The sequence below is a fragment of the Pseudophryne corroboree genome, chromosome 1 (genome assembly GCF_028390025.1).
Source record: "Pseudophryne corroboree isolate aPseCor3 chromosome 1, aPseCor3.hap2, whole genome shotgun sequence".
NCBI lineage: Eukaryota > Metazoa > Chordata > Amphibia > Anura > Myobatrachidae > Pseudophryne > Pseudophryne corroboree.
The window spans coordinates 640,767,232-640,877,686 of record NC_086444.1 but is presented as its reverse complement, the minus strand read 5'-3'; the positions used below and the strand labels follow the sequence as shown (position 1 = coordinate 640,877,686).

Genomic DNA, 110,455 nt, shown 5'->3' with positions numbered 1-110,455 from the left:
ATCCTGTTGCACTTCAACACTAGCATCCTCAATTTCTATTATGTCATCATCACAACCTTTGCTTGTACGGCTTATCCTCAAATTTGCAGATGTGCAGAAATAGTGGAAGGAGGCTTCTCTATGAGTACAGTGTAAATGTCAGACTCACACATAGTTAACGTGGACACCCCCAAACTGTCCTCAGGGGTTTTGAACTTACAGTTTGTTCTTCAGCCTTAGTGTTTTTTGGGGGGCACTGATTTATCAGTTTTAAAGGTGACACTTCTACCTCTTTTTCTTCTTCAGGGTACATAGTCTCCACAGGACAGGCACTGAACAGCAAAGCTTTTCAAGCTCCCAGTATGCACTGGACCCCTCTCTCCTCATGCCTCGCCCACAGCTCAGGCTCTTCAGTTTTTGTTTTGTGCAAGCAGGAGCTGGTCACAGATTAACAGTGGGGCTATTTTTCCTAGCAAGAAATTTAATGTACCTAAAAGGCTCAATTCCTTTTATCTGTTACCTGCTGCTGATTGTACAAAATGGGAAAATCCACCTACTGGATTCTCATGTGACATGCTTGATAAGGAGTTCCATTCTCCCTATTCCTACAGCATCCTTCTTCAAGGATGTACTTGATAGACAATTGGACACATGTCTGAAGTTTTAATATTCACTTACAGGTGCCACAGACAGACCTGCCATGCCTACAGCCTGGGTGGCTAAAGCAATTGAAAAATGGGCAGATGCCCATGAAAGCAGTTTCCTTTCTGAGTCGACCAAGGAACAATTGTTATTAATTGCCAACATCAGGGATGCCACCTATTAAATTGGCGCAGCTGCTCTGGACACAGCCCTCCTGTCATCTAAGGCTTTGGCTGCTTTTGTAGCAGCCCAACACATTGTTTGGCTTCATTCCTAGAAGGCGGACTCATAAGCTAAGAAGGCCGTAGAAGCACTTCCATACACAGGCAAATTTCTTTTTGGACCAGAATTGGACAAGATTGTCAATAACCTAGCAACTTCTGAAACAGCTTGCCTACCCTCAACTTCCTCTACGTGGCCTCTGACTTCGTCCTTTTGTTCCTTTTGCCCTGAGGGCATGGCCAAAGGTCAGCCATTCCCTAGATTGTCACATCCCACAAAGGCTTTTAAGTCTAAACTCAAACAGGCATGGACAGCTAGATGCCCGACTACCAAACCAGAGCATAAACCCTCAGTCTGACAGGATGGGCCTCCCCCTGGGGGACCCCAGGGTGGGAGGCTGAGTTCTTCAGTTTGCCTATGCTTGGCGTCATATCACAACAGATGCCTGGGTTAAAAAAGTGGTCTTTCATGGATATGCTCTCTCCTTCTTAAAGCATCCTACCAGTCCACCAGCAGACCTCAGCAAAGCCAATATGCTGCAGATGGTTATTTACTCCTTACTACATTCAGGTTTGATTATTACTGTTCCCGTATCTCAACAGGGCCAAGGGTTCTATTCTACGCTCTCTTTGGTTCAGGAACCCAATCTGTCTCATCGTCATATCTTCAATCTGAAATTAATGAACAAATATCTCAAGGAACCCAGGTTTCATATGGAAACTCTGTGCCATTGTCCTGGCTATGCGACCTGGGGTATTAATGGTCTCCCTGGATATACAGGATGCTTACCTACATGTCCCTATACCACCCTGTCATCAACAGTACCTTCAGTTTGCTGTCCTCCATCAGCACTTCCAGTTTCAGGCCCTGCCCTTCAGCATTTCCACAGCCCCCAGGGTATTTACCAAACTCATGGCTGTGATTGCTGCTCACCTTTGTCAGCAGGGAATATGCCGAGCCAGCCCTAGCCAATTTGATGTCCTAGGCAAGATTTTGCCTGGTGCCCCCTAGCACCGCCACTAGTTCCGCATCTGACCTAGCATCCATTAGACAGTGGGGCCCACTGGAAGCTTTCCCTGTGCCTCTGTGAACCAGTCCAACCCTGCATAATGCCACACAGTGATGCACCTTACATATATGCCCCACATTAGTAATGCCCATAATACACAAAATTGCCACACAGTAATGCACCTTATACATTTGCCCCACATTGGTAATGCCCATAATACACAAAATTGCCACACAGTAATGCACCTTACACATTTGTCCCACATTGGTAATGCCCATAATACATAAAATTCCCACACAGTAATGCACATTACACATTAGCCCCACATTGGTAATGCCCATAATACACAAAATTGCCACACAGTAATGCACCGTACACATTTGCCCCACGTTAGTAATGCTAGTAGCTTTTTTTTTTTTATAAAACTTAGTTTTGCTTGCTGGCAGTCAGTGTGTGTGCCTCTGCAGCTCCCTGAATACCTATCTGTGCTTTGTGAGGTGGGGGTGGCAGGCTGGGTGGGTGGTGCTGTGGCTGTAGGGAGACAGTGTCTCTGCAGAGGCCCATGGGAGAAGGAGCTGCCGGTCATGTGCAGCAACCCTCCTCCTGCAGACATATTTGATGCCCCCCGCTGCCCTCACTGACTGTTCCTGGCTCGTCAGTTCCCGCTGCTGAGAGCTACCGTTTGCGTTAGCCAGCCAAAAGCAAGACCTTCGCCCAGGGGCAGATCTAGAAGAAAACGACAGGGGGGCACCATGATAGGGGGAAGGGGGAATGGTTAGCTTGTGAATCACGGCATGCAACTCGTGGTATTCGTGGGGTGGGTATTTGCTTGTGGTCACATTCGCTAAAGGAGCATGTCCTTGCTACAAGGGATGTGGCCTCACAGGGTATGCCATCCTTGGCAGTCTCAACCCTTATTTTCACATTTTGGACACAAGTACATTTGCTGAGATACTGTGCACATGCTGGTTGGACACAGATAGCCAGCCCAACTTGCTGGATGGACACAGATGGCAGGAATGTCCAGATACTGCCATACTTGCTGGTTACACAAAAAAAAACACTAACAAACATGTAGCAACTATCCACTCTCTTCACTGTACTGTGTGTTTGCTGGTGTCTGTTACCCATGGCAATTGCATGCCCTTTATGTTTTACTGTGGGAGAGATATGCTCTGCCCTCCAATCTGACGCAACCAAAAGTCATGCTGCACTGACGTTTCATATAGAAATAGCGCAACGCAACTTATTGACCACATTACAGTGCTGGGGGCAGGGGAATTCTACGGCGTGGACTCACTGAGACACAGGGGGATATTCAATTACTGCCGATGAAGCTTTGCGACATATTTCCCAATGTTTTATCAATGTTTTTTCACCCAGAAAAAAACATCCTTTTCACCCGAACACACTCAGGTTCAGCGAAACCTGTGTGTGTTCAGTAGAAACAGCCCTGTTTTCGGTTGAAAACCAAGCTGTTTTGGGGAATTTTGCTTCGCCAGGGTGAAACAAATCCCTGTAAAGCCATGGCACACTCCAGCTTATCGGGGCTAATTAGATAGCTCCCCCCCGGTGATACTTTTACACCCGACAGTCAATGTGGGTAATTGAATACACCCCATAAAGTGTGCCCATGTTACGTCCTTGCAGACACACGGGGTTTGTACAGGTATAAGGGACACACGCAGCACACACAGGATAACAGGGTCCCCCTCCCCTATGTGCACACTTTAAGCACAAGCAGTATAGGTTATGTCCGTATTATTTGGAACAGTCTCCTATATGCACAAGTGGTATCATAATGAGCTGTTCAGTAATAATCTTACATAGTCAGTGTATATGTCACAATGAGGCCCAAGAATTGCAGTCTCTGGGCATGTGCATTCTTTGTTTCTCACAAGACACTCACGCTCAGATTAAGGGACAGTCTGCACTCTACTTGCCAAGTTTAATCAACAGTGTATACAAGTGTATGCAACAGTTTTGGTAAAGCAGAAATAGTTTGCAGACTGTCCCCTACTACCTCCCAGAATGAGATATTGCAGACATGCTTGAATGCCCTTAGGCTTATGTTGCCTAAAGCTAAGGCCGGTGTTATGAGTCGCTGCTGCGGCTTATTTCTGTATGTCTCCTAGCAACCTGGAAGTTGGCTACTGTGTTACCTGTCTCTCACTCCTTGTTAGTTTAGTTCCTGGTTGCAGTGAGAGCCCTTGTCTCTATGTTCTAGTACTAGTTGTGGAAATCTTTGGTTATTCTGCTACTGTCCTCTGCAGTATTCCTGTGTTCAGTTCTGTGTCAGTTGTATAATTATTAGTATGCAACTCAGTTATACCTGTGTCTCACTCTGTTTCAGTTATGTAATTATCAGAATCCTACTCAGTTTTACCTGTTTTACTCTGTGTCAGTTATGTAATTATCACCATCCAAATTAGTATTCCTGTGTCCAGCCCTGTGTCAGTACATAATCATTAGCATCCTACTCTGTGTCAGTTGCATAATTTGTCTTGATTGCTTTTGTTATTTCTGCTTATAGTTCTCATCTTCTTCTTGTGTTTCCTCAGTTATCTATCTCACCTGCATAACCTCAGTACTCCCAATGCCAGTGGCTCTGCCTCTTAATTGTTTTGTCTAACTTCTTTCTGTAGTGTATTGTCTGTGTACGTACTTTATGTTCTCTCCTCGCCCTGAAAGCTGTCCAGAGTTTGGGAGAGTTCTGTGTTTAAGTGTCTATTGTTTGTTCTCCAGTCCCTTGTCTCAGAGCACCTCCTATCCTCTTTTGGTCTTTCGCTCCATCAGCATTGATTCAGTCACTCAGGGGTTGAGCTCATTCTACCGCCAGTGGTGTAAGACCTGGCAGCATTCTAGTACTGGTAGGCTCATTCTGCCTTATGGGAAAAGCATCTGTTATAGGCATGAAGACCTGCTGGTAGGTTCTATGAGTCTCAACCCTGGGTCTACAGGGGTCACTGCCAAAAGACCTTCAGGAGATGCAGATCCTACGAAGAAGAAGATCCTTCAGTGGTGTATCAGCCGGCTCTGGGAATACGGATACTCCATTACATGGATGACCTCCTGCTCCTTGCACATTCTCCAGGGTTCCTCACCCATCATCTCCAGGTGACCATGTCATTCCTTCACAGTCATGGTTGGTTGATCATATGGACCAAGTCCTCTCTCATCCCATCTCAGAGCTGAACTGGATGCTTAGGTGCAACGCATCTTCATTCCTCTGGACAAAATTACAGCATTGCAATTACACATCCACAACTTACTCCACAGTCGCAGAGTCTCTATCCACTACATGATACAGACCATGGGCTCCATGGCATCATCCTTCAACATGGTGGAATATGCCCAATTCCACTCCAGGCCTCTCCAACATCTGATACTCAACAGGTGGAATGGACAGCCCAAGCAAATCTCAGACAATGGTACCGACTCTGGATGTCCGGACGTCCCTCTTGTGGTAGCTACAAGCCTCCAAACTAGACAAGGGTTCACCATTCTGGATCCCACATTAGGTACTTTTCACCATGGACGCCAGCCTCCGAGGATGGGGAGCGGTCATGGGCGGTCATACCTTTCAAGGTCATTGAACTCCAACAGAGAGAGATCTTCTGATCAACATCCTGGAGTTTAGGGCAGTTTACAGGGCCCTGCAGATGGCTCAGGACCTTCTTCATGGCTCTTGTGCACAAGTCCAGTCAGACAATACCACGGCAGTTGCTTATGTCAATCGGCAGGGGGGCACACGTAGTGACACCGCAATGCAGGAAGTAGCTTAAATTCCATCCTGGGCAAAATACCATCTTCAGCCATCTCCGATATTTTCATCGTGGGGGTCCTCAACTGGGAAGCAGACTTCCATAGTCACCAGGATGTGAACACCGGAGGGTGGTCTCTACACGTAGATGTCTTTCAGCTTCTGGTGAATAAATGGGGTATTCTGAAAGTGGACCTCATGGCCTCCAGACACAACCACAAGGTACTTTCGTGGATGCTCTATCAGTCCCGTAGTCCTTTCATCTAGCATATCTCTTTCCAATGGTATCTCTCCATCCTAGAGTGCTACACAAATTCAAAGAGGAAGGCGGCACGATCATCCTGGTGGCTCCAGCATGGCCCATACACCATTGGTTTACAGATCTCCAGTGCCACTCTATAGACGTGCCCTTCCCACTTCCCCTTCAACCAGACCTCATGTCTCAAGGGGGGTCAGACCTGATCGTAGCAGCAAATTTGTTAGCAGTTGTTAGCAAAACCATGGGGGTAATTCCAAGTTGATCGCAGCTGGAATTTTGTTAGCAGTTGGGCAAAACCATGTGCACTGCAGGGGAGGCAGATTTAACATGTGCAGAAAGAGTTAGATTTGGGTATGGTGTGTTCAATCTGCAATCTAATTTGCAGTGTAAAAATAAAGCAGCCAGTATTTACCCTGCACAGAAATAAAATAACCCACCCAAATCTAACTCTTTCTGCACATGTTATATCTGCCTCCCCTGCAGTGCACATGGTTTTGCCCAACTGCTAACAAAATTCCTGCTGCGATCAACTTGGAATTACCCCCCATGTGCACTGCAGGGTGGGCAGATATAACATGCTGGGAGAGTTAGATTTGGGTGGGGTGTGTTCAAACTGAAATCTAATTGCAGTGTAGAAATAAAGCAGGCAGTATTTACTCTGCACAGAAACAAAATAACCCACCCAAATCTAAATCTCTCAGCAGCACAGCAGCGATGCTTTTGCATTTGTGGAGTAACTCCTGGCAAGTGCAGCTCCTGCGGCTGGCCGGGAGAACCTTTTCGCTGTCCGGGTCGCAGTGGCTGTCTGTGATATCATGCAGCTGCCGTGACCCGCCCCCCCAATGGTCCGGCCACGCCTGCGTTGGCCGGACCGTGCCCCTTCCCGCCCAGCGACCGCCTCTGCCTGTCAATCAGGCAGAGGCGATCGCTAGCCAATGACGGCCTTCGGCTGTCTGGCATGCGCCGGTGCACTGTGGCGCTGGCGCATGCGCAGTTCCGACCCGATTGCTGTGCTGCGATAAACTGCAGCGAACGATCAGGTCGGAATGACCCCCTAAAACTGAAGAGCCTGAGCTGTGGGTGAGGTATAAGGTGAGAGGGGTGCAGTGCATCATGGGAGCTTGAAATGCTTTGCTGTTCGGTACCTGTCCTGGTCTCCACCAGCATCCCCAAAGCTAACCCTGTGGATCCTATGGACCGCGAAGAAAAAGAGTTAATGAAGGTAAGTTTTACCATAAATTATTTTTGTACCGTTGTGAAATATTTCGATTTCATGTGCAATTTCTTAAACTTTCTGCCCACTGGACCACTTTTAGCAGATATTGTAGCACTATCATGATTGGGTTGCTGCTCCTTCTCCTCCATCAACTGATTGTGATCCATATTGATTCACAGCGCTTATATTATTAACAAGTAGCACGGCACCTACTGAGCGTTATTAGAACACAAAATAACAGAATTTTACCAGTTGTTTTTTTAACAAATGACAACTTGACACTGCGACTCACACAGCATAATATTATTAATGCAGTGGCATGGCACCTCCTGGGCATTATTGAAACACAGTTCCACACACAAGCTGTTTTTTATTAATACACTGTTGCAACTCACCGCACTTATAGGCACACTGGCTGCAAATAAATGTTACTATTTTACAACACAATGCCTGAACATCACATGCGTTTTTTAGGTTTATAATTTTTACACACTGCTGCAATTTTAGTAAAGGTAGCACACCGGCAACTCAGCAAAGCTCTAAAAGACAAATACGTGGATAACAATGGGTTACAGGGATTAGAGCATGGCTTTATGGAAACTTTTAATTACATGTGCAGGAAAATTGTGGTAGTGGGGGTTATTCAGGTTTGTTAGCAAACCAAAAAAGCAAGCAACTGAGCAAAACCATGCTGCACTGCAGGTGAGGCAGATGTAACATGTGCAGAGAGATTAGATTTGGGTGGGATGTGTTCAAATTTAAATCTAAATTGCAGTGTAAAAATTAAGCAGCCAGCATTTACCCTGAACAGACACAATATAACCCACCCAAATCTAACTCTCTCTGCACATGTTACATCTGCCCCATCAGCAGTGCACATGGTTTTGACCAGTTGCTTGCTTTTTTTAGTTTGCTAACAAATCTGAATAAGGCCAAGGGGCGGAAGTCCCGGAGGCAACAGAGTTAGTTGCCACCGGGCTCTAGCCCTGAAAGGGGCACCCAGCTCCTTTACTTTCACCCCTCTATGCAGTGCCATAAAAAGGCACCTGCTGCGAGGGAGGGAATTTCCGTCGGAGCATTGCAGTGACTGTAGACAGACTCTGCAGCTGTCTAAATCACTGTGCTGCGCTGACAGCCTGCGTGCCGGGTCCTTCCCGCTACAGTAGCTGCCGAGTGGAGCGCTGAGCATCATCAGCATGGCGCTCCTCCCTCGTGACCTGGTCGCAGACATCATGTAACATTCAACTGTGACCCTGAGCGGTTGGTTGTGCAGAGGAGACGGGATGTGCGAGCGTGCAGAGAGAAGCGCTGTACAGCTATCAGCCTGTGACTGTGTGTGGAGTCGAAAGAGGTGAGCACAGCAGATAAATGTAGCAGCAGCACTGTTATAATACAAACAAACAATAACTGTCAAGTAATTGCAAACCCTATAGATGGGGGGAGAGTGGTGGAGGTGAGCAGGTAACTCTGTATTTGCTAGGGGGAAGTGAGAGCAGGAGGATGTGTATGTGCAGCGTGGGGTATGGAGAGAGAGATTGTATGTGCTCCGGGGCGGGGGTGGTGACTGTGTGCTTTGGGTATGTGCTTTGGGAGGGGTGAGCAGGAGACTGCATGGGCTGCTTGGGGGGGAGAGGGGGAGACTGTGCTTCGAAGGGAGGGGGGTGGGTGACTGTGTATGTGTTTTGGGGAGGAAGGTAAATGGGAGATTGGGGGGTTAGGTGAGTGGGAGACTGTGTATGTGCTATGGGAAGGGGAGTTGGTGACTGTAAATGTGCTTTGGGGGAAGGTGAGCAGGAGACTGTATGTGCTGCGGGGGAGGTAAGCAGGTGACTGAATGTACTGCGGGAGGGGGGGAGAGGTGAGCTGTTGACTGTGTATGTGCTCCGGTGGTAGGAGAGGTGAATGGGTGACTGTGTATGGTCTGCGGAGGAGGTAAACGGGTGACTGTATATGCTGCGGGGGGTGGGGGAGTGTGTGAGCTGGTGACTGTGTATGTGCTCGAGGGATAGGGGAAGTGAACGCGTGACTGTGTATGTGCTGCAGGGGAGGTGAGCGGGTGACTGTGTATGTGCTGCGGGGAGGTGTACAGGTATGTGTTGTGGGGGGAGGTGAGCAGGTGACTCTATGTGCTGCAGGGGGAAAGTGGGTGATGGTGTATGAACGATGGGACCTAGAAAAAGAAAGACATAACCCCAATTTTTAAAAGTGAAGGGTCCCTGGGACTCACTTTTTTTTTTGGCTCAGCGCAATCTCTGTGTGGCATAATTTGTAAGCGGCGCTACTGTGATATTACAGAATAAGAGGCACTACTATGTGACATAACGTGAATAAGGGGCACTACTGTGTTGCGTAATGTGAATACGTTGTACTACTGTGCAGTGAAATGAAAATAAGGTTGCACTACTGTGTGGCGTACTTTGAATTGGGAGTATTGTATAGACACACCCCTTCTCAGTGAGACCACACCCTTTTTTGTGGTAGGGGAGGGGGGCCACCAACATTTATTTTGCCACCGGGCAACTGGGATGAAGTTATGCCACTGATAAGGCCCATAGTGTAGTTGCCTGGTATGGAAAGCTAAGGATTTCTTTTTCCAAGCTTGTTAGAAAACTTTATAATTTACTAAAGCTGGCCATACATTAGGACGACTAGCATCCGATGCGAGTTGTTTCATTATTACCCTTGAACTACCCGGGAGCTCCCTGGCAGTCGCGGACACACAATTTTTTTTTTACACAGGATGTGCATACAATGTGCACACGATCTTACGACCAGTGGTGGGATTCAAATAAATTAACAACCGGTTCTATGTCCTAATGACCATTTTAAGTATACTGAAAGTTAGTTTAATAATTCATGCATTTAATACTCAAATAACTCCCATTATGCGTTATACCACACACTGTAATGCCAATTACATATTATGATACACACAGTTATGGTCCTGACACCATTTTATGCCCACACACAATAATGCCACTTACATTGCCTGGGGTCTCCTGTGCGTTGCCAGGGGTTTCATGCACGTTGCTAGGGGTCTCCTGTGCGTTGCCAGGGGTTTCATGCATGTTGATAGGGGTCTCCTGTGCGTTGTCAGGGGTTTCCTGCGTATTGCCAGGTATCTCCTGGCCGCTGCCCCAGTAAAGTTAAGAAGGGTAGGTGCGGACTTCATTGGTTACTGCTAGCCCTCGCAGTAGATTGAGACGTGCTGGGGGCTGCGGAAGCGCTTCTGTACCATAGCAGTCACAGCAGTGTAAAAAAAACACCCTCTTAAAATGCCCGCCGCCGAGGAGACAGGCGCTAGAGGTCAAATGTGACCTCTAGCATCTATCTCCTCCTTGGCGGCGGCCATTTTTGGTTGTTTTTTTTACATTGCTATGGTACAGAAGCACTTCCGCAGCCCCCAGCGCATCTCAATCTACAGCGGAGGCAGCGGCGGCTAGCGCTACTGGGGCAGCGGCGGGTTCCATGGGTGCTTCTCGCGGTCCATGGGTGCTCATGCCCGGGAGTACCCACGCAATTAGCAACCGGTTCTAAGAACCATACCTAACTTTAGGTATTGGTTCTGAAGAACCGGTGCGAACCGGCTGAATCCCGCCACTGCTTACGACCCACCTTGTTCCCCCATACGACCGATTGACTCAAGATCCATTGTATGCCTCACAAAAAGCATGCTATCATTTTATAGATTAGAGCTAAATTTACATAGTGGGCTGGCCTTCACTAGGGGGTATATAAAGCAGGTGCCATTTTAGCTCTGTGCACTTCTGTCTGCTCTGATTAGTGAGGCTTGGTTTTACTCTGCTGAATGCTTCACATTACTGCCTACTGTGCATTGCTTTGTTCTGCCTGGCATTACAAAGTGCTTTATCCTACTGTATTCCTGTGCTCTATCCTGCATTCTGTGGTAATGGATCGCTGTCAATATAGAGTTCTGCTGTTCTATGTTGTGGTCAAGCTGAGTAAGGAGAGGGAGAGGGCCCAGCATAGGAGGAGAGGGAGGTCCTGCTGGGCCAAGGAATGGTTGCTGTAGAGGAAGAGTTAATCCTACATGCCCTTCCTGATGGAGAATAACCCAGAATATTATTGCAACTACCTGCAAATGGACGATGCCAACTTCCAAGAGTTACTGCTTTTGGTAACCACCTATATCTGGAGGCAGGACATAAAAATTCTGGAGGGCTATCCCTGCCGAGGAGAGGCTTGTGGGTATGCTGAGGTACTTGGCTAGAGGATGGTCATTTGAAGACCTCAAGTTTGGTGCCTGTATCTATGCTCAAGCTTTGGGGCGCATTATCCCTGAGACCTGCAAGGCTGTTGTCAAGGTACAGCAGTTCCGTTATTGTAAGGTAAGTAAAAAAAACACACACTACACTGTTTTATAGTGAAACCACAAAAATGTTTTATTAAACTTTTTTTATATTATCCTCAGTGGAAAAAAAATTGTGGTTTGTTTTGGTGTTTCTTTGCAGCCAGCATGGCTGCTTAAATACAAAGTTTAATTAAATCGAATAGAAATATATGTATAAAATGCAACAAATACTGTATCTAACATTTGTAAAACTATGCCCAAATGACACATTTTTGGTATGCAACAAAATGTATAGTATGCAAAAAGTTTGTGCAAGTACAGTATCACAATCCCTGATAAATGTGGTGCGATATGCTGTCAGTGGTTCTGACACAGATTTCAGGTTGGAGAACAAAATAACATGCCGCAAGGGCAAACTCAATTGCCCCGGCCACATTGAGTAGCGCTCGTCAGCATGTGTTTCATTAACCTGCCAGATTCTGTGCCAAAAACCACCATGCAGCAGACAGCACCATGCTTATCAGGGTTTAGGATACCTGCAGATTACGAAGGGGGACATCACAGTGTCAACAAGTCTGAACTGTCCTCCTCAGCTACCAGTAAAGCTGAAAATACACTGTGGTGTGAGGAAGTTTGTTGGAGTAGATGTGTGGTGGAGCAGGTTTGTTGGAGGAGGTGGGTGGGGGAGCAGTTTGGTAGGAGAAGGTGGATGGGGGAGCAGGTTGGTAGGATGCGGTTAGATGGAGAACAGGTTGGTAGGAGGTGGTTGGTTGGAGAGTAGGTTGGGAGAAGGTGGTTATTTGGAGAGCAGGTTGGTATGAGGAGGTTGGTTGGGGAGCAGGTTGGTAGGAGGTGGGTAGTGGAGCAGGTTGGTAGGAGGAGGTGGGTTTGGGAGCAGGTTGGTAGGTGGTGTAGTCGGCCACAGGGGCAAGGTACATATCTGGGGGTATGTCTAGGCGGAATAGTAGCTAGGTGGTGGTGTGTGGAGTTGAGCTGGGGGTGGAGCAACGGGGCTGAATGTTATACTTGTTTCAGAGATCAGGAGACGGCTGCGAGCTTTAACAATAAGTTCTGACCGCAATCTTTCAAATTGTATTTTTTAATCAGCATACAAGCCTCTATGTGCAGGGCTCACTAAGGAGGCAAAAGTGTCAGTGTCCGGTGGCTTAAATAATGCCTCTCTGGCCTGCAGTAGTAGAGGGTCCTCCACCTGTGTGTTGTTTTTTTTGTTGTCATTTTTTCTTTGGCGTGGGGGTGGTTTGCATAGGAGACGGACTCAGGTCCAGGGTGCAGGGAATGTCAGGTGTAATTGGTATCTGTCAAAAGACACACAAAAAAACCAACACAATTTCATGTATTAATATACATAATTTTTTCTTTTCTTTTAGAGAGTGAATAGCCATTGGGGTTGAATTTGACAGCCATTGGTAGTTCCCTAACTGCTGAAGAGCTATCAATGGCAAGCATATTCGTATTACCCCACCTGCCAACAGTGGGTTGTACTACTATTACTACAAGGGGTACTTCAGAGATGTTATAATGGCGGCGGTGAACGCCAACTATGAGATTCTATTTGTAGATGTGGGGAAGAACGTGCCTCTGACAGTGGTTCTACGACCGACTCACCACAAATACCCAGCATTTTGCCGTTTAGAGAGGCAACGAAACACAGCCTAAACTTGGTCTTCATTGCCGATGAGGTCTTTGCCCTTCACAAGCATATAATGAAGCCATTCCCAGAAAGGTTCCTCAATAAAGAGAAGCGGTGCTTCAATTACCACCTGTCTCGGATGAGGCGCATTGTCAAGAATGCCTTTTGGATCTTGAGCAACTGATTCCGGATCTTCATACTGCAATTATTTTGAAGATTAAGAAGATTGACTGGGTTGTCACTGCATGCTGTGTCCTGCACAACTTCCTGCACAAGAAAGCCACCCAGCAGAGGACAGTGGGCACAGCTGTGGTGGAAGACCCAGACCATCCAGAAGAGGTTGCTCAGTTCCCCTCAGTGGTGGTACCACAAGTGTCAGAAACCGGGACTGCTCTGGCTAAAAGGGTCAGAGAGGAATATATGGCCTACTTCAATGAAGACGGTGCGTGTGCGGTGACGTGGCAGGAGGAGTACATACAATAAAGTGAGGGGAAAGTAGAGGGGACTGTGGAACAAATTTTTCATTTCTGCCAGTTGAGATTGCTGAGTCTCTACTTACCAATGAGGCTTCAGGTGATTCACTCAGATTTGGGCAGTACAGATGGTGTAATGGTTAGCATTACTGCCTCACAGCATTGAGGTCATGGGTTCTATTCCCTCCATGGCCCTAACTGTGTGGAGTTTGTATATTCTCCCCGTACTTGCGTGGGTTTCCTCCGGGTACTCCGGTTTCCTCCCACAATCCAAAAATATACTGGTAGGTAAATTGTATCCCAACAAAAGAAACCCTAGTGTGAATGTGTGTGCGTATATATGTGGTAGGGAAAATAGATTGTAAGCTCCACTGGGGCAGGGACTGATGTGAATGCCCAAATATTCTCTGTAAAGCGCTGCAGAATATGTGTGCACTATTTAAATAACTGGCAATAAATAATAATAAAATCTTCTTCCTCCGCACCGCCCTCTTCAGCCTCGGCCATCAGCCTCGGCCATGAGGACCAGAGATTTCCAGACTGGTTCCTACTGCACTGTAAAAAATAGTTGGTAATAATACCACAGATTGGTTTGGTATAAATCATTGGTCCCAGCTCCTGACCTTTTTGACTGTTCTCTCTTTTTATGTTCTTTGAGGAAAACAGTCCGGAGATTCTGAATCTTTTGCGAACCCAGAGGACTGACACCGTATCATGGTGTGACTTGCAGCAGCTGGCGAGCTCTTCATAAGCTTGATTGCGCTTGATTTTATTGGTGTGTGAATTTTCCAACCAGAGACACTTACAGTACTGTATGTGCTTTGTAGAGGTCCAGGAAACCTGAGATGAAATCTCATTCTTGGTCTAGAGACATTTCTATAAATAAAAGGGAGACATTTATTTATAATGGACATTATTCTGGGGGTGGCCAGGGGATTAGACAGTTGTGGCGCCCAAATAATGGGGGCCTTGCTTGCTTGACCAAATTTTAAATATTCACTAGTTTCCTTGTAAATAAAGTTTAAATGGTTTTTACATATGCCAATTAGTTTAAATGTACAGTATATGATTGCCTATGTATAGGAGTGTCAACAAATTTCACTGACACAAAGGACATTTAAAAAAAAAAAAAATGAAATAAAATTTAACAAGCAGTGTCCTTTGTGTGAATGAAATTCTTATTTGGTACTTTAATGCCATATAACAGTGGTTCTCAAACTGTGTGCCGTGGCTCCCTGGGGTGCCTCAGAACACTTGCAGGGGTGCCCTGGTTTGGTGGTCCAGGACCAATCCAAATTATTTATGGTCAATGTAATAGGCAAAACCAGTGCTAGTGGCTGTCAATCATAAAATATGTGAACAAACAGAAGCAAATCGTGTCCCTTACCACACAATGAAACCTAAGGATGACATACAAAACTAGAGATGTGCGGCAGGCACTTTTCGTGTTTTGGTTCTAATTCCCCACTTGTGTTTTGGTTTTGGATTGTTTTTTTCCAAAACCACCCTGTCGAGTTTTGGTTTTGGATCTGGATGATTTTTTAAAAAAACATAAAAACGGCTAAAATCACAGAATTTGGGGGTCATTTTGATCCTACGGTATTATTAACCTCAATAACATTAATTTCTACCCATTTCCAGTCTATTCTGAACACCTCACAACTCACAATATTGTTTTTAGGCCAAAAGGTTGCACCGAGGTGGCTGGATGACTAAGCTAAGCAACACAAGTGTGCGGCACAAACACCTGGCGCATCTAGGGTTGGCACTGCAGTCCCACTGCACTAATGGCCTCAGTAATCTGTTGTTATGGCCTCAGTAATCTGCTTTGCAACAGGGTATATATATATATATATATATATATATATGGCAGGATCACTGGAATTATATGGCAGTACCACTGGAATTATACGGCAGTATCACTGGAATTATATGGCAGGATCCCTAGACACATACGGCAGTATTCACCAAAATTCACCAAATTCACCAAACAGTGTTCCTCCATCTCCCAACTGGCTGTGATTAGCCGGAGCTAGCCGCTGCAATCATCTGGTCACCGCTTCTGACAGCTGCAATATATATGGGTCCCGGACAGCAGGTGTAGAGTGAGTAGCGGCCCCCAGCAGCGGTTTTTCTTTATATATACAGCTGTAATTCAGTGGCGGTTCTTGCCACGGGCAAGCAGGACTTTTGCCCGGGGCGCCGCCTTCCGGAGGGCGCTGGCGCCATCCGGAGGGTGCCGCACCGTGGCAAGATCCGCCACTGCTGCCCGCTGTGTCCCCCGTCCGCCTCCGCTGCCCGCTGCCGTCCCCGTCCTCGGCGCCTCCTGTGAAGGGAACTAGACGCTATGCGTCTAGTTTCCCTTCGTGGAGAGTAACTGCTGAGCGGTGCGCGATGACGTCATCGCGCACCGCACAGCAAAGGTCCTCTCCACGAAGGGAACTAGACGCATAGCGTCTAGTTTCTCTTCGTGGAGAGGACCTTTTGCTGTGCGGTGCGCGATGACGTCATCGCGCACCGCTCAGCATTCAAGCGGCGCTTTCAATGTACAGGGGGCGTGACTCACCACGCCCCCTGTATTAGGCCACGCCCCTTTCCTGCCCGGGGCGCTCTGCGCCCTTGAACCGGCCCTGCTGTAATTGTTCTAAGACTACTTGTGGAACTACATTTAAATTATACTACAAAAACCTTCACAGCAGCCTATATGGACTACAGCGCTTAAACTACTGTGCAAATTATCAGTAAAACATTTTCACTTCTCCAGCTATCCACTCTGACTGTGCTCTAATTAGAGGAAAAATAGATACAAACACAGTTCGATTTGTAACATATGTAACATTTTCAGCTACTATATTTTATATCTATTACTCTTTATACTGTTACATATGCCTACTATGGTTATTTTTATATTTTTATTTGTTAGTAATAAGTGGTTTTAAATGTCTAAATGTGTATGAAATAAATATATATTAATTGGAACCACCGGTACCATTGAATATCTACATTGGCTCTCTAGCGCGGCCTCTTTTGAATTGTTCTAGTCATATACGGCAGTATCAACGGACATATACAGCAGTTTCACTGGACATATACGGCAGTATCACTGGACTGGATTTATATGACAGTACCACTGAAATTATACGGCAGGATCACTGGAATTATACGGCAGGATCAATGGAATTATACGGCAGGATCACTGGCCTTATATGGCAGGATCACTGGAATTATACGGCAGGATCACTGGAATTATATGGCAGGATCACTGGACATATACGGCAGTATCAATGGACATATACGGCAGTATCACTGGACATATATACGGCAGTATCACTGGACTGGATTTATACGCCAGTACCACTGGAATTATATGGCAGGATCACTGGATTTATACGCCAGTACCACTGGAATTATATGGTAGGATCAATGGAATTATATGGCAGTACCGCTGGACATATACACCAGTATCAATGGACATATACGGCAGTATCACTGGAATTATACGGCAGTATCATTAGACATATACGGCAGTATCACTGGACTGGATTTATACGCCAGTACCGCTAGAATTGTATGGCAGGATCACTGGAATTATACGGCAGGATCACTGGACGTATACTGCAGGATCACTGGAATTATACAGCAGTATCAATGGACATATACGTCAGTATAACTGGACATATATGCCAGTATCACTGGAATGGATTTATACGCCAGTACCACTGGAATTATACGGCAGGATCACTGGAATTATACAGCAGGATCACTGGAATTATACGGCAGGATCACTGGAATTATACGGCAGGATCACTGGACATATACGGCAGTATCAATGCACATATACGGCAGTATCACTGGACTAGATTTATACGCCAGTACCACTGGAATTATACGGCAGGATGACTGGACTTATACGCCAGTACCACTGGAATTATATGGCAGGATCACTGGAATTATACGGCAGTACCGCTGGACATATACGGCAGTATCAATGGACATATACGGCAGTATCACTGGACATATACGGCAGTATCACTGGATTGGATTTATACGTCAGTACCACTGGAATTATACAGCAGGATCACTGGAATTATACGGCAGTATCAATGGACATGGTACAGTATCTGATAACATTTGCACTATATCAGCATACAAAACACATGAGAAGACACTAGCAGGTAATATGCATTTGGAGTACAGTAACTGTAAAATCACATTTCCACCACATCAGCATAAAAAACACATGGAAGGACACTATCGACTAATATGCACTTGGGGTACACTAGCTGGAAAATCTCATTTGTACCACATCAGCATAGCAAGCACACGGGAAGACACTAGCAGGTACTGTAATATGCATTTGGGGTACAGTATCTGTAAAATCACATTTGCTCCACATCAGCATAGAAATAACACATGAGTAGACACTAACAAATAATATGCATTTGGGGTTCAGTATCTGCATATCTGCACCACATAATTAAGAGGGACAGTAACAGTATTTAAACAAATAACAGGGTGTGTCAGTACTGCATAATAAACATTTGTGGTCAGTGTGTGTGTACTAAGACACAGCTGATCAGTGTCTCCAGGGGCAAAAAAAATACCTCTCTAGGCATAAACACCCATTGGTGAACAGTGCTCAGAGCAAGGAAAATGTCCTCAGCTCGCATTTATCTCCAAATATGGCAGACCTATATTCTATGCAGGGTCGTACTGGCCCACAGGGGAACAGGAGAAACCACCGGTGGGCCCCACTGCCTGTTAGCCCACCTCCTCTAGGGATTAAGTTCCAGGCTGTATCCTAGTGCACTTTAATTATACATTATACATATGTTACTGTACCTTATACTGCACAGGACTATGGGACCAGCCCATGCACTCTCTTACGGTTAGGTGGGCCTCTGTGGTGGTTGGCCACACCTCCACTATTGCCTGGCCACATCCTTAAGCATGGGCCCCTACCACTGCATTTCCCCGGTGGGCCCTTCTTGCCCCAGTCCGACACTGAGTCTATGGTGCAGGGATCAAAAATTTGACCCTTGATTTTTTAGAGTTTCCAGAGTCTTAGCATTCCTTCAGGTAGGAATGCATAAAGGTTTATGGCTGACTTTCTTGAGAGTACAGGTGTCAGCATTGACTGTATGGTTCCAAAATAAAATTGTTAACCTACAGGAGGTGCGCACTTGGGCCCTCATTCCGAGTTGATCGCACCAAGCAACTTTTTGCTGCTGGTGCGATCAACTAATCTCCGCCTATGGGGGAGTGTATTTTAGCATAGCAAGGCTGCGAATGCTTGTGCAGCCCTGCTATGCTAAAAATGTTTCCTGCAAAACAAGACCAGCCCTGGACATACTTACCCTGTGCGACGGATCCAGCGATGATTGGCACGGCTTTGACGTCAGACATCCGCCCTCCGTTCTCATGGACATGCCTGCGTTTTCCTTACCACTCCCCGAAAATGGCTCCAAACGGTGAGTTGCTGTCCCGGAATGCCTTCCTGCAGTCAATCTTCTTGCAATCGCCGCTGCGACCGCTTTCTTTGTAGTCAGCGTCGTTGCACGTGCATGCGCATTACGGCCCCCGCACGTGTGCAGTAGTGACCCGGTCACAGCTGTGCGAACGAAAGCACGCTGCAATCGGGTCGGAATTACCCCTTTTTTTCCAAGGAATGTTGCACATTCAACCTCCTTTTTGTTCTTCCTAGAGGACCTTGGGATTTAAGTTAGACCTAAAGACCCTTCAGGTTGTCCCATTTGAACAACTTGAGTGAATCTTAAATGGTTGACAGATAAAGTTCTCTTTCTACTGACATTTGCTGAAGTAAGAGGAATTTCAGATTTAGGGGCATTGTTATGTCATCCTCCATTTCTGAATTTTTTTATCCAGATAGAGCAGTTCTTCGAACCAAATCTGGTTATCTTCCAAAGGTGGTTTCTAAATTCCATCTTAACGAAGAAATTGTAGTCTCGGTCTTCTAGGGGCCAACTTTTCTGCGGGAGATGCATAGTTGGACGTAGTCCGTGCCTTAAGGATCTACGTGGATCATGCCAGTGCCATTAGAAAGATGGATACTCTCTTCATTTTCTATGAAATTCACAAGAGAGGATGGTCTGTGGATAAGCAGACACTGGGAAATTCACTTCGGATGAAAATTTCCGAAGCATATTTTCAAGATGATCTCCCTGTTTCAGGCAAATGTCTCTGCTCATTCTACTTGTAAGGTAGGCTGTTTCAGCAGAATAGATATGTTAGGTAGACACATGTTGTCCTTTTACACATTCATTAGACATTATGCCTTGGATACCTTTGCCTCTCAGGACGCTGAAATTAGGCGAAAGATTCTCCTGTCTAATCAGGAGCGTCCCCATATATACTGTATGGACGAGCCCGTTGCATGCTGGGAGTCCGAAAAGCTTTGACCGTTTGGTGCAAATCCGCTGTCGCTCCACTATATCCCAATGTATCCTGTGGAACCCGTGGACTTAGGAGAAATCAATGGTAAGTTCTTACCTTACCATAACATATATATATATATATATATATATAAAAGAGTATAACCAAATAGTGCTATTCGACGCCGCCTTAGACACAATAGTCCTTGGAGGAGATGGCCGCAAATCTCCAAAACAAGTCCTCTTGCTAGATGAGAACCGATGGTTAAACAATGATAGTGGTAGTATAGAGAGCGCTCAAATAAAATTCTCTTTATGTAGTGTCTCCAAGTTCTTCCTTCAGTTTTTGGATCAATCATGGAGAGATGTATTGTCTGAAAGAAACCCTCTCACCAAAGAATCACCCAAAGCAATGGCATCACTCGTTGATCCATAATTTTCAGATATTTATTAAAAAACTTTTAACATCTTTAAAAGTGTTGTTGTATGTCTCTTACATTAGTCTTAACAGTCGTGGGAATGATCTTAGTGGGACTTGCTGCCCACCCCAGCCGGGGAGGAGCTCCTAGGCAGCCTGTCCACCCACTATGTTATAGACAATCAACCAACGCATTTCGTCTATACAAACTTCCTCAGGGGTGTCTTAAAAATAAATAAATAACAATCGCAATAAAAATAAAATACTTAAATAATTTCATATACAGCAAATTATCAAATTTACCGAGTGACCTAGTGAGGGCGTTGATGGAAAAACATTATTCTATGGGTAATTGGAAGTATGAATATTTCAAAATGTATTAGTCATAGACTTAATATCAGATATTTGTTTAACTGACATATACATTTAATCATCTCAACTGCTGTTTGCAATTTTACTTTTCTATAATTCTATAAACTTATGTACACACAAAATAAATACATTTTCTAATTGTGCAAAAATAAGGTTTACAGGTTTTTGTACATTCTTATACTAACATTGATCAATTGTGCCATCCATATTGAAACTTACTTTGACATGTAAGAGCGATGTTCTAACCTTGGATTTGTAAAATTGGAACTATGTTCTTAAAAGCACACCTCTGTGGACACAGGATTAGTAATTAGTCCTAATTCATTCCTAACTCATATATAAATAAATAAATTACACCCTTTTGTTTTTATATACTTACAAACTGTAAATATTAGTTCCTATGATTGATAAGAAAGATACATATAAAGGATTCCCAGTTTCCTTTTAAATAACGTGCAGAAAACTCCAGAAAGTTCTGAAATTCCACATATTATTTATTACCGATGGTACATCGACGATTTGATTGTAATCTGGAAAGGAAACAATGAGAGCATTGAAAGATTCATTAACCACATTAATGAAAATTATTATAACCTGAAGTTTACCTACAAAAGCCATAAGAATGCTATAGAATATCTTGATTTAAAATTAGAAGGTGTCAATAACGAAAAAATCTCAACATCAACCTACTTTAAAGAGACATATGCGAATAGTTTTATCCCCACAGACAGTTGCCATCTAAAAAGCTGGAAAACAAATGTTCCCTATGCACAATTTTTAAGGATTCGCAAGAACTGCAGTCATTTGGAGAACTGCTGGGATCAGTAAAAGAAAGTTATATGAAAGGTTCTTGGAGAGGGGATATGACCAAATTGATCTAAAGGAAGCCCAACTACGAGCTACTATCAGATAAATCGAAAAAGGAGGTAGATAGTAAAAGGGGTCGTCCGTTTATAACTCAATTCAATAAAGAAAAAATCAGAATCAAGAAAACCCTAGAGAAACATTGGGGAATCCTCCTAAAAGACCCCATATTAGGGTCCAGAGCTTCCGGAAAAACCTGCAGTCATTTATAGAAAAGAGAGAAACCTGAAAAATATTGTAGCTCTGAGTGAACTACGGCTTGAAGGTGATTCTAATAGACTTGAGAAGAAAGGGAATAATGTTTTGTCCAGAAAACCAGGATGCTTTAAATGCAAGAAATGTATTTGCTGTAAGCATTTTGGCATATGTCCAAAAATAAGGAAGAATGACAGTTGGGAAAATATACAATATAAAGATATTCTGAACTGCAATTCTAAATATGTGGTTTATCGTATAACATGTGGTTGTAACTTACATTATGTTGGTAAAACGAAAAGAAGTTTAAAAGTTCGTATACAAGAACACCTCCGAAATATAAAAAATTAAATTCAAACCCATAACGTACCGAGACACTTTATGAAATTTCATAATTCAGATATTAGTAGTTTAAAATTTTGCATTCTTGAACAAATCATACAAAACCCTAGAGGGGGTAATATAGATTTACAGTTATCAAAATGTGAATCCTTTTGGATCTACGAGCTTGACACACTTACCCCAAAAGGGTTAAATGAAGGTATAGATACCGTTTCATTCATATAAATCTCATTTATAGAATACATATTTTTTCACTCTTGAAATAGCTTTAAAAAGAATGATTTAGAAAAGTGGGTCTTCTGTATGTTCATGTTGTTATTATTATGTAAAACAATGGTCATTTGTGCATATGTCCAAATTGGATAGATTAATCTGAAATAATAAGCCATTATGAATATACTAAATATCATTGAAACAAACTGTTTTATATACAATCATGTACATAATTGGATAATGGGGTAAACCAGTACTAGTTCACTATTAAAACTATATATATTATAAGTGACATAAGTCCGGGTATTTTTATAGTTAAAAGCAAGGAAGCTTCCAATATAGATGGAACACAATTGCGTTTCATTCGTTTTGTTTATGAAGCCGGTTCGGTCATGAGACAGGAAGTTACGTGCCGTGTGTACGATTCAGGTTCCCATGGGAACAAAAAACAGTACGGGAAATGGCTGGGTTGAATGCGCAAGTAGTAGGTTCCCACGAGCAGCGCGTCACGTGATTGCGCGGCGTGACGCATCTACGCATCTACGTATACTATCAATTAAGCTGAATTAAGGTTTATATTTACATTAGATATTTATGCTAACAGACAATATGAGGATTTTATAAAAGAAGAAAGTAACTAATAATAAAATTTCAGGTATTTGTCAAGTTAGGACCAATAGTCACCTAGTAAAAAGAGTGATTATAAAAGCAATCAATTAGCTAGTCCATAGGAAGTGATGTAACAATTAGGGGGGAATAAAAGTCCAAGGGAATGCTCTTGGTGATCATTCAGAGCAAAGACAGCACTGAGGACACTAGCATATGCACACAGCTAAAAGTAAGTAGTCATTTATGCACTGGATTCATTTAAAATGGGCACTTATCACTATAAGTATTGTATTTAAGAGGGACATTTAATATCTCTATTAGGCTAATTAAAAAAACTTTCCTTGTTCTAAAAATAAACATAAAATATTTTTATAAGAACTTTCTGGAGTTTTCTGCACGTTATTTAAACGGAAATTGGGAATCCTTTATATGGATCTTTCTTATCAATCATAGGAACTAATATTTAGAGTTTGTAAGTACAGTATATGAAAACAAAAGGGTGTTATTTATTTATTTATGAGTTAGGATTAGTAATTAGTCCTAATTCATTCCTGTGTCCACAGAGGTGTGCTTTTAAGGACATAGTTCCAATTTTACAAATCCAAGGTTAGGACATCGCTCTTACATGTCAAAGTAAGTTTCAATATGGATGGCACAATTGATCAATGTTAGTATAAGAATGTGCAAAAACCTGTAAACCTTATTTTTGCACCATTAGAAAATTTATTTATTTTGTGTGTACATAAGTTTATAGAACTATAGAAAAGTAAAATTGCAAACAGCAGTTAAGATGATTAAATATATATGTCAGTTAAACAAATATCTGATATTAAGTCTATAACTAATACATTTTGAAATATTCATACTTCCAATTACCCATAGAATAATGTTGTTTCATCAATGCCCTCACTTGGTCACTCTGTAAATTTGATAATTTGCTGTATATGAAATTATTTAAGTATTTTATTTTTATTGTGATTGTTATTTATTTATTTTTAGGACACCCCTGAGGAAGTCTGTATAGACGAAACGCGTTGGTTGATTGTCTTTAACATAGTGGGTGGACAGGCTGCCTAGGAGCTCCTCCCCGGCTGGGGTGGGCAGCAAGTCCCACTAAGATCATTCCCACGACTGTTAAGACTTATGTAAGAGACATACAACAACACATTTAAAGATGTTAAAAGTTTTTCAATAAATATCTGAAAATTATGGATCAACGAGTGACGCCATTGCTTTGGGTGATTCTTTGGTGAGAGGGTTTCTTTCAGACAATACATCTCTCCATGATTGATCCAAAAACTGAAGGAAGAACTTAGAGACACTACATAAAGAGAATTTCATTTGAGCGCTCTCCATACTACCACTATCATATATATATATTTTTTTTATTTTTATTTTTTTATTTAATCTGTTTCATACTTTATCATCCATGTGGACTAACATTGGGAATAGTAACTTGTGCAAAGCGCAGTGGTATTGGAGCAAGGCTCCTTGCCCACAGCATGGTGAGCAAAAAAAGCCATGCAAGGTGATGTGGTGTAAACAACAAAAAAAAGAAAGTCGACCATTTCATGCGTCAACCATTTTACCATGTTGACCTATTGTGTGTTGACCTTTTGGGGTCGACCTTGTGACTGTCGAACATTTCCAGATTGACCCTATGATCCATACCCATTCACATTGCATTTTCAGTTGGTCCACCCCATATTCTTTTTATTGTAATACTATACAAAAAACGTAAGCAGCCTAAAAGCCGACACTAAAGTCTGTAATCATTTTCCATTTAAAGTAAATCTGACATTATGACAAATTTTTATCTGTGGAATCTATTAGTCCTGTATTTTTAGACTATTGAAACTGCATTCTAATGCTTGTCACTTTTTCACAACGTACAATATGCATTTTAATCCTTACCAGTAGGAATAATTGTAATATGTACCTTTTTGTTATTTTCTTTGCCATCACATTTATATATTATACACTATTCTGTGAATTCTTCACATCTCAGACATTCAATTAATTTTTAGCATTCCTCATGCATTATCATAACTCACTTTAGTACAATATTATCTGTGTGTATGTTACCTTTGTTTGACTTTGGCTGTCGGCAGTGGCGTCGGAATGGGGGGGGCAAGGGGGCAGCATGCGCCCCCCAAAAAAAAACATTAAACAGACGCAGGTGCTGGGGAGGGGCAGCGCTTACCTCCAGATCCCCGCTGAGCCTCCTACTTTAGAAGTTTGCCACTGGCATCGCAGCATGCCTGTCCTAGCCTGTCCTTCACTGTTGCATTACTGGGAGGAGTCGGGGATGTACCAGCCAGCCCAGCATGGCCACGCCTCCTCCCAGTAATACATCAGTGAAGAGTGAAGAGCCAACCAGGACAGGACATGTGGCAGCAGGCTGCGGCGCCGGCGGCAGACTTTTTACACTAGGAGTCTCCGCGGGGATTCGGAGGTAAGCACTTCCTGTCGGAGGGAAGGGGTTTGAATCAAAGGGGAGCACCAAAATGTATATTCTACAATGCCCCCCCAACCACAAACCACTCCTGCGCCCCTGGCCGTCGGGTAAGTACATCTGATGAAACAGTGATGAAAAACATCTTGTAGGGTGGGGTTTGGTTGTTTCCTGGTTGAGGTACTGTCACATTCATAAAGACTAATTTGGATAGACGAGTTATGATGAGTCAAATAATGCAAGGATCTGTCCATTTTCCAACTAAGGCATGGTGATGTACCAGCAACTAAATGCCCTATCCTATATAATAAAAGGCTAACATTGCTCCTCACCTCTGTGGGAGAATTCATATGCCCACCAGCAAACACTAGATGGTACCCAATTAAAATGCTGCTCCGTTCGGCCACGCTTCCTTCCCCGGGAGTCAGCAGCCATCACAGCATGGAAACACTGCTCAGCATGTCAATTATCCTTTAGCCCGTCCCCGGACTCCCATTGGTTAGTTTCACAGGAGTCTGGGGGGCAGGCTAAAGGATGATTGACAGGCTGAGTAGTGTGTGGAATGCTGCAGCTGCTGCTGATTCCTGGGGAAGGAAGCCAGGACATATGTTACATACAACTGCAAATGTATGCATATGTGTCCGGGCCGGTTCCCCCCTGCACACTTTGGACAGCACTGCAGTCCAGGGGCAGCAGCCGCCCCTGGGTACGTCTATGCATTATCTATTATTTATTTGGCATAGAAAAAGACTCTTAGTCGTAAGCATGAAATAGACTTTTTTTGGGTACAGAGGTTGAAGCCAACATTTTCATCAAAGAGATTAATTAGCATTTCAAATACTCAACAGGGTCAAATAAAAGGATATTTTGTTAAAATGGTTATTATGTCAAAAGTAAATAACAAATTTGGAAAGTGCTTTCAAGCTGGCTTTAAAAATGCAAATAGTTCAGCATAATTAGGTAAATCAGAATAGAGTCAGAATAGAGATTATGTGAGCATTAGTTTTCTACGTTATAACTCGCCTACAGAGAAAGTAGGAGAACTACATGACATGTATTTGCATAAGTATAAGCATTAAACGGATTTTCTCAATATGTTCCCTTAAAAAAACATTTTCACAAAATTGACATTAATGATTAATGTTCACAAACTTACTGATGGCATTAAATCCCCATGTTGACCTTTGTGAAAATGTGTATAGCAAACAGGGCTATTACTAGTATAAACTAGAGATGTGTGCCGACCCCCATGTTTTGGTTTTGGATATGTATTAACTTCATGTTTTGGTTTTGCCAAAACCACCCTCAAGTGTTTTGGTTTTGGGTAAACATGTTTTCATTAATTAAGAACTAGCTCAGAGACCCAAGGTTCGTACAAGGAAATGGAGTTGGAGTATACAGTGAAAGAAAGGTAAAAAATTATCAATTGAGTGATTATAAAAAAAAAATAGAAAAATTGAGACGTGGACTATATCGACCTTCTGTTTTGCAGCAAATCTGGAGTGAAAAGGCCATAAAAGAATACAACAATGATCGATTAATTGATTAATTAAAATTAACAAGTGTGAGGCTGTTCTGCAGGGGGAATAAAGGGCAAGAATGATTGATTAAATTAGTAATGTGTTGGAGAAATAACCAATAAAAATGTTTGTCTATGTAAAATAGACCAGCAGCTCAGGAGGAGACAAAAGGCCATAAAAAATACAAGCATGAACAATTGCTTGATTGGCTGATTGCTCAATTATTTAATTAGTAATGTTTTAGAGCAATAATCAATAAATATGTCTATGCAAAGAAGATCATCCCAAATGCCCCCCCCCCCCCCAAAAAAAAAGCTTATTATAAAAAGAAAAGTGGTGCAAGATGTAATTGTCCTTGTGATCTTCCACACACTTTTATGAAGGACATGCACAGTTTAACAAACCAAGCACGTTAGTGACAGGGAATGCCACTTTTTTGGCTGAAATGTTTGGTTTGTTTGGGTCCCCACAAAATAATTTTTTGGAAGAACTACCTCTGATCACCAATGAGAAGGTTGATGATGAGGGTGTTAATTACATTATAATTTTGTAAAATAAATTTAATTAACTCGCTGTAAATAACGTAACATGGAGGAGGTACCTAGATAGTTAACATCCCAACCTCTACTAACTTTGGCCTCAAAATGGTGCAGATACCTTCACAAATGTCACAATTTGGTTAAAAATAATCCCACAAGCAAGAGGTGGCTTTTTTGGTCTTATGCCCAAGCATCACAATGGCTTTCTTTATCTCATGGGCAAGAACTGCTGCCACTGATGGCTGACTTATACAAATGTTTTCAACATTCTCATTAGTGTCAGAAAGTAGCAGTACACAAATATCCACCTGTTCTGCTTCCACACTAGCATCCTCAATTTCTAATATGTACTCATCGCCATCTTTACTTGTACTGCTCCCCACATGTGCAGATGGTGCAGAGATGGTGGAAGGAGGTGAAAGAGGCTTCTCTATGAGGACAGTGAGAAATGTGATACTCACAAATTCTCAGGGATTTGTCAGATTCACACATTATCAGGAATTTGAGTCTTAATGTTCTTTTTTGGGAGGCACTAATTTGTTGCTTTTTAAGGTGACACCTCTGCCTTTTTTAACATTGTGAAAGATTTTTTATTTCAGGTGCCCTTTTCTAAACATTCTACCAAGTTCAAGTAAATTTTTAGACGCTATACATTATTTTAATTTTTGCTGTTAAAATGCCTGCTGTGAAATTTTAAAAATGAAAGTGAACAACAATGTAAATAAAGAAAAGGAAGAATAAATAAAATAAATGTTGAATTAAAAAACCAAGTGTATCACTGCGTGTGTGTGTTTTGTCCCTTTACAAAGTTTCTTATTCAAGGTAATAATAAACTTTATAGGGATTTATATTATATATCATCAGATTGTTTTATTAATAAAGTGTCCAGTTCCACAAGTATATTTGTCTCCTGTGAATTTTTTTTGTATATTAATTACTACCTACTAAACCCTTTTCTGAAAGGTTCTTCTAATAGTATAATATTGCTAACCAAAACTGCTGCTTTATAAAGTGTGATATTTGTGATACTATATTGTGTTCTTAATATTTCTGAATTTATCTGATATTGGTATCACTTTGTAAATTAGGTGCTACAAGTAGGCGCTAGATCTATTTATCGTGTCCTTTAATGGTGTTTATTACTGGCATATTATAAGCTTGATAATTGTATTACAGTATATAATAGTATATTCATCTCTAGTATAAACAATTGCATCTTCTATCTCTGTATCTCTTGCCAGAGCTGGATATTTAACGCAAATACACGCACTCATGATGATAGGTGCTTCTTTTGATTGGATGATTGCATATTGATCTTTGCAGGTGACAGTACTGAAGACTTTAGCATGGGATGTAGTCGAGATCACGGCAGTCAGCATAACGCCCCGCAAGGGACTTCATTGCATTCGCCCCCCTGCCGGCATTCTGGCGGCAGGGATCCCGGCGTCGGCATGCTGACAGCCGGTATCCCAAACCCAACCCATTATCATAGCTACTGTATTATATAAGTTGCAGTAGTAAATTATTGATATTTCCATTTGTACAGCAGCAGTGAAAGACTTTTAAAGGGAAATATATTTCTATGTAGTTTCATTTCACTTAATGTAGTTAAAATTACTTTGCATCTGCATTTAATAGTTTTTGTTTGTATTAAATTATATTTTACATTATTAATGTCATTTTTACATTTATCAATTACACTAACCAGACACTATACTCTGTTTATATGATGCTACTAAAATATGATATTATTTCCAAACAGAGAAATGCAAATTACCGTATATACTCGAGTATAAGCCGACTTTTTCAGCACTTTTTTTTGTGCTGAAAAAGCCCCCTCGGCTTATACTCGAGTCAGTGCAGGGAGAGCAGTGTGACAGGGAGAGCAGTGTGAAGGAGGGACACGGAGCGCACAGCGCGCGCCTCTCCTGTGTCCCTCCTGCATCTCCGGCGGCAGCGGTGGGTCTATTAAAGGAAGTACCCATTCGTGAGCTCTGATTGGCTCACGAACCGGCACTTCCTTTAATAGACCCGCCGCGGCCGCCGGAGATGCAGGAGGGACACAGGAGAGGCGCGCCCTGTGCGCTCCTTGTCCCTCCTTCAGAAGACAGCGCGGGAGCGACGGACGGTAAGTAACAGGCACTGGGGGAGCATATTTGGCACTTGGGGAAGGGGACATATGTGGCACTGAGGGGACTTATCTGGCACTATGAGGGGGCATATCTGGCACTATGAGGGGGCACATCTGGCACTCTGAGGGGGCATATCTGGCATGAGGGGGCATATCTGGCAGCATGAGGGCATATCTGGCACATCTGGCACTGTGGGGCATATTGGCAGCATGAGGGCATATCTGGCACATCAGGCACTGTGGGGCATATCTGGCACTGTGGGGGCATATCTGGCACATCTGGCACTGTGGGGCATATCTGGCAGTATGAGGGTATATCTGGCAGTATGAGGGCATATCTGGCACTGTGGGGCATATCTGGCAGTATGAAGGCATATCTGGCAGCATGAGGGCATATCTGGCACATCTGGCACTGTGCGGCATATTTGGCAGCATGAGTGCATATCTGGCACATCAGGCAGTATGAGGGCATATCTGGCATTGTGGGGCATATATGGCAGTATGAGGGCATATCTGGCACTGTGGGGGCATATCTGGCAGTATGAGGGCATATCTGGCACTGAGGGCTGTGTACGGCTAGAGCTGCATTTCCCACCCTAGGCTTATACTCGAGTCAATAAGTTTTCCCAGGTTTTTGTGGTAAAATTAGGTGCCTCGGCTTATATTCGGGTCGACTTATACTCGAATATATACGGTACATATTTATTACTATCATTGTCAAACCACATCTTTATGCTTTCTATAGAATAATCTTGCTGCTGCAGAAGTAAAACTGACGTATAGGCTACTCTTATAGATTTGGATGCATCATGATCGGGTGTAGTATGGCTGACCACCCATCATGAGCATATGCACATACATATTGTATAGTTATCTCTGCATGCTTATTTTCATGCTGTAAGTGATATGTAATATAAACTTGAAAACAAGAGCTACACATGTGTCAAATTCTTATTTAGCAGACTAAAATGAGTTAAAATTGACTGGTTTCATTGCAAAAGCATTTTTACTATTTACCAGTATTAGTAATTATTAGGGTGATCGATCCAATAATTAGCAGCTACCTTGCTGTGGCTTTTTTCTTTTACTGATGAACACTACAGGCACATCTAAAGCAATACAGAGTTAACTAATTTGTCTGAACAACTGTTTTTGTCTGTTTTCCATGGTTTGGGAGCAAATGGTCAATTTGTCATTGCTCTCATCCATTACCAGATTTTCATTCCAACCAGACAGGTGGTCTGTCGGATAATTGTGTAGTGTATCTCGGTAGTATTCAGTATGCCGGCTGTTGGAATCCCGGTGCTCAGTATAACCGGAATCCCGACACCCGGCATACTGACAACTATTCTAACCTCTTGGGGGTCGACGACCCCCTGGAGGGAGAACAAATAGTGCTCATTTGCGCTCGCCCAGCTGCCGGCATGCTGGCGATCGGGATCCTGGCGCCTGTATGCTGGGGATCCCGACCTCGGGCATAATATACTACACCCGTGTATCCCCAGCTAAAGAATACATTTAACTTAATAAACTTTTTCTTTTTTTTTTCAACTTCACAAGTAACATTAGGCCGAAGTAATAGGGTCCGAATTTGCTAGAGGTAAGGGATGCCGGTTGACCTCGGATGTTTTTTTTAAAGCGGCAATCATTTATAAGGTATGACTTTGCTTTGTAAATGATTGCCACTTTAAAAAAAAGTCCAGATCAACCGGCATCCCGCACCTCCAGCAAACTCGGACCTTATTACATACTGTATGCCCCCCATGTGTTTCTAAATACTATATGATAGATACATCATACAATCATGCACAATACATGTGTGCAGGAGATGTACTATGCCTTGGAGAGAGATAAAATGGACAGAGATAAAGTATCAACCAACCAGCTTCTGTCATTTTTCAAACACAACTGCCATGTTACAGGCTAAGAGCTCATTGTCTGGTTCTGTATCTCTCTCCACTTTATCACTCTCCATGGCATAGAACATCTCCTCCTGTGTCTGTCTCCGAGATAGCTGCCTCATCACAAAGAATTTTTGAAAAATAAAAAAAAACTTTTTTACAGAAGAAAATTAGGTAGCCAGTGTTCTGATACAATAATCAAGCAACGTATCAAATTACTAAGTATCAGTCACATGACTGAGACAATTCCTAACAATTTATTCATGAAGCAATGGATAGGCAGCATCCTTCCACAAAAAAATGGCTGCCTCTGTTGTATGTGGTAGAGATTATACTTTACTATTTCAGTTGGACTCATCTTAGATAAAAGCATAACAATTTATTCTAAAGACTAAAATAACTTTTTCGTTCATCTTAGATACATGATCTGGGAAAACATAAATAGACCTACACAAACAACCAAAAACATTCCAGTTAATGCTTATGTCCTATGGTTGATATAAAAATGTCCAACAATATAAATTACTATAGAAGTTACAAATTCAAAATGGTGCTCATTTAGTCTTGGATGTACAGTAAGTACAACTTTTAAGCACAAAATGCACTGTTTGTTATTGCGTATGTGCAGTTAATTGGTATCAGGCCCCCTGCCTTTTTTGAGTCAAGCTTACCTAATACCCAAGACTCAAAATATGAAAAGAGGTAGACATCAGGAGATAAGTACAGTAAGGACTAAGTCCAAAACTTGTATCAGCTGAAAAAAATAATAAGAGAAAACAAAATGTACAATACCTCTATAAAAGTGAACAACCAGTCATAGGCTGATCCCTCTGCATAGTGCTAATCAGCTCCATACCAGTCAGCTCTTTTCGCATCCATGGTGTGGTGCATGTGGGGGAATTACATTTTTTTTTAACAAAATCAGCACCACTGGTGTTTATAGCACTACAAGAGCTAGCAAACTCATGGCTGTCAGAGCATGCTGGCGCTTATAGAACTTAAAGCACTGATATCACCCCCCTTCCCCAGTAAAATCTGCCCCTCCCGGGACTGCCTGGCAGGGGAAGTGACTTCCCATTGATAGCCAGACAGTCAGTGCCACCAGGGGGAGGTGTTTTCTCCCATCGAGTCTGCAAGTCTGGACTACGAACACAAAGAGAGTGCTTCCCATGGGAAACCACTCCCCTGCATTATCTGGTTTCTAGGGCTGCAGCTGAAGCCGGCCGGGGGAGCAAGTGTGATGGCGCATGCGCATTGTTGGTGCAGCCATATCACTACCATATCAGCAGCAAGAATGTTAATACATGCTGGCGATAATACGGTAATGCAGGTCTGAACAGTTAAAGAATGATGTATGTTTTTTCATACACCTACCCGTTAGACTCTGACTGCAGCTGCTAACGGACAAAGGGGTCGATTTACTAAGCTTTGGATGGAGATAAAGTTGACTGACATTATGTCCCAGCCAATTGGCTACTAACTGCCATGTCACAGGCTGGGTTTGAAAAATGACAGTTATGAGCTGAATGGCCGGTACTTTATCTCCGTCGACTTTATCTCCATTCAAGGCTTAGTAAATAGACCCCTTAGCCCCACCTCCTGGTGATGTCAGCCATCAACCTCCATAAGGGCAGGAGAAGACATCTTGAAAGTCCTCCAGCTAGACAGGTAAGGAGACCTGCTGTACACAATCTTCATTCTTCATTTTTTTCCCTACCTGTGGTCAGGGGAGTCTTGGTTTGGATACTTTCTGTATTACATGGAAGTGAAATGCAGTGTATGCTATTCATTTATCATATGCTATTAGCATCATTTATTTCACATATTATACTGCAGACATTTTAATATACCTGCTTCTCTGCATAGTGGTCAAATTGTGTTTTTCTGTTTACATTTTTTGCGTAAATTATGTCCAATTCTACAGGAGTACTAATGTATTGTCCAATCATTGACCAGTTAAATTGGTAAAGAAATATAGAGAAAGTGTATATTTGAATCTAGTTAAATTGAGCATTTACAATTAACATGTTTTGTAAAAACAATAAAATTCAAATTGGAATGTTCCATCTTTGTGGATGCATATTTCCATGTGTTGCTAGCTTTGCTTGTGACATGTAGTGGTAAATATACCAGTAATACCAATTAAATTATTTAGCCTCTAAATAAAGCTAACAGGGCCTTACACTCCCCATCCACACCCATGTTTGGCTAACGTTCAGTTCACGTCCACGTCCACTCTGTTTGGCAGATAAATATTTGTTCTCATGTCGCAGACATTACCTCATATTTGTTTGTACTGACTGCAATCCAGAATTTTGGACATATTGCTTCATTTCAATGGCATTTTAAGGTGGTCAAATGGGAGAGATCTGTATCTTGTACCACACATTTGGCAGATATTTTTAGAAGGATATCATTGTTTTGATAAAAGTTAACAAAGTAAAATTAGACCTCTAGTACTTTAAGAAATATATTTTAGATTAAACAGAAGATAATCTTCCAGTATAATCAATAGTTTGAATTGGAAACAAGTTTGTTTTCTTAAATATTTAATACATCATGTACTAACTGCAAAGAACTAAAGGGACCTACACACTGGGCAATATCTTGAAAGATATGAACAAAATCATTCATATCTTTCAGTGTGGATGCATCAATGATGAACGATGCGCATGCCCGCAATCGTTCATCGTTGATCAATCATCATTGATACATGCCAGGCAATTTGGACGATATAGGGGGTCATTCCGAGTTGTTCGCTCGGTAAATTTCATCGCATCGCAGCGATTTTCCGCTTAGTGCGCATGCGCAATGTTCGCACTGCGACTGCGCCAAGTAAATTTGCTATGAAGTTAGGTATTTTACTCACGGCTTTTTCTTCGTTCAGGCGATCGTAATGTGATTGACAGGAAGTGGGTGTTTCTGGGCGGAAACAGGCCGTTTTATGGGCGTGTGGGAAAAAACGCTACCGTTTCTGGGAAAAACGCGGGAGTGGCTGGAGAAACGGAGGAGTGGCTGGGCGAACGCTGGGTGTGTTTGTGACGTCAAACCAGGAACGACAAGCTCTGAACTGATCGCAGATGCCGAGTAAGTCTGGAGCTACTCAGAAACTGCACAGAGATGTCTTTCCGCAATATTGCGAATCTTTCGTTCGCAATTTTACTATGCTAAGATTCACTCCCAGTAGGCGTAGGCTTAGCGTGTGCAAAGCTGCTAAAAACGGCTTGCGAGCGAACAACTCGGAATGACCCCCATAGATGTATGCACTCTCATATCGTCCAAATTGACCATTGATATCGTCCAGTGTGTAGGTAAATTTGACCATCGATAATATCGTTGGTCGATAATATTGATGGTCAAAAACATTGCCCAGTGTGTAGGCACCTCTAACTGGATTAAAGCAGCCAATTAGTTGAGGTCTTCGCATTAAAGTTAATAGCTATTTATTTCATATAATGCATATCATTAGTTTCCTAAGTATTCATAGTAAGGCGGGAATCCAATTGGTCATGCTTTTTGCCACGTGGGGAAAGATCCAGGATTCATACCCAGAACTATTCAATAAAACAACCTTTTCCCCGCATGGTAAAAACATAGTTAACGTGAGCTAAACCATACATTTTGCAGAAACAGCAGAATGTATAGGTTTCACAGTACATCAAAAAACCCAAACAATGCCTTTCTCCTGAGGCTGTGAGGCTTAACGCATGTGGTAAACATCACTAACTTGATTTGGGTAGTGAGCATAATTAGCCATGGGGTAAACGTTACATTCATTAAGAACACAAGATTTACTTCTCCATTTTAGATTTCTGCTGAGCTCTTTTAGTCACTAAGCAGTGATAAAAGTGGAGAAGTGAGCCAGTGGAGAAGTTGCCCATGGCAACCAATCAGCTGCTCTGTACACTTTTATTGTATGCAAATTATAAATGTTAAGTCAATGCTGATTGGTTGCCATGGGCAACTTCTCCACTGGCACACTTCTCCACTTTTATCACTGCTTAGTACATCTCCCCCTAAGGGGTCTATTTACTAAGCCTTGGATGGAGATAGGTCTATTTACTAAGCCTTGTATGGAGATAAAGTCGACGGAGATAAAGTCCTAGCCAATCAGCTCCTAACTGCCATGTCACAGGCTGGATTTGAAAAATGTTAGTGTGTTTACCACGCGGGGAAAAGATTGTTTCTTTGAATAGTTCTGGGCAGGCCCGGCGCTACCCGCTCAGCAAAGGGATGCAGTGCAGGTAGGCGCCGTACTGGACAGGCGATCTGCCTGCCCTCCATCCCTTTGCTGTGCCTCCCTGTCTCCCCCTGCTGCTGCCGGCTGCTGTGCCTGTCACACTGTACAGGCAGCGGCGCCGGCAGCTAGAAGCCTCCCCCTGCAGTGTCCGTATCCTGTCCAAAAGGGGTGGAGCTAGATGGAACTGGGGGGCGGGGCTACACAGGACCAGGCTGCAGCCTGTTACACAGGATGATGAGCGGCTCCAGCTCCAGCAGCCAGACTTCTTTAGGTGAGTGAATGGAATGAGAGTGAGCAAGCAAGAGAATGTGTGTGTGTGTGTGTGTGTGTGTGTGTGTGTGTGTGTGTGTGTGTGTGTGTGTGTGTGTGTGTGTAACAAAGATGAAGTAGCATGGAAGTGTTTATATATAAAAACACAAATTTATTGACACAATTGTGACATAAAACATAAAATATAAACATATATGCATATATTGCACTGATCCCAAATGATTTCTCACCCTCTTTTTGATTTGCAGTGGGCAGAGAGCTTTTCACAAAAAGCAATCAAGTCCCGGGGTAATTCAAATAGCACCACCGCAAAAGACTTTTTCTTTAGGAGGCTGAGTAGGGAATCCAATAGTGCGCTCAAAAGAGGATGTCCATATCGTCCAAACGACGCGTTTCGGAGAAAACTCTCCTTTTTCAAGCTTGGATGATATGGATCTCCATCAACCAGATATATATACCCTTACTAATTGATACAATTGTTCACTTAGACTTCCGGATCCGCCAACCGGAAGTGACGCGTGCGTCCCATTACTAACTTCCGGTTGTGTTCCATTCGGTATATCCTCTCAATCCACATATAAACATAATGTAATAAAAAACATAATGTATAATGTCTCTAGTGCACCGGTACTTAGACAGCAGGATTCCGCTGCCACTGTAAACATTGTACACTCAAGTGTATGTGTGTGTGTGTGTGACTGTGTATATATATATATATATGTGTATGTGTGACTGGGCAGTGTTTAAGCGTCACTACTACAGGGAGCATTGTATGCATAAGCATCAGTACTACAGGGGGTATTGTATGCGTAAGCGTCAGTACTACAGGGGGCATTGTATGCGTAAGCGTCACTACTACAGGGGGCATTGTATGCGTAAGTGTCAGTACTACAGGGGGCATTGTATGCGTAAGCGTCAGTACTACAGGGGGCATTGTATGCGTAAGCGTCACTACTACAGGGTGCATTGTATGCGTAAGCGTCACTACTACAGGGGGCATTGTATGTGTAAGCGTCACTACTACAAGGGGGCGTTGTGTGTAAGCATCATTACTACAGGGGGTGGCGTGTGTAAGCGTCACTATTACTAGGGGGCATTGTGTGTAAGCATCACTACTACAGGGGGTGTTGTGTGTAAGCGTCACTACTACAGGGGGCATTGTGTGTTTAAGCGTCACTACTACAGGGGGCGTTGTGTGTTTAAGCGTCAGAACTAAAGGGGGCCTTTACGGGGGGCGTTGTGTGTTTAAGCATCACTACTACAGAGGGCATTGTGTGCGTAAGCATAATTACTACAGGGGCATTGTGTGTAAGCGTCACTGCTACAGGGGGCACTGTCCCTTTGTAAAGTATGGGAGGCGCAAATTTATAGTTTGCAGGGGGGCGCGCCAAACACCCTAGCACAGGCCCTGGTTCTGGGTATGAATCCGGGATCTCTCCCACGCGGCAATAAGCATGGCCAATTGTATTCCCGCCTTACTATGAATACTTAATAGGAATAGCAGATTTTTGTGGGCCTTCAGGCCTTCTCTCTTTGGGCTGCCTATTTTGGCATATATACTGTATACAGTGCATTTATACAGTATGTACAGTTGTGACACTACTATGCCGACATCCTGATGTAATGAGCTACTTAAAGCATGAGGGCACATCGTATATGTGATGCGATAAATACCACAATTTATCGTGTACACAGTGGTGTTAATAACACCGGTATGTACCTAGAAAAGCAATTAGAATAGCAAAGGACAGCTCTCCCAATAAGAACTGTCCTATGCGATTACAGGACTTACTAGTCCTTCTGCACGTGCTGAGTATGAGACGCATGCCATGGGGGGTACTGGGAGAGATCCGTTTGGATTCCTCACAGTGCAAATGCAGAAAGAAGCCTAGAAGCTTCTTTTGAGTAACGCCATCTAAAGATGGCATTACCAACCGAGTCCAAGCTCTGGAATGTATCGCATTTCTGAACTTGGGCCCTCATTCCGAGTCGTTCGCTCGGTAATTTTCTTCGCATCGCAGCGTTTTTCTGCTTAGTACGCATGCGCAATGTTCGCACTGCGACTGCGCCAAGTAAATTTGCTATGAAGATAGTATTTTTACTCACGGCTTTTTCTTCGCTCAGGCGATCGTAGTGTGATTGACAGGAAATGGGTGTTACTGGGCGGAAACACGGCGTTTTATGGGCGTGTGGATAAAAACGCTACCGTTTCCGGAAAAAACGCGGGAGTGGCTGGAGAAACGGAGGAGTGTCTGGGCGAACGCTGGGTGTGTTTGTGACGTCAAACCAGGAACGACAAGCACTGAACTGATCGCAGATGCCGAGTAAGTCTGAAGCTACTCTGAAACTGCTAAGTAGTTTGTAATCGCAATATTGCGAATACATCGTTCGCAATTTTAAGAAGCTAAGATTCACTCCCAGTAGGCGGCGGCTTAGCGTGTGTAACTCTGCTAAAATCGCCTTGCGAGCGAACAACTCGGAATGAGGGCCATGGTACGCTGAAATGCAGCCAAAACTACAAAAACTGCATTTTTGGAGTTTTGGCTGCGTTTTTCCCCTTTGTACATCCTGCCCTGGCATGTCTTGTAACTCATTATGGTAGTGGTCCAAATATGGTATGTGGAGGTGCCCTAGGTGCTGTTCTTGCTTTTAGAGAAAAACGTACATGGGCCCTCATTCCGAGTTGTTCGCTCGGTATTTTTCATCGCATCGCAGTGAAAATCCGCTTAGTACGCATGCGCAATGTTCGCACTGCGACTGCGCCAAGTAACTTTACTATGTAGAAAGTAATTTTACTCACGGCTTTTTCATCGCTCCGGCGATCGTAATGTGATTGACAGGAAATGGGTGTTACTGGGCGGAAACACGGCGTTTCAGGGGCGTGTGGCTGAAAACGCTACCGTTTCCGGAAAAAACGCAGGAGTGGCCGGGGAAACGGTGGGAGTGCCTGGGCGAACGCTGGGTGTGTTTGTGACGTCAACCAGGAACGACAAGCACTGAAATGATCGCACAGGCAGAGTAAGTCTGGAGCTACTCAGAAACTGCTAAGTAGTTAGTAATCGCAATATTGCGAATACATCGGTCGCAATTTTAAGAAGCTAAGATTCACTCCCAGTAGGCGGCGGCTTAGCGTGTGTAACTCTGCTAAATTCGCCTTGCGACCGATCAACTCGGAATGAGGGCCATTATCCTTAGCAGAAACCGCTCAGATAAATAGTTTTCTGTTTCCTAAACGTTTCACCAATGTCTCACAAGAATGTGTGTAAAGAAAATGTCTGAAGTAAGTTTTATTGAAAATCTGTATTTCTCTAACGTCCTAAGTGGATGCTGGGGACTCCGTAAGGACCATGGGGAATAGCGGCTCCGCAGGAGACTGGGCACAAAAGTAAAGCTTTAGAACTACCTGGTGTGCACTGGCTCCTCCCCCTATGACCCTCCTCCAAGCCTCAGTTAGATTTTTGTGCCCGAACGAGAAGGGTGCACACTAGGTGGCTCTCCTGAGCTGCTTAGTGAAAAGTTTAGTTTTAGGTTTTTTATGTTCAGTGAGACCTGCTGGCAACAGGCTCACTGCATCGAGGGACTAAGGGGAGAAGAAGCGAACTCACCTGCGTGCAGAGTGGATTGGGCTTCTTAGGCTACTGGACATTAGCTCCAGAGGGACCGATCACAGGCCCAGCCATGGATAGGTCCCAGAGCCGCGCCGCCGGCCCCCTTACAGAGCCAGAAGACAGAAGAGGTCCGAAAAATCGGCGGCAGAAGACGTCCTGTCTTCAACAAGGTAGCGGACAGCACTGCAGCTGTGCGCCATTGCTCTCAGCACACTTCACACTCCGGTCACTGAGGGTGCAGGGCGCTGGGGGGGGGCGCCCTGAGCAGCAATAAAAACACCTTGGATGGCAAAAAATGCATCACATATAGCTCCTGGGCTATATGGATGAATTTAACCCCTGCCAAAATACACAAAAAAACGGGAGATAAGGCCGCCGAGAAGGGGGCGGAGCCTATCTCCTCAGCACACTGGCGCCATTTTCCCTCACAGCTCCGTTGGAGGGAAGCTCCCTGGCTCTCCCCTGCAGTCACTACACTACAGAAAGGGTTAAAAAAGAGAGGGGGGCACTAATTACGCGCAGTATTAAAAATGACAGCAGCTATAAGGGGAAAAACACTTATATAAGGTTATCCCTGTATATATATAGCGCTCTGGTGTGTGCTGGCAAACTCTCCCTCTGTCTCCCCAAAGGGCTAGTGGGGTCCTGTCCTCTATCAGAGCATTCCCTGTGTGTGTGCTGTGTGTCGGTACGTTTGTGTCGACATGTATGAGGAGAAAAATGATGTGGAGACGGAGCAGATTGCCTATAATAGTGATGTCACCCCCTAGGGGGTCGACACCTGAGTGGATGAACTGTTGGAAGGAATTACGTAACAGTGTCAGCTCTGTATAAAAGACAGTGGTTGACATGAGACAGCCGGCTACTCAGCTTGTGCCTGTCCAGACGTCTCATAGGCCGTCAGGGGCTCTAAAGCGCCCGTTACCTCAGATGGCAGATATAGACGCCGACACGGATACTGACTCCAGTGTCGACGGTGAAGAGACAAATGTGACTTCCAGTAGGGCCACACGTTACATGATTGAGGCAATGAAAAATGTTTTACACATTTCTGATAATACGAGTACCACCAAAAAGGGGTATTATGTTCGGTGAGGAAAAACTACCTGTAGTTTTCCTGAATCTGAGAAATTAAATGAGGTGTGTGATGATGCGTGGGTTTCCCCCGATAACAACTGATAATTTCTAAAATGTTATTGGCATTATATCCTTTCCCGCCAGAGGTTAGGGTGCGTTGGGAAACACCCCCTAGGGTGGATAAAGCGCTCATACGCTTGTAAGAACAAGGGCTCTACCCTCTCCTGAGATGGCCGCCCTTAAGGATCCTGCTGATAGAAAGCAGGAGGGTCTCCTAAAATGTATTTACACACAGACTGGTGTTATACTGCGACCAGCAATCGCCAGCCTGAATGTGCAGTGCAGGGTTGGCGTGGTCGGATTCCCTGACTGAAAATATTGATACCCTAGATAGGGACAGTATATTATTGCCTATAGAGCATTTAAAAGATGCATTTCTATATATGCGTGATGCACAGCGGAATATTTGCCGACTGGCATCAAGTCTAAGTGCGTTGTCCATTTCTGCCAGTAGAGGGTTATGGACACGACAGTGGTCAGGTGAGGCGGATTCCAAAACGGCATTTGGAAGTATTGCCTTATTAAGGGGAGGAGTTATTTGGGGTCGGTCTTTTCAGACCTGGTGGCCACGGCAACAGCTGGGAAATCCACGTTTGTACCCCAGGTCGCCTCTCAACATAAGAAGACGCCGTATTATCAGGCGCAGTCTTTTCGTAGGCAAGCGGGCAAAAGGTTCCTCATTTCTGCCCCGTGACAGAGGGAGAGGAAATAGGCTGCAGAAATCAGCCAGTTCCCAGGAACAGAAACCCTCTCCCGCCTCTGCCAAGCCCTCATTATGACGCTGGGGCTTTACAAGCAGAATCAGGCACGGTGGGGGCCCGTCTCAATGAATTTCAGCGCGCAGTGGGCTCACTCGCAAGTAGACCCCTGGATCCTTCAGGTGATATCTCAGGGGTACAAATTGGAATTCGAGACGTCTCCCCCTCGCCGTTTCCTAAAGTCGGCTTTAACGATGTCTCCTTCTGACAGGGAGGCAGTTTTGGAAGCCATTCACAAGCTGTATTCCCAGCAGGTGATAATCAAGGTACCCCTCCTGCAACAGGGGACGGGGTATTATTCCACACTGTTGTGGTACCGAAGCCGGACGGCTCGGTGAGACCGATTCTAAATCTAAAATATTGAACACTTACATACGGAGGTTCAAATTCAAGATTGAGTCACTCAGAGCAGTGATTGCGAACCTGGAAGAAGGGGACTACATGATGTCTCGGGACATCAAGGATGCTTACCTTCATGTTAAAATTTACCCTTCTCACCAAGGGTACCTCAGGTTTATGGTACAGAACTGTCACTATCAGTTTCAGACGCTGCCGTAGGGATGGTCCACGGCACCCCGGGTCTTTACCAAGGTAATGGCCGAAATGATGATACTCCTTCGAAGGAAGGGAATTTTAGTTATCCCTTACTTGGGCGATTCCCTGATAAGGGTAAGATCCAGGGAACAGTTGGAGGTCGGTGTAGCACTATCTCAGGTAGTGTTGGGCAGCACGATTGGATTCTCAATATTCCAAAATCGCAGCTGATTCCGACGACTCGTCTTCTGTTCTTAGGGATGATCCTGGACACAGTCCAGAAAAAGGTGGTTCTCCCGGAGGAGAAAGTCAGGGAGTTATCCGAGCTAGTCGGGAACCTCCTATAACCGAGCCAAGTCTCAGTACATCAATGAAATGGTTCTGGGAAAAATGGTGGCTTCCTACGAAGCAATCCCATTCGGCAGATTCCACGCAAGAACTTTCCAGTGGGACCTGCTGGACAAATGGTCCGGGTCGCATCTTCAGATGCATCAGCGGATAACCCTGTCACCAAGCACAAGGGTGTCTCTCCTGTGGTGGTTGCAGAGTGCTCATCTTCTAGAGGGCCGCACATTCAGGACTGGGTCCTGGTGACCACGGAAGCCAGCCTGCGAGGCTGGGGAGCAGTCACACAGGGAAGGAATTTCCAGAGCTTATGGTCAAGCCTGGAGACATCACTTCACATAAATATCCTGAAGCTAAGGGCCATTTACAATGCTCTAAGCTCAGCAAGACCTCTGCTTCAAGGTCACTCGGAGTTGATCCATTCGGACAACATCACGGCAGTCACCCACGTAAACAGACAGGGTGACACAAGAAGCAGGAGAGCAATGGCAGAAGCTGCAACGATTCTTCGCTGGGCGGAAAATCATGTGATAGCACTGTCAGCAGTATTCATTCCGGGAGTGGACAACTGGGAAGCAGACTTCCTCAGCAGACACGACCTCCACCCGGGAGAGTGGGGACTTCACCAAGAAGTCTTCCACATGTTTATAAAACTCGACAAGTATTGCGCCAGGTCAAGGGACCCTCAGGCAATAGCTGTAGACGCTCTGGTAACACAGTGGGTGTACCAGTCAGTGTATGTGTTCCCTCCTCTGCCTCTCATACCCAAGGTACTGAGAATTATAAGATGGAGAGGAGTAAGCACTATATTCGTGGCTCCGGATTGGCCAAGAAGGACTTGGTAACCGGAACTTCAAGAGATGCTCACGGAGGATCCGGGGCCTCTACCTCTAAGAAGGGACCTGCTCCAGCAAGGACCCTGTCTGTTCCAAGACTTACCGCGGCTGCGTTTGACGGCATGGCGGTTGAACGCCGGATCCTGAAGGAGAAAGGCATTCCAAATGAAGTCATTCCTATCCTGATCAAAGCCAGGAAAGATATAACCGCAAAACATTATCACCGCATTTGGCGAAAATATGTTGCGTGGTGCGAGGCCAGTAAGGCCCCGACGGAGGAATTTTCAACTAGGTCGATTCCTACATTTCCTGCAAACAGGAGTGTCTATGGGCCTGAAATGGGGGTCCATTAAGGTTCAAGTTTCGGCCCTGTCAATTTTCTTCCAAAAAGAACTAGCTTCAGTCCCTGAAGTTCAGACGTTTGTGAAAGGAGTACTGTATATACAGCCTCCTTTTGTGCCTCCAGTGGCACATTGGGATCTAAATGTAGTTTTTGGGTTCCAAAAGTCACATTGGTTTGAACCACTTAAATATGTGGAGTTAAAATATCTCACATGGATAGTGGTCATGCTGTTGGCCCTGGCCTGGGCCAGGTGCGTGTCAGAATTGGCGGCTTTATCCTGTAAAAGCCCTCATCTGATTTTCCATTCGGACAGGGCGGAATTGAGGACTTGTCCTCAGTTTCTCCCTAAGGTGGTTTTCAGCGTTTCACCTGAATCAACCTATTGTGGTGCCTGCGGCTACTAGGGACTTGGAGGACTCCAAGTTGCTAGACGTTGTCAGAGCCCTGGACATATAGGTTTCCAGGACGGCTGGAGTCAGAAAATCTGACTCGTTGTTTATTCTGTATGCACCCAACAAGCTGGGTGCTCCTGCTTCTAAGCAGACTATTGCTCGTTGGATTTGTAGTACAATTCAGCTTGCACATTCTGTGGCAGGCCTGCCACAGCCAAAATCTGTAAAATCCCATTCCACAAGGAAGGTGGGCTCATCTTGGGCGGCTGCCCGAGGGGTCTCGGCTTTACAACTTTGCCGAGCAGCTACTTGGTCAGGAGCAAATACGTTTGTAAAATTCTACAAATTTGATACCCTGGCTGAGGAGGACCTGGAGTTCTCTCATTTGGTGCTGCAGAGTCATCCGCACTCTCCCGCCCGTTTGGGAGCTTTGGTATAATCCCCATGGTCCTTACGGAGTCCCCAGCATCCACTTAGGACGTTAGAGAAAATAAGAATTTACTTACCGATAATTCTATTTCTCGTAGTCCGTAGTGGATGCTGGGCGCCCATCCCAAGTGCGGATTGTCTGCAATACTGGTACATAGTTATTGTTACCAAAAAATCGGGTTATTGCTGTAGTGAGCCATCTTTTCTAGAGGCTCCTCTGTTATCATGCTGTTAACTGGGTTTAGATCACAAGTTATATGGTGTGATTGGTGTGGCTGGTATGAGTCTTACCCGGGATTCAAAATCCTTCCTTATTGTGTACGCTCGTCCGGGCACAGTATCCTAACTGAGGCTTGGAGGAGGGTCATAGGGGGAGGAGCCAGTGCACACCAGGTAGTTCTAAAGCTTTACTTTTGTGCCCAGTCTCCTGCGGAGCCGCTATTCCCCATGGTCCTTACGGAGTCCCCAGCATCCACTACGGACTACGAGAAATAGAATTATCGGTAAGTAAATTCTTATTTTCCCTTACTCTTTGAGATGTACACTATCCTGAACTAAGTTTGATATTCTGATGCCAACCAGCATCTTTCCATTCTTTCATATTTAATCAAAACAGATATAAGTTACAAGTTTGTCAACTCAGCTACATAACCATAGGGAGCGTGGCTTATGGAGCGTTGGATGTGCTGACGTTACCCGGATGGTCCCTGTGCAGTTACGAGCGCTGCTCACTGCACCTGAGACCCGCTCTGCAAGTGACTACGGGAGAGAGCTTTCCGGAAGCTTATTTACCGTATGAGAGCACTAAGCGGATCATTTGAAGCTAAGATGTATGTGAGCTGTTATTGTGATTAAATTGAATCTTGAGTTTTCTACTCACACCTGCGCCCTCCATATTCTTTTCATTACATGTGTATTAAACCTAGAAATACAAAGTTTATTCAAGAACCGCGCTTACAGGTTACAATGACAGCCCGTGTTCCACACAAATAAGCCTTCACCACGACTTTACCTATACACCATAAAATACAAAAGTGAGAACACGTGGCGCTACCGTAACCACAATCACATTTAAAAAATGGTGGGCTAATATTCACAGGGACCAGGATAAAATTCAATTCTCCTTCACCTACACAAATTAAAGCTGGATTCTAAAACAACAAAAGAGATAAACACAATAGTGCAATAAAAGATGATAAAGATCCAAATCGTGCTTTTATTGGTTCCACTCACATAGCTGAGATTGATCTGTGAATATCATCCTCATAAGAGGTATATCCAGGAATTACCAGCAGGGTACTGGAAACTTAAAAAAGACGAATATAGTGCAATACAGCCTTAAAAAACAGATAAACCTCCTACTGGCTGAGGGGGTTTCACTCCCTCATGACAATGAACAATTCTAAACAACTTAACAATAGAATAACGACACGGAGACATGTACAGTATTTTGGCAGAAAGTTGTTAGCTATTTATTGTTAATCTGAATAACTAGAGAAAACCTGCAATAAAATGAAATTAATATGAATATTAATAAAAAGAGTATGGTGGCCAGAAAAAAGAACGGCTGAAATCCAAACACAAAAAACCCCAAGCTAATTAAATCTAAACCACTCCAAATCACAAAACAAAGGTATCCACTCAACCTTCATCTTGACTACCCACTCTGAAGGGTGATGCAGCAGATATAACAGTCAACGAAGGAGAGTGCACCTAAACAGCACCAAACCGACTAAAAACTGTGACTAACAACTCAAAAACGAGAACCTGCCGCTCTTTTCCGCCAACAGCGAAAGGCTCTTCTTAAAGAGGCTTCGCACCGCCACCATACCCACAGCCCAAATGATCCAAAACCGAAAACAGATCCTCCAGAAAAAACACCAATCCTTCCTGCGACAAGTGCACACCATCGGCCCGAAAAAGGTAATCATAACGATACCTGATCCTATCATGGCGAACCACCGCCCCACCGTGAGCCAAAACCCACTTCGCCACCGCCGAATTCACCTTTTTTCTGACCTCATCAATAGGGCGACCATCCGGCACTCCACGCCAACACAATCTGGGCACTATAAAGGAAAAAAACAATGTACAATGAGGCCAGGCCATGGCAATACTAGACAAATCCTTTATCATAGAACATCTCAAATCTAGTGATGTCCTCTTACCCAAATCATTACCACCCAGGTGCACCAACAAAACTCCAGGGACACCATGCACCCGAGCCTGATCCAATAGCCTACTTTTTAGGTCCTGCCACAACATACCGCGCCAGCCAAGCCTCTGAACACCACGAGCCCGTGGAAAAAACTGCGCCCCCTCAGATGCCAAAAACTTGGCCGCCCAGTACACGTAGGAGTGACCAACTACCCACACTGTAAAGACATCCTCCTTCCAATCTAAAATGAAGGAAATGACATAAAAATAAGTTAGTAAATTAGGCCAAAATGAATGCACATCTACAATAAACCTGAAGGATCTGCCAAAAAGAAAATAAGATTTTACTTACCGATAAATCTATTTCTCGGAGTCCGTAGTTGATGCTGGGGTTCCTGAAAGGACCATGGGGAATAGCGGCTCCGCAGGAGACAGGGCACAAAAAGTAAAGCTTTTCCAGATCAGGTGGTGTGCACTGGCTCCTCCCCCTATGACCCTCCTCCAGACTCCAGTTAGGTACTGTGCCCGGACGAGCGTACACAATAAGGGAGGATTTTGAATCCCGGGTAAGACTCATACCAGCCACACCAATCACACCGTACAACTTGTGATCTAAACCCAGTTAACAGTATGATAACAGCGGAGCCTCTGAAAGATGGCTTCCTTCAACAATAACCCGAATTAGTTAACAATAACTATGTACAATTATTGCAGATAATCCGCACTTGGGATGGGCGCCCAGCATCCACTACGGACTCCGAGAAATAGATTTATCGGTAAGTAAAATCTTATTTTCTCTATCGTCCTAGTGGATGCTGGGGTTCCTGAAAGGACCATGGGGATTATACCAAAGCTCCCAAACGGGCGGGAGAGTGCGGATGACTCTGCAGCACCGAATGAGAGAACTCCAGGTCCTCCTTAGCCAGAGTATCAAATTTGTAAAATTTTACAAACGTGTTCTCCCCTGACCACGTAGCTGCTCGGCAAAGTTGTAATGCCGAGACCCCTCGGGCAGCCGCCCAAGATGAGCCCACCTTCCTTGTGGAGTGGGCCTTTACAGATTTAGGCTGTGGCAGGTCTGCCACAGAATGTGCAAGTTGGATTGTGCTACAGATCCAACGAGCAATCGTCTGCTTAGACGCAGGAGCACCCATCTTGTTGGGTGCATACAATATAAACAACGAGTCAGATTTTCTGACTCCAGCTGTCCTTGCAATATATATTTTTAATGCTCTGACAACGTCCAGTAACTTGGAGTCCTCCAAGTCACTTGTAGCCGCAGGCACTACAATAGGCTGGTTCAGATGAAATGCTGACACCACCTTAGGGAGAAAATGCGGACGAGTCCGCAGTTCTGCCCTGTCCGAATGGAAAATCAGATATGGGCTTTTGTAAGATAAAGCTGCCAGTTCTGACACTCTCCTGGCCGAAGCCAGGGCTAGAAGCATGGTCACTTTCCATGTGAGATATTTCAAATCCACCTTCTTTAGTGGTTCAAACCAATGAGATTTTAGAAAGTCCAAAACCACATTGAGATCCCACGGTGCCACTGGAGGCACCACAGGAGGCTGTATATGTAGCACTCCCTTAACAAAGGTCTGGACTTCAGGGACTGAAGCCAATTCTTTTTGAAAGAAAATCGACAGGGCCGAAATTTGAACCTTAATAGATCCCAATTTGAGACCCATAGACAATCCTGATTGCAGGAAATGTAGGAATCGACCCAGTTGAAATTCCTCCGTTGGAGCACTCCGATCTTCGCACCACGCAACATATTTTCGCCAAATTCGGTGATAATGTTGCACGGTTACTTCCTTCCTTGCTTTAATCAAAGTAGGAATGACTTCTTCCGGCATGCCTTTTTCCTTTAGGATCCGGCGTTCAACCGCCATGCCGTCAAACGCAGCCGCGGTAAGTCTTGAAACAGACAGGGACCCTGCTGAAGCAAGTCCCTCCTTAGAGGTAGAGGCCACGGATCTTCCGTGATCATCTCTTGAAGTTCCGGGTACCAAGTCCTTCTTGGCCAATCCGGAACCACTAGTATCGTCCTTACGCCTCTTTGCCGTATAATTCTCAATACTTTTGGTATGAGAGGCAGAGGAGGAAACACATACACCGACTGGTACACCCAAGGCGTTACCAGCGCGTCCACAGCTATTGCCTGCGGATCTCTTGACCTGGCGCAATACCTGTCCAGTTTTTTTGTTGAGGCGAGACGCCATCATGTCCACCATTGGTCTTTCCCAACGGGTTACCAGCAAGTGGAAGACTTCTGGATGAAGTCCCCACTCTCCCGGGTGAAGATCGTGTCTGCTGAGGAAGTCTGCTTCCCAGTTGTCCACTCCCGGGATGAACACTGCTGACAGTGCTATCACATGATTCTCTGCCCAGCGAAGAATCCTTGCAGCTTCTGCCATTGCACTCCTGCTTCTTGTGCCGCCCTGTCTGTTCACATGGGCGACTGCCGTGATGTTGTCCGACTGGATCAACACCGTTTTTTCCTTGAAGCAGAGGTTCTGCCTGGCTTAGAGCATTGTATATTGCTCTTAGTTCCAGAATGTTTATGTGAAGAGACGTTTCCAGGCTCGTCCATACTCCCTGGAAGTTTCTTCCTTGTGTGACTGCTCCCCAGCCTCTCAGGCTGGCGTCCGTGGTCACCAGGATCCAATCCTGTATGCCGAATCTGCGGCCCTCCAATAGATGAGCACTCTGCAACCACCACAGAAGAGACACCCTTGTCCTTGGAGACAGGGTTATCCGCAGGTGCATCTGAAGATGCGACCTTGACCATTTGTCCAACAGATCCCTTTGGAAAATTCTTGCGTGGAATCTGCCGAATGGAATTGCTTCGTAAGAAGCCACCATTTTTCCCAGGACTCTTGTGCATTGATGTACAGACACCTTTCCTGGTTTTAGGAGGTTCCTGACAAGCTCGGATAACTCCTTGGCTTTTTCCTCCGGGAGAAAAACCTTTTTCTGAACCGTGTCCAGAATCATCCCTAGGAACAGCAGACGAGTTGTCGGCATTAACTGGGATTTTGGAATATTCAGAATCCACCCGTGCTGTTTTAGCACTTCTTGAGACAGTGCTAATCCCATCTCTAGCTGTTCTCTGGACCTTGCCCTTATTAGGAGATCGTCCAAGTATGGGATAATTAATATGCCTTTTCTTCGAAGAAGAATCATCATCTCGGCCATTACCTTTGTAAAGACCCGAGGTGCCGTGGACAATCCGAACGGCAGCGTCTGAAACTGATAGTGACAGTTTTGTACAACGAACCTGAGGTACCCCTGGTGTGAGGGGTAAATTGGAACGTGGAGATACGCATCCTTGATGTCCAAGGATACCATAAAGTCCCCCTCTTCCAGGTTCGCTATCACTGCTCTGAGTGACTCCATCTTGAACTTGAACTTCTTTATGTACAGGTTCAAGGACTTCAGATTTAGAATAGGCCTTACCGAGCCATCCGGCTTCGGTACCACAAAAAGAGTGGAATAATACCCCTTCCCTTGTTGTAGAAGAGGTACCTTGACTATCACCTGCTGAGAGTACAGCTTGTGAATGGCTTCCAAAACCGTCTCCCTTTCGGAGGGGGACGTTGGTAAAGCAGACTTCAGGAAACGGCGAGGTGGATCTGTCTCTAATTCCAACCTGTACCCCTGAGATATTATCTGCAGGATCCAGGGATCTACCTGCGAGTGAGCCCACTGCGCGCTGTAATTTTTGAGACGACCACCCACCGTCCCCGAGTCCGCTTGAGAAGCCCCAGCGTCATGCTGAAGCTTTTGTAGAAGCCGGGGAAGGCTTCTGTTCCTGGGAAGGAGCTGCCTGTTGCTGTCTCTTCCCTCGACCTCTGCCTCGTGGCAGATATGAATAGCCCTTTGCTCTCTTATTTTTAAAGGAACGAAAGGGCTGCGGTTGAAAAGTCGGTGCCTTTTTCTGTTGGGGAGTGACTTGAGGTAGAAAGGTGGATTTCCCGGCTGTAGCCGTGGCCACCAAATCTGATAGACCGACTCCAAATAACTCCTCCCCTTTATACGGCAAAACTTCCATATGTCGTTTTGAATCCGCATCGCCTGTCCACTGTCGCGTCCATAAAGCTCTTCTGGCCGAAATGGACATAGCACTTACCCGTGATGCCAGTGTGCAGATATCCCTCTGTGCATCACGCATATAAAGAAATGCATCCTTTATTTGTTCTAACGACAGTAAAATATTGTCCCTGTCCAGGGTATCAATATTTTCAATCAGGGACTCTGACCAAACTACCCCAGCACTGCACATCCAGGCAGTCGCTATAGCTGGTCGTAGTATAACACCTGCATGTGTGTATATACTTTTTTGGATATTTTCCATCCTCCTATCTGATGGATCTTTAAGTGCGGCCGTCTCAGGAGAGGGTAACGCCACTTGTTTAGATAAGCGTGTTAGCGCCTTGTCCACCCTAGGAGGTGTTTCCCAGCGCTCCCTAACCTCTGGCGGGAAAGGGTATAATGCCAATAATTTCTTTGAAATTAACAGCTTTTTATCAGGGGCAACCCACGCTTCATTACACACGTCATTTAATTCTTCTGATTCAGGAAAAACTATAGGTAGTTTTTTCACACCCCACATAATACCCTGTTTAGTGGTACCTGTAGTATCAGCTAAATGTAACGCCTCCTTCATTGCCAAAATCATATAACGTGTGGCCCTACTGGAAAATACGGTTGATTCGTCACCGTCACCACTGGAGTCAGTGCCTGTGTCTGGGTCTGTGTCGACCGACTGAGGCAAAGGGCGTTTCACAGCCCCTGACGGTGTTTGAGTCGCCTGGACAGGCACTAATTGATTGTCCGGCCGTCTCATGTCGTCAAACGACTGCTTTAGCGTGTTGACACTATCCCGTAGTTCCATAAATAAAGGCATCCATTCTGGTGTCGACTCCCTAGGGGGTGACATCCTCATATTTGGCAATTGCTCCGCCTCCACACCAATATCGTCCTCATACATGTCGACACACACGTACCGACACACAGCAGACACACAGGGAATGCTCCTAACGAAGACAGGACCCACTAGCCCTTTGGGGAGACAGAGGGAGAGTTTGCCAGCACACACCAAAAACGCTATATATAACAGGGATAGCCTTATAATAAGTGCTCCCTTATAGCTGCTTTATATATATCAAAATATCGCCATAAATCTGCCCCCCCTCTCTGTTTTACCCTGTTTCTGTAGTGCAGTGCAGGGGAGAGACCTGGGAGCCGTCCTGACCAGCGGAGCTGTGAGAGGAAATGGCGCCATGTGCTGAGGAGATAGGCCCCGCCCCTTTTCCGGCGGGCTCGTCTCCCGCTATTTAGTGAATCCAGGCAGGGGTTAAATATCTCCATATAGCCTCTGGGGGCTATATGTGAGGTATTTTTAGCCTTTATATAGGTTACATTTGCCTCCCAGGGCGCCCCCCCCCAGCGCCCTGCACCCTCAGTGACTGCGTGTGAAGTGTGCTGAGAGGAAAATGGCGCACAGCTGCAGTGCTGTGCGCTACCTTTAGAAGACTGCAGGAGTCTTCAGCCGCCGATTCTGGACCTCTTCTGACTTCAGCATCTGCAAGGGGGCCGGCGGCGCGGCTTCGGTGACCATCCAGGCTGTACCTGTGATCGTCCCTCTGGAGCTGATGTCCAGTAGCCAAGAAGCCAATCCATCCTGCACGCAGGTGAGTTCACTTCTTCTCCCCTCAGTCCCTCGTTGCAGTGATCCTGTTGCCAGCAGGACTCACTGTAAAATAAAAAAACCTAAGCTAAACTTTTTCTAAGCAGCTCTTTAGGAGAGCCACCTAGATTGCACCCTTCTCGGCCGGGCACAAAAATCTAACTGGAGTCTGGAGGAGGGTCATAGGGGGTGGAGCCAGTGCACACCACCTGATCTGGAAAAGCTTTACTTTTTGTGCCCTGTCTCCTGCGGAGCCGCTATTCCCCATGGTCCTTTCAGGAACCCCAGCATCCACTAGGACGATAGAGAAAAATGTATTTTTGAATACCACGGCCTGGCCGTGCAAACAAGCTTCAAGCCAATCGAAGCGAACATAAAGACACAATGGGAAAGGCATAAATTCAAATGAAAAAAGAAAAATTTCAAAAGGAAATGTGGAGGGGGGGGGGGTGTAAGGGGGAACACAGAGAAAACTCAGCTGGAGGTTAAACTTAAAAAACCTGCCGAGGGACTTTCAATTGGAGTCCAATTAGCCGAATTAGAATTGAATGAACCGAATTCAGTCCGTCGGGTCAGGCAAAAAAGTGAAAAATAACTCCAGACCCCCACTGCCAGCAGCGGCGAGTAGCTAATCCCTGAGTAGGATGAACAGGGGATAACACACAAACATACTGGACATTAACATACTTAACAATTGAACAATCAAATTGCAAACAGCTGCAAAACCCAATAACCTATAACACCGGGCGGATATACTGTTTGTAGCTGGAAGACTTCCACCGGCCCAACGATTGGATCTCCCTGACAGAAAAACCGGCCGACGCGGCCGACGTAGCCGCTCCGATCCGAAACGAATGCTGCGGGTGAAAGGCCCACGCCGGACAGACAGCGATTCAACATCCACCGAAACTGGTATCTCGTCAAAGGCAACCCGTCATAATGCAGCAGCCAGGACTCCTTCAAGGAGGGCCGAACTGATGCATAACGGGCCGCCAGCAACACCGGGCAAATGCGATCGTCCAAAGACGAGACCAAGGTAACCCATCGACCTCTACCTAACTGATCCGTTTTAGAACGCCACAGCCTACACAGCATGGAGCTCTCACCCACAACTACATCCTCCCGTAGCATGGTCGAATCTTTCCACTTCGACGGCGCCACCAACTCTGAAATGCGAAAAGCCCCATGATACGCCATGGAAAAAGCTAATTAGAATAACAAAGCCTCAAAACTTGAAGAAGCAACTCCGGCAACCGCCCCAATAACCGCCGGCAGAAGGGCCGCATCAATCGGGCGTCTCCTATCAGGCGGCGTTGGGGCCAACCTCGCCCAACCTTTCATAGCCTTCACAAGGAGGAAGCTCTTGGTAATGTCAGGGAGACCCTTGAGCTTGGCGAAAAAAGAAATCCCCGCCAGGTACCGTGACACGACCGCTCTAGACCTACCAGTGACGAAGAGTTGCCAAATAAAAGAAAGCATCAGCCAATGCCCACTCTTACCTTGATGCCCACGTCCGCGAGCAAACTCATCCCATTCACTCCAAGCTTGGCTGTAAGCCTTAAGCGTACTCGGTGCTAATGACCGCATCGCTAATCCCTCCAGGCCGGACCGATCACCTGCCAAACATAATCGGACAGAGGATCCCCAGAGCATCAGCCTCAGGTGCCAAAACTCGAAATCTCTCCCACTGCCCCCGTGACAAGGCGTCGGCAATTCCATTTTCTTCCCCGGGAACGTGCAGCGCGCGAAACCAAACATTCCAATGCAAACAAGCCAACACAAGCTGCGCCAGTACTCTCAACACTACCACCCACTTCGCCCTCTGGTTGTTAATCGCATGCACCATGCCCAGATTATCGCATCTGAACAAAATGCTGCGATCAGCCAGACACTCTCCCCACACTTCCAACACCACCATAATTGGGAAAAGCTCGAGCAGCAACAGATCCTTAGTGAGACCCTTACTAAACCACTCCTCAGGCCAAGAAGCCACACACCAAGACCCGTCGAGATAGTACCCAAACCCCGAAGAACCTGCCGTGTCGGTAAAAAGCTGTACATCAGCATTGTGAACGACCGGGGTCATCCATATCCGCACCCCGTTGAAATCCTCCAAGAAAGCGGCCCAAACAGCCAAATCTCTTTTAATCTCGGAAGACAATCGAACGAAATGATGCGGCCTGGAACACCCCGCCGTCGCCCTTTCCAACTTTTGGCAAAAAACAGTGCCCATCGGGATGACCCGACAAGCAAAGTTCAAAAGACCCAACAAAGATTGAGCCTGCCGAAGCGTGACCTTTCGCAATGACAAGAACTGCCCGATAACTTCACGCAGCTTGGCCACCTTGGCCTGAGGAAGGCGACACGAACCTGCCCCCGTATCAATTTCGATACCCAAAAATGATAAGCAAGAAACGGGACCTTCAGTCTTATCTTCAGCCACTGGCACTCCGAAATGATAAAAAAGTGCTTTGATGCTAAATAACAGCTCACTGCAACGATCCGACTCCGCAGGCCCTACACACAAGAAGTCATCAAGGTAGTGCGCCACCCCGTGACCTCCCGTGGAAGACTCCACGCACCAATGCAAAAAGGTGCTGAACTTCTCGAAATATGAGCAAGAGACGGAACATCCCATTGGCAAACACTTGTCAATGAAATACTCCAACCCGATACGAAAACCCATAAAACGGAAAGAATCCGGATGTAAGGGAAGCAACCTAAAGGCCGACTCCACATCAATCTTAGCCATCAGGGCACCCGAACCGTAAGCCTGCACAATACCAAGAGCCTCATCAAACGACTGGTAAACCACCGAACATTGCTCAGGAGGTATCCCATCGTTGACGGATGACCCTGATGGGTACGACAGATGCTGAATGAGCCTAAAGGAACCCGGAGTGTTCTTAGGCACCACCCCCACTGGCGAAATAACCAGATCTTCCAGGGGGGGCCGCGCAAACGGACCCGCCAATCTGCCCAGACGAACCTCTTTTTCAACTTTCTCCCGTAAAACTAACGGAAAAGCGCGAGCTGACTGAAGATTTCTTGAGGCCCGTACTCGCACTTCGCCCGCAACCGGTAACCGGAAACAAAACTGAAAACCTTTAAACAAAAACTCTGCGACCTCCTGATCTGGATACCATCTAAGCCATTTGGCCATAGTATCCAGCCTGACTGGCGTCGGAGCCCTACTGAGCACCCCTGCCACCGGCGGGTTTTCCTGCTCCTGCCTTTCCTGACCTTGGTGCCTGTTGATTCCCTCGAAAACAGTTCGAGGCCGGGTGAAATCCACTGCAACGCAAGCAAAACGACACCTGCGGCCCAATGAGCATGTCGAATTATTGTACGCAAAGCATTTCCCTCTCGCTTGCGACTGGCCAAACCCTCGACCTGCAGCCCCCACCTTCCTACCAGCAACAGCTACCGACCCGGCCCCCTGCCCCGAAGGGCAAGCCTGCTGAACATCATCCCCCGTGCCCCGGGGCTCCTTCGAATCTTGCGTAGCCCGAGTGACGTCCAGCCACACTTCAACGTCCTTACACCCGAAATCGACTATCCGCAAACAGTCCTGTTTGCGCCTAAACTTTTCATCATATATACGCCACTCCACTCTCTTGGACGTTCGCTGCATGTCGTGAATAAGATGTATGTACCGGATGATATTCATATGCTCATCCGGTCTATCCTCTAAATAACAGGCGGCAAACACACAAAAACCAGCCAGCCAGTTATCATATGACCGAAATGCGTCGGTCCCAATGCCTCCCTTAGCTCTAGCCGCCTTGAACTCCTTCTTTGCATCCTCCGTCAGGACAAAAATATCTACATACTCACCCTTACCGATCTTCCTACGGCAGCTATCACGCAGACCCCTTAACACTGCCGTATAATCGCAGCGGACTACACCTGGCAGGTTACGCCGCTTCTTAGCCCTGCGCTCGCTCTCACTCAGCCGCTTGCGCCTCTTCCGACGTTTGTGCTGCAAGGCCGCTCTTTTTGCGTACTTGACCGCACGCTTTTTTGCCCTCGTCGCGCTACTAGCCTCGGATGCACCTGAAGACAAGGAAGAAGAAGCTGAAGTACTGCCAGAAACAGTATAGCATGAGGAGGCCGAGGATAACTCCCCTTCCTCGTCAACAGCCGAACTCGACACCTCACCTGACGTCTCGGACTGCGTCGACTCCTCCGCCTCTGCTGCGAACACATCAAAGTCTTCGTCGCCTTCACCATCCGCGTCACCGTGTCCATTTGAAAAAGAAGACACTACACGGGCCGAAGCCGAGGCCCCAGAAGCAAGCGACCTGGTAGGATCAACGGCATCCCGCATCACCAGCCGGCGCGAAGCCACCACTTGTTGACCACCCCAATGCGCCGCGGCCTCCCCCAAATCCTGGCAGGCACGCACGATCCGCCCCGCCGCTGAACCCGACGGAACGGCAGGAGCATCACCGCCGCGCTGCGCAGCGGAACTCCTTGCAACCTCAGGGGATACAGCCGCCACCAGCGGAGCTAGAGCAGCCGCCACTGATGACAGCGCAGACACTAAATCAACAGCGCCACTCCAAAACATTCCGGCCCCTGCCCGACCGAGCCCAACGCTCAGCATCCCGCTCACCCCATCTCCCACCCCGCTGCCTGGGGGGTGACGCAGAGGACCCCCCATCAACAGCATCAGTAACCCGCGCAGTGGGCCTGCGGCCCCGTTCCCTGGACATAGCTGCGCCCACTGCAAGTTCCAACCCCCCTTCCCCATGACCACCGCCACTCAAACGGCCCTGCCCCCCGCTAAGGCTCCTGTAAGGGAGGGGGGAGAATTGATGACGGGAGCTGCTATTGCTTACTCCCTGAAGCCCCCCCTCCTCAGAAGATAGATTATGCCCATAATGCAGGGAGCGCGCGTCCCCGCGTGCCCCTGCACTCTGCACTGCCCCCCGCCGCTCCCGTCCGAGCACAGACTCCGGCTCAGTGGGAAGCGGCAGGGGAGAGCTGTAGACATCAGAAACCGCTGCGCGCCCCCGTGCGCCTGCAGCCTCCACACAGCGGCGCGCACACTCGCACCGCGGACACCGGGGGAGGAAGCCGCAGCTCGAGGCTCGGCCACAGCACCTCCCCGCCCGCTGGCTGCCTGCCGCCCGCCCCGCCGCCCACGCCCGGCAACCAAATCCGGGTCCGTCCGCGGCGGCAGGGCAGAACCAGCCTCCTCGCCGGTCGCCGCGCGCCGGCCGAAACAGCCCACGAGCGGGCAGCAGCGAGTTCGGGCCCTCCTGGAACCCCGCCACTACCGTCATCTGAACGGTACCATGCGGGGGTCCGGGGGGAACGGTGGGGACGAGCCGCGGTGGCCATCACAGGAAGGAGGAGAGGAAACAACAATAGAAAGCAGCCCAATAAGGAACACGGTGGGAGAGGGGGGAAGAAGCAGGATGCTATAATCCACTAAAGGATGAAAAAAGATAATCTACACTCCTGGGAGCACACTAATCTCTTCTACATCCACAGAGGTACTCACCAGCCTGAAGGCAAACTGAAAGAGACAAGGTACCACACAAAACCAGCCCAATACAACCACTGACACCACCTCTCACTTTCCCTGATTGGCTGTAGACAGTCATACCATCCTGATCCACCCCCCAGCCCAGGAGGTTTCACTCTCTCCATTCCAAGATTGTCATTCTGTTCTCCATTTAATTAAAAAAAAAAAAAACGCACTCACAATTTAAAAGACATAAAAAGCTTATATCACCAAACAGATGGTGTATCAATTGGTATCCCGCCACTGTATCGACCCGGAATCCCTCTGCATCCAAATGGAAATCCCAACTGTCAAAGACGTTTGGTGTGGAGCCGGTTATCAGGTACTATAAGCGCATACATCCATTGATCTTTGCCTCTCATCATGTGAGAACTTGGACCAACTTCTAATTGACCATTAATATCCCTGATTTCTCTGGCTGGGTCCACAGGATTATCCACAGGATAACATTGGGATATTGTCGAGCGACAGCGAAAATGGCACCAACACGGTCACGAGCTTTCTGGCCTCCCAGGATGCATTGGGGCCTCCACTATATAGTCCCGCCCACTGACTCAGTCAGATCAGTTTTTTGCTTGGTGCGGCAGGAAGCCGCATGGTCACAGGGCTGCTGTGAAAGCAGACTCAAGTTTTTCATTACTTTAATTTTTATAGACTTACTGTTTTGGTTTGAGCGACTTCTCTTAACAGCGTCTTAAACGCATATTAGAAAGAGTCGCTCCAACAACTCCCCACCGGGTCGCAACAACGCTTACCTTCGCGGTACAGTGCTGTCTCGACGGGCGTCTGTGTTGGATGTTCTAGCAGGTCCAGCAGACGTTACCAGGCTGTGGCCGGAGCATGGGGAGACGGTGAGTCTATGGACTTCCTCTTACTAGAGGCGTCAGGACACAGCTACACTGATTTGGTGGAGACTGCAAACAGTGTGTTGATGCGCCGAACATCTCGAGTGTGACAGCGCTACGCTCTGGGGATCATAGGCGCCAGGACTAGGTGAGGCCGCGATCCTGGGAGTTTAAGTCAACAGGGGGTTTCAGACGCTCTCCTGGCCGTCCCTCCTCCGAGTTCATGGCCAGTTCCCGCGTGTCTCTCGTTTCATGAACTGAATGACCTCACTTCCGGCTCAGACGCTACCACGAGGGTACTCGGTCGCAGCTTAGACGCTGCGGTTGTGTACACTGGATATAAACCCGCCCAGACCGAGTCGCAGGCCTTTAGCATCTGCATGCACGTGGAGTCGCTCAGTGTCCGTTGGTGAACGTCTGTGTCCGTTATCAGTTACCAAGAGCGGCAGTGTACACCAGTAGCGTCTGAATCCACTCAGCGTCTTACGAGCGTCTTTGCTTGGATATGGAAGTGTGGTGAGTCTCCCTGTATCCCGCTCTCTGGAGGCAGGGTATACAGTACTAAAAATTCCTTCTACTTCTTAGTGTGCATTGTTAATTTTTAGTACCTATTGCATATGAGACCTGTATATTACTGTGTTTTCTGCATGTTATGTTGAAAAAAGTAACCAGTTAAACAGAAGTACAATTTTCCTACTTATGTATAAGTTATTATGGAGGTTGTATTCTCATATGACAATGTCTAATGCTTTAACATGTGACTGACTGCTAGTATGTGTGCTGACTTTTCTGTGTAATGTCAGTCCTGTTCTGACCCTCAAATCAGGTGCACTGTGGTCAGATTGATTTCACCTCTATATACTGATTATAGGGTGTTTTTCAGTCACAAAATTGTGTAGTCAATATCAGAAAAAATGTCTGTGAGCGGCAAAAGTGATGAGGAGAATTTGTCAAGCACTCCCATAGCCCTAACATGCTTATCTTGTAAGTCAGGGGTAATTGATATGATTCAATTGGTCACTTATGAGGGTTTGTGTGCAAACTGTTTCGCTTTTCAGCGAAGTAAAAAACAGGAGTTAGTTCAACCTCCAGTAGAGCCACCATGGAATATGTTCGCAAAGACTCTGTCTTCAATAGCGGACAGGTTAGCTCCAGTAGCACCACCTCAAGGGTTAGGTTACACTATGAACCCATACATGCAGCTCCCTTCCTATGGTTTGGTTCCAGTAGCTTCTACAAGCAACCAAGGGGCAGGTAAGACTAGGACAAATACGTCTGTATGGCAGACTACACAAGAGGATACATCGGATGATGATGCGGAAACAATAGATTCAACTCCGTATGATGATCAGTCGCAGAGCTTTAGTTCAGATGATGTAGCTGAACTCATTAATGCAGTAAAGGCTGTGCTTTCTCTGGAAGAACCAGCCAAGACAGCGTTAAAAGCAAAAGCACCTGTATTCAAACGAACAAAGTCAGTGAAAGCTGAATTTCTAGCGTCAGAGGAGTTGACGGAAATGATGGATGAGTCTTGGGCAGCGCCCGGTAAAAAGTATAAGATTCCTAGGAGATGGGATTCTTATTATCCATTTCGTGCTGGAGATTGTTCGAAGAGAGAAGTTCCTCCAAAAGTAGATGCACATGTTCTGCGACTCGTGCATAAATCTGCTTTGCCACTGTCATCTACCTCTTTGAATGATGTCACAGACAGGAGGGTAGAGAGCCTATTGAAAAATATTTTTTCTCTTGTGGGTGCAGTGGTAAGACCTGCTATGGCTTCGGCCTGGGTAGCAAAGGCAATGGGCGAATGGATAGAGGAACTAGAGAATGACATCCCCTCTCCTACTAGGGAGCAAGAGGATCGTCTTTGCCGTTTAAGACAATCTGCCCAGTATTTAGAAGAAGCAGCCATTGATGTAGGCACTGTTGCTTCTAAAGCTTCAGCCCTGGCAGTAGTCGCTCGCAGAGCACTCTGGCTACGGACCTGGAAGGCAGATGCGGAGTCCAAGAAGGAATTGGAAGCATTGCCTTTCGTGGGTAATATATTATTTGGAAAACCTTTATCGGATATCCTAGAGTCAGAGGCTGAAATCGAAGAAGGTCAGATTTCCGGCTACCTATAACCCTAAGTCCAAGGGTTTAAAATTTTGCTCATTTCGCTGGCAAAGCAAAGCAAAAGGTAAAGAGGACCCTAAACAACCCCAGTTTAAAAGGGGTAGGAAGCAGTGGGCTAGAAAAAAGCCAGCTTCCAAACCTGAACAGAAACCCTCAGCCTGAAGAGACGGGCCTCCGCCTGGAGGATTCCAGGGTTGGGGGCCGACTCCTGCAATTTGCACACACATGGCAACAGTCAACAACAGATGCCTGGGTGCAGAAGGTAGTATCTCAGGGGTATGGGTTCCCATTCAGGAGGCAGCCTCCTCAAAGATTTTTTTGCACCAGCCCGTCTCATATAGAGTCGAAGGCCAATGCCCTGCAAGAAGCAGTCCAAAGATTACTGCAGTCAGGTGTGATTGTCCCAGTACCTCCATCACAAAAGGGACAGGGGTATTACTCCAATCTGTTTCTGATCCAGAAACCAAATGGGTCATATCGACCAATTCTAAATCTGAAGATGTTAAACAATTATATATGGATCCCGAAGTTCCACATGGAGACGTTACGCTCCATAAGGTTGGCTATGAAACCGGGAGACTATATGGTATCTCTGGATGTACGGGATGCTTACCTACATGTGCCTATAGCACTATCACATCAGTGTTACCTCAGGTTTGCCATCCTCAAGGAACACTTCTAGTTCCAAGCTCTGTCCTTCGGGCTAGCTACAGCACCCAAGGTGTTTACCAAGATCATGGTGGTTATGGCAGCTTGTCTGCGCAAACAAGGGATAAGAATATTCCCATACCTAGACGACCTATTAATCTTAGCACAGTCGCAAGATTTACTGTTGAGCCATCTCCAACAGACAATAGTTTGTTTACAGAGACACGGGTGGCTCATAAATTGGGAGAAGTCGTCCCTGAATCCGTCACAGCGGATGGTTCATTTGGGAGCCATATTGGATTCAGACCTACAGAGAGTTCTCTTACCAGAGAAGAAAATAGTCAAGGTGCAGGTCATGGCTCAGGAAGCGTTGCAAGCCCAGACAATGTCAGTCCATGCAGTAATGAGACTGTTGGGTCTGATGGTATCAACCTTCGACATGGTGGAATATGCGCAATTCCACTCCAGACCATTGCAGCATCTCATTTTGACCAAATGGAACGGAAATCATCAAACAATAAAAAAACAGATGATAAAGATTCCAGTAAATGTAAAAAGGTCTCTAGCATGGTGGCTACAGACAGACCATTTAAACAAGGGGAGACCCTTTTGGATAAAAGAGTGGCAAGTCCTGACGACAGATGCCAGCCTGCAATGCTGGGGGGCGGTACTCAGAAGCCTATGGTTCCAGGGAAAATGGACCGCAAGGGAAAGTCGCCTGCCGATAAATCTGTTAGAAATAAGAGCCATTTACTTGGCCCTAGTTCAGGCAAAGGACAATCTACAAGGAAGACCAGTCCAGATCCGCTCAGACAATGTGACGGCAGTAGCATACCTCAATCATCAAGGAGGAACTCACAGCAAGAGTCTGATGGAGGAAGTAACTCCCATTCTAAAATGGGCGGAACTCCATCTCCCGGCATTGTCAGCAGTATTTGTCCCGGGTGTACTAAATTGGGAAGCGGATTTTCTCAGTCGGCACACCATTCAGGAAACCGAATGGGCACTACACCCAGAAGTGTTTCAGACACTGGTGGACAGATGGGGTCTACCGGAGATAGACCTTATGGCGTCTCGTCTAAACAACAAAGTTCCGAGGTACGGATCAAGAACAAGGGACCCAGGAGCGGTCCTGGTAGACGCACTGTCAGTGGAATGGAGGTTTCAGCTGGCATATCTGTTCCCTCCAATATCTCTGTTACCCAGAGTAGTGAGAAAGATAAAACAGGCAAAAGGAGCAATCATTCTAATAGCTCCAGCTTGGCCAAGAAGGCATTGGTACACAGATCTGTTGAGAATGTCCGTGGAAGCACCGATACTGCTCCCTCAACGTCCAGATCTGTTAATGCAGGGTACTTGTTGTCACAGTCATCTGGATCGCCTGTCTTTGACGGCGTGGCTGTTGAAACCTCTATTTTAGAGGCTAAAGGATTTTCAAAGCAAGTAATCCAAACATGCTTAGAGCAAGAAAGCCTTCTTCGGCCCGTGTATATCATAGAATATGGCAAGCCTATATTCTTTGGTGTTCTGGAAAAAATTACAATCCGAGATCTTTTAAAGTAGCTTGAATTTTGGATTTCCTGCAGGCAGGATTGGATAAAGGGTTGAAGGTTGCTTCCTTGAGGGTGCAAGTCTCAGCGTTGACTGTATGGTTTCAGCAGAAGATTGCTGACCTACAGGATGTACGTACATTTTTCCAAGGAGTAGTACATATTCAACCTCCATTTGTTCCTCCTGCAGCTCCCTGGGATTTGAATTTAGTTCTTAAATTTCTCCAGGGTCCTTTGTTTGAACCGCTTGAGAGAGCGGATCTTAAATGGTTAACGGTTAAAGTTATTTTTTTACTGGCAATGGCGTCAGCCAGAAGAGTGTCAGATTTAGGAGCATTATCATGTAAGTCTCCTTTCCTAAGTTTTTTTCCAGACAGAGCAGTTCTCAGAACGAGATCTAGTTATCTTCCAAAGGTGGTGTCAAAGTTTCACCTGAATGAAGAGATTGTAGTCCCAGCTTTTCAGGTATCGGGACTATCTGCGGGAGAAGCGTCACTGGACGTGGTCCGGGCTTTAAAAATCTACATAGATCGTACTAGTGCCATCAGGAAAACAGATTCCCTCTTCATCCTCTACGGATTCCATAGGAGAGGTTGGCCTGCTAGTAAACAGACCCTGGCGAGATGGCTCCGAATGGTAATATCTAAAGCTTATTCTCATGCAGATCTCCCTATTCCGGCTAATGTCTCTGCACACTCTACACGTAAGGTAGGTCCTTCTTGGGCAGCACAACAGGGGTGCATCAGCAGAACAGATATGTAGGGCAGCCACATGGTCTTCCATAAACACATTCATCAGACATTATGCCTTGGATACTTTTGCCTCTCATGACGCAGACTTCGGGCGAAAGGTCCTCCTGTGCAATCAGGAGCGTCCCCACCACTAAAATGGCTTTGGGAATCCCAATGTTATCCTGTGGATAATCCTGTGGACGCAGCCAGAGAAATAAACGTTATGGTAAGAACTTACCGTTGATAACGTGATTTCTCTTATGTCCACAGGTATCCACAGGGATCCCACCCTGACGCATCTGATTTGAGGATCTAGACAAACACTAAAAACCTCTTCCTTCTTGTATGGAAGGGTGTGCATGTGTGTTCTTATCGCCTGTACAGGTCTCTACCTAATGTTCCTGCCTAAAATCGCTGTGGAAAGTACTGATCTGACTGAGTCAGTGGGCGGGACTATATAGTGGAGGCCCCAATGCATCCTGGGAGGCCAGAAAGCTCGTGACCGTGTTGGTGCCATTTTCGCTGTCGATCGACAATATCCCAATGTTATCCTGTGGATACCTGTGGACATAAGAGAAATCACGTTATCAACGGTAAGTTCTTACCATAACGTTTATTTTATAAGAATGGTCTAAGAACTGTTTGGAAATACAGGATCCTGGTGTAGCTGCATTTAAACACAGTGGAACGCAAACAGGAAGTCACGGAGGACTCGTGGAACGCAAGAACATCACTTCCGGTGACGCACTAACTGTTTGGGAACGGACCCAGGGTTGTTATATTTGATGTTATCTCTGAATAGCATATGAGGAAGATTAAAGATATTGCACTAAGTTGCCGATATTTCTCTATCAACTTCAAAGATGGAGTATTCGAAGAGAATTTACATCATTTTGTATATGAGGAAGATATGAGGAAGATTAAAGATATTGCACTAAGTTGCCGATATTCCTCTATCAACTTCAAAGATGGAGTATTCGAAGAGAAATTACATCATTTTGTCTGTGTAATATGATGGACATGCTTCTTTGCTTCTGTACATTTTAATAATTTTTTATGAAAGAACAGTTCATGTTTATGTTTTAAAATCAATGTTAATTGTGAAACCCACTGGGTTCCCTGTATTTATAGGTTAAAATAACCTTTGGGCGCCAATTTCCTTACTTTTTATATTTTCTGTATCCAGTCCCTCCTAACAAGGGACATAGTGAAATAGGCAGCCCCTCCCAAGGAGCACTGTATCTTATTGTATCTAATTAGCCTTAGAACAGCGCAGAAGGAGAGTATTTGGTTGATATATATATATATATATAAAATGAAAGAATAGCTGCAGCACTCAGAGACTTTCAATAAAGATGATTATATTCAACAGATCATAACTGGGTTACCAACGTTTCAGGGTTATCAACCCCTTTCTCAAGGTGTCGGATGTGCTTCCAGTATATACACTGCTTAAAAAAATAAAGGGAACACTTACACAACACAATGTAACTCCAAGTCTATCACACTTCTGTGTAATCAAACTGTCCACTTAGGAAGCAACACTGATTGACAATCAATTTCACATGCTGTTGTGCAAATGGAATAGACAACAGGTGGGAAATATAGGCAATTAGCAAGACACCCCCAATAAAGGAGTTGTTCTGCAGGTGGTGACCACAGACCACTTCTCAGCTCCTATGCTTTCTGGCTGATGTTTTGGTCACGTTTGAAAGCTGGCAGTGCTTTCACTCTAGTGGTAGCATGAGACGGAGTCTACAACCCACACAAGTGGCTCAGGTAGTGCAGCACATCCAGGATGGCACATCAATGCGAGCTGTGGCAAGAAGGTTTGCTGTGTCTGTCAGCGTAGTGTCCAGAGCATGGAGGCGCTACCAGGAGACAGGCCAGTACATCAGGAGACGTGGAGGAGGCCGTAGGAGGGCAACAACCCAGCAGCAGGACCGCTACCTCCTCCTTTGTGCAAGGAGGAACAGGAGGGGCACTGCCAGAGCCCTGCAAAATGACCTCCAGCAAGCCACAAATGTGCATGTGTCTACTCAAACGATCAGAAACAGACTCCATGAGGGTGGTATGAGGGACCGACGTCCACAGGTGGGGGTTGTGCTTACAGCCCAACACCGTGCAGGACGTTTGGCATTTGCCAGAGAACACCAAGATTGTCAAATTCGCCACTGGCGCCCTGTGCTCTTCACAGATGAAAGCAGGTTCTCACTGAACACATGTGACAGACGTGACAGAGTCTGGAGACGCCAAGGAGAACATTCTGCTGCCTGCAACATCCTCCAGCATGACCGGTTTGGCAGTGGGTCAGTAATGGTGTGAGGTGGAATTTCTTTGGGGGGCCGCACAGCCCTCCATGTGCTCGCCAGAGGTAGCCTGACTGCCATTAGGTACCGAGATGAGATCCTCAGACCCCTTGTGAGACCATATGCTGGTGCGGTTGGCCCTGGGTTCCTCCTAATGCAAGACAATGCTAGACCTCGTGTGGCTGAAGTGTGTCAGCAGTTCCTGCAAGATGAAGGCATTGATGCTATGGACTGGCCCGCCCGTTCCCTAGACCTGAATCCAATTGAGCACTTCTGGGACATCATGTCTCGCTGCATCCACCGACGCCACGTTGCACCACAGACTGTCCAGGAGTTGGCGGATGCTTTAGTCCAGGTCTGGGAGGAGATCCCTCAGGAGACCATCCGTCACCTCATCAGGAGCATGCCCAGGCATTGTAGGGAGGTCATACAGGCATGTGGAGGCCACACACACTACTGAGCCTCATTTTGACTTGTTTTAAGGACATTACATCAAAGTTGGATCAGCCTGTAGTGTGTTTTTCCACTTTAATTTTGAGTGTGACTCCAAATCCAGACCTCCATGGGTTAATAAATTTGATTTCCATTGATAATTTTTGTGTGATTTTGTTGTCAGCACATTCAACTATGTAAAGAACAAAGTATTTAATAAGAATATTTCATTCATTCAGATCTAGGATGTGTTATTTTAGTGTTCCCTTTATTTTTTTGAGCAGTGTATATCTATATCTATCTATCTATCTATCTATCTATCTATCTATATACACAGTGGTCGAAGTGGAAATTTTGAAGTGGGGGTATGCAAAAGTCAAGGATGTAATTATGCGCTCCAGAAAAGGGGGCGTGACCACCCAAAAGGGGCGTTGTTACCCAATAGGGGGCATGTCCCATGTAGTAGAACCCTTTATACTATCTAGTACTGGTGCCCCTTTCACATTATAGCACACTGAATGAGCCGAAATTCACCTTGTAGCACACTGAATGAGCCGAAATTCACCTTGTAACACACTGAATGAGCCGAAATTCACCTTGTAGCACACTGAATGAGCCGAAATTCACCTTGTAACACACTGAATGAGCCGAAATTCACCTTGTAGCACACTGAATGAGCCGAAATTCACCTTGTAACACACTGAATGAGCCGAAATTCACCTTGTAGCACACTGAATGAGCCGAAATTCACCTTGTAACACACTGAATGAGCCGAAATTCACCTTGTAGCACACTGAATGAGCCGAAATTCACCTTGTAACACACTGAATGAGCCGAAATTCACCTTGTAGCACACTGAATGAGCCGAAATTCACCTTGTAACACACTGAATGAGCCGAAATTCACCTTGTAGCACACTGAATGAGCCGAAATTCACCTTGTAACACACTGAATGAGCCGAAATTCACCTTGTAGCACACTGAATGAGCCGAAATTCACCTTGTAGCACACTGAATGAGCCGAAATTCACCTTGTAGCACACTGAATGAGCCGAAATTCACCTTGTAACACACTGAATGAGCCGAAATTCACCTTGTAACACACTGAATGAGCCGAAATTCACCTTGTAACACACTGAATGAGCCGAAATTCACCTTGTAGCACACTGACTGAGCCGAAATTCACCTTGTAACACACTGAATGAGCCGAAATTCACCTTGTAGCACACTGAATGAGCCGAAATTCACCTTGTAGCACACTGAATGAGCCGAAATTCACCTTGTAACACACCGAATGAGCCGAAATTCACCTTGAAGCACACTGAATGAGCCGACATTCACATTGTAGCACACTGAATGAGCTGAAATTGTGACAGCAGGGACAGCCAGAGTGACGACAGGGAGAGAGAGACAGTGACGACAGGGAGAGAGAGACAGTGATGACAGGGAGAGAGAGACAGTGACGACAGGGAGAGAGACAGGGAGAGTGACGACAGGGAGAGTGACGACAGGGGGAGAGACAGGGGGAGAGAGTGACTACAGGGGGAGATACAGGGGGAGAGAGTGACGACAGGGAGAGAGTGACGACAGGGAGAGAGTGACGATAGGGACAACAGGGAGAGTGACGAGAGTGACGACAGGGAGAGTGACGACAGGGGAGGAGAGAGTGACGACAGTGAGTGACGACAGGGAGAGTGACGACAGGGAGAGAGAGTGACGGGGAGAGAGAGAGAGAGACAGGGAGAGAGAGAGAGACGGGGAGAGAGAGAGACGGGGAGAGAGAGACGACAGTGACGACAGTGAGAGAGAGACGACAGTGAGAGAGAGACGACAGTGACGACAGGGAGAGAGAGACGACAGTAACGACAGGGAGAGAGTGACGATAGGGACAACAGGGAGAGTGACGAGAGTGACGACAGGGAGAGTGACGACAGGGGGGGAGAGAGTGACGACAGTGAGTGACGAGAGTGACGACAGGGAGAGTGACGACAGGGATAGAGAGAGACGGGGAGAGAGAGAGAGAGAGACGGGGAGAGAGAGACGACAGTGACGACAGGGAGAGAGTGACGACAGGGAGAGAGTGACGACAGTGAGAGAGAGACGACATTGAGAGAGAGACGACAGTGACGACAGGGAGAGAGAGACGACAGTAACGACAGGGAGAGAGAGACAACAGGGAGAGAGTGACGATAGGGACAACAGGGAGAGTGACGACAGTGACGACAGGGGGGGAGAGAGTGACGACAGTGAGTGACGAGAGTGACGACAGGGAGAGTGACGACAGGGAGAGAGAGAGAGAGATGGGGAGAGAGAGAGACGGGAGAGAGAGAGACAGTGAGAGAGAGACGACAGTGAGAGAGAGACGACAGTGACAACAGGGAGAGAGAGACGACAGTAACGACAGGGAGAGAGTGACGACAGGGAGAGAGAGTGACGACAGGGAGAGAGAGACGACAGTGACGACAGGGTGAGAGAGACGACAGTGACGACAGGGAGAGAGAGACGACAGTGACGACAGGGAGAGAGAGACGACAGTGACAACAGGGAGAGAGAGACGACAGTGACGACAGGGAGAGAGAGACGACAGCGATAGAGTGACGACAGCGATAGAGTGACGACAGCGATAGAGTGACGACAGAGAGAGTGACGACAGAGAGAGTGACGACAGGGAGAGACAGTGACGACAGGGAGAGACAGTGACGACATGGAGAGAGGCAGGGGGAGAGACAGGGGGAGAGAGAGTGACGACAGGGAGAGTGACGACAGAGGGAGAGTGACGACAGGCAGAGTGACGACAGTGACGACAGGCAGAGTGACGACAGGGAGAGTGACGAGAGTGACGACAGGGAGAGAGTGACGACAGGGAGAGAGTGACGACATTGACGACAGGGAGAGAGTGACGACAGTGACGACAGGGAGAGTGACGAGAGTGACGACAGGGAGAGAGTGACGACAGGGAGAGAGTGACGACATTGACGACAGGGAGAGAGTGACGACAGTGACGACAGGGAGAGTGACGACAGAGACAGTGACGACAGAGACAGTGACGACAGACAGAGACAGTGACGACAGAGAGAGAGAGAGACGGGGGAGAGAGTGACAACAGGGAGAGAGTGATGACAGTGACGACAGGGAGAGAGTGACGACAGAGGGAGAGTAACGACAGGGCGAGTGACGACAGGGAGAGTGACGACAGGGAGAGTGACGACAGTGACGACAGGAAGGGTGACGACAGGGACAGTGACAGTGACAGTGACGACAGGAACAGCAGGGAGAGAGGTGAAAACAGGGGAACATTACCTTATTTGATGCTGGCAGCAGTGACTTGGCACCGGGCGGCTGGTGAGCGGGGCCGGCGGCCGGCTGGTGAGCGGGAGCAGCGGGCGGATGGTGAGCGGCGTGCGCGGGCGGCTGGCAGTGGTGAGCGGCTGTGAGCTAATACAGCGCTCTACATAGCCGCCGGCCGCCGCGCAGGGACGGGGAGCACCATGTGCAGCAGGATGGCCACTTCCCTCGGCTCCTGCTGCACTTTCTGGGCTCATTTCCGGGTCAGTGGAAGAAGTGGCGGTATACCATACCGCCGTATACCGCCCCACTTCGACCACTGTATATACATATATATATATATATATATATATATATAAATATACCAACTAGGCAACATGCATTGATGCAATTTCATTATCAAGAGCTACTTGGAGTGCTGACCACTGTTTTTGCTGAATATATATGTGTGTGGGTGTGTGTGGGTGAATATATACTGTGTATGTGTAAATATGTATGTTGACTTTTTTTAAGATTAACCCCTGAAGATGTAACTTTGAGATGAAATGCAGAGGGTAACTATTCATTGGACCTACTGTTTGAATAAAATTTGTGGATATTGACTCCAACTAAAGGGTGAACTGTACATGCGCAGAAGTAGGATTATTTTGTGCATTATTCATTGATTGTATTTATTAAATTAAGTGCAAGTGTTTTATAAAAAAACTGTTATTTTTATAAGGGTGTCATATATAATGTCAGTGTGATCGATTGTAACCATAAATGTTCACTTGGTAGAATTTTTTTTTTTCATGTTTGACCATCTTTAATTTATAATAGCTACCCAAGAATAATTTAGAATAGCTCTCTTAGACATTTCACTCATCTTAACCTTTGGCCTCGCTAACGTGAGTCCCTCTGAGAGGTGCAGCTTCAAAATATGCTTTTCCCAAATAGGAGCTGTTATATATACTGTATATGTGTGTGTTGTCTGTGTGTGCGTAAACCCTCCTATGAAAATCTTGTGTTTGCCCCTGATAGTCTGGGCTAGTCATAGATACTGCATTGTCAAAATCATGTAAACGTAACCTCACAAAGTCATTATTGTACATACATCTTAATAATATACTGTACCATGATTCTGCCATGGATGGTGAGTTGAGGCATTTAGATAGAATGATGTGGCACACATGAAGCTGAAAGGATGAGAAGTGCGAGTTCAGGTGGTGGAGAATACTCTATGTTAAAGTACAGGGGGTGAGGAGAAGAAAAAGCAGCCAACAAAAAGAGAAAGACAGTTGGGAGAGACCTGGAAGTAAATTTACTATATGATTTTATGAATCAATAAAATTGACTGAAATCAAATCAAAATCAAACTGCAAAATCCCTTAACAAATCCCTAGTTTACTAATATTCGATTGTGCACAGGTGGACGAGGAAGAAGTTGCAATGGCTATGTTACAGAATCTGACTCCAGAATTTGATTTTTTGGTGGTTGCGTTAGAGTCAAATGACACTAAACTGACAACGGAGATTCTAAGAGTCAAGTTGCTGCAGTTCCAAGAATGTATTCCTGTCGAGACCATAGCTGAGGGTTCTGCCTTGATCACAAAGGTCACAAAGTTCAGAAAGCACAAATTCAAGTGTTTTGTATGTCACAAGATAGGACATAAAGCTTCAGATTGCAAGATGAGAAATTCCAGTGCTGCGCAGAAGCAGCATCACAAACCAAACGAGTCAGCATTGAATGTAGCAGGCAGTCACAGGAAGGATTACTGGTACATGGACTCAGGGGCCACTAGACATTTCAGTTGCAATAAGCATTGGTTCAATTCTTTAACACAGTTTGTTCCCACTACAGTTACAGGGATTGGAAATAAGGCCTTACTGCATTACAAGCTGGGATAATCACAATACGTTTAAGAATTGGAGGTGAGACAGTTGATACAGATACCCAAGATGTGTTGTACATGTCTGGTTTAGGAAGTAATCTCATTGCTATTAGCATCCTAGAGAAAAAGGCTACAAAGTTCAATTTCAGAAGGGCAAGTGTATGGTGCAGAATAAGAGGGACTGTTATTGCTTCAGCAACCCGGTGCAACCAACTATGGGGGTCATTCCGAGTTGTTCGCTCGTTATTTTTTTCTCGCAACGGAGGGATTAGTCGCTAATGCGCATGCGCAATGTCTGCAGTGCGACTGCGCCAAGTAAATTTGCTATGCAGTTAGGAATTTTACTCACGGCATTACGAGGTTTTTTCTTCGTTCTGGTGATCGTAATGTGATTGACAGGAAGTGGGTGTTTCTGGGCGGAAACTGGCCATTTTATGGGTGTGTGCGAAAAAACGCTACCGTTTCTGGGAAAAACGCGGAGTGGCTGGAGAAACGGAGGAGTGTCTGGCCGAACGCTGGGTGTGTTTGTGACGTCAAACCAGGAACGAAACTGACTGAACTGATCGCAGTTGCCGAGTAAGTGTGGAGCTACTCAGAAACTGCTAAGAAGTGTCTATTCGCAATTTTGCTAATCTTTCGTTCGCAATTTTGATAAGCTAAGATTCACTCCCAGTAGGCGGCGGCTTAGCGTGTGCAATGCTGCTAAAAGCAGCTAGCGAGCGAACAACTCGGAATGAGGGCCTATATGTCTGGACACTGAGAAGTGTGCTGCAATGATGGCTACTGAGGAAAACAGTCAATGGGGCTGTAGCACAAACGTTCGGGCCATCTGGGTTATGACAATGTCCAGAAACTGCTAGATGGAATGGAAACAGGGATCACCGTGAGCAACGCTGAAAGACCCATGTGTGAGAGTTGCATAAAAGGCAAGCACACTCGCAACCCATTTCCACAGTCAGTTAGTAGAGCAGAGACACCGTTATCTCTAGTGCACACAGACGTGTGTGGTCCAACGGAGGAAGAATCAATCAGTGGCTACAGGTATTTCATGACTCTCATTGATGATGCCACAAGAATGACACGTGTACTTTCTTAAGGAGAAGAGTGAAGTTGTCAATAAAATTGTGGAGTACAAAAACCTAGTGGAGAATCAAAAAATCCTGAGATCAGACAACAGTGGAGAGTATGATAACAAAGTCTTAGCTGCATTCCATAGAAAATATGGCATAAAGCATCAGCTAACAATTGCCTACACACCAGAACAGAATGGCGAGAGTGAGCAGGAAAACCACACAATTGTTGAGAGAGCATGGACTATGTTAAGTGATGCTGGCATGGAAAAGAAATTTTGGGCAGGAGAAGTATCTACTGCAGTATACCTAAAGAATTGTGCACCTACAGTGGTCGTCAAAGGAAAAACGCCACTGGAGGCGTGATCCAGGAAAAAGCCAAGTATCCGTTGTCGTTGTGTCTTTGGAAGCAAACCTTTTGCACATATACCAAAGGAAAAAAGGAGAAAGCTAGATCCAAAATCCATAGAATGTATTATGCTAGGATATTGCAACGAAAGCAAAGGATACAGACTTTGGGATGTTACAAGTAAACGTCTTCTTAAGTCCAGAGATGTGGTATTCTACGAGACAGTGCCACTAACTGGAGCAGTGGAGCAACAACAAAATGTATTATTGGATGTACAGGCAGCAGAAAGCGTGTCTGAATCTGCGAGTGTCAAAGCAAACAACAAGTCAGAGAACAGAAGTTCCACGAGGAGCAACAAAGGTATTCCAGCCAAGAAATACAGTGTGGAGTATGCAAACATAAGAACCTCACAACATACAGGAAGCAAAGTTAAGCAGTAATTGGTAGTGATGAGCGGGTTCGGATCCGCGGGATCCGAACCCGCCCAAACTTCACCTTTTTTTTCACGGGTCCGAGCAACTCGGATCCTCCCGCCTTGCTCGGTTAACCCGAGCGCGCCCGAACGTCATCATCCCGCAGTCGGATTCTCGCGAGATTCGTAATCTATATAAGGAGCCGCGCGTCGCCGCCATTTTTCACTCGTGCATTGGAGATGATCGTGAGAGGATGTGGCTGGCGTCCTCTCAGTTTCTATGTTCAGTGGGCTGCAAATATCTGTGCTCAGTGTGCTGCAAATATCTGTGCTCAGTGTGCTGCAAGTGCAAATATCTACGTTCTCTGCCTGAAAAACGCTCCATATCTGTGCTCAGTGTGCTGCAAATATCTGTGCTCAGTGTGCTAATTGCTTTATTGTGGGGACTGGGGACCAGCAGTATTATATAGTAGGAGGACAGTGCAGAGTTTTGCTGACCAGTGACCACCAGTATTATACGTTCTCTGCCTGAAAAACGCTCCATATCTGTGCTGCATTGTAGTATATAGTAGGAGGACAGTGCAGAATTTTGCTGACCACCAGTATAACTATATATATATAGCAGTACGGTACAGTAGTCCACTGCTCTACCTACCTCTGTGTCGTCAAGTATACTATCCATCCATACCTGTGGTGCATTTCAGTTTTGCACAGTTTGCTGACCACCAGTATATAATATATAGCAGTACGGTACAGTAGGCCACTGCTCTACCTACCTCTGTGTCGTCAAGTATACTATCCATCCATACCTGTAGTGCATTTCAGTTTTGCACAGTTTGCTGACCACCAGTATATAATATATAGCAGTACGGTACAGAAGGCCACTGCTCTACCTACCTCTGTGTCGTCAAGTATACTATCCATCCATACCTGTGGTGCATTTCAGTTTTGCAGTTTGCTGACCACCAGTATATAATATATAGCAGTACGGTACAGTAGGCCACTGCTCTACCTACCTCTGTGTCGTCAAGTATACTATCCATCCATACCTGTGGTGCATTTCAGTTTTGCACAGTTTGCTGACCACCAGTATATAATATATAGCAGTACGGTACAGTAGGCCACTGCTCTACCTACCTCTGTGTCGTCAAGTATACTATCCATCAATACCTGTGGTGCATTTCAGTTGTGCGCAGTATATATAGTAGTAGGCCATTGCTATTGATATATTACTGGCATATAATTCCACACATTAAAAAATGGAGAACAAAAATGTGGAGGGTAAAATAGGGAAAGATCAAGATCCACTTCCACCTCGTGCTGAAGCTGCTGTCACTAGTCATGGCCGAGATGATGAAATGCCATCAACGTCGTCTGCCAAGGCCGATGCCCAATGTCATAGTAGAGAGCATGTAAAATCCAAAAAAATAAAGCTCAGCAAAATGACCCAAAAATCTAAATCAAAATCGTCTGAGGAGAAGCGTTAACTTGCCAATGTGCCATTTACGACACGGAGTGGCAGGCCAGGCTCTCAGCCGTTCCTTATGTTCATGGCTAGTGGTTCAGCTTCACATGAGGATGGAAGCACTCATCCTCCTGCTAAAAAACTTAGAAGAGTTAAGATGGCAAAAGCACAGCAAAGAACTGTGCGTTCTTCTAAATCACAAATCCCCAAGGAGAGTCCAATTGTGTCGGTTGCGATGCCTGACCTTCCCAACACTGGACGGGAAGAGGTTGCGCCTTCCACCATTTGCACACCCCCTGCAAGTGCTGGAAGGAGCACCCGCAGTCCAGTTCCTGATAGTCAAATTGAAGATGTCACTGTTGAAGTACACCAGGATGAGGATATGGGTGTTGCTGGCGCTGGGGAGGAAATTGACAAGGAGGATTCTGATGGTGAGGTGGTTTGTTTAAGTCAGGCACCCGGGGAGACACCTGTTGTCCGTGGGATGAATATGGCCATTGACATGCCTGGTCAAAATACAAAAAAATCACCTCTTCGGTGTGGAATTATTTCAACAGAAATGCGGACAACTGGTGTCAAGCCGTGTGTTGCCTTTGTCAAGCTGTAATAAGTAGGGGTAAGGACGTTAACCACCTAGGAACATCCTCCCTTATACGTCACCTGGACCGCATTCATTAGAAGTCAGTGACAAGTTCAAAAACTTTGGATGACAGCGGAAGCAGTCCACTGACCACTAAATCCCTTCCTCTTGTAACCAAGCTCCTGCAAACCACACCACCAACTCCCTCAGTGTCAATTTCCTTCTTAGACAGGAAAGCCAATAGTCCTGCAGGCCACGTCACTGTCAAGTCTGACGAGTCCTCTCCGGCCTGGGATTCCTTCGATGCATCCTTGAGTGTAACGCCTACTGCTGCTGGCGCTGCTGTTGTTGCTGCTGGGAGTCGATCGTCATCCCAGAGGGGAAGTCGGAAGACCACTTGGACAGTCAATTGCTCACTGGAAGTAGTACAACAGTCCTTTGCGAGGAAGATGAAATATCACAGCAGTCATCCTGCTGCAAAGCGGATAACTCAGGCCTTGGCAGCCTGGGTGGTGAGAAACATGTTTCCGGTATCCACCGTTAATTCACAGGGAACTAGAGACTTGATTGAGGTACTGTGTCCCCGGTACCAAATACCATCTAGGTTCCATTTCTCTAGGCAGGCGATACCGAAAATGTACACAGACGTCAGAAAAAGAGTCACCAGTGTCCTAAAAAATGCAGTTGTACCCAATGTCCACTTAACCACGGACATGTGGACAAGTGGAGCAGGGCAGACTCAGGACTATATGACTGTGACAGCCCACTGGGTAGATGTATTGCCTCCCGCAGCAAGAACAGCAGCGGCGGCACCAGTAGCAGCATCTCGCAAATGCCAACTCGTTCCTAGGCAGGCTACGCTTTGTATCACAGCTTTCCATAAGAGGCACACAGCTGACAACCTCTTACGAAAACTGAGGAACATCATCGCAGAATGGCTTACCCCAATTGGACTCTCCTGGGGATTTGTGACATCAGGCAACGTCACCAATATTGTGCGTGCATTACATCTGGGCAAATTCCAGCACGTCCCATGTTTTGCACATACATTGAATTTGGTGGTGCAGAATTATTTAAAAAATGACAGGGGCATGCAAGAGATGCTGTCGGTGGCCCGAAGAAATGCGGGCCACTTTCGGTATTCAGCCACCGCGTGCCGAAGACTGGAGCACCAGCAAACAGTCCTGAACCTGCCCTGCCATCATCTGAAGCAAGAGGTGGTAACGAGGTGGAATTCAACCCTCTATATGCTTCAGAGGATGGAGGAGCAGCAAAAGGCCATTCAAGCCTATACATCTGCCTACAATATAGGCAAAGGAGGGGGAATGCACCTGACTCAAGCGCAGTGGAGAATGATTTTAACGTTGTGCAAGGTTCTGCAACCCTTTGAACTTGCCACACGTGAAGTCAGTTCAGACACTGCCAGCCTGAGTCAGGTCATTCCCCTCATCAGGCTTTTGCAGAAGAAGCTGGAGAGATTGAAGGAGGAGCTAAAACAGAGCGATTCCGCTAGGCATGTGGGACTTGTGGATGGAGCCCTTAATTCGCTTAACCAGGATTCACGGGTGGTCAATCTGTTGAAATCAGAGCACTACATTTTGGCCACCGTGCTCGATCCTAGATTTAAAACCTACGTTGTATCTCTCTTTCCGGCAGACACAAGTCTGCAGAGGTTCAAAGACCTGCTGGTGAGAAAATTGTCAAGTCAAGCGGATTGTGACCCGTCAACATCTCCTCCTTCACATTCTCCCGCAACTGGGGGTGCGAGGAAAAGGCTAAGAATTCCGAGCCCACCCGCTGGCGGTGATGCAGGGCAGTCTGGAGCGAGTGCTGACATCTGGTCCGGACTGAAGGACCTGCCAACGATTACTGACATGTCGTCTACTGTCACTGCATATGATTCTGTCACCATTGAAAGAATGGTGGAGGATTATATGAGTGACCGCATCCAAGTAGGCACGTCAGACAGTCCGTACGTATACTGGCAGGAAAAAGAGGCAATTTGGAGGCCCTTGCACAAACTGGCTTTATTTTAACTAAATTGCGCCCCCTCTAGTGTGTACTCCGAAAGAGTGTTTAGTGCAGCCGCTCACCTTGTCAGCAATCGGCGTACGAGGTTACTTCCAGAAAATGTGGAGAAGATGATGTTCATCAAAATGAATTATAATCAATTCCTCCGTGGAGACATTCACCAGCAATTGCCTCCTGAAAGTACACAGGGACCTGAGATGGTGGATTCCAATGGGGACGAATTAATAATCTGTGAGGAGGGGGATGTACACAGTGAAAGGGGTGAGGAATCAGAGGAAGAGGAGGAGGTGGACATCTTGCCTCTGTAGAGCCAGTTTGTGCAAGGAGAGATTGATTGCTTCTTTTTTTGGTGGGGGCCCAAACCAACCAGTCATTTCAGTCACAGTCGTGTGGCAGACCCTGTCGCTGAAATGATGGGTATGTTAAAGTGTGCATGTCCTGTTTATACAACATAAGGGTGGGTGGGAGGGCCCAAGGACAATTCCATCTTGCACCTCTTTTTTCTTTCATTTTTCTTTGCATCATGTGCTGTTTGGGGACTATTTTTTAAATCTGCCATCCTGTCTGACACTGCAGTGCCACTCCTAGATGGGCCAGGTGTTTGTGTCGGCCACTTGGGTCGCTTAGCTTAGTCATCCAGCGACCTCGGTGCAAATTTTAGGACTAAAAATAATATTGTGAGGTGTGAGGTATTCAGAATAGACTGAAAATGAGTGGAAATTATGGTTATTGAGGTTAATAATACTATGGGATCAAAATGACCCCCAAATTCTATGATTTAAGCTGTTTTTGAGGGTTTTTTGTAAAAAAACACCCAAATCCAAAACACACCCGAATCCGACAAAAAATTTTCAGGGACGTTTTGCCAAAACGCGTCCGAATCCAAAACACGGCCGCGGAACCGAATCCAAAACCAAAACACAAAACCCGAAAAATGTCCGGTGCACATCACTAGTAATTGGACAGAGTGGAAGCCAGCAATTGATACAGAACTGTCAGCACTAAATGATAACAGGACATGTACTATGGTTGACAGACCAAGCGACCGTAAAACGATTAAGACAGAGGTTCCCAAACTGTGTGCCGTGGCTCCCTGGGGTGCCTCAGGACACTTGCAGGGGTGACCTGGGTTGGTGGTCCAGGACCAATTCAAATTATTCATGGTCAATATAATAGGCAAAACCAGTGCTGGTGGCTGCCAGTCATAAAATATGTGGTCAAACAGAAGCAAATCTTGTCCCTCACCACACAACTGACCCTAAGGATGACATATAAACGTGATCTACTTAATGTAATATTTCTTTTTAAATTTCTCAATAAGAAATTTTTGGCCTAGGGGTGCTGTGAAAAAAATTCTGATATTCTAGGGTGCCGTGATTCAAAAAAGTTTGGAAACCACTGGATTAAGAACAAGTGGGTTTTCTGCAAAAAGTTGAATGCAGATGGGGCAGCACTTGTTACAAAGCCGCCTTGTTGCCAAGGGATATACCCAGAAGTATGGAATCGATTACGGAGAGATCTACTCACCAGTCGCAAAGGTATAGCACCTTAATGTTAGTGATTGCTGTTGCTACACTACAAGATCTACTGTTATATCAAGTAGACTTTGATTCCACATTCCTAAATGGAGAATTGATGGCCAGGGAAAGGAGAACAGCACAGCACGTGCAACTGGAGGTGGGTCACCTGTTCACATCCAGTTCAATGAATATTGGAAGCAGGTAAAAGCGTTCATTCCTCAGGAAGTGGTGTCTGGAGTGAATGTGCATGACACTGAGTCCAACCATGTCCTCCAGAGTCTGGTGAGTAATCTGCAAACACCCTGCATATATGTTATCTACATTTAAAAAAAAAAATTGTTGCATTTAAATTACTCACTGCAAGTGCACTTTGTACTGGATCCACAGCACTTCTATTGTTATATCATTATCTTGTTAGCATACCCTCCAACTGTACCTTTTTAATAGGTACAGTACCTTTTTTTCATGGTCTGTACCGATTTTTACCTCTCCAAACTTCCATTGAAAGTATAGGAAAAGGGGCGTGGCTACGCCCCCCTTTACACGCGGTCACGCCCCTTTTTCGGATTTGTACCGATTTTTCTGTGTAAAATGTTGGAGGGTATGTGTTAGTTATCTTATCTCAGAAGTTAAATGCTCTGCACTCTGCTAGTTAAGTCTATTATATTCTGTGCAGATCTGCATTTGTTTGCAAGTGCTTAGATGCCTTTAGCCATGTGACAGGTGAAAGGGTAAAATCCTCCATTTAATTCTCTGCTCAATAAAGCTGTGTATTAGATGCTGTCCTCTACAAGTTTAAAACTTATCATTTATACATCTCTTAAACTGAATATTGTTATCACATGTACATTGATCCAACCTAGAGAATTACAGCTATATTATATGGACATTCATTCCAGTCTGTAGGAATAAAAGGTGAAACTTCCAGAAGGTCATTTTCTGTACATTAAGAGATGTACTTGGTTTACCTATCTGAATAGTTACGCACTCCTTACGTGTAATAAGGGTCAGAATACACTCAATACACACACTGTTTGCCATTTGTGCAGCTGTAATTAATCTAAACCTAATGTTTGTTTACAGCACAGCCAAGAAGAAGGCCTTCTGCAGCACAGTCCAGACCACTTGATGATGAAGGTGCTGGTAGTTATTTTTCTACATTCAACAAATAGCCTTTGGGGGTAAAAAATGTAAACTACACCATTATATCAATGTAAAAATAATGTGTACTATACCAAAGATAAAAAAAGTATTAGTTATGGATTATATAGGTCCAATCCTCTCATGATAAAGGTTAAGTCATTCATTTGAATAAAAGATATTTTTTTTATTTTGTTACAAAATACTTGCTTTTTACTAGAGATGTGCGGCTGACACTTTTCGTGTTTTGGTTTTGGTTCTAATTCGACTTTCGTGTTTTGGTTTTGGCTTGATTTTGCCAAAACTACCCTTTCGTGTTTTGGTTTTGGATCTGGATGATTTTTGAAAAAAACCCCACATAAAAACCAGCTAAAATCACAGAATTCTTGGGTAATTTTGCTCCTACAGTATTATTAACCTCAATAACATTCATTTCTACTCATTTCCAGTCTATTCTGAACACCTCACAATATTGTTTTTAGGCCTAAAAGTTGCACAGAGGTGGCTGTATGACTAAGCTAAGTGACACAAGTGTGCGGCACAAACACCTGGCCCATCTAGGAGTGGCACTGCAGTTGCAGACAAGATCACACTATTCAAAAAGTAGTCCCCAAACAGCACATGATGCAAAGAAGAAAAAGAGGTGCAATTAGGTAGTTGGATGGCCACGCTAAGCGACACAAGTGTGCGGCACAAACACCTGGCCCATCTAGGAGTGGCACTGCAGTGTCAGACAGGATGGCACTTTTCAAAAACTAGGCCCCAAACAGCACCTCATGCAAAGATGTCGAAGAGGTGCAATGAGGTAGCTGTATGACTAAGCCAAGTGACACAAACAATTCCCACTGGAACTATACATCCAAATCATTGGAATTAAATGGCAAATTCACTGGAATTATACTCCAAATCACTGGAATTAAATGGCAGTACCACTGGACATATATGGAAGTGTCAGACAGGATAACACTTTAAAAAAAATAGTCCCCAAACAGCACATGATGATAAGAAGAAAAAAAGGTGCAAGATGGAATTGTCCTTGGGCATTCCCACCCACCCTTATGTTGCATAAACAGGACATGCACACTTTAACAAACCAATCATTTCAGCGACAGGGTCTGCCACATGACTGTGGCTGAAATGACTGGTTTGTTTGGGCCACCACCAAAAAAAGAAGCAATCAATCTCTCCTTGCACAAACTGGCTCTACAGAGGCAAGATGTCGACCTCATCCTCCGATTCCTCACCCCTTTCACTGTGTACATCCTCCTCCTCACAGAGTATTAATTCGTCCCCACTGGAATCCACCATCACAGGTCCCTCTGTACTTTCTGGAGGCAATTGCTGGTAAAGGTCTTCCTGGAGGAATTTATAATTCATTTTGATGAACATAATCTTCTCCACATTTTGTGGAAGTAACCTCCTACGCCGATCGCTGACAAGGTTACCGGCTACACTAAGCACTCTTTTGGAGTACACACTGGAGGGGGAACAACTTAGGTAAAATAAAGTCAGTTTGTGCAAGGGCATCCAAATTGCCTCTTTTTCCTGCAAGTATACATACGGACTGTCTGACTGCCTACGTGGATGCTGTCACTCATATAATCCTCCATCATTCTTTCAATGGTGACAGAATCATATGCAGTGACAGTACACATGTCAGTAATCGTTGGCAGGTCCTTCAGTCCGGACCAGATGTCAGCACTCGCTCCTGACTGCCCTGCATCACTGCCAGCGGGTGGGCTAGGAAATCTTATCCTTTTCCTGGCAGCCCTAGTGGCGGGAGAAATTGAAGGAGGAGCTGTTGACAGGTCACGTTCCACTTGAGTTGACAATTTACTCACCAGCAGGTCTTTGCACCTCTGCAGACTTGTGTCTGCCGGAAAGAGAGATACAACGTAGGCTTTAAACCTAGGATCGAGCACAATGGCCAAAATGTAGTGCTCTGATTTCAACAGATTGACCACCCTTGAATCCTGGCAAAGCGAATGAAGGGCTCCATCCAAAAGTCCCGCATACTTTGTGGAATCGCTCAGTCTTAGCTCCTCCTTCAATTTCTCCAGCTGCTTCTGCAAAAGCCTGATGAGGGGAATGACCTGACTCAAGCTGGCAGTGTCTGAACTGACTTCACATGTGGCAATTTCAAAGGGTTGGAGAACCTTGTACAAGACATAAATCATTCTCCACTGCGCTTAAGTCAGGTGCATCCCCCCTCCTTTGCCTATATCGTAGGTGGATGTATAGGCTTTAATGGCCTTTTGCTGCTCCTCCATCCTCTGAAGCATATAGAGTGTTGAATTCCACCTCGTTACCACCTCTTGCTTCAGTTGATGGCAGGGCAGGTTGGGGAGTGTTTGCTGGCACTCCAGTCTTCGACATGTGGTGGCAGAATATCGAAAGTGGCCCGCAATTTTTCGGGCCACTGACAGCATCTCCTGTACACCTCTGTAATTTTTCAAAAAATTCTGCACCACCAAATTAATTGTATGTGCAAAACATGGGATGTGCTGGAATTTGCCCAGATGTAATGCACGCACAATATTGGTGGCATTGTCCGATATCACAAATCCCCAGGAGAGTCTAATTGGGGTAAGCCATTCTGCGATGATGTCCCTCAGTTTGCATAAGAGGTTGTCAGCTGTGTGCCTCTTACGGAAAGCTGTGATACATAGCGTAGCCTGCCTAGGAATGAGTTGGCGTTTGCGAGATGCTGCTACTGTTGCCGCTGCTGTTGTTGCTGCGGGAGGCCATACATCTACCCAGTGGGCTGTCACAGTCATATAGTCCTTAGTCTGCCCTGTTCCACTTGTCCACATGTCTGTGGTTAAGTGGACACTGGATACAACTGCATTTTGTAGGACACTGGTGGCTCTTTTTCTGATGTCTTTGTACATTCTCGGTATCGCCTGCCTAGTGAAGTGGAACCTAGATGGGATTTGGTACCAGGGACACAATACCTCCATCAATTGTCTAAATCCTAGTGCACTAATGGCGGATACAGGATGCACGGTGTCAAGGCCTCAATTATCCGCTTTGCAACAGGATGACTGCTGTCATATTTCATCCTTCTCACAAAGTACTGTTGGACAGTCAACTGCTTAGTTGAAGTAGTACAAGTGGTCTTCCAACTTACCCTCTGGGATGATGATTTACTCCCAGCAGCAACAACAGCAGCGGCAGCAGCAACAGCAGGCGTACCACTCAAGGATCCTCCGGAGGAATCCCGGTTAGGAGAGGTATCCTCAGTCTTGACAGTGACATGGCCTGCAGGTCTACTGACATTCCTGACTGAGGAGGAAGTTATGTTGAGGGAGTTGGTGGTGTGGCTTGCAGGAGCTTGGGTACAGGAGGAAGATGGGACTTTGGGTAAGAGCGTAAGCAGTCCACTGACACCTAAGTTTCACAATTTGACACTGACTTATGATGAATGCGCTGCAGGTGACGTATAAGGGAGGATGTTCCTAGGTGGTTAACATCCTTACCCCTACTTATTACAGATTGACAGAGGCAACAGATGGCTTGACACCTGTTGTTCGGATTTGTGGAGAAATAATTCCACATCGAAGAGGTGGCTTTTTTGGTAGTGTGCCCAGGCATCAAAATGGGCTTCTTCATCCCATGGACAACAGGTGTCTCCCCCGGTGCCTGATTTAAACAAACCACATCACCATCAGAATCCTCATCGTCAACTTCCTCAGCGCCAGCAACACCCATACCCGCATCCTAGTGTACTTCAACAGTGACATCCTCAATTTGAATATCAGGAACTGGACTGTGGGTGCTTCTTCCAGCAATTGCAGGGGGCATGCAAATAATGGAAGGAGCCACCTCTTTCCATCCAGTGTTGGGGAGGTCAGGCATCGCAACTGCCGACACACTTGGACTCTCCTTGGGGATTTGTGATACTATCGCAGAACGCACAGTAATTTTCTGTGCTCTTTCCATCTTAACCTTCAGCTTCCACCTTGAATTTTTCTAGCAGGAGGATGAGGGCTTCAATCGTCATGTGAAGCTGAACCACTAGTCATGAACATAGGCCAGGGCCTCAGCCGTTCGTTGCCACTCCATGTCATAAATGGCATTTTGGCAAGTTTACGTTTCTCCTCGGACCATTTCAATTTATTTTTTGGGGTCTTTTTACTGAACTTTGGCTTTTGGGATTTTACATGCCCTCTACTATGACAATGGGCATCGACCATGGCAGACGACATTGATGGCATTTCTATGTCATCTTTCCCTATTTAATCCTCCAAATGTTTGTTCTCCATTATTTTTCTGGAGTTATATAACACAATATGTGGCACAAGAGAGCATACCCCTACACCTCACAGGGCAAACCCTGTAAATATGATTTAGATTAAATATTAATGACCCCTTTTATTTGGAGTAAACAATATACAGCACAGGACAGCACCACTGAATTTATATGGCAGCACCACTGGACTGGATTTATTCTGAATTATATGGATTTATATGGAATTATGCAGCAGGATAGCTGGAATTATACGGCAGTATCACGGGAATTATACGGCAATATCACAGGAATTATACGCCAGTATTCCAAGAATTATATGGCAATATCACAGGAATTATACGGCAATATCACAGGAATTATACACCAGTATTCCGAGAATTATATGGGAATATCACAAGAATTATACGGCAATGTCACAGGAATTATACGTCAGTATCAAAGGAATTATATGCCAGTATTCTGAGAATTATACGGCAATATCACAGGAATTATACACTAGCATCACGGGAATTATATGGCAGTATCACAGGAATTATACGCCAGTATTCCAAGAATTATATGGCAATATCAGAGGAATTATACGGCAATATCACAGGAATTATACACCAGTATCACGGAAATTATACGCCAGTATTTCGAGAATTATATGGCACTGTCACAGGAATTATATACCAGTATTCTGAGAATTATACAGCAGTGTCACAGGAATTATACACCAGTATCACGGGAATTATATGGCAGTATCATGGGAATTATACAACAGTATTCCGAGAATTATATGGGAATATCACAGGAATTATACGCCAGTATCACGGGAATTATATGGCAGTATCACAGGAATTATACGCCAGTATTCCGAGAATTATATGGCAATATCACAGGAATTATACGGCAATGTCACAGGAATTATACGGCAGTATCATGGGAATTATATGGCAGTATCGCAGGAATTAAACGCCAGTATTCCCAGAATTATACGCCAAAATCACAGGAATTATATGCCAGTATCACGGGAAATATATGGCAGTATCACAGGAATTATACGTCAGTATTCCAAGCATTATATGCCGATATCAGAGGAATTATACGGCAATATCACAGGAATTATGTACCAGTATCACGGAAATTATACGCCAGTATTCCGAGAATTATATGGCAATATCACAGGAATTATACGGCAATGTCACAGGAATTATACGCCAGTATCACGGGAATTATATGGCAGAATCACAGGAATTATACGGCAGTATTCCGAGAATTATACAGCAGTATCACAGGAATTATACGGCAGTATTCCGAGAATTATATGGCAATATCACAGGAATTATATGGCAATGTCACAGGAATTATACGCCAGTATTCTGAGAATTATACAGCAATGTCACAGGAATTATACGCCAGTATCACGGGAATTATATGGCAGTATCACAGGAATTATACGCCAGTATTCCGAGAATTATATGGCAATATCACAGGAATTATACACCAGTATCATGGGAATTATACGCCAGTATTCCGAGAATTATATGGCAATATCACAGGAATTATATGGCAATGTCACAGGAATTATACGCCAGTATCACGGGAATTATATGGCAGTATCACAGGAATTATATGCCAGTATTCCGAGAATTGTATGGCAATATCACAGGAATTATACGGCAATATCACAGGAATTATACACCAGTATCATGGGAATTATACGCCAGTATTCCGAGAATTATATGGCAATATCACAGGAATTATACGCCAATGTCACAGGAATTATACGCCAGTATCACGGGAATTATATGGCAGTATCGCAGGAATTATACGCCAGTATTCCGAGAATTATTAGTCAATGTCACAGGAATTATACGCCAATGTCACAGGAATTATACGGTCGCGTGTTTACGCAAGGTTGCGTGAAGTAGCGAGCGCAAGTTATAACCACACAATTAGGTATAAATTTTAAAGGCGGGATAGAAGACATTTTATACAATAGCAAATAACTATCCGATTTTTAAAGCAGATTATTATATTATTTTGTTTAAACTGTACTACCTCTGAGATAGGCTATCAATCAAAGGGACTGATATTTTTCTGTACAGAAAAACATTGTGTATTTGTGTGAGCTGAAAGTAGGAGTGGATGTATTGAACCCCGAAAAACCAGGATCCCGTGGACAAAACGCCTGAGCTAGAAGGGGCTCAGCTGCGAGAAGGGTCGCAACCTAGCGCATTTAACGAAGTTGGCACGTACTACAACGTATTGGAGGAGTGTGAAAGGTGTTTTTTGTTACGCTCCGGCTGAGGAGCGCGGCTTAAATTCAACTCCCGTGATCATAGGGCATATAGATAACAAGTATCTATAGGCCGTGCGATTGGACCGCACGACAGTGTGTTATACGCGGCGCAACATAATACCATTTGCGTTATTTTGCGCAGGTGTGTCACATGCGCTTTGTAGAGCATACGCAGACGTGATTGTGTAAACAAGGGGTTTTTCACTGATTTTCTTCAGGAAATCTCCCTGGTGGGCGTCCACTGGAAAGGGTGATCGATAGCATGTTTCTCATCCTATATAAATTCCAGTGGAAAGATACTGAAAAGGAATTTCTTGCTGGCCCTCTCAGGAAAATATTCCAACAGAACCTCCACTGATAGAAATTACGGTGCTGAAGGGTCTGATAGGAGCCCAAGGTTGGGTACATCACGATCCCACTATATACAGTGGGTCGTAGTACAGGCCAGTGGGGGCTGGAGTGAGTGAAAACACTCGGTAAGAACTTTCACCGTTTTTCTTTGTGCATTTGGTGTTTGTGCATAAAAAGCCCACAATGGGAGCCAAGTGCACAAGCGAGAGGCCTTCGGCAGCCAGGGTTCAGGCTGGAGAGGAAGGGCCAAGAGGGTCCGCAAGGTTGATAATGTGTGGTAAGTATGGTCCACACGTAGAGGCTTTTTGTGATGAATGGGTATGTATGACTGCTGGGGATAAGGCATCATTTCCTAGGATGGGTAGTTTTAAACCAGAGGTACTGCAGAATGTAAGGAATAGAATATGTCTGATCAAGTCTAAGAAACCAAAGATCAGACATAATGACTGTTTAAATATATGGCAACAAGAGGGAGATGTGCAAAGGAAGCTGGCTCACACAGCAATTTCCAAACCTGACAGGAATGTGATTGCGAGCACACCATCACCGACACATGTCGATGGGGAGAAAACAGCTACAACCACTGGTACATCGGCAAATGATAGGAACATTCATATAAATTGTATTAACCCTAACCCATGCATATTGTACCCTGTCTTAAGTTCTCTCAAAGGTCATAGTTCGGAGGAAGATGTTGGATCCAGCCTAATCTCAGCCCTCATCCAGGCAGCCACCTTGCAGAAAACTCAGGTGGGCATGGCCCAACCAGTAAGAGCAGTGACGGTGTCTCCCACTGAAGGGACGGGAGAGATCATAGCCACCGGTAAGTGTGAGACTGTTCATTACGCAGAGACAGTAACACCTCACATTGAGCCGATTAGGAATGGAATGGTAGGGTTACATCCTGTCTGGGTAATAGCAACTCCCAATGGGAGAACCGATAGATAGGGAGTAACCCTCATCAGAAATTCTGCAATGTATTGCCCATGGACCAGATCGGAACTACGGTCAATCATTTCAGAATTCCCCGATCCCCGGAGACATTTAGCCAGATGTCAGAAGTTTATTAAGGATCTGGGTAATGCCCATGAACCTACAAACAAAGTTTGGTGGACACTTTTGAAAGCCTGCCTACCCCCTAATATTGACACCCAAAAATTTATCACGGATTGTAAAATAGAGTCAGACGATCCTCTGCCTGATGAATACAATCAGGAGAACGTGAAACGAATTAACATACAACTAGGATTGTACTTCCCCATTGTTGTCCAGTGGAATAAAATTTTCTCCATAAAACAGAGAGAAAATTAACCGACATTTCCATAGGGCCTTACAAATAATGGCTAGATACACTGGGGTATCGGATATAAGGAATGATGCGAATTACAGGGAGGTGGCTGTCTCTGTGCTAATGGATGGGCTCAATAAGGCATTGAAAGTCAGGGTACAGACTTCTTTGCCTAATTGGAGAGGGCTCACAGTAGATACTCTCAGAGAGTCCGCTATTGAGCATGACCGGAATATCTCCAAACACAGAGAACAGCAGGAGAAGAGGTTGAGGACGGTAAGCATACAGGGACTTAAAGGGATGTCCAATCAACCAAGACCACAGGCCCCTGAAGACTGGAAAAGGGCAAAAATATGTTATATTTGTAGAAAGGAGGGACATTATGCCATGGATTGTAGGAGTAATGGGACACATAGTAAATATAGACCCCCTAGACAAAGAACACGAGCCACATTATCAAACACATAGACGGGACCAAGGGACATATAGCAAGGATTTAAAGCCATATAGAAAACACTAATTCGGCAAATGGGAAGAACGAGAGAAGTGCAACATTACCCTTTGACAAAACCTGCAAAAGTTACAATTGGGCCTCTATGAAGCTAGACCTTTTCTTTTTTTCCCAGCAGCAGTGGCCCCTGACTAACTTTATCGACAGAGGCTTTGTTAAATATGATATAGAGTGTGCTCCCGCTCAGGAAGTACAAAGTATGTTAGATACCCACAAAGACTAATGTTGCATTCCACTGTTCTAGATTCATGTCCATCACAGGTAGAGGAAATTATCTCGCAAAATACCGGGCTCCCTATGAATTTAGGATGGACAGGACACTGGATTGATGGCTGGGATAGTCCCAGTAGTGATACTACAAGCACAAACTTTAAAGGGAGTAGACCAAGTAGAGAATCAATTCCCCATAGTGCCCAATCCAGTTGTCACTTTAATAAAATCCTCTTCACCTCTACAGAACCTGTTACCAACCTCTATGCGTTTTTTCTTCACAGTTTCCTCTTCAACTTTTACGTTCACCTACAATACATGGACCCGATTACAGTTCATACACCACATGCCTTATTGGTCCTTCAGAGTTCTGCCTGAACCCGGTATATCTCACCAGCACGATGGCACCAGTATTACTGCAGTGTGCCTTGTCATGCACAAAGGGTGGAGAATAAGAATACTGGTGAAGGGAAATTGTGTACAGACACATGCATGATGATGTGACAGACTGTTGGTGAACGCAAACCTGACATTTTTCTTTTTTCTCTTCTCTTCTCTCTCCTTTAGAGATGTTTTTACCCTACACAACAAATACACAACAGTTAAATTGAAATGCAAAATTTGTGTTCCCTACAGGAGAAGGCGGTCTGGAAGGCGAAGGGATATGGTCAGGAGTTCTCAGGACTTTAGAGAGATGGACACAGTAAGCCAGTGGCCCCCAGGGCATATCTCCCAAGCCTAGCTGAGGCGGCACACGGTCTGACTCATCTGGGCAAGGAAGGTATGTGCAAATTGGTAAGAGCCTACTGGAGTGCAACAGGGTTCTCTTCTCATGCAGGTAAGAAAGCAATTACATGTCTTACTTACTTGAGGAAGAATATTGGTAAGACAATACCAACGGAGCCATGCCATATCCCTCCTACAGACGGACCTTTCCAGGTAATACAAATCGACTTCATACAGTTACCACCCTGTAGAAATTTAAAGTATGTTTTAGTATGTACCAATGTCTTTTCGAACTGGGTAGAAGCATTCCCCGCTGCCACAAATACTGCCGTATTCACGGCAAAGAAAATCATGCAGGAATTTGTGTGCAGATATGGTATCCCTAAAATGATTGAAAGTGATAGGGGTACCCATTTTACAGGTGAAGTCTTTCAGGTCATGTGCAAACTGATGGGTATTAATAGTAAGCTACATACTCCATACCGGCCACAGGCCAATACGAAGGTGGAGAGAATGAATAGCACTATTAAGAACAAGCTGAGCAAAGTGATGGCTGAAACTGGACTGTTGTGGCCAGAAGCACTGCCACTAGTGTTGTACAGCATCAGAACCACTCCCAGGTCACCGCTTAACTTATCACCCTTCAAAGTTCTTTTTGGACGACAACCTCATGTAATGATAGACCCCCAGGATGATTTTAAGTGCAATAATGAAATGACTGTGCAATATTTGGTTAGGATGAACCAGCAACTGAGAAACCAGCAAAGGAATCTAAAACTGGCAATTCCTGACCTACCAAACAGTAATTGTCATGACATTGAACCTGGGGATTATGTGATGATTAGAAATTTTCTACGCTCAGGTTGCCTCATTGACAGGTGGGAAGGACCGTATCAAGTTGTGTTGACCAGCACTACAGCACTGAAGGTTGTCGAGAGAGAGACTTGGGTCCACTCATCCCACTGCAAGAAGGTCACTGACCCGGAGAAAACTCGTGACAAAGAGAAAGGAGAACCTCGTATCACTAGAGAATCTGTTACGGGAAAGCTGAGAGGCAGGACTGTTGGACGGCACCTGAGCGTGGAGAACAGCAAAAATCAAGGATGGTTGTCGTAACATTTTTCTTTTTTTTCACCCCCCACTGCATTTTTCTTTTTTCTCCATTCCTGTTTTCCCCTTACCGAAATGGATCCACACCAAGAGACTGTGTTTTGGCTTTTTCTGGTGACTCTGTTTTTGATCAGGACAATTTGTTTTTATGAGGGCCCCCGAGACATCGAGCAAGTATCTGGAATGGGTTCTGATGGAGAGGATGGATTCGTAGGACCCCAGGATTAGTCTATCACTTTGGTCAAAGCTGGTATCAGTAAGAGATCTGGTAGTCACGGAGCTCGGAGGCAATGTGAAGGGTTATTGTCTGATGAATACTGCATATGTAAGTACTGCGATAACATAGTCGAAGATGGGTGCATCCAGAGATGTCAGTCAAACACTAATACCAACATTGGCGGACATCCTTTGAGTGGGTACGGTATTAAACCAAACAGAATGCTTGGTGTGCTCGCAAGTACCTCAAGGACAGAGTAAGTCGGGATTAGTGCCATACCCTTTAACAGTAAATGAGGTACTCGAATTACATGGGGGGAGACCAGTGGACAGGAAATGTAATATATCTAGGCCCCCTAGCTTGAAGCTCTACCAGTACCACATAGATAGGTAACTGCTGTGTTTTAACGTGTCCAATTTCCGGAAACCAGGAAATTGGGAAGTGACATGGAACAATCAGACAATGACCTTCTCACATAGAGCTGATAAAGTACCCATCAACTCCGAATTTGTACGTAAGATAGCCACAAGTGGGAGGTACTTCCGATACAGGTATACACGTGGGATCAAAACCATGTGGGCTGGAAAAGTGTCACAGGGATATTGTGCCCACATCATCCAGCCCGATACTTGTACTGAACAAATGGGAGAACTGGGGACCGGTTTCTTCATAAGAAAAATCTGTGATATGGTTTTGTTACATTTTGTCCCCTATGTTCTTCCAGATAATGCCTACTTCATATGTGGAAGGAAAGTGTACAAGTGGCTTACTCCGAGCTCTGAAGGGTTGTGTTACATTGGCAGAGTACTACCAGAGGTTATGACCATTGCACACGACAAAATGAAAGACATTCACCGCAACGCTCAGACTCCTTATATTCATACACATTATGAACACATTGTCAAGAGACACCTCATAGACAACTCATTGTCAAGAGACACCTCATAGCCCGCAGCCTCTGATTTGATACATGAATCCACCGGGATTCAAATTCTTCTCGCATTAGATATCACCCATACTGTCAGAGGAATCATAAATTATAGGTACATCCATGCGCTGGCGAACTTGATAGATAATATCACTGAGATGTATGATGACACCTTCAGGTATACGGGTAGGGAGCTACAGGCCTACAAGAAGGAGCTGGTCCAGCACAGGATGGTCTTGAATTACGTCACGGCTGTGACAGGTGGGTACTGTGTTACTCTGGCAACTCAATATGGTGTGAAGTGCTGTACTTACATTATGAACAGTACTGAAGACCCGACGGAGATCATCAATCAAAAGATGGATGAGATCTTGCAGTTGAAGTGGGAGTTCAGAAGGAAGCACAACCATACCTTGACAGCTGTGGGTAATGAATTGACCGGCTGGGCCTCATGGTTGAACCCACTCAAATGGTTCTCTGGGTTAGGAGAATGGGCCCAAAGTGTAATTGCAAATGTGGGAAAGTTTCTCCTCTGTATCCTGGGTGTCGTCATAATTATCGGTCTGATATTCCGATGTGTTCGAATTTTGACGTGGCGAAAACGTAAGACAAATTTGGTGAGCGAGGGCATTGTAATAGCGGCAGATTTGATATATGACCCAACCGCAGAAACAGTGTTGTGATAAGGATTGTAAATGAATTTCATGGCCTGTGTCTTTCACCATCTTTTTGTTTTCCCTTCTACCCAGACACATCCACAACCGGAAATGACATCAATGTACCTGAATTTATGTGAATGTATTTTTATATGTCTTACCCACATCTCTGCAATCTTCAGTTAATAACACACATAGTCGGTAAACATTATCCACACGTAATAGCATACATATACAGTACATCTCCCCCACATGTATCATCAGATAAATGTGCTCCCTATTTGTTATTATAAGAAGCTGGACAAGGTGAGGGCTAATGGCCCTTGCCTAGAAAGGGCTCAGTAATGTTTGTTTGCCCATGTACAGACCCTTAATACCGGATGAGAAGGATTAAATGTATACTTCGCAGTACCTCGAAGCTTACTTAGAACATATACGGTACGATGATACATGCCCCTCAGACATTTACTCATACATACACGCTTTTTCCTATCCCACTAGGCTATACATTTCCCACCTACAACTCTTCCCCGGTCACGCGAACTTTGTACATATTGTATATGAAATATTTTCTGTATTTTAATAATTGTGGCAGTTATTGTTTACTGCCAAAGGGTAGAGTGTCAAAGTCAAAAATATTACACCTACACTCTACACATACAAACACCATTCAGAGTGGCCTCTGTGTGGGTGCGTACTCGCCGTGCGGGCACATACCTGCAAGTTGTGTACATTGGCTCGTGAAGCCCTGCATATTAGCACGTGGTATGAGTAAATACAGTAACATACGCATTCACATAGAAAAGCCACAACGCCATATTCAATATTTTATCAATATAGTGCATCATTTACATACAGTCTGTACACTCTTCAACGTCAAGTTACTGTACACACACATTATAAGCAAATCACTCTTATAAACATTCAAAGGCGATACTTCCAAGAACTCAATTACAGGGTCTTGAATGTATCAGACTGTCTTGTTTACGCAAAGCTTTGTAATCATGGAAACTAGACCCTGAGCTATGGGGAATGTAAATACAGTTGTTTGCCCCCATTGTTTTAGAGTTGTATAGTGAGTCAACAGATACTGGACTGTCAAAATTGCACTGGGAGCCAGAACAAAAAAAAAAGAACAATATATCCTAGACAAGAACACAAGCCAAACCCTAACTTGTTTAACAACTTACAAAACCACAAAAAAAGACATATACAGACCAGACATTTGATGTATGATATATCTGAGGTATAACATTTATATTCTCATTCATATAGCCTAAATACATCTAACTCATGGTAATATATATATATATATATATATATTTTGCAATATAGCTTGGCACTCCGGACTCACAAAATTCAAACTCAGGGTGCCATCCTATTCAATTTCATAGCTACCAATGTCTTTCCTTGAAAAAACGAGGCGGCACTCCCAGGTACTTCCAATCAACGTGATATATTCAATTAGAACAGCATAATAGTTTGTCAACTTTTCAAAGCCCGCAGGCTTTTTCGTCAGGACGTGAACAGTGAAATAGAAAGGAACATAGTGCAGCTTGTAGCCACATCTTACCTTTATATGATGAGTGCAGTACCGGGACCGGGCGTCCCCCGCTCCCCGCCGGCCGCTTCCGCTCAGCTGGAGGTGTTACAGGATATCCGTCCTGACCATACTCACGTCAGTCGGTTTCCATAGACACCAACACATACCTCGCGTCACTTCCGGTTGCTATGGAGACAGGCCACGCTTACGGTCTCCCGGAGCTGCAATTAATACAGTGCATAAATACATATAATATGTGAGTTTACGTGATAAGTGAAGTGTATACATAATAATTAATAAAAATACATTAAAAACAGAATCATAATATCGATATCCTCTTCCATTGTTTTTATACATCGGCTACTTCTATTAATAAATCACGTTATTATTAACTGTGTATTAGTACAACCTGTCTACAAAAACAGAACATATACAACTGGATAAATCAATGCAGCTGAATAAATCAACCAAATATAGAGGATATCCTATACGGCAACTATAAAAATATATTCCAGGCTATTTTTTCATTTAACCCCTTTGGGGAAATAGTGTCTAGAATATAGATCCATTTTGATTCGCACTGGCTAAGGCGCTTCCTCCGGTCTCCACCTCTAATTTGATCAGGAATATGATCAATTATTTTATATTTCATAGATGTTAAAGAGTGATGGGCTTCTTTAAAATGACGCGCTACAGGTTGATCACAATCTTTCCCTTCCAAGGCTGCTTTTATTGCAGAACGATGTAAAGCCATACGTTCTCTAAAAGTACGTATTGTTTGTCCCACATAATATAGCCCACACGGGCACATTATGATATAAATCACAAATTGTGTGGTACAACTCAAAACAAAATTGATTTTGAATTTCCTGCCTGTATGGGGATGTTTAAAGTAAGTACCAGGCTCCATAAAATTGCATGTCGTACACGACACGCATTTATAGCATCCGGGTTTTTTCTTTTGAACTATAAATGGAGTCTTTTGTGAGGAATACATAATGTTGGTCTTTACCAATAGATCGCGCAAATTTCTGCCCCTCTTATAACAGGGCATGATTTTTTTATTTTTAAATATAGGTAATTCATTATCTCCTGTTACAATTGGCCATAAAGCTTTAGTGGCACGTGGTAGGATTTGACTTGCCAGTGTAAATTCTGAAATTAACGGAATATTCTCTCGTTTTTTTGTCTGGTTTGATTCTAACAGAGTGTGTCTAGGAGTTTTTAACACCTGTTGTTTAGTTTCCTCTAACAAAGTCAAAGGATAGCCCCGGCTGGCGAATTTATCAGCCAGAAAATTTAGGGCCGGCTCCACTTTTTGGATGTCACTGGTAATTCTAGCGGCCCTCAGCATCTGGGACCTCGGTAATGCTTTTTTTTTTTAAAGGCGGTGGGTGACAGCTGCTATGGTGCAATAGGGTATTTCTATCTGTGTTCTTATGAAAAATCTCAGTAGATATGTGGTTCCCTATAAGCTTAACCGTAACATCCAGATAGTTGATTTCTGTGTAACTATATTGGAAAGTAAACTTTACTGGATGATCAAGGGAATTAATTTGTGTTATTAACTTAACTAATTCAGACTCTGACCCTATCCAAATCAAGAATAGGTCATCAATATACCTTGTGTACATCATGATCTTTTTTGCCACCTCTTGGTCCATAAAGAAAAAAATCTTTTCTTGTTCGAACATAAAGACATTAGCGTACGATGGGGATACATTCGTCCCCATCGCACAGCCCGTCCGTTGTAAATAATATTTTCCATTATGTAGAAAAAAAAATTTTTTCAATATAAACTCCAAAAGTTCCAAAAATAAAGGTATATCTAATTCACTGAAATGATTAAGCTGTAAAAACAAATTCATACATCTAAGACCCATTTCATGCGGAATTATTGTATATAGATTTTTAACATCTAAAGTACATAAGATCGCCCCGTCAGGAATGTCCTTTAATTCCTGTAATTTAAGCAAAAACTGAGTGGTATCCTTTAAAAAAGTACGCTGTTTTACCACAAAAGGTTGGATCAAAAAATCCAGGAATTGGGATACGGGCTGTAATAAAGACCCTCTGGCCGATATAATCGGCCTGCCCGGAGGGTTATGGGCATCTTTGTGTACTTTAGGAATAGTGTACAAAATGGGAGTTATTGGATGGGTCTGTCTTAATGCCTCAAATAATTTCTTATTTATCAAACCATTCTTAACAGCGGCTACCAATATCAAATCTAATTCCCCCTTAAATTGGTCACTCGGGTTATATTGCAATTTCACATAGGTACCCAAATCAGCTAGTTGTTGGTCAATATCTTCTATATATTTTTTTGTGTCCATAACAACTATAGCCCCGCCCTTATCCGCTGGACGGATAACAATGTCTGGACATGATTTTAAATCCTGAAGTGCTCGCTTCTGATGTTTATCCAGATTATGGAAATGTTTCTTTGGGGCCTTGTCAAATTTAGTGATTGATTCATCCAACAGGCGGGAGAATGTTCTTATCGAAGCATTATTAGAAGGTGGATCAAATTTTGACTTTACATATTTTCTGTGAAAGTCCTGAAAAGGATCTTCTTTCCCAGGAGGTTTATCTTGAAAAAACTCTTTAATACGGAGAGATCGATTGAATCTATGTAGATCAATTTTCCAGTTAAGGTCGTTATGTGGATTACTGGGAATGAAGGAAAGTCGTTTGTTTAACACTGATAATTCCGTAGTAGATAAAGGTCGTGATGATAAATTAAATACTATTTCTTGGACTTGTTCCTGTTTACAGGCGGTTTTGTAAATTCTTTTTGACTGCCCCCCCCCCGTCTCGTGGGCTTGGTCCAGGGGCGTCGTTTTTTGACCTTGTAAATCTACTCACTGGGGTTCTTTGTGAGTAGGTCTCGTCTGAGTCACATATATTAAAGTCACTATCACTATTGGAATTGTATCCTCTTTGTTGTCGCGTATCCCGCCAGGATTGACGAGGGCGGTAGTATGTACGGTTGTTTTTAGGCGTGGTTCCTGTTAACCACCTGTACACCCTCTGATCCTCATAATCTGTTTGTACCACTGTTAGTTTCTTCTTCTTAAACTTCAGTAGTTCTTGGCGGTATGTTTCACATTGACTGGATAATTTTTCCCACACTGCTTTGTGTTTCTTATCATCCAATAGTGTTTTGTGTTTGATATTAATTTCTTCAATTTTCAATTTGGATATTTGTAGCTCTTTCCCAGCCTCCTGTATGACCAGTAACATCAAATCTAGACTGCATTTATTGAGAATGGCAATCCACTGGCGGCAAAATTCTGCACTGTTTCGGCCAATAGTAGGAGTATTACGTATTCTAAAACCCCTTGGAATTAATTTAGAACGATAGTAATCTGAAAGAGATGACCCATGCAGGTAATGATCTATTTCCCTCTTCTTCCATTTCAATAATAACTGGGAAATCTCTTCAGCAGTAGACACTTCTCCACTGGCTTGTGATGATGTCTGGAACAAAATAGCAGAAGCTTGTTCCTCTGTGAAACTAATAGTCTCACCTATCCTTTTCTGCAAACCAGCAAAGGTAACAGGATCCTCACTTGGTGATGCCTCCATGCTGCAAAATCCTTTATACAATGCAATTATTGTTAGCAGACCACGGATATCTATACCAATTCTGTGAGATAGGGCAACAATTGCTTACGTTCCCATATAGTAAAGGATGGTTTTATTAATCAATTTGAGAATACAGATCCGGTGCCACAGCACTGTGGTGATACCTTAGCAATCTCCACCTTATATATTTTGCAATATAGCTTGGCACTCCGGACTCACAAAATTCAAACTCAGGGTGCCATCCTATTCAATTTCATAGCTAGCAATGTCTTTCCTTGAAAAAACGAGGCGGCACTCCCAGGTACTTCCAATCAACGTGATATATTCAATTAGAACAGCATAATAGTTTGTCAACGTTTCATAGCCCGCAGGCTTTTTCGTCAGGACGTGAACAGTGAAATAGAAAGGAACATAGTGCAGCTTGTAGCCACATCTTACCTTTATATGATGAGTGCAGTACCGGGACCGGGCGTCCCCCGCTCCCCGCCGGCCGCTTCCGCTCAGCTGGAGGTGTTACAGGATATCCGTCCTGACCATACTCACGTCAGTCGGTTTCCATAGACACCAACACATACCTCGCGTCACTTCCGGTTGCTATGGAGACAGGCCACGCTTACGGTCTCCCGGAGCTGCAATCAATGTATTTATGCACTGTATTGATTGCAGCTCCGGGAGACCGTAAGCGTGGCCTGTCTCCATAGCAACCGGAAGTGACGCGAGGTATGTGTTGGTGTCTATGGAAACCGACTGACGTGAGTATGGTCAGGACGGATATCCTGTAACACCTCCAGCTGAGCGGAAGCGGCCGGCGGGGAGCGGGGGACGCCCGGTCCCGGTACTGCGCTCATCATATAAAGGTAAGATGTGGCTACAAGCTGCACTATGTTCCTTTCTATTTCACTGTTCACGTCCTGACGAAAAAGCCTGCGGGCTTTGAAACGTTGACAAACTATTATGCTGTTCTAATTGAATATATCACGTTGATTGGAAGTACCTGGGAGTGCCGCCTCGTTTTTTCAAGGAAAGACATTGCTAGCTATGAAATTGAATAGGATGGCACCCTGAGTTTGAATTTTGTGAGTCCGGAGTGCCAAGCTATATTGCAAAATATATAAGGTGGAGATTGCTAAGGTATCACCACAGTGCTGTGGCACCGGATCTGTATTCTCAAATTGATTAATAAAACCATCCTTTACTATATGGGAACGTAAGCAATTGTTGCCCTATCTCACAGAATTGGTATAGATATCCGTGGTCTGCTAACAATAATTGCATTGTATAAAGGATTTTGCAGCATGGAGGCATCACCAAGTGAGGATCCTGTTACCTTTGCTGGTTTGCAGAAAAGGATAGGTGAGACTATTAGTTTCACAGAGGAACAAGCTTCTGCTATTTTGTTCCAGACATCATCACAAGCCAGTGGAGAAGTGTCTACTGCTGAAGAGATTTCCCAGTTATTATTGAAATGGAAGAAGAGGGAAATAGATTATTACCTGCATGGGTCATCTCTTTCAGATTACTATCGTTCTAAATTAATTCCAAGGGGGTTCAGAGTACGTAATACTCCTACTATTGGCCGAAACAGTGCAGAATTTTGCCGCCAGTGGATTGCCATTCTCAATAAATGCAGTCTAGATTTGATGTTACTGGTCATACAGGAGGCTGGGAAAGAGCTACAAATATCCAAATAAAAAATTGAAGAAATTAATATCAAACACAAAACACTATTGGATGATAAGAAACACAAAGCAGTGTGGGAAAAATTATCCAGTCAATGTGAAACATACCGCCAAGAACTACTGAAGTTTAAGAAGAAGAAACTAACAGTGGTACAAACAGATTATGAGGATCAGAGGGTGTACAGGTGGTTAACAGGAACCACGCCTAAAAACAACCGTACATACTACCACCCTCGTCAATCCTGGCGGGATACGCGACAACAAAGAGGATACAATTCCAATAGTGATAGTGACTTTAATATATGTGACTCAGACGAGACCTACTCACAAAGAACCCCAGTGAGTAGATTTACAAGGTCAAAAAACGACGCCCCTGGACCAAGCCCACGAGACGGGGTGGGGTGGGGGGGGGGCAGTCAAAAAGAATTTACAAAACCGCCTGTAAACAGGAACAAGTCCAAGAAATAGTATTTAATTTATCATCATGACCTTTATCTACTACGGAATTATCAGTGTTAAACAAAGGACTTTCCTTCATTCCCAGTAATCCACATAACGACCTTAACTGGAAAATTGATCTACATAGATTCAATCGATCTCTCCATATTAAAGAGTTTTTTCAAGATAAACCTCCTGGGAAAGAAGATCCTTTTCAGGACTTTCACAGAAAATATGTAAAGTCAAAATTTGATCCACCTTCTAATAATGCTTCGATAAGAACATTCTCCCGCCTGTTGGATGAATCAATCACTAAATTTGACAAGGCCCCAAAGAAACATTTCCATAATCTGGATAAACATCAGAAGCGAGCACTTCAGGATTTAAAATCATGTCCAGACATTGTTATCCGTCCAGCGGATAAGGGCGGGGCTATAGTTGTTATGGACACAAAAAAATATATAGAAGATATTGACCAACAACTAGCTGATTTGGGTACCTATGTGAAATTGCAATATAACCCGAGTGACCAATTTAAGGGGGAATTAGATTTGATATTGGTAGCCGCTGTTAAGAATGGTTTGATAAATAAGAAATTATTTGAGGCATTAAGACAGACCCATCCAATAACTCCCATTTTGTACACTATTCCTAAAGTACACAAAGATGCCCATAACCCTCCGGGCAGGCCGATTATATCGGCCAGAGGGTCTTTATTACAGCCCGTATCCCAATTCCTGGATTTTTTGATCCAACCTTTTGTGGTAAAACAGCGTACTTTTTTAAAGGATACCACTCAGTTTTTGCTTAAATTACAGGAATTAAAGGACATTCCTGACGGAGCGATCTTGTGTACTTTAGATGTTAAAAATCTATATACAATAATTCCGCATGAATTTGGTCTTAGATGTATGAATTTGTTCTTACAGCTTAATCATTTCAGTGAATTAGATATACCTTTATTTTTGGAACTTTTGGAGTTTATATTGAAAATTTTTTTTTTTCTACATAATGGAAAATATTATTTACAATGGACGGGCTGTGCGATGGGGACGAATGTATCCCCATCGTACGCTAACGTCTTTATGTTCGAACAAGAAAATAATTTTTTCTTTATGGACCAAGAGGTGGCAAAAAAGATCATGATGTACACAAGGTATATTGATGACCTATTCTTGATTTGGATAGGGTCAGAGTCTGAATTAGTTAAGTTAATAACACAAATTAATTCCCTTGATCATCCAGTAAAGTTTACTTTCCAATATAGTTACACAGAAATCAACTATCTGGATGTTACGGTTAAGCTTATAGGGAACCACATATCTACTGAGATTTTTCATAAGAACACAGATAGAAATACCCTATTGCACCATAGCAGCTGTCACCCACCGCCTTTAAAAAAAAGCATTACCGAGGTCCCAGATGCTGAGGGCCGCTAGAATTACCAGTGACATCCAAAAAGTGGAGCCGGTCCTAAATTTTGTGGCTGATAAATTCGCCAGCCGGGGCTATCCTTTGACTTTGTTAGAGGAAACTAAACAACAGGTGTTAAAAACTCCTAGACACACTCTGTTAGAATCAAACCAGACAAAAAAACGAGAGAATATTCCGTTAATTTCAGAATTTACACTGGCAAGTCAAATCCTACCACGTGCCACTAAAGCTTTATGGCCAATTGTAACAGGAGATAATGAATTACCTATATTTAAAAATAAAAAAATCATGCCCTGTTATAAGAGGGGCAGAAATTTGCGCGATCTATTGGTAAAGACCAACATTATGTATTCCTCACAAAAGACTCCATTTATAGTTCAAAAGAAAAAACCCGGATGCTATAAATGCGTGTCGTGTACGACATGCAATTTTATGGAGCCTGGTACTTACTTTAAACATCCCCATACAGGCAGGAAATTCAAAATCAATTTTGTTTTGAGTTGTACCACACAATTTGTGATTTATATCATAATGTGCCCGTGTGGGCTATATTATGTGGGACAAACAATACGTACTTTTAGAGAACGTATGGCTTTACATCGTTCTGCAATAAAAGCAGCCTTGGAAGGGAAAGATTGTGATCAACCTGTAGCGCGTCATTTTAAAGAAGCCCATCACTCTTTAACATCTATGAAATATAAAATAATTGATCATATTCCTGATCAAATTAGAGGTGGAGACCGGAGGAAGCGCCTTGGCCAGTGCGAATCAAAATGGATCTATATTCTAGACACTATTTCCCCAAAGGGGTTAAATGAAAAAATAGCCTGGAATATATTTTTATAGTTGCCGTATAGGATATCCTCTATATTTGGTTGATTTATTCAGCTGCATTGATTTATCCAGTTGTATATGTTCTGTTTTTGTAGACAGGTTGTACTAATACACAGTTAATAATAACGTGATTTATTGATAGAAGTAGCCGATGTATAAAAACAATGGAAAAGGATATCGATATTATGATTCTGTTTTTAATGTTTTTTTATTAATTATTGTGTATACACTTCACTTATCACGTAAACTCACATATTATATGTATTTATGCACTGTATCGATTGCAGCTCCGGGAGACCGTAAGCGTGGCCTGTCTCCATAGCAACCGGAAGTGACGCGAGGTATGTGTTGGTGTCTATGGAAACCGACTGACGTGAGTATGGTCAGGACGGATATCCTGTAACACCTCCAGCTGAGCGGAAGCGGCCGGCGGGGAGCGGGGGACGCCCGGTCCCGGTACTGCACTCATCATATAAAGGTAAGATGTGGCTACAAGCTGCACTATGTTCCTTTCTATTTCACTGTTCACGTCCTGACGAAAAAGCCTGCGGGCTTTGAAACGTTGACAAACTATTATGCTGTTCTAATTGAATATATCACGTTGATTGGAAGTACTTGGGAGTGCCGCCTCGTTTTTTCAAGGAAAGACATTGGTAGCTATATATATATATATATATATATATATATATATATAATAACTAATTGTAGTAGCAGGAATATTTATATGTGTATATATATATATATATATATATATATAGATACACACACACACACACACACACACACACACACACACACACACACATATCTTGAGGATGGGAATGGATAAATATATCATGTGTGGGATCATATTGTTCAGGGTCACGTAAGCAGTAATCCGGTGGCTATGAGGATATTGTCTCATATTGCGGCAATAAGTTATTAGTAATACCGGATTTATGTATGATAATGTGGTGGGTTTAACTGGTCTTGGGGCGGGAACTCAGATGTAAACAACAGTAATCACATCTCAGGACTTAGCCATCACCCACCGTTTGAGCTGACCAATGATCCCCAGTGCACAGGATATGTCCCACCCCCGGACCAATGGAAGAAGAGCATACATTTCCCATTGTATTGTGTTTTGGACCATTGTATAAAAACAAGCCCTCCTGGCCGGTCTCAGGTTAATTCTCTGAAGATCATCTTGCCAGATTGACTGAGGACCGGATCTAGGTGGCGCAAGCGAACAAACGTATGTACTCTGTATTGTTATATTTCTGTTGTACCCCCCCCTTTTAAGTAAATATTTGTTGCTGCGTTAGACCACAACATAACATATACAACTGGTGTCGCATTCCTTTCCTGTTAGGGGTTTAAAGTGTATTCACCCACACGTGTAGCTGCATTGTGCTCACAACGTGTCGGCATGCTTACGCAACATGTACGCATTCATAGAGGTTTAAAACACACACTTAGCGGTGTATTAAGGTATTGCTTTTTCCTGAAAGGTAAACGAACTAGCAATATCCACACTTGATACCCCACCTTGTAGCTAGGAACTGCTTTCCGTCTCTTATCTGCAAAAAATGTATATCATTCGGAGGACTTAATCAAAGACTTGCGCACTCGACTCCAAATCTTAGATAATTGCTTGAGAGCTAGATCTGCCGCTGGAACCTCTTGGGCTGGAAGAGGTTGGAATTCCGGAACTCAAGGATGAAAACCGAAGTTAGTGTAGAATGGAGTGGTTTTTGAAGAAGAATGAAAGAGGTTATTATGGGCGAACTCAGCCAACGGAAGAAAGTCTAGCCAATCATCTTCTGATGAAGACATGTACAGACGAAGAAAAGTTTCAAGATCTTGATTTACTCTTTCTGTTTGCCTATCCGTCTGTGGATGATATGCGGAGGAAAAATTTAATTTGATGTTAATGAAGATGCTTAGTGGATATACCACAATAGAACTGCGCTCAACCCCTAAGGTGTGTGTGTTTAGCTAATGAATACACATCAGATGTAATAAAGGATAATCTATGAACAGACCCAAATATAAGTTTGCACTTGGCTATAGAAATCACAAAAATAACAATATGATGCGAATCAATTGTTGTGAGCCACTGTATTTATTGTATACTGGCCAACCTAAAAGTGTGCAGTTAATGCCCAGGGTGGGCGATATTGTCTCTTATAAAGTTCATGCAGCTTGTAATACAGACTGCGCCGTCCCGCACATCTGCTGTTGAAAAGTCTTTAGGAAAAAATTATAATAACAAATGCTGGTGTTGGTAAAAAAATCGTTAAAACCTTCACGATGCTCTGAGCTTACGGTGGTGGCATAAGTGGGGTTAAAAAGGGGTCTCTGGACTGGTTTCCCCTCTCTGTCCCTGCTGCCCGTGGTGCGTCCTTGTTCAGATGCCCCCCGGGTGCAGGTCGGTCAGAGAGGTGGACCTGTCTAGCGGTGGGGAAAGGGATTCAGATGCCACTCTGCAGAGCAGCTAGCTGCGCCTCTCCCACCGCTTACAGAGAACTCACCTGTCACCCGCTCCAGCCGCACGCCGCGCTCCGTCACCGGCTTCCTCCGCTGTCTGGTATCCTAGCAGCGCTGCTGGCTTCCGGGTTGGTCCGGTCACGTGACCGGGTCTTTTCGACGTGGGAAAGAGTCTTCCTGATGAAGTCTTTGAATCTGTAGTGGCTCTTTCTTTGTAGTTCCGCCAATGCGTTTCAACCTTTCGGTCTTCCTCTGGGAGTGCTTGAAGTGTCTAGATTGACATGATTTGTATGTTTCTGAGGGGGCCATACCAGTTCTGATTGGATGAAGGATTGTATCACTGATTGGGCCTCTGACCTGTCTATCAAACCAGACCTGTTCTGATTTGTATGTTTCTGAGGGGGCCATACCAGTTCTGATTGGATGAAGGATTGTATCACTGATTTGGCACTGACCTGTCTATCAAAGACAGTGTGTTATTCTCTAAGGTAGTTGGGTCCTATTTCCAAAATTGGAGTATGATGTGGCATAACTGATCTAGTATACTGTTTAGGAGAGATATACAAATAATACAGATATCTTATTTATTTATTTATGTACGGAACATCAGGAAGGGGACGGAAGAACATCCGTTATCTTTACACTTTAGGGACTACCATCATTCAGATCCCACATTACTCAAATTCACGAGGCTAAAAGAAGTGAAAAGAAACTGGAGAGGAGGGGACTTCATTCACAAAATCAACAAGGAAGAATTGAGCATGATTGTCAATATGTGGACCCTAGCCCTCAGTATTGACAATGAGATCAGGTCGGTCATCTGCAAATAATCTTAAAGACAATAAGGTCCGATACTACAACAGTAGCACAACATCATCCGAATACTGTACACCCCTCCTTTCCTCATTTTAGACAGCATCAGCAGGAGAACTACAAATATTAACATAGGGTACCTATGTCTAATATATAATGATGCAGAGGCATTACAAACATGGATTTAACAAATAAATAAATAAATAAATAAGATATCTGTATTATTTGTATATCTCTCCTAAACAGTATACTAGATCAGTTATGCCACATCATACTCCAATTTTGGAAATAGGACCCAACTACCTTAGAGAATAACACACTGTCTTTGATAGACAGGTCAGTGCCAAATCAGTGATACAATCCTTCATCCAATCAGAACTGGTATGGCCCCCTCAGAAACATACAAATCAGAACAGGTCTGGTTTGATAGACAGGTCAGAGGCGCAATCAGTGATACATTCCTTCATCCAATCAGAACTGGTATGGCCCCCTCAGAAACATACAAATCAGTCAATCTAGTCACTTCAAGCACTCCCAGAGGAAGACTGAAAGGTTGAAACGCGTTGGCAGAACTACAAAGAAAGAACTACTACAGATTCAAAGACTTCATCAGGAAGACTCTTTCCCACGTCGAAAAGACCCGGTCACGTGACCGGACCAACCCGGAAGCCAGCAGTGCTGCTAGGATACCAGACAGTGGAGGAAGCCGGTGACAGAGCGCGGCGTGCGGCTGGAGCGGGTGACAGGTGAGTTCTCTGTAAGCGGTGGGAGAGGCGCAGCTAGCCACTCTGCAGAGCTGCATCTGAATCCCTTTCCCCACCGCTAGACAGGTCCACCTCTCTGACCGACCTGCACCCGGGAGGCATCTGAACAAGGACGCACCATGGGCAGCAGGAACAGAGAGGGGAAATCAGTCCGGAGACCCCTTTTTTACCCCACTTATGCCACCACCGTAAGCTCAGGGCATCGTGAAGGTTTTAAAGATTTTTTTACCAACACCAGCATTTGTTATTATTATTATTTTTTCCTAAAGACTTTTCAACAGCAGATGTGCGGAACGCCGTAGTCTGTATTACAACCTGCATGAACTTTATAAGAGACAATATCGCCCACCCTGGGCATTAACCGCACACCTTTAGATTGGCCAGTATACAATAAATACAGTGGCTCACAACAATTGATTCGCATCATTATTTTTGTGATTTCTATATCCAAGTGCAAACTCATATTTGGGTCTGTTCATACATTATCCTTTATTACATCTGATGTGCATTCATTAGCTAAACACACACACACCTTAGGTGTTGAGCGCAGTTCTATTGTGGTATATCCACTAAGCATCTCCATTTACGTTTAGGTGGGTTGGAACACCCATCAGAACGAGCAGCACACCCCGGCTAGCTGTAGAATAAAGACACTCAGTGCGCAGAACCCTCCAATTTATAGTGTTAATTTGATGTTAAGTGAAGAACAAAGCGACTTCCAAAACTTGGCAACGAATTGCATTCTGCGGTCTGAAACAATCTCCTGAGGGAGGCCATGCAACCTAAAGATTTCAGAAATTAACAATTTAGCTAGTAGCGGAGCAGAAGGTAGTCCCGATAAAGGAATAAAGTGTGCCATTTTTGAGAACCGATCCACCACCACCCAGATGGTATTTCGACATTTTGATGGAAGTAAATCAGTCACGAAATCCAAAGAAATATGAGTCCAGGGTTGCATGGGTATGGGTAATGGATGTAGTAAACTTGGTGGAGAAGCCTTGGGATTCTTCTGCTGGGCGCACTTGGGACAAGTGGCGATGAAATCATGAACATCTGTTCTAAGCCGTGGCCACCATTTGGACTGTTGAATGAATTTGAAGGTCTTGAGAACTCCGGGATGGCCCATAAAAGATGAAGAATGAGCCCAAGAGAGTAATCGTTTCTGGAGACTTGGAGCAAAAAAGGTTTTACCGGGTGGAGGTATAGGAGCTGAAGAAATTTGAGTCGCTAAAAAGGATGTCGGACTTACAATGGCTTGTTTTTTTGCTTGATTATCAGATTCAGAAGGACCGAGAGAGAGCATTCGCTTTCTTATTCTGGGTTCCAGGGTCATAGGTGAGTTTGAAATTGAATCGGGTGAAGAAAAGAGCCCATCTTACTTGCCGGGGATTCAGACATTGAGCAGTTTGAAGGTACAGAAGGTTCTTATGGTCGGTGTATACTATGATGGGATGTTGATCTCCCTCCAAAAGATATTACCACTCTTCAAATACTAAATTAATGGCAAGCAATTCTTGTACCCCGATAGCATAATTTCGTTCAGCAGGTAGGAATCTCCGGGAAAAATACCCACATGGGTGGACTTTCTTATCCTCGTAAACTTGCAATAATACTGCCCCTACTGCTTAGGAGGAGGCGTCCACCTCCACTTGGAATGGACGATTCAAATCGGGTTGATGAAGAATAGGTGCAGACGTAAAGGCTCATTTCAAATCAGAAAAGGCTTTGGATGCCCCAAAAGACCAATTCGAAGAATTCACACCTTTACGAGTTTAGGCTGTGATGGGGGCGACAATCGAGGAATAATTCTTAATAAATCTTCTGTAAAAATTGGCAAAGCCGAGGAAGCACTGAATTCCCTTGAGAGTCGAAGGAGCCGACCAGTCCCGAATAGCTTGGACCTTAGCGGGATCCATCTGTAGCTCAGATCCAGAGATGATGTAACCGAGGAATGGAATAGATGATACTTCAAAGGTGCATTTTTCCAATTTACAATATAAACGATTCCTTCTCAGACGGCCTAAAACTTCCCTAACTTGGACACGATGGAACTTCAGGTCTTTAGAGAATATCAGGATATCATACAAGTAAACCACCAAACATTTATAAAGTAAATCTCGAAAAAGCTCGTTCACATAGCTTTCAAAGAGAGCAGTAACGTTGCATAGACCGAACGGCATCACAAGATACTTGTAGTGCCTGTCTCGAGTATCAAAGGCCATTTTCTACACATCTCCCGAATAAATGCAAACTAAATTGTTAGCTCCACGTAGATCTAGTTTCATGAAAACTGTGGCCCCTTTCACTCGATCAAATAATTCTGGAATTAACGGGAGTGGGTACCGGTTCTTGACTGTGATTTCATTAAGTCCGCGGTAATCTATGCACGGTCGCAGACCACTGTCTTTCTTTTTGATGGAAAAAATCCCGGCTCCCGCAGATGAGGAAGATGGGCTGATAAAGCCTTTGGACAAATTCTCCTGTATATACTCCGACATGGCATGAGTTTCGGGGATGGACAATGGGTAAATATGAAGCCTGGGAGGAGTTTTACCTGGTACTAAGTCAATTGGACAGTTCCATTCTCGATGAGGAGGCAAGGAATCGTCTCCTTGCTTACTGAAGACATCCTCGAAAGGTTGATAAACCGAAGGCAACTCAGAGATATGAACTGAACATAGAGGTTTGGCAGAAGCTAAATAATCTTCAAAACAGGATTCTCCCCAAGAGAGTATCTCCATGGTTCGCCATTCGAACTGTGGAGTATGCCTTTCTAACCAGGGTAACCCAAGGATTACTTCATGAGAGGCTTTGGGAATCACGAAGAAGGAGATATATATTCGGAATATAGTGCGCCCACTTTCATCTTGATAGGTACAGTACGACGAGTGATTATGCCTTCGGGAATTCGACTTCCATCCACCGCCGTAACAGAAACCGCTAAATCCAAAGGCACAGTTTGAACTTTTGACTGTTTAACGAAAATTTAAGTAATGAAGTTCTCAGCTGCACCACTATCAAGTACAGCAGCAATGATGACTGCAGAAGATGGAACTTCCAAACAAAGTTGGCTCCTTTTCTGGAACCTGATTCTAGAGTAATTCCTAGCTTAACCTCTCTAAAATAAGCTAGGAGCGGGAGTTTTCCGGCCGGAGTTTACAAGACTTGACGAAGTGGTGGGAGGAACTGCAGTACATACAGAGGTTCCCCTGCCGGCAACAAGTACGTTCCTCATCCATAAGCCGAGAGCAACCAATCTGCATTGGCTCTTCCGTTGACAAAGGAGATTATAACAGAGTGGGATCTTGCCGAGGTCTGGAACGAAAGCGAGAACCAGGTCGCTCAAACTTGGACTTTTTCAAACAGTGTTCTCTATACCGTAAGTTGAGTTTGTTACAAATGGAAATCAGTGCGCCCAGCTTCGTTGGTGCATCCTGAACAGTCAAATCGTCCTTAATCTTGTAGGAGAGCCTGTTCCAGAATGCAGCGACTAAGGCCTCCTCATTCCAATTTAGCTCGGAGGACAAAGTACGGAACTGGATCACATACTGACTGACAGGACGCGAGACCTAATGGGCCGCATGAAGAGCCTTTAGCCGATCTGACATGGTTTGCATGAATTGAACAATTTGCGACTGAGTGGACTCCTGAAACTCCAGGCGAGAGAGAATGTTTGCTGTAGCATCGCCTCCGGAGGCCTGGTCGCCTGTCAGATCCATGTGGCCAGTGCTTACTGTCAATCCGGGGTGTTTCTGTGGATCCGTTGGACTTTGACCAACCAAAGAGGCAGATGCCCCTGAGTGCTGGAAACAAGGAGGACGAAGATAATTCATTCTCATGTATTTATTAAAGATAACATCAGACTGAGACTGTAGGAAGACTGAGACTAAACAGTTCTGGATTGGAAAACTGCCGAAGGAAGTCACTGAATGATGCGAGGCCGAGACTGAGGAAGAGTGATGAATACCCTTTAGTTGGTACAATATGTGGCTGAGGAATTGTGGTGTTGAGTTGTTGAGTGATACAAAGACAAAGCTGAAGAACTGAGAAGACTGTGTGCCGGATAATATAAAGACGTGGATGTGGAACTTGTGAAGATTGGTTGCTGGGCGGTGCAAGGGCGTGAATGAAGAACTGTGAAAACTGGTTGCAGAATGACGTGAAGACGTAAATGAAGAACTGTCAAGACTGGTGGCTGGATGATGCGAAGACGTGGTTGAAGAGCACATGCTGAAGCGAGAGTATCACCGT

General features: G+C 44.7%; 1 long non-coding RNA gene across 1 annotated transcript; it reads right to left on the bottom strand.

Moving 5' to 3' along the window:
* Positions 1-12,485: 12,485 nt before the first annotated feature.
* On the bottom strand, positions 12,486-69,901 carry LOC134930839 (uncharacterized). The gene is made up of 2 exons (XR_010178793.1): positions 69,684-69,901; positions 12,486-14,402 (listed from the first exon to the last, which is right to left on the bottom strand). It is a non-coding gene; the product is annotated as an uncharacterized LOC134930839 (long non-coding RNA).
* Positions 69,902-110,455: the final 40,554 nt, after the last annotated feature.